The sequence below is a fragment of the Papaver somniferum genome, unplaced genomic scaffold (assembly GCF_003573695.1).
Source record: "Papaver somniferum cultivar HN1 unplaced genomic scaffold, ASM357369v1 unplaced-scaffold_114, whole genome shotgun sequence".
Taxonomy (NCBI): domain Eukaryota; kingdom Viridiplantae; phylum Streptophyta; class Magnoliopsida; order Ranunculales; family Papaveraceae; genus Papaver; species Papaver somniferum.
The window spans coordinates 4098761-4242939 of NW_020620381.1; the positions used below are offsets into that span (position 1 = coordinate 4098761).

The 144179-nt window shown below is 35.5% G+C and overlaps 4 protein-coding genes, 2 long non-coding RNA genes, 5 other non-coding genes and 1 pseudogene across 12 annotated transcripts; 11 read left to right on the top strand and 1 right to left on the bottom strand.

Annotated features, from left to right (window-relative positions):
• The first annotated feature begins 21031 nt into the window (after positions 1-21031).
• On the top strand, positions 21032-22945 carry LOC113328798 (tryptophan decarboxylase TDC2-like). The gene has a single exon (XM_026575808.1). It carries the CDS (start codon positions 21287-21289, stop codon positions 22826-22828), a length of 1542 nt encoding a protein of 513 aa, XP_026431593.1. The 5' UTR covers positions 21032-21286; the 3' UTR covers positions 22829-22945.
• Positions 22946-38891: 15946 nt separating this feature from the next.
• On the bottom strand, positions 38892-40932 carry LOC113328868. Its single transcript, XM_026575862.1, has 6 exons — positions 40924-40932; positions 40448-40833; positions 40275-40329; positions 39695-40188; positions 39487-39571; positions 38892-39194 (listed from the first exon to the last, which is right to left on the bottom strand). The coding sequence occupies exons 1-6, from the start codon at positions 40930-40932 to the stop codon at positions 38892-38894; spliced, it is 1332 nt and encodes a 443-aa protein (XP_026431647.1).
• A 9100-nt stretch (positions 40933-50032) lies between these two features.
• Positions 50033-58318, top strand: LOC113328869 (annotated as a pseudogene).
• TRNAY-GUA lies at positions 51074-51160 on the top strand. The gene is given in 2 exon segments: positions 51074-51110; positions 51125-51160. It is a non-coding gene; the product is annotated as a tRNA-Tyr (tRNA).
• On the top strand, positions 52751-52837 carry TRNAY-GUA. Its single transcript is given in 2 exon segments — positions 52751-52787; positions 52802-52837. It is a non-coding gene; the product is annotated as a tRNA-Tyr (tRNA).
• TRNAY-GUA lies at positions 55123-55209 on the top strand. Its single transcript is given in 2 exon segments — positions 55123-55159; positions 55174-55209. It is a non-coding gene; the product is annotated as a tRNA-Tyr (tRNA).
• TRNAY-GUA lies at positions 56012-56098 on the top strand. The gene is given in 2 exon segments: positions 56012-56048; positions 56063-56098. It is a non-coding gene; the product is annotated as a tRNA-Tyr (tRNA).
• Positions 58319-62627: 4309 nt separating the features above from the next.
• On the top strand, positions 62628-62714 carry TRNAY-GUA. The gene is given in 2 exon segments: positions 62628-62664; positions 62679-62714. It is a non-coding gene; the product is annotated as a tRNA-Tyr (tRNA).
• A 19927-nt stretch (positions 62715-82641) lies between these two features.
• LOC113328905 (probable E3 ubiquitin-protein ligase ARI8) lies at positions 82642-85150 on the top strand. The gene is made up of 2 exons (XM_026575897.1): positions 82642-83023; positions 83263-85150. Exon 2 carries the CDS (start codon positions 83291-83293, stop codon positions 84899-84901), a length of 1611 nt encoding a protein of 536 aa, XP_026431682.1. The 5' UTR covers positions 82642-83023; positions 83263-83290; the 3' UTR covers positions 84902-85150.
• A 12076-nt stretch (positions 85151-97226) lies between these two features.
• Positions 97227-98930, top strand: LOC113328870 (probable E3 ubiquitin-protein ligase ARI8). Its single transcript, XM_026575864.1, has one exon. The coding sequence runs from the start codon at positions 97227-97229 to the stop codon at positions 98928-98930; it is 1704 nt and encodes a 567-aa protein (XP_026431649.1).
• A 5521-nt stretch (positions 98931-104451) lies between these two features.
• Positions 104452-105708, top strand: LOC113328807. The gene is made up of 3 exons (XR_003349568.1): positions 104452-104566; positions 104741-104829; positions 105166-105708. It is a non-coding gene; the product is annotated as an uncharacterized LOC113328807 (long non-coding RNA).
• Positions 105709-106288: 580 nt separating this feature from the next.
• Positions 106289-109138, top strand: LOC113328654. Of its 2 annotated transcripts, XR_003349500.1 has the most exons (4): positions 106289-106592; positions 107251-107391; positions 108014-108587; positions 108691-109138. It is a non-coding gene; the product is annotated as an uncharacterized LOC113328654 (long non-coding RNA). The 2 variants fall into 2 exon arrangements; XR_003349499.1 differs by having other exon boundaries at positions 107251-108587.
• The last annotated feature ends 35041 nt before the right edge of the window (positions 109139-144179 follow it).

The window sequence follows — 144179 nt, forward strand, 5'->3', positions numbered from 1 at the left end:
TCAGGTTCTAGAGTCTGGAAAAACTCAAATAAAAACTTAGAAGCACATAATAATAACCTGAATAATTGAGGATCCTCTAAGTCAATCAGATTTGACTTACACAACTGACCACAATGAGAGTGGTGATCTTCCTTAAACAAGTATGCCGACCCTAATCTCCTAAAATAATTAGGTTTAGTCTCAAAACCTAATATTCGACACATTTGAAAATCAAACATTCCCACATTTGGAAGAAAAATATTTGGTGGGAAAACAAAGTCAATCTAGGTATCATAGCTTGGGTAAACCACATCAACCAGAGGATGGGTTTCTAATAACTGAAATTTCTTGTGGACATCACTAGGTTCAGGAAAACGTGTATGAAGATAATCTTGTAAAATGGTTGAGGCACATATGTCAAGTCCCAAGTGAGGGACCTTTCTAAGAGTTAAATCACATGGAGAATGATAATCACCCCCAAACTTAGAGTTTTCAGTGTCTCTAGAAAGACTAGTCACAACTTCCCTAATTTCAAGGTCATCTAATTCATGAAAATGGTCAATTGATTCTTCTAAGTTAGGTACATCCTCACTCATCTTGACGAGTTCATTTTCTTTTTCTAAGTCTATTGTTTCTAAATCGCTAGACTCTATAACAGTATTCTCAGAATAAACTCGTTCCTCTAAACCATTATCGACTTCGTAAACAGGAAATACTACATCGTCTAAAACGGGGGTATCTCTAGTAAAATCCTCGTCCTTTTGAATAGGTGAATAATTATTAAAATTATTTGGATTTGAACTAGAAATAATATTATCATCGTAAAGCTTAATTGGAGTAACAAATTCCTGATCACTATGCCTACATATTTCAAATTCTTCATCAACATTATCCTCATCATAATCATCATTATAATAACATGAAAATGGTTGAACCTCATCTAAACAAGTAGTGTAACCAATTTTATCCTCGTCATCCTGATTATGCAAATAACTATCCTCATTTTAAAGGGTACTATTGGAAACACTATATTGGAAATTAAGAGTATCTTGAGTAGTTCTTTCCTGGGCCTCTAACAACATTTTCTGAGTCGACTCACATGACTTCCTGATTTTATCTAGGAAAGAAGGTTCACACGTTGCATTGCTTTTATTCATAACTAAGTTATTCATCTCAGCTGAACTATGTGTCGACTCAAGTAACTTTTGTGTCGACTCAGCTAACTTACATGCGGACTCTAGTAGAGAAGAATCGTACGACCGATGGGCGTATGGATAGTAATTGGTCTCACCATGGTATGGACCATAACCTTCAAAAGGCTGATGTTCCTAAACACTATTCACACTATGGTCAAAGTAGTAACGTCCATTTTGAAACTCAGTCGGATATTCGTTGTATTGGCTATTGTAATACCAGTTCGACACTCTCTTGCAGGGGTGTGACACAAAATAAAACCCACTGATAGGGGATTCGTGGGTGGATAGAGTCTTACCTCTCGTACCAGACGGGCAATGAACCGTTGAAGTCGACTGAGGCCACCGACTCGATGTCAGTGTACGAATCCGAGGGGCCGAGACAGTATCGTAACTGTCGTCCTTCCCTGCAAACAGTTTATATTCAATTTTAACCCTTCCTTAGGGTTTAAAAATAAAAATGTCCAAAAAAGAAAAGAAAAATTACAAAAATAAAACCATATTTACAGTTTCTAAAAATAAAACAAAATAACTATATAAAAAATCTTCTTCTTCACTCCTTTCAGATTCCTCTTCTCTTTCCTTCTCTGGCGATGCTTTCCTTTTACATCAATTTTTCTTTCCTTGTAGCTTCGCTCCAAATCTGAAAAGAATCGAAAAATACCAAAACGCGTAAAAAAGAACAAAAATAATAAAAAGAAAAAGAAACCTAAAACATATCTAAATACAAGTCCGCGTCGGCGGCGCCAAAAATTGATGTAGTATTTATAGTGATAAGTAAAGTATCGTTCGCTCGGACTCGTAGAGGTTTGATTTAACACTTAAAATAGAAAACAATAAAAATAAAGATAATATATACAAAAGGTTTTCACAAATATCGAGAGAGACTAGGACTCAAGATTCCACCATTAATCACATTCAATTGGTTCATATAATGATTCTTAACAATTATAGCTCTTTTGTAGACTCTTATTTTTTTCCAAAGGTTGATTTCTAAAATGGTAGATGTAAATCACAAGCATGGTATATCAAAAGATCTTACGTCTAAGCATATACCATCAAACGAGATCACAACTAATTAATGAAAATCATAAATCGATTAAACATAATGCAAAAAGTCAAAAGAATCAAATATAGTTACCACTCAATTGTGAAACATGGCTTCCTCCATTGCCATAGTGATGGGGTTTAGCTCATGATGGTGAAAACAAGCTCAAAATAATAACTCATGGCTTAATAGGTGTTTTATTGAATAAAATATAATATAAAGTAATTTGCAACGTTGTATCACTGTTACAGACGTCACTGTTACAGATGGGTGGCTGTTATAAAGAAAAGATGACTGTTGTGTATAAACCGTGATCTATTCATCGTGTTCTTGTTCTTCTTCTTCTCCGGCAGTCTCGCCTGCAGCTTCCCTGCAACTACACCTGCAGCTACCCTAACACCTCTGCTCGGTCCCCAAAGTCTTGATTACCCTCTCTGGGACTCCCAGTAGTGTTTATATATACCACAGCACCGTGCAAACCCGATTAAATTCTCTATTTTGTTCATACGAAATTCTCGGACTTTTGTTCCACATATATCTTCCATACGCGGATTTCATTAAAACATATCTATTCAAAACTTTTCTTAGGATAAAAACAAATCGAACAGAAGATATCTATTCACGTAATAACTAAAATCAACCCCCGAGTATTACTCCTCCCCTATTTTAGATAATTCCCGAGAATACAAGGATTTGATTCCTTTTTAACTTCACAAAACACGTCACCGCTCCTTTATACTCGTATCAAGCCCATATTGATCCATATCCAAAAATAAATCTCGCGAAAATCTCTTCCAGAATCAATCCAAACTTTATGCAGGTGAATAAGTTTCTTCCCTGTTTAGCCGAGAACCGATTATCCAGCCCAGTTTGATCTGTTAAATCTCTTATAACATCCCTCTTTAGTCAAGTATAGTCCAACCCAAACATGCTTCGTGATTGAATCTCTGCCAGACACGCCCAACTGTGCCAGTAAAACACGCAGGAGAAGAAAACAATTTCCCGCCAAAACTCGTTTGAATGATTGAAGAAGGACTGCCCTGAATCCATAGTTTAGGAGCCTTTATCCACTGGATGCCTTGGGGTGTAAACATCAAGTGGATGCCCCTTAGTAACTTAGGTGCCCCTTATCCAAATGAGGGGTGCCTTTAGTAGTTTTCTCCCACTAGCGCAAATACCACTTTTCGAGACAAATTCTTTGCAAAAGCTTATTTTTCCAAAAACACCTACAAAGACATAAAATGCCAAAATAAATACAAAATGGGTACTAACAATATAGAAAATCGAGAACAAAATAGACACACAAATGCGTCTATCAGTACATCGTGATGTTGGTGATTTAAAAAATCATATGACTCGTGGTGGAAACAAATACTATGTTACTTTTATTGATTATTACACTAGATATGCTTATACTTACTTGATGAAATCTAAGGATGATGTCTTTGATATGTTCAAAATATAGAAAGCAGAAGTAGAGACACAGTTAGGACAGAAAATTAAGATTTTACGTTCGGATCGTGGTGGTGAGTATCTTCCAAATGAATTTAATTTTTTTTGTCAAGAGCATGGTTTAATTCATCAATTTACTGTACCTTACACACCTCAACAAAATGGTATTGCGGAAAGGTAAAATAAAACTTTGGTTGAGATGGTTAAAGCTATGCTTATTAGTTCTAATTTTCCAAATTCTTTGTAGGGTGAAGCTATGTTGTCTGCATGTTATATTTTGAATAGAAGTCCTTTAAAAAACAAGAATGTTTCTCCTTATGAATTGTAGTTTAATAGGAAACCAAATTTGAGAAGACTTAAGGTTTGGGGTTGCTTAGCATATGTTAGGAAGCCTGATCCTAAAAGACCTAAGTTAGGAAATAGGGCGTATAGATGTGCTTTTGTAGGTTATTCACTTAATAGTATTACTTATAGATTTTTAATCCTTGACAATTTTGAGATTATAGAATCTGTAGATGTGGAATTTTTTGAGAACTTGAATAGGAACAGTTCCCAAATGCAACCCATAGAAAACCCATTGTTACCTAGTCTAGAATCTGTAGAGACTAATAACAATGATGAACATTCTGCTCCTACTCTATACATGGAAGATACTTCTGAAATTGTAGAAGACATCAAACCTAGAAGAAGTAAGAGAGCAAGAAAAGAAACAAGGTTTGGTTCATAATGGGTACAATATCTTGTAGAAGGTAGTAAGAATGAAATTCTTAGTGTTACTAAATATGTTACGCATGTTGAAGATGACCCTAAAACTTATGTTGAGGCTATGAGTTCCAGATATGCTAGTTTCTGGAAAGAATCTATCAATTATGAAAATAATTCACTTTTAACCAACGATACTTGGATATATTGTGATTTACCTCCAGGCGTAAAGCCTATTGGATGTAAATTGATATTCAAAATAAAGATAAATGTCGATGGTTCCATTGATAAGTTTAAAGCCAGATTAGTTGTCAAGGGTTATAAGCAAAAACATGGAATTGATTACTTTGATAAATATGCTCTTGTTGCTCGCATCTCATCTATTCGTTGTTTAATAGCACTTTCTTCTATTCACCAGTTGATTATTAATCAAATGGATGTCAAAACTGCTTTTCTAAATGGTGATTTAGAAGAAGAGATATATATGGAACAACCTGAAGTTTTCATATTGTCAGGCCAAGAAAATAAGTTTTGCAAGTTGGTTAAATCCCTTTATGGCTTGAAGCAGGATCCCATGCAATGGCATGAGAAGTTTGATAAAGTAGGTTTGTCATATGGTTTTGTTGTTAATGATGCTGATAAATGTATCTATCGTAAGCATGATAGTTCTGGATATGTAATTCTTTTATTATATGTTGATGATATGCTTATCTTTGGATCTGACATATCTGTTGTGGAAGAAACAATGAAGTTTCTTAGTTCTAACTTTGATATGAAGGATTTAGGAGAGGATGATGTTATATTAGGAATTAAGATCATAAGAAAGGGAAATGAGTTGGCCTTAAGAAATATGGTCATATTGGTGACAATCCAGCACCTACTCCTTTAGACCATAATATCAAGTTAATGAAGAACACTGGTCGTACTCATGCACAACTTGAATATTCCAGTGTGATTGGAAGTCTTATGTATGCTATGCATTGCACCAAGACTGGACATAGCCCAAGCCGTGGGTGTCTTATATCGTTACTCAAGTAATCCAGGAGTTGAACATTGGAAAACAGTTTCAAGAGTTATGTCTTACTTGATAGGAAAAATTGATTTTGGTTTGCATTACCAAGGCTATCCCGCTGTATTGGAAGGATACAACGATGCTAACTGGAACAATGTAGAATCCAAGTCCAAGTCAACGTCAACGTCTGGATGGATTTTTACATTAGGGGGTGCTGCCGTGTCCTAGATTTCCAAGAAGCAGACTTGTATTTTTGATTCAACAATGTTGTCAGAATTGATAGCCTTAACTGATGCATGTAAGGAGGAAGAATGGATTAGAAACCTACTTATGGATATTCCATTTTGGAAGAAGCCATCTCCAGCGGTCTTGATTAATTGTGATAGTCAAGCGACAATCTATAATGTCTCTAATAAGACTTATAATGGAAAGTGTAGACATGCAAGTCTTAGACATCAAATGGTTAGGCAACTACTCAAGAGAGGAGTAGTTATGATTAACTTTATTGAATCAAAGAAAAATTTGGCAGACCCATTTACGAAAAGTCTACCAAACTCAGTGGTTTCAATAAAATGCAAAGAAATGGGACTAAGGTCTTTGAAGGAAGGTTGATCTCCCATAAAAGAAACCCAACCTATATTTTGAAAAAGATAAACAAGGTCCAATGTGGTACCAACAAATTATGGCGGAGATTATGGACCACTAACATAAAACTTCCCATTTATAATTAGTGCTGGGTTCTGCAAGAAAAAAGGATGGAAGAAAATCCTTAATAAGTCTAACTTTTATCACAAGGTGTCTCTTAGAAACACCTTCGAGACTTACCTATATGAGTTTAGAAATCAGGTTGTTTCCTAAGAGAAGAAGACCGTTCTCTAAAGAAGACTCATGAATCCAGGATATAAGCGCATGGCCATTAACGTGCTGAGATACAGAACACATGATTTTATGAAATCAATATGTGTGGAGATTTCAGTTTTATCATAAGGGGTATTTGGTTCAAGACTGGTTTCACCATAGAACCTTGATAAGGCTTTGAATTTCTTACACTAAGTGAAGTTACTAATACAAAAGATACCTATCATTTATGTATTGATTTCAACGATGATTCTTAGTCTCAATTTAGCTTGAACTACGTTGCCTTGATCCCACTCGGGTACGTAGGCAGTCACTTAAGGTGATGCAGCCACTCTGATTTTAAAGTTTTTTTTACTTTGATTTTTTGTTCTTGAAAATAGGGAGAGAATGTTGGATATTTTCAAGGTTTGCCACTACGCAGGGTTTACGGCGATCGACCCATTCTGATAATCAATTCAACTTGTTTTCTCTCTTTCTGAAGCATCATCAGAAACCGCTCTCGTGTGTTCTTGGTTGGGTCAAGGGGTACAAACCTTGAATCCAATTTTCTGTTGTAGGGATTTCATTATATCCTGAAGGCATTATTTCGCATACCTGTTGTAATCGCCAATTGATATTGTGGGGTAGAAATAATCGTCTAAAAGAAATCTATTCGAGCCTTAAAAGTCAAGAGTACAACAATTTATTTTATGTTTATTTCATCCTCTGTTTGATCCCATTTTCCAATACGCCCTGGCCTAAAATATATATGAAGCATATCTTATGCATCTACAAAAATATCATTCTTTTGATAATAAACAAAAATAAAAACTTTAAACTATACATCTTTCAGAATAAAAATCAGATTTTTGGAAGCTTTATAATTAAGAATGCTCTTTTAGTTATCAACAAAATGATTGATTAAGAAAGTTATCCTTCCAAATTATTGTTGACAAGAACAATTGCAAAAATGTGCATAAATCGTGGGCCTTGTGTTTTTCCAGAGTTGTAAGAGGCGATCAAAGGTTTGAGATGGTGGTTCCAAGTGTGTTTGCATTGGTCTTCTTCTTCTTGTTGTTGTTTTTGCAGATGGTTCACTTATAATCTAGTCTAGCTCGACCATGACTCTAGAGGCGTAAAATATGCTGGCCCAGCACAGCCCGACATACGAAGTAGCGTGATTCACGTGTCATGTGTCGTGTTGTGCCGTGCCAACGATTAAAACGTGTTGTGTCGTGCTGTGTTTTACTGGTCAAAAGATAGGCACGACACATCCCACGAGCACAATACACGAATAAACATGTCGTGTTGTGCCGTGCTGGCACTCATGTTATAAACAATTTGAAATCACTTAATGGAATACATTAAGTCGGACATTATAACGAGAATCTAAATAGACAACATATCATTTGAAATTATTTCTAGTAAAATCAACAAGTATATTCAATGAAAAGAAATAGCTCATCAAATATAGAATTGGATCATTCTCATGTAAAGTAAATGTTCTAGTTAAATATGGGTAACGACATTATAACAACGGTATCGAAATATATTTTCCGAATATTTAAGTATTATATGTTGTTATAAAAATAAGCCAACATAACAATGATAAAATGTCAAAAACTAGGTAGAATGAAATATATAGTTTTTTTTAATAAGTCAAAAATTATGCTACACAAGAGATAATTACAAGATAGTATATAGGAAAAGAGGTAACAACAACCCCAAAAACCTATAAATTATTTAAATCTGAAATAAGATACACGAATAAACTATTTAAACAGGGTCTAGCATATTCATTATAGTTTCATAATCACTTTTCTGTCCCTAAAGTTGGAAGAACAGGAGGTCTCTGTCTAATGTGGGAGGATAATCTTAATCTTCAAATATTAATTCATTCACAAAACCACATTCATGCATTGGTAACGCCTCCACTCCCTAAACATCCCTGGATATGCACAGGTATATATGGGCCTCCATACCCCGACATAAGGCGAAAATTTTGGCAAGACTTTCCGTCAATCTTTAACAACATCAACCCGGCTACTCCATGGATTTTGCTAGGAGATTTCAATGACGTTATGGATCAATCATAAAAAAAAGGAGGAAGACAAGTAACGTATGGTCAATCTCAACCTCTCCTCACAATGATGGACCAAATAGGATTCATGGATTTAGGATTCAGAGGCGACCCCTATACTTGGACGAATAACCGTATGGAGAAAGACAACATTCTAGAGAAATTAGATAGAACAATGGCAAACCAATATTGGCGTACTACAAATCCACATACAACAGTTACTCATCCTCCAATAATAGCATCTGACCATGCTCCAATTCTACTATAAGGAACAAAAAGTTACAAATTTGAACACTTATGGCTCTCAGATCCGTAACTCAAACAGGTGGTTGATTCGGTTTGGTACAACAACAAGATTTGGAACCGACCCTAGAACTTCAATTAAATCTCATAACAACCTGACAAACCCTCCTGGAATGGAACAAGGAAACTTTTGGGCATCTTCCAACTATGATCAAAAAATTGACGGCGAAGATAAAACAGGCTCAATATCAGTGTGTTATCCAATTGGGTAACGACCTGGAATTCTGGTTGGGTCAGGAAAAACAACTAAAAAGAGATCACATAGAAATGCTAAATGTCACGCAACATACTAGCAACAAAGATCCAGAATCCAATGGCTACAATCAGGTGATCTTAACACAACATTATTCCACACTAAAGCAACCATCCACTGAACATACAACAATATATAACAACTTCAAGACCCAGAGAACAACTGGGTCAATAAGAAGGAAGATGTGGTTCAACTCATTCTTGACCATTTATCCCAGCAATACACAGCTCAACCGACAATCATATATGAAAATCTTTTCAGATATATCAATCCCAAATTAAGTCCCAGACAAATGGACCTTCTTACTAAGGAGGTAACTGCGGAAGAAATCAAACAAGCTTTATTCTTCATAAATTCTGAGAGTCCTCCTGGTCCAGATGGTTATACAAGTAAGTTTTTCAAAAAAATTTAGGAAGCAACTCATCCTCAATTTATTTCCATGGTTCGCATCTTTTTCAATGATCTTAACATTCATCCACTCATGAATCACAAGAACCTAATACTAATACCCAAAGTGGATCACCCATCAAATCCTTATCAATTCAGACTCATAGGACTCTGTAACGTCACTTATAAAATCATTGTGAAAATCCTAGTTAATCGAATTAGACCTTTCCTCCCCTTTCTGATAAGCCCTTTTTAAAGTGCCTTTGTACCACAAAAATCAATTCATGATAACATAGAAATTGATGGAGAGCTATTTCACCATATAAAAACTTCAAGCCTCACCAAAGACCCGAAAATAGCTCCCAAGCTGGATATCCAGAAAGCCTACGACAGCTTATATTGGAAATTCATCAAAACTGCCTTCACCAAACTTGGATTTCCAACGATCTTTATAGATTACATTATGCTACGTGTCACAACTGTTACATACTCAATCAACATAAATGGCACACCTCATGGATATATCAGCCCAGCGAGAGGTATTAGACAAGGATATCCACTATCTTCCTATATATACATAATTTGTGCGGAAATCCTGTATACCAATCTGGGAAACCTTCAAAATAAAAAATTGGTTTGAGGCCTTAACATTTCGAGAAAATCGCCACCTATTGTTCATTTAATGTATGATGATGATCTTCTAATCACATATAAAGCTTCTGCTTAGAGTAATCTCCACCTCAATAACCTACTTCACTCTTACGACACTTCGGTAGGACAGGTAATTAATACTTCCAAATCAGTAATTATTCATCACCAGAGATTGGATCCGGTTGAAATAAGTAATCTGCAAAAAAATTTTGATATGTCGTCCATATCAAAACCTCCAATTTATCTTGGAGTCCAATTCAAACAAGGAAGAGCATCCAATCACACATTTGCACTGCTTATTCAAGGATTAGCTCGAAAAGCTAAAGGGTGGATGACAAAATGTCTAACTCCATATGGAAGAATTGTCCTCATTAAAACCTCCCTAAACCCCACCTCAAACCACCTCATGCAAACACAAAATATACCCGTCAATGTCCACAAACAAATAGATCGTATCACGAGGAATTCTTTCTGGGGACATGATTCGTCAGTTAAAAAACTTCATCCTATTGGTTGGGATAAAGTAACAAAACCAATATCTGAAGGAGGACTAGGCATAAGGAAAAGCAGTGATCATAACAAGGCACTTCTCGTGAAAAGAATCTGGAATTTACATGAACAACCTAACTCCATTTGTGGAATCTATGCAGTGAAAAATATCTCAACCAGCAATCGATTATACAAGGCATTGATACTATTCCATCATCCTCTAGCGCTCAATGGAGGAAATTAGCATCACTCGTCCCTACCATGCAACAACTGATTTTTCACCGTATTGGAAATGGGTTATCAACACCAATAGAATCCAACTGGATTCCACACTCCACAAACCTAGACCCAGCTCAATGTCACCCTATCCAAAAAGTGGTTGATATCATTGATCCGATCTCTCATAAATGGAACCAGGAAAAATTAAGCATCCTACCCAATCATACAGTTCAGAAAATAATAAACATCCACCTACCCCAATATATCCCCCAAGACAAAATAATCTGGCCCCATTCAAAATCTGGTAAATACACTACTTCATCAGGATACAAATGTCTAACCCAAGGTCAACCTACTCAAAACCCACTCCCACCTACAAAATTCTTGTGGACGTTACCGTTTCCACTAAAAATTCAGCTTTTCTTGTGGAAATCAATCAATGAAGGTCTACCAACTTTCTCTCTCGTTCATCACATCCATCTGACCGATTCCGACATTTGCCTCAGATGCAACGCTACTCAGGAATTAGCGACTCACTTGCTAATCCACTGCCCAACTGCTATTGCAGCTTGGAACACATTATTCACTCAGCTGTCAACCTTACCAAACTCCAATTATACCCCCACATGTTTTTTTAACGCCGCAAACAACCATGTCACAAATTATACAACAATCAACATCAAAATATGTCTTCTCTTCTGCTTCCTTTCTATTTTGGACCTTATGGCTGGCCAGGAATGAACTAATTTACCGCCAAAAGCAAACTATATCCGAAGAAATACCGGATTCGGCAAAAAAAAAAACATCAAGAATATTTCGTGGCAATAAAATCCTTACCTCAAGTGTTACCAGGAGATTCACCAGTTCCTAACAACTCAAGAAATGCCAAAAGGATTTCGACAATTTCGGTAGGATGGTCCCCACCAAACCTGGATTGGATTAAGATTGACACAGATGGGGCAGCCAAGGGGCATCCAGGCTTCGCAGGTGCCGGTTTCATTTGTAGAGACTCCAAAACGCGAACAATTAAAGCTTTAGACCAACCTCTGGGAATTACAACTGCCTAAACTGCGAAAACTTGGGTTCTGCTATTGGCATCAAGAACAACAACAGATATTCAATGGCCAAAAGTTCTCTTCGAGACGGACTCAGAAAACCTTCTGCTCTTCGTCACATCGTCTACTGATCCTCCTTAGCATATCTCAGGGATGATTGAAGAAATAAAGATTAGAATACGACAAATTCCGCAAGACGCTATCCAACATAACTACAGAGAAGGAAATCAAGCAGAGGATGGCTTGGGCAATCATGCAGCTGACGGAAGTCAAATGGGAAATATTTCAACAAAAATTTGGGACCATACAATCCCGGTTTATATTAGTCAAGTTATTTCGCATGATTCTGTGGGTACCACATACCCACGTCAAACTGTAACCTAATCTTTTATCAATAAAATGCATGATTCAAAAAAAAAAAAAAAAAATGAGGCCTACCATCAAAATCTATACCAACTCCATTGGTCAAAGTACGACCTCGTTTAGCCATATTATCAGCGGAAAAATTAGCTTCACGAAAAGTGTTCTCAAAATTGATAAAATCATAATTCTCTTAAATAGCCCTACAACGATATCTAACAAACCAAGGCATCGAATTGTTAGAAAAGGCCATCCTAGCCGCATCTGAATCAGTCCTGATTATTACTCTTATCAGCCCCCATTCAGTCGCCCACTCCAAGCCCACAACAACCTCATAAACCTCTGCCAAGTAGTTTGTGGTAACTTCATGCCCAAACTGTAGCGCTCTTAAGCTATCAGCTGACTAATCCAAGAGATTAACTAAATAAAGAGGCACTAAGAATCCAAATCATTTACTTAAACATTCAATTAAGAAATCTGCTACAAAACTTATCCCAAAACTAGCCCCGCTCAGAAAGATATATATATATATATATATATATATATATATATATATATATATATATATATATATATATATACAATAGTCATTTGTTTTACAAGAACTCCTCTCAAATGATACATATCCAATAGTCATTTGGTTTAAAAATATAATATGAAACATAATAAACATAACCGAAGTTAACAAACTAACAGACTCGCCTCCTCGAAGCTTTCGCTGCACAACTCTGATCTGTCTCTGAAACTGAAAGTGGGAATGGTTGAGCACAGCATCCCTAAAAGGGGTGCCCAGTAGGAATAACATTTAACTTTCAAGTAATAATTGGAATGATCTAGAAAACAATACATGTTTTTTTTCCTAAACATCAAGAGACAATTAATTCACAGAAATAAACAATCATGTATATGGAACTAACTCCTTCATCAAACAATGTATAATATTTGTGCTAAACACACTCAATAATAATATTGCGGTGTATCGCCCTAGCCATGTGCATAAAAGCTGAATTCATGTAGGTATAAAAGAAGGAGCATTATCCTGTATACCACAGATGGAAATTCTCACTTCCAAACATAGAAATGGAAATTCTTATTTTCCAAACAATTCATAAAGACAAACAAAGCATTACAATTCCTTTCCAAATACTGGAAAGATTAAAAGAGATAACAGAACTTTCGGGATATAAAAATAAACAATGCAAGGAATACACAATCAGAAAATGCATGAATTTGTTAAACATAAACTTTGGTAAAAGAAAACAACAATAATCACAAAAGAGTTAATAGATTCTCACCTATTTTGATGACAAGCCACGCCTACATCGAGCTCCACGATCCACTGGTTCATCCTTTGAATCGATCGTTGTTAATAACTAATTGTTAATCACATAAGAACTCTAAGAATCTAGACAAAATGGCTCACACAAGAATCATACAAGTTTATCTAATGGTTCTAAGCCCATTTATGGTTCTATATCTTTTCATTATCTATCTTTAACACATAGAGGTTTACGAATTCAATAAGGTTGGTTTTATAGTCCATTACATATGTTTTATGAATATCTACAACTTTGTAGAAGAAACCAAAGATTAATTCGGACCACAAGAGGTCCAAAACATCTAATTAAGAAAACTTTCAAGTCCACCAATTCAATTACAACTACCTTTCCACTGACATTTCCTACAACTGCAACACAACCATCACTTCAATTTTTATAACCATTTTATGTTCCACTATCAATCAATCTTCAACAAATGCAATCCCAACAACCATGTGTATGTAATTACAAACAATTGCAGTTCCGTCTAACTGCAAAGACATCAGCAACACTTCAATTCTGCCTAGCCAGAACTCTTCATTAAATACAACCTGAACTTGTTCTCAAATCAACTCATATTCATACGAATTGAATGCTTCTTCACTTAGCACGGCTTACCAAAAATACACTAATTCCACTCTTTAACTCCATACACTCCCTGCAAGTTCAACACATAGATAACCACCATCTCAGACCACCAACAACTGAGCTTCACTATCATTTCCAAACTCTATACTTCACAGAACCAATACCACATACAATATCTCCTCAATTTAGATTTAAATCGTAATACCTACAATCTCATATACACATAACCAGAAAAACTTCATCTGAAGTTTCCATCAAACACAAATCATCTCAAACAATAATTCAAACTTCACAACTCCAACACCCTGAAATCAGCAAAACAACAACCACAACTCTATACTATATTCAAATTCAACCTCAGCTTCATCCACAAACACAGAAATTAAATAATCTAAACAATTTAAACTGAATTACCAAACTTAAATGAAATCAAGGTCTTACCCAAACATCAACATCCTTTGAATATTTATTTCCCCAATTCAATTCTAATTCCAAATTCACAATTCTTCGCAGAAATCCAAATCCTCTTTTCTTTTTATTCACAGAACCCTAACTTTCTCGATCTTCGTCAACACAATTCTTCCTCGTTAATTAAAAAATAACCCACTTAATCTTCATCTACCAACAACTCAGTCAACGTGTTAATTCTACACGAATCCAAAGATTAATCCACAAACCCTAACTTAAATTCTCTAATTTTCCTTTCCATCAACTCTGAATCATTTATCCTATCCAACACCACCACCAACAATCACTGTATAATCCATCTACTCTTTAATCGATCTCCTAATCACTAATTTGTTATCTTAACCATCACTCGGATGAAGAACATAGGAAAACAGAGAAGAGAAGAAATAAAAGAAGAAAAATGAAGAAGAAGAGAAGAGAGATCGAGTTTATCTTCTCGATCCGGTCTAGATAAGACCCAAGGAAGTTTATGGAAAACCCGTTGAATTGATAAGGGAAGTCCCAGACTGTCTACTGTCAAAAAAGACTATTTTTCCCTCCTCACTATTGTGATGATATCTTCTTCGTCCGGTAGTCGAATGACACGTTTGAGTAGTATAATCCACGTTACTTTTCGATATCTAACCAACGATACTTGTTCTGTATCTAAATTATTATTAGATTAATTTTAATTAATTAAAGTTCGTGTTAAACTAATCGAGATATTATCGGCTAATTCGTCACTTGACTGGTCTAATGGCGTTGACGAGCTTGAGGGTCTTTACATTCTCCCCACCTTATACATTTTCGTCCTCGAAAATAAAACCATCCTTCTGGTCTTCAAAAAAAATCCCGACCTTATAGAGAAATCGTATCCTTTGTCTATGCGCAAACAACATAAAACAAAGCACAAACTTATATGGCTTTCTACAACTAAAATTTGTGGCTCTAAGTTCAATAGACTAAATTTGTATTGCATAAGATAATTGTCACTAAAGTCACTATACTGAATTAATTTCTAACAGATGACTAGGTCTAATTTCTTATCACTAATTTCTACTTCAATTAATTAATGGTTCTAGCTACGAGAGAATGTACTCTACCAGTTTCTAAGTAAAGTTTGGAATCTATCAGTTCACTAATAGAAGAAAGTTTCCCTTCAATGCCTAGTGATACAAGAATGCAGGTCTCCTGTATAGGTTCACGACGCCTGACAATGCCTACCTACGTAACAAGTATCGCCCGAACACATCAGAATTACCAACCTCACTATCCCCCAGTGCTGGATTATTTAAGTGTTAACTTATTATGACTAATTAATCTCTAAATTCTATTGTAACTGATCTAACTTTATTTCCTTAAATTTATTTATTATGGTTAAGTAATCCTTAAGTTGTACTATTAATACAAATTACATTTTGCTAATACTATCCTATAATTATTATCCAAATGGTATTACAATAACTATGAATTTTATAATAATTAGTATTTTATAGTATTATTATTTTCTTATCTTATCAAGAATTATTGCCTTAATTATATTATCATTTTCATTATTGTTTTATCAATTTTTCCTATTTGATTACTAGCGTAACTAAAATATGGCCAGGATAAATACTTAGTGGAAACTTAGTTAAATTTTATTAAGCCTGGATCTTGTAAATATAATTCTACCCTCAAGTAAAGATTGATATAGCAGATTTTATTTATTCATATTGAATTTGTATACTATATCTTGTTAAATCTTGGCATTGGTATAATTTAATATGATTTAAATTTGAGTCTGTATAAAATTTTAACATGTCTTAAATTTTGGTATTAAGAATAAGTATCTTATTCATAGGAAAATTTATTGTTCTTTAAGTTTAATTTTTTACTAAGCATCCAAATATTATAAATATCACTTCATATGTATAATTTAGTGACTTAGTGAATCATTTATTAGACTAAAGATAATCTGGTTATAACGTTAACAAGTTTAGTTTCTATTTTATACATTATATGAGCCCACGTTCCTAATCCTACCGAATAAGTTTTATATTAGCTATCTAGTTTGAACGCAAAACACATAATTCTAATTTGTTATTAGTTAACTTTGCAAAACTTAACCATAGATAAGCACTAATAATTTTTCATAGCTATTTAATCCTAATCATTATTTTATCGCTATATATTTATTAATGAGATTTTAATTTAAGTTATGCTCAATATAATACTAATTTAAATTCTAACAGTTTAATTTCGTCATACTAATTTTCCATTTCAAAAGATGATTGACCCTATTTGCAAAGAAGGGTCGTATCAATATATGAATTTTTTTTCTTTTAATTCTAATATTACACTAAGTTTCTGAATGCTATTATTACTAATTTCGGTGCGAGATAACTAACAAGTTAATTCTTTTATTTTATATCTTATATCCCCACCTTCTTAAGTCTAACACCTAGTGAGTAATATATTAATTATCTAGTTTAGACGCAAAACGTATCTTTAATTTTTAATTAATTTAATTTACAAAACTTCATCGTACACAAACGTTATTAATTTTCCAACTATTTAATTAATCAGAATTATTTTTTTATCATTAGATATCGTTAATATAATATTTTAGTTAAGTAGGTTTAATATGATACAAATTGAGAAATGCTATCATTACTTCATTGAAATATTACTATTATTATCATCTATAATTATTATTATCATATTTTTATTATTAACATGGATGGTTAAATTATTATTCTAACTACTCTTATAAAAATTATTGAGACACAAAAATATTACTAACATTTATGTAATTATAAACTGTTGATTTTTACATATAAGTCAACGTACTCAATAAGTTTTTATGTGACTTTTAAAATTTTATCAATAATATTAATCTTACTATTTTTCTAGTATTGGATTGTGTACGTGTTCATACTTTTTAGATTATTTATTCTCAAATCCTTATTAGCTAAAGTTATTGGTGTACCCTACAATTTTTCTTCATTACATAAACAAACAATCAATCAAACAAATCAATCAATCAAATAAATCTTTTAATTACTGATATCTTTTAGTGATTAAAATTTATCTACCCAACCAAGTTCTAAACTAATCTAGTTCACTAACTGGCACTGGATATTTTTATATTTTCCCATATAAGATCTAATAGTGAGCTCTGATACCAACACTGTAGCGCCTCCTAAGATAGCAGCTGACTAATCCAAGAGGTTAACTAAATAAAGAGGCACTAAGAATCTAAATCATTTACTTAAACATTCAATTAAGAAATCTGCTACAAAACTTAGCCCAAAACTAGCCCCGCGTAGAAATATATATATATATATACAAGAAATCCTCTCAAATGATACATATACAATAGTCATTTGGTTTACAAATATAATATGAAACATAATAAACATAGCCGAAGTTAAGCAACTAACGGACTCGACTCCTCGAAGCTTTCGCTGCACAACTCTGATCTATCTCTGAAACTAAAAGTGGGAATGGATGAGCACATCATCCCTAAAAGGGGTGCCCAGTAGGAATAACATTTAACTTTCAAGTAATCATTGGAATGATCTAGAAAACAGTACATGTTTTTTTTCCTAAACATCAAGAGACAATCAATTCACAGAAATAAACAATCGTGTATATGGAAACTAACTCCTTCATCAAACAATGTATAATATTTGTGCTAACCACGCTCAATGATAATATTGCGGTGTATCGCCCTAGCCATGTGCATAAAAGCTGAATTCATGTAAGTATAAAAGAAGAAGCAGTATCCTATATAGCACAATTGGAAATTCTCATTTCCAAACATACAAATGGAAATTCTTATTTCCCAAATAATTCATAAAGACAAACAAAGCATTACAATTCCTTTTCCAAACAATGGAAATATTACAAGAGATAACAGAACTTTCGGGATTTAAAACTAAACAATGCAAGAACACACAATCAGAAAATGCATGAATTTGTTAAACATAAACTTTGGTAAAAGAAAAAAACAATAATCACAAAAGAGTTAAATAAAGATTCCAACCTCTTTTGATGACAAGCCACGCCTACCTCGAGATCCACGATCCACTGGTTCATCCTTTGAATCGATCGTTGTTAATAACTAACTGTTAATCACATAAGAACTCTAAGAATCTAACCAAAACGGCTCACACAAGAATCATGCAAGTTTATCTAATGGTTCTATATCTTTTCATTATCTATCTATAACACATAGAGGTTTACGAATTCAATGAGGTTGGTTTTATAGTCCATTAAGTATGTTTTATGAATATCTACAACTTTGTAGAAGGAACCAAAGATTAATTCGGACCACAAGAGGTCCAAAACATCTAATTAAGAAAACATCCCTAAGCCCAAGTCCACCAATTCAATTACAACTACCTTTCAACTGGCATTTCCTACAGCTGGAACACAACCATCACATCCATTTTCATAACCATTTTATGTTCCACTATCAATCAATCTTCAACAAATGCAATCCCAACAACCATGTGGCTGTAATTACCAATAATGTCAGTTCCATGTAACTGCAAAGACATCAGCAACACTTCAATTCTGCCTAGACAGAACTCTTCATTAAATCCAACTTGAACTTGTTCTCAAATCAACTCATATTCATACGAATTGAATGCTTCTTCACTTAACACAGCTTACCAACAATACACTAATTCCACTCTTTAACTCCATACACTCCCTGCAAGTTCAACACATAGATAACCACCATCTCAGACCACCAACAACTGAGCTTCACTATCATTTCCAAACTCTATACTTCACAGAACAAATACCACATACAATATCTCCTCAATTTATATTTAAATCGTAATACCTACAATCTCATATACACATAACCAGAATAACTTCATCTGAAGTTTCCATCAAACACAAATCATCTCAAACAATAATTCAAACTTAACAACTCCAACACCCTGATATCAGCAAAACAACAACCACAACTCTATGCTATACTCAAACTCAACCTCAGCTTCATCCTCAAACACAAAAATTCAATAATCTAAACAATTTAAACTGAATTACCAAACTTAAATGAAATCGAGGTCTTACCCAAACATCAACATCCTTTGAATATTTATTTCCCCAATTCAATTCTAATTCCAAATTCATAATTCTTCGTAGAAACCCAAATCCTCTTTTCTTTTTCTTCACAGAACCCTAACTTTCTCGATCTTTATCAACACAACTCTTCGTCGTTAATTAAACAACAACCCTCTTAATCTTCATCTACCAACAACTCAGTCAACGTGTTAATTCTACACGAATCCAAAGATCAATCCACAAACCCTAACCCAAATTCTCTAATTTTCCTTTCCATCAACTCTGAATCATTTATCCTATCCAACACCACCACCAAGAATCACTGTATAATCCATCTACTCTTTAATCGATCTCGTAATCACTAATTTGTTATATTAACCATCACTCGGATGAAAAACAGGGGAAAACAGAGAAGAGAAGAAATAAAAGAAGATGAATGAAGAAGAAGAAGATAAGATAGATCGAGTTTATCTTCTCGATCTGGTCTAGATAAAACCAAAGGAAGTTTATGGAAAACCCGTTGAATTGATAAGGGAAGTCCCAGACTGTCTAATGTCAAAAAGACTATTTTTCCCTCCTCACTGTTGTGATGATATCTTCTTCGTCCGGTATCCGAATGACACGTTTGAGTAGTCTAATACACGTAACTTTTCGATATATAACCAACGATACTAGTTCCGTATCTAAATTATTGTTAGATTAATTTTTATTAATTAAATTAATAGAGATATTATCGGCTAATTCGTCACTTGACTGGTCTAATGGCGTTGACGAGCTTGAGGGTATTTACACAAACGATTGTGAAATATATACAAAATGTAATTTATTGTGCCTTATTATATGGTATACTTGTGCATGCTATGACGTACTTTCATAATGTGTTGTGCTGGGATGGGCCACATGCTTATCCGTGTCGCGTGCTGTGCTAGGCCGTGTTGTGCTGAATCACGTGCTGGGCTGGGCTGCGCTCAGATTTTAGCGTGCTAGGTTGGGTTGTGCTCGAGCTGGCACAACCCAATTTACACCTCTATATGACTCCATGGATCCTCTGTCACTCCTTTATTTAGCTGAAGTATGAGTCGTGAAATCCGTGATGCGAACGGATAATTGGTCCTTCAACCAAGGACACCTCGTCGGTTACAGAAGTGAATGCATGTTTTTTCACATTATTCCTAGAACTCAACGTTTGTACAGCCTCCACAAAAGAAACGTGTAAAACAGATGTTGAAAACGGAAGGAACCTCTCAATGGATAACTCTTGTCCAGTAGTAAATAGATGTCACCTATATCATTCAGACCATCCGGTCATTAGTTTATTTTTCCCCTTCGTTTCCTTCCTTGTAATTCACATCTGAGGGGATATACTATAGACCAATATATATTAAATGACTAGTCAAAATAACGTAACTAAGAGGAACAGACTTAAGAAATTAACATAACAGCAATCCAAACCTTGACCAAACTACTAATTCCCCAGCCACCACCATAACCCTTAATTACACATGAATGAATGCATAACTCAGTTTGTCCTCTACTATCTGCTAATAGGTTGCCATACCTAACACTCAAGCTAGCTTCTATAGCAAGACAATTAATTATCTAACTTGCATGCGTACTGTTCCCACTAACTCGATCAGATAAAATTTCCAAGTAATATCCTCTACTGGTGATTATTCTTTGTATATCATTTTCCTTATTCACTTAATTAAATCTTTGTTATTCATCTGCTTATCTCCTCTTTCCTATATATATCTGTATTCAAATGCATGTGAAGTAGTACTTAGCTCCTTTCATTTCATATAAATATTCCTCAGCTCATACACAGTCTTCATCTCCTCTTTTCAAATTATGGGGAGTTTAGATGACACAAAATTTACAGAAACCTCAATTCTTAGTGAGTTTAAGGCATTGGATCCGGAAGAGTTCCGTAAACAAGCTTACCAAACCATTGATTTCATTGTTGATTATTACAAAAACATAGAAAAATATCCAGTTCTTTCTCAAGTTCAACCTGGTTTTCTTCGAAATAGTTTCCCAAGTACTCCACCATATAAACCAGAACCATTTGAGAATATCTTAAAAGATGTTCAAACTCAAATAATACCGGGTATGACGAACTGGTTAAGTCCCAACTTTTTCGCGTATTTTCCTGCAACTGTTAGTACTGCTGGTTTCATGGGTGAAATGCTTTCTACTTGTTTTAATTCTGTTGGTTTCAATTGGCTTTCATCTCCTGCTGCTACTGAACTTGAGATGGTCGTCATGGACTGGTTTGCTGACATGCTCAAACTTCCTAGCATCTTTAAGTTTTCTGGTTCAGGTGGTGGTGTTATACAAGGAACCACAAGTGAAGCTATTCTTTGTACGCTAGTAGCAGCAAGAGATCGCGCGCTGGACCGTATTGGCGGTGATAATATTGGAAAGTTAATCGTTTATGGCTCCGATCAAACTCACTCGACATTTGTGAAGGCATGTAAAATTGCTGGCATTTTACCTTGTAACGTAAGATCGTTACCAACAACAACCGACATGGACTTTTCTCTATCCCCTGCTCTTGTCCGTGAGGCTGTTGAAACTGATGTTGCAAATGGATTTGTACCGATTTATCTCTGCTTAACTGTGGGTAGTACATCATCTAACGCCACAGATCCAATCGATCAATTTTCTGACGTAGCAAGTGATTATGGAATTTGGCTGCATGTGGATGCTGCTTACGCAGGCAGTGCATGTATTTGTCCCGAGTTTCGACATTATTTGAATGGAATTGAAGGAGTTGACTCCTTTAGTCTAAGCCCTCACAAATGGTTTCTCACTTACTTGGATTGTTGTTGTTTGTGGGTTAAACAACCTAGTTTACTTATAAAAGCTCTAAGTACCAACCCAGAGTACTTGAAGAACAAACCTAGTGAGTCGAACTTAGTCATCGACTATAAGGATTGGCAAGTTGGAACTGGGCGTAAATTTCGATCTTTAAAACTATGGCTCGTTCTTCGCAGTTACGGTGTAGAGAATCTGCAAAGCCACATAAGAAGTGACGTTAGAATGGCTGAAGTGTTCGAAGACTTTGTCCGAAATGATCCACAGTTCGAGATTGTCGTTCCGAGACGGTTTACATTGGTATGTTTCCGCTGGAACCCAAGTTCTGGTTTGGCACCTGCAGGTTATAATGTTGAGTTGTTGAATCGTAAGTTACTTGACTGGATCAATTCAACTGGACAAATTTACATGACTCACACGATCGTTGGAGGTGTGTACATGCTGAGGTTTGCTGTAGGAGCCACATTAACAGAAGAGTCCCATGTCATTGCTGCATGGAACTTGATCAAGAAAGGAACTGATACATTGCTCGTTGATAGGTCTCCCGGATATTCTAATTGTGACTTTAATTAATGGTGTCTAAAATCTCTGTTTTGTTTCATTTGTTTGTTTTGAGCGACTTTCGTTGAAAAATACTTAATTGAAAATACTTACAAGTATAAATGATGGTTACTGAAAACTATTGTACCAGGATCAAGGTTTTTTTTGCATTTTCGTTCAATTCGATCAAATTGGATGAAAGAGTATCTTCTTCCAAAAGCCTATATATGCCAAGGATTAACAAGGTGCTCTAAAAAGCCTCGATACCTGTCAAAATTTTGAAAGGTGTCCGTGATTCCTATTAAAAGTGAGAACAATATGCAGGGCCGTTACCGAGAACTTTTTCTCCCTAAGCGAATAGCTCTTGGTTTGCCTCGCCAAAGAAAAATTAAGCAGAAACTTATCATTCATATCATTTGCCACTGTGGTACACCATTCTTATGGGAATTGCATATTGTCAAGAAATTCAGAATGTGTTTTTCTAAGAGCTTCAGTACGAGGGGAATAAATTTTTGTATCCAAGGCTGGTACCTGAATCAAACTTGCCAGCTGCAGGCCGCCCGATTTTTCCTTTTTTCAATGACAATTAGTTACATACCATTTATCAATCTCATACCGCACAAAAGGCTACCTAATTGTATGAACAAAATTATTATAACCTAAGTTGAAACAGACTCACCAAAACATCATGTACGCCAATAATAAAATATAATAAATTACTATGTATTTTTCTGGACAAGAAATAGGACTATGAATGTAATCTTATAAATAAATTCAATTCAAACTTGTAAATTAAACACAAGATGGGTTAAAAAGATCAAAATCAACAATTATTAGGTGAAAAGGACATTTAAATTTTGATACTGTTTAAAAGGACAAACATGTAAAAATCGTCAGGATGTAAACAGTTTCATCCTACCCATTTTTAAATATTTTTTCTTATTTTTAATTTACATCAGGATGCATCCAGTTTCATCCTTGCTATTTTTTAAGTTTAAGTCGGGATGAATCCAGCTTCATCCTTACTATTTTTTTGGTATCCATTTCACCCATAATAATTTTCGCTCGTCCAATTGAACCATGCTTTAAAAATATTTGGACAAGTGACCCATTTTCCGTAAATTAAAATTATGATTCACTAAAACCAATCAACCATATAAAACATTAATTAAGAATTTATATTTTATAGAAAAATTGATCCATTAATAATCCTTAGATAATAATTTGGTCAAAGAAAAACTGAAGAATGCACACATGTAAGAAAGTTGAAAACCATTCAAAGTCCTACTCTCATTAAATTTCTTTTCTTTATGTTTTATGTGAATTATATCGAAATCCCCTGTATTTATCTATTATATGTTGCAAACTCCACATGTAAAAGATGTATTTAGTTGCTCCCTGCTCCTTGTTGCCCCAAAGGGGGGCTTGTCCTGTTGACCCCCCAGGAAAGGCCCTGCAATCTGAGATAACAAACCTTGTTATCTACCTGTCTAAGAATGATTTTAGAATTGGTTCCTCGTGGTGTTATAAGTTTCAGATGGCTCATTTTTTTTCAATGGAGCCTAAAATTTCGTGACTTTAAATTTGAATTTTATAAAAAGAAAAGCAATGGAAAACATAAGACACTGTGTGAATAAGATTATGCATCGGTCTTCTCTCGTGAAAATAGATGCATATAAGTACAAAATATCAATCACGATTCATCACAACGGGTAAAACACCTTTAATCATATAAATACATAGCTCTAGAACTACTACGTACCAGCCACCCGAATATCCTCCAAAAATTCCATCGAAGGCTGTCAAAATCGATAACTATTCAATTCAATAACTTCTCTTGAATCAGAAAAGAAAAAACAAACAAACCTTATTCAATCAGTGTGAAACCAGAAACAACGTGGCGTTGGAAATTTCTCTTTTCTGTCGTTATTTACTTTAAGTTTGATAAGGATGAAAAAGCCAAAACCGAAAAGCGAAAGCTCGTAGTGCAAAACCACAAACCGATTAACGTGCACCTCCTCTTCACGGAAAATATTCAGGTACGTGTCGAGACATAGAGGAACCAAGCTTTACGTCTCTTGTTAAACCACTTGGAGCTAAGAGGATGTAAATCAACACGTTTTCGGTCATATTTCTGTGGGTTATCTCTATCCTGAGATTGATTTGCACTGGCACTAACAAGAGTAAGGTTTCAAGAACCACAAACTCTATAGCTGATTCCTGTCAACTATCTCAAAGGGAAGGCCGGTGGATTTTGCAAGCGTTTCAAGTCCTAGAACTTAAAGTTGTAATAATTCTCGAACAACTTGCAATCAATGCAATAGACCGGATGAAAAAACAAGGGTATACAGTATACACATGACATGTCATGTGAATATTCAATTCTGAGGGCACTAAACCCTTCTATTGGCCTGCAATAGTCCTACAAATCTGCTTGCGTACAGGCGGATTAATGGTGTTAATGGATGTCCGAAAATTTCGGGATTCGTTCCAACTCACATTCGAAATATCAAATATTATTCGAAAATAATTTTCGAATTCGGATATCGGTATTTTTTTCCCAAACTAATCGAATACGGAGGTATTCGCATCCGAAATATCTGTATCCGAAATTTATGTATAAATATATATATTTTTTAAAATGATAGTGTAGATCGTATCTATTTTGTTTTATTTTCCTTTATATTTCGACATGTTAATTTTATTAAAAAACATAAATAGTTCTTTTAATTTTTATTATGTGAACATTAATATTGTGCAAAAATAAATATATTTTATTATTTTTTTTTCTTATAATTTCGGATCGGATAATTATCGGATATCTGGATAGAAATTCAGATACGAATTCGAAGTGAAAATTACTATATCTGTTCTGATTTCGAATCGATTTCGGATAGTATATCGTATTTTTGGATTCGGATGCGGATAAAGAGCTATCCGCATCCGTATGCATTCGCTTACACCCTTAGGATGATGCTAAATATTTCGAGGTTACTAAGCCTAATAAGACAAACAAATTTTGACCGTTGGATTATCAAAATGGTACCCCCAACCAAATGAACCAATAGTCATCTATCTAAAAAACAAAAACAAACTAAAATGGATTTGTTTATGAAGTCTCTTATCTTATTTATTCTGAGATTTAGAGGAGCCAGCCAGTAGGCTAGAAAATCATACAAGTAACCTGGTCCTGCAAATGATGATAGAATTATTTATTGACTGAAAGAGATGGACAGTTATTTCTTGAGTAAAAATGATGGACATATTGATCACATGGAAGCAGAATAAAATAGTATTCCCTTTGTCCCTGACTCCTTGTTATAAAATGGATATTTTTATTTTTCTTGTACCATCATACGGAAAGAATCCAAATTTAAGTCTATTTATTACCATTATATCTCTATTTGTTTGCTTACCATATCTAGGGATACTAATGATTTTTTTTTTATTCTTTGATCGATAAAAAAAGGATATATTGACAAAAAAAAAAAGAGGAGATATAAAGATAATACCATCATGAATAAAGCAACAAAAAGAAAAAAAATAAGAGCTAGTAACCCAACAGAATAAGCAGTAAATAGCCTTGTTAACCACAGCCTTGACATTGCTTCTATTAAGTGGTAAAATGCCCCAAAATGGATCCTAAGTTTGTGAAAATGCCCCGGACGTTAGGGAAAAGATTAAAATGCCTCGTTTCGTTAGAGAGAGTTAAGTAGCCGAAATTATCCTTTAGGGTACATTGTTCATAATTCAGGGTTCAGTGTTTAAAATTCAGGGTTCAGGGTTCGCGGCTTAGGATTCGGCGTTTGGGATTTATGATTCAGGTGGTGTGCGGTGGTATTGGTGGTGGCAGCGATGGTGATAGTGGCGATAGAAATGGTAGTGGTGGTGGTAGCAACGTCTATAGTGGCGATGGTGGTGGCGGTGATGGTGGTGGTGGCAGTGGTAATGGTGGTGGTGGTGGAGGAGGAGGCGGTAGCGGTGGCGGTGGTGTTGGTGATGGTTTTTCTAGTGGTGGTGGCGGTGGTGGGGTTGGTGGTGGTGGTGGTGGTGGTGGTAGCGATGGTGGTTGATGATTGTTCGTTTGGTGGTGGTAGCGATGGTGGTTGATGATTGTTCGTTTTGGGGCGTATTGATTAAGAAGGATAAAAATGGGGCGTATTGATTAAGAAGGATAAAAATGGAATTTCAAAACTCCATTGACCGGTCAAGATGCCCAATTTTGATCAAAATGCCCCAAAACTAACAGAATGGGGCATTTTAATCTTTTCCCTAACGTCCGGGGCATTTTCACAACCTTGGAGTCCATTTTGGGGCATTCACTTAACCCTATTGTTTCCGGTAAGGTCAATAAATTGAGGACATCCAGCTCCTAGCTTCCTCCTGCTTAAGAACAAGTTGTTTATGGAAGTTGAGTTTTGGTGAACTGTTCTTTGGCATTGGTGAAGCTTGTTTGGACAGCGTTTGCTCATAAACTGTTATCCTTTTGTACAGATCTGGGTTTGATTTTTTCCGTTCAAGTGAAAGATTTTAGTGTTTTGTATTAGATAATTCATCTTACCTAGTATTATACTACTCTTTTATTAAGAAATCCTATCCTTTCTGTTTGTATGTAAAAATGTGTAATATAATGCGATGAAAGGGGTGCCTATAGTAGTAGATGCAGGAAAAATGCGAATATCATATTCAGAATGTTGCACCACTTATCATATGTAGAATGTTGCACCCGTTAAATTGGAACATAAGGCAGATCGTTCTTGTGCTAGTGCAGTTAGAATTTCTTTAAAAGTTAGCAAATTGTCATGCCCATCTTCACCGACCTAATCTCGATATCGAGCACTTCATCCTTAAGAGCGAAATTTGCTTCTCTGCCAAAAAAAAAAAAACTACCTCTCTTGTTTTATCAACTAACTTGTATTAGTTGTTTTTAAAAATAGAGTTAACCTAATGATGCTTCGTTCTAAGAGCAAGGGCTATGGAATGAATGTGTTTTGGACTCATTCACTGCCAAATCCAGTGAGAAACTGGGTGAAAGAGTGGTTTTTACACTATGGAATGAGTAGAAAATAGGCTAAGCGGCTAATCATCAGCCGCTTGAGAAGAAAAAAATTACCCAGGCGACATATCTTTAGCCGTTTTTGATATATTTGAAGTTTTTTATTAATAAAACTCATGTGGGACCCGTTTTTTAGAGTTTTAAGTAAATAAAAAAACTAAAAAAATGCTTTGGAGGCAAATCTTTAACAGCTCAAGGTTTTGTTTCCCCCAAACCGCTGAAATTCGTCCGCTTAGTGGACTTTCGAGTACTCATTCATTTAAATGAGTGTATGAGTAATTTTTGATGAATGAGTGAGTATTCTCACTCCATAGCAGCACGTAATTTGATCAAATCCAGTGAAACTCATTCATATTGAATGAGAACCCTCACTCCATGGTCCTTGCTCTAAGACATGCCATAGGATCTGTCTTTATCCTTGTCGGCAGTGTGAACCTGTGGCTCCATTACCTCATCGAAAACGGCGGCTTAAACCCTTCACAGGATATGGTAACCTTCCATGTGTATAAAGAATAAATCGCAGCCGTAATAGGCAGCTAGGGTCAGTTCTAAAACACCAATGAGCCGTTCAATAAAATAGAGAAAACAAATCAACGATCACCATTTAACCCTAAAATGAGCCATGCTATATATAACAAGAATAGTTTGCCCCAATTCTTTTCCTCTGCCTCCATATGCTGTGGTGTAGAGAGAGAAAAAATCAAAACCCAAACTCCAAAATTCAGATTTCCTCTGATGTTCTTTTTCATGATCAATCAATGGAGAAAGAAACATCAAATACATTGGCGATTAAGAGACCACAATGATTTCTCCTCTCAAAACACTATGCTTAATCTTGTAGTATGTTCGATTAAGTCGTAATATCCGTCTGCTCACTGTTAAAATCTGTTTGGACTGTGCTCGTGATAGTGAAATCTTTTCTTTGAAGGATATCAATCTGGGTTTTATTTTTTCGCTCAAGTGAGATTTAATGTTTGTTTTCTTTTTTTAAGATCCTTTAAGTTTGTATTTTTGAATCAGAGTATTCATAATTTACTAGTAATATTTATATCGTTGTATTTGTATTTGGGGCTTGTTTCATTTGTTTCCAGCCGGCAGTATGTATTGAGGAGCACAGTTGTTTCAAAATGTCAATATCCTTTATAGTTTTGATTTTGCATCTTCTGATCCTACAATTATTTTAGTGTGGGTATACATGCAATTGTTTTTCAAAACAAAATGGAGGCTGCAGCGTGAGAATATGATAGGCATATGTCGATAAGCGATGGGCTTTTGCAAGCATTTGGAATGGGGAATGCAGCTACAAAAGCACTCAAGCGGCAGTGGACGTTGCACATGTGACATTACGGACATAATCCAAGACAAACGCTTTTGTTTCTGGAATAGGTAGTCTTGACTCTTGACCAAAACACAAAAATCAGTTGTACGTGTTTTAATTAGATGTTTATAGATGGTCTTCTTCCATGCGCAAAGAATGTCCAATTGTTTATAAAAAAAAAATTTGTTTTTGCATTCGATGAATATGAGACCGAAGGAAATTAGGTGGACTTTCTTTTGGATATTTTCAACAAACCCTTAAATTGTAGGCGCTATAGCATGACCGGTCAATGTTATCCTTAGGACAGAAAATTTAAACATTATTCTGACAGAAAATTAAAACATTATTTTGATCGTGATGATGAATATTATCCTTGTGAATTTACTGCATTTTTTCAGGTTTAAGAAATGAATTAAAACATTATTCTGATCGACTACACCATATACACCTCAACAAAATGGTACTGATGAAAGAAAGAATAAGACTTTGATTGACATGCATGCTATATTTTGAATAAAGTACCTTTGAAAAAGAAGAATGTGTCTCCTTATGAACTGTGGTTTAAGAGAAAAGCTAATTTGAAAAGACTCAAAGCATGGGATTGTCTAGAGTATGTTAGAAAGCCTGATCCTAAAAGACCGAAGCTAGGAAATAGGACTTATAAATGTGCTTTTGTAGGATACTCACTTAATAGTTTTACTTACATGTTTAATCCTTGAAACTTTTGAGATTATAGAATATGTGGATGTAGAATTTTTTGAAAGCATGACAAGGACTATTTCTCAGACACTACCCACTGAAAACCCATTGTTTCCAAGTCTAGAACCAACGAAGGCATCAAATAGATTTCGCTATGAACAGAGAAAAATGATTTCTCCTCTCAAAAAACTACGATACATCTTGTGAAGAATTTTGGCATATCTGTTTGTTTATTAAACTTGAGTATTGGTGAACTCTCTTAAGTAAAAATCCCCGGTGTGATTGAGGAGAATCAAAGATGAAGGAAGGAGATCTAGAGACAAGAAGAAAAACCATTGAATTAGAGAGATGAGTGGTTCTATTACATAGGTTACAGTATATACATATCAAATGGGTAAGTGGATGGACCGCACATCCATGGGCCGTAGGCCCCATAAAACTCCCCATTGTGCGGTTCAATAACAAAACTTTATACATAGTTCTTCACATATAGTGCTTGGAATGTATTTCTTCAAATGACGTCCTCTCCTTGATGGCTTGTGCCGAAATAAATCACCTCATTAAAACTTTGACAAGTAAAAATACAGTGGAATAAAATCTTTGTACAACTCTTCACATGTAGTATTCCACATGTTGTCTCATGCTTTACATGTAGTTCATCACATGCAATACGATCTTCGAAGGACCGACTAGTCTAAGTTAATTGCCTCATTAAAACTTCGTCAGGAAAAACCCAGAGGGAGAAAACCTGAACTAAAGAAAAAGAGTACAGTATTAAGTAAATTTAGAATATAGTTGGATCTGTATACGTTGACTCATTAAAACCTTGACAAGGAAAAACTCAGTGAGACAAAACCTTAACGAAGGGAAAAGAGTACAACGTGGAAGATGCAAGTAAAGGTGATCTGTCTAGTTGCTTCACAACTCTTATGGAAAAAAATCCTCACGGGAATAATAGCCTTGGCTAGGAAATTACATTCTCGGTGTTTGTTGTTGTCTCATTGAAAACCTTACCGAGTAACAAAACCCTGTGGGAAAAAGTAACCTCGGTGAAGGAAAATAGTTCAACACACCATTAGATGCTCCCCCTAATGTCAGACAATTTTCGTTAGTCTAATACATTCAAAAGGAGTTTATCACACTTTACTTTGGTGACTTGTTCGTTTATAAGACCTTGTTGTTGATTCTGGAAGTTACGTTGCTTAACAAACTATCGCATTTCATTTTTTGATTTAGATATTTTCAGTAATATCAACACGATCTTTATGTCTTCAACGTTCAACATAATTGATGTTTTTAGTGTTGTATCGCTAAAAACCTTGTCGAGTAACAAAACCCTTTGGGAAAAACTATTCTCGATCGAAGGGAAAAAGAGTACAATACAACTTCAATTTCGAAGTAAAATATGTCGACATCATATACTTGGATCATCCCCCTGATTACTTTTAGAGTTGTTCCAGACAGTTCCTTTAATCATGTATTTTTCGAAAATGAATATTGGTAATGACCTTGAAAATAATCTACCATATCTCCCTATGATTACTTTCGTTGGAGAAGAGATTATTGTTCCTTCATAATCAACAACTTTTGGATTGCACTTTCATTAGCATTCCTTTTAATGTTTTTGTAGGGATAAAACAAATTTATGTCAATGGTTACTTTTAAGTACATGATTACATTCACCATACCATTCCAATGACGTTGCATTGGCGCAGAGCTATATCTAGCTAACAAGTTCCCTGAGGATGTAAAATTTAATCGAGTACATTATTATACTAAGTACAACAATGCATCTATTGTACTTTAGATATGGGAATTTCATCTCCCAACACATCTTCGTCATATTAATGTGGACGAAATGGTTACTTACTTACATTTGAACCTTGACTAATCATGGGAGTGCTATCAGGATGCATGTCTTTGTTAAATTGCCTGACAACTTTAGACATATGAAAACTGGTGGAATAATATACCACAAGCTCAGTATTCGATCGAGCTTTCCCTAGATTTTCCATCTCAAATTCGGATTTTAAATAGCTTTTAAGGTCTCTTATTACATCAAGAGTACATATCATGTATGTACCATCAACATAAATAGCTACAATTCCAAATCAGGAACTTTCTTATGAATACCCAAGGAAAAATAACTTACTTTTCTATCCCTTCCAAATCAAATAGCCCCTTAGACAGGTATACCACATACGCCTGATTGCTTGAATCTATAAGTGAGCGTTCTATCTAACTGTAAACGCACTCTGTGGTTTAGAGTTATTTGATTTGGGCAACAAAATTCTATCAAGTACTTTTGTAAATATCTTCTATCTCTTGATTCTTTCACAGATACGTAACAACCACATATATATGATGCATTTCAAGTCCTTTTGAAATTACCAAGCTAACTAAGTAGCGGAACTCTATAACGTTCATTACAAGAGAACAATTCCAGGGCTTTGTGAGAAACCTCGCGCCACAAGGCGAGTCTTTATACTTTATGACTACTTTCTTCTCATTATGCTTTATGAAAAATTAATTGTGTATGTCCAATAGGCTTTGCACTTGGTTGGTTAGCACTACCACACCAAATACCCGTATATTTGCCAAAGAACTAAGTTCTACCTTGATTGTGTAGGCCAAATATGCTATTTATTTGAAATTAATCAAAATAAAGCATGGTTCGATCTCATTGTGCTCTACTTCTGGAGAAACTATTCATGGATTATATCATCACTATGTATGCGTGATCCTACCATTGAGTCATGTGCATTCTCATTATCCGCCAGGATTTCATTGTTCTCTAGAATCATTTAAAAATTCGGAGCGTCCTCCAGTATTGATTCATGGACATAATCAGAGACAATCAAATGAGATTATTTCTTTAATGATAGAAATATGGTTGTGCCTTATTCATCTACTTCCTTTCTAGGTGAGCGTTGATCGAACCTGGTGGTCTCTCCATTTTCCTTTATGGAGCCACGGCCTAGAATACACTTCCACCAAGTGTAGTTGCAACACCTTAGTCTATGGTGTACCCCATACTGAGGATTTCTAACCTTGCAGGAATATTTGCAGCTGGTATGTGTAATCTTGTCACTTTAGCGACATCAGTGTATATTCTGAAAATTTATTATTGTTTGTCACTCACATTTAAATTTGTGGAGTACAAGAATCAATATGAGACACAATGGGAACAGACCATGACAATTCATGTCGTTCCCTTAGAAAATACTTTTTCTTATCTTCCCCTAACGACGGGAAGACTGTCTCATTAAAGTAAGAACCTGCAAATCTAGCAATAAGAGATCTCCTGCCAAAGGTTTTAAAATGCGGATAATTGTTGAGAGTAAATATCCAACAAAAATTACTTAATCATTTTCGTGACCCATCATAGTACGATGTGGACTCGTAATGGCACATACATAGTGCAACCAAAAATGCGTAAGAACACAAATGTCAGGCTTAAATTCAGTTACCAACTGGTACGCATAAAAGGTTGACTAATATTGGGTTCTAAAACGAATTAAGTAAAGATGCGCGTAATGTTGCATATCCCCAAAGCAATAAAAGGTAGGTTGATACGCATAACCTATTCCTTAGACACCATCTGTAACTTTTGATGGTAGCCTCTGCGAGACCATTGGGTATAAGATGCTCTATATTGATCATATTAAACATGCAATATTCATCAAGTCCTTTTGATGTAAATTCTCTAGCATTAACAAGGGTGGTTAGCCTTTGCACTTTGCATTGTGTAATATATGGTAGGAGTTTTCAAACGCAAATTTCACTACAAGAAAACATGGCATTAGCGACAAAATTCCTGGCGACGTGTCAATTTTCGTCGCTGTATATAATAAATAGCGACCTATAAAAATATGGTCGCGAAATGATAGTTTTAGCGACATGTTGTGAAAATTATAGCTAAAATCGTCGGTAAATCATATAATCAGCGACCTAGTTTAATGTCGTAGCTAAATCATATAAACAGCGACATAAATCAATTATATCGCCAAAATTGCATTTTAGCGACAATATTGATGGTCGTTAAAAAACAAATTTTAGTGAAATAATCCAATTTGGTCGCTGAATGGCTGGATTCTAGGATAAGTTAGTTTTAAGTAATAAATATGTTTGTGGAAAATTATAAAAGCAGAAACTGAGATTAATCAGGATAGAGTGAAAATGAATGAGTTGGGTTCGTGTTCTTTTTAGCCGGATAAACCCCTTTGTGTCCCTATACTCATTAGTATTAGGGGGGTTTATTTTGTAGAGAACGAAATGTCACTGGAAGGATAGTTTTCTTGATCAGATGAAAACAAAGATGGTTAGTAGCCTTATAAGATAAAAAATAGGCAATAAAACTAACCACGTTTACAAGTGATAGTGTGGTACCTAATAGAATGAGTCAACAATAAATACTTCCCTGAACAATAGGGATTATTCTAAACACCATACATGACTCGATCTATGACTGAATATTTCAATGTATTTTATTGTTCGACTAATAACAAAGAGATAAAACCAGTACTGGAGTGGAGGTCAATCCTAAGTGTTATTTTTAGAAAGAAGGAGAAGGACAATCAGGAGCTTACGTGAAACAACAACTACTAATCATAAGAGGTATAATTTTTCATTTTTACTTGTACATTATATAATTTGTAACTTTAATTTACCGATTGATTCTTATAGTTTTACACTTCCTTGATGGTTTGTTAGGGATGTAGTTGAATAGTGTTCTAATTCTTCGTATGAGATATAGGGGAACTAATCTAATTATAACATAGTGTGGTAATTGAAAAGGAGAGGGTACCCAAATATACCTCAAGTTAAAAAATTTCCTACCTATAAGTCTTTTCTCCGAAAGTGATTGTCTATGGACAGAGTCGAGACAATACAACTAATCGGTTCACACTTCGTGTGATCATCTATGGATACGAGATCGAGACAATACAACAACGAAGTATGTTTACTTGATACAAAGGTTCGGACTTAACCAAACACAATAGGATTGCTTATCAAGTAAATAGGAATTAACGTTTGTGTGATTTACTTTAATTATAATAAAACAATTATAATGCGGAAAATAAAAGTAAATGACACAGCAAGATTTTGTTAACGAGGAAACCGCAAATGCAGAAAAACCCCGGGACCTTGTCCATAATTGAATACTCTCAGGATTAAGCCGCTACACAAAATTACACCAACTTCGTATAGTTGAGACCAAGCAACTAAACCTATAGTTCACCTAGTTCCGTATGTATTCCCACTCCTCCAACTTATAAATAAGTCACGTACTTGGAATAATTCCTTTGGTTCGTATTCCAAACAGTAAAGGAACAACAAATTTGTTTGGTATGAACTCTGTTCAACCAAGTGATATGAGTCAAACAAAGGTTCTTCCGTTTATCTTAACATAAACTCCTTCGTCAGGTCCTTAGATCTATCTTATGTTCAATTACCGAAGTAATCGTTTAAAATTAAGACAACAACACTCTTAATCCAAAGAATTGTGTTGATGCCGATGTACTCAATTAATCAATCCAATCTACCACAAGGATACACTGATTATTAATTGGATCCTCTTTTACCAAAACAAGTATTGTGCACACCAAAGATTATAAAACCCAAGTCAGATCTTCAATATCTTCTTTGTCTTCAAATCTTCTTAAATCTTCAATAAAAACCTTCACACAATCACTTGAATCTCTTGTGATCAATCACGCACAGAACGGAGTCTGTTAACAACGGATTATCACAAGATTGTCTTTAGAACTAACAACAGTCTAAAGATCCTTGTCGAAACTCTGAACTAGTTTGAGTGAATCTTATATCAGAAGGGAATATTCTCAAGAATAAACAAACTAGGTGCAATCAGATTTCAACCACCGTTAGTCAATCAAATCAATCGAAAACAAAAGATAAACCACAATTATATAGTTTCCCACCAACGGTACACGCTAGATCTTCTCAATCCCAAAGAAGACTTTAAACTGAGCGGCCGTAAGAGATTTCGCCTAATTTAATTTCCTCTCCTAATAGGCGGCTACACCAGTAACAACAATAAAAGAGGAAGTCTGTTGTTACGAAGGATTAGTTTGCTAGAAAGGAAAACTTCAAGTATTTAAGACAAGGAAGTTTGGACACCAAGGATTTTCCAGAACCGACAATATTCTCAAAATATTCATTAAATCACAAATTCGGTTTTCATAATTCCTAGAAACGCTCTGTCCAAAAATAATGATCGAAATCTCTCGGAAAATCTAATTAGTAAATGCACATTACTAATTCTGGAATTTCCCTACCAAATGAAATTAATAACCTTAATTAAAATATTCTTAACTTACTTATGTTTCGATCCTGGGATTCTCTTCCCTTAGCCGTTAAGGAATATCTTTGAACAATTAAAGAAATAAACATTCACAGCACATGTTCAAAGTATGTCGACATACTTACTATGTAAGTTCTCTTTCACACTTACAACCTTGAAACCGATTTGACACACTTCCAAAAAAGTTTAGAATTGGTCCATCTGACTTTCAAGAACTATGTGATTGATCAAACCAACATTCAATCACAATCATGGGTTTAACGGTTCTACCAAAACAAGTTTTGGTTCTACCTCCATGTGAGTACTGTGCATAGTCACACTAGCTTTCCAAAATTCGGTTGACTAGGTACTAGGATCGGTTCCCCACATATATATGGTATCTAACTTATATGTGTTGCACATGTCCATAAGATCCGTTCCCCTTTGCCTAAAAACGTGTTGCACATGTCCATAGGACCGGCTCACCTTTCTGCTATAAACCTCGTATTGTATTCCTTAATACCATGTCTATCTAGAGTTCAAATATGCTTCACAGTTTTGTTTTCAATATGCACGACTTTAAAGATACGTTAGGGAATGAAACAGTTCAAGTCAAATATCACTAACCTCAAGTGGAAGGATGATTGTTGTCGTTGTAGCTCCTTGCTTCTTTACATCTTCAAGACTTCGCAATACTTGTAATGTCTCATATCCTAATACTTTCAAGCTAACCTATACGAAGTTGATTCTAGTACATAATCAAGCGACTCTTAACATGAATTTTGATTCACTAAAATATGACAACCAAACTTGGCATACCAACGCTTGGTGGGTTCAAACGAGCAATGCTCTAACAAATCCGACTTAACATAATATAAACAACATTATTTTTATGATTCTTTTGTAAGGTTTAAAATTTTATTACTCTTAAAATTAGGACAAGTTTAGGGTTTGTTTCGTTTTCTAACCCTTTGTCTATGATAGAAATCTGTGTAGGGTTGTGTTTTCAAAAAGTGTCACCCTCATTGAAGAGAGGTCAACTGTGCTTTGATTACAAAATGGGTTTATTCCTATGGACTTACGGGTTACTTTTAATAATGGTTTTTTTAAATAATATCAGGTTACATATGGCGCTTAGGAACCGACCTCGGAATGTTTCTATATGAATCTCTTCAGGGACCTTGACTACAACTGGAAACTCGGCTACAGCAGGAAACTTGGCTGCAGCTAACACTAGCATCAGTATGAAAATTATCAAATATTATTTGACATATATGATTATAGCATATTAGTTGTGCTTTTTGTTAATATTGTTCGTTAATAACTACTTATATTTTTTTTTTGTAGAGAACACAAGTGGTGGACGTCCATCTTCACCCATGGATTGTTCAACTGATTATTCAATTCACCTTGAAGGTGAAGGTGAGATTTGTTTATAGAAGAGTTAATTTTACATGTTACATTTGAATGTTATCTACACAAGAACTTACCGATGAATTTTATCGTGTAATTTTACAGAAAGTGATGCTAATGTCGATCCTTTAACCACAGATACTGATGGTACATAATTTTTACTAAGTACTTGTATTTATTGAATAGGTTACTCGATGAATATTATACTGGCATCTATTTTTTTATAGGATCGACGAGGCATCGTGGACCTACAAGAATTTTGGGGATTGACAAACATGTGGATCATTATGGAAGAATAACCATAATCATCGAAGAAGAAGATGGAAAACCCACTGATGAAAACACGCAAAAACTTTCTAGTGAATGTAGATGTATAGTGAGCCAATTCGCTCCTTTACAAGTTCAGAAATGGAGCAAGATTCCAATGAACGACAGAAAAGCTTTGTTTCCCTACCTGTTGGTGAGTTATATTCGCATTCTATGAAGATTTTAACTTATTTTTCATTTTCTTCTTGGCTGCATAGAAAGAAATCTAGTGATTTATTTCTTTATTGATTTTTATTCCATGTAGAACAAATTTGACATCGACATCTCTGCGCCACATATCTGTAAGTTCCTGAATCACAATATGGGAAGAAGGTATGCAGACTACAGACATGATATTCACCTACAGTAACGAAAATCAAAAGGGCTTTTCACAAAAATAGGCCCGTTTTTTTGGTGCTTTTCATTTCTAGACCACTTTTTTTATTTATTGTTAGACTAGGCAAGTTTTGACCAAAAGTGATGGATGGAAAGTTAGCACCGTTAGGTGCACTTAAAAAGACCTAAAAGTCCTTTGAATCGGTTATTTCAACCCAACCAGCTACTATGACTCTTTATACGTCATCACCCAGTGCGTATGTGGCACTGCTTACGTGGCAAGGCCCACGTGGCACTCTTATCTTATTCTCCATAAATCATAAATGAACGTCTCCACAACAACATACTTCTGCTTCTCTTCATTTTCAGAACTGAAAAATGGGTGGTGGTATGAATGATAATGTAGCCTGCAACAATTTTATAATAAAATTTCTCCCATTTAAGAACTTGCATTGTCTTACAAAAGCATCCATTCATCAATTCACAAAAGATAACCAAAATGAAACATAAATAGTATCAACCATATTGTTCAGATCCAGTCACAGAACAAAAACAAAAGAGACAACCAACCCATCAGACTTTCATGTACTTCTTTGGTTTCTTCTTTCCCTTTGGATCTGCAACTGTGAAGGTGACTTTGTTGTTGACAGATCCAACATGTTGATTAGTATGATTGAAAGCAGGTTGAGAAGAATCCTTTCTCTTTCTCCCTTTTTGCAGCACCTTGTTTAGAAGATTCTGAATTGTTTTGGTTCTTCATTCCATCCTTAGCAGTAGTAGATGCACCTGCAGAAGCACTAACAACCGGTTTCTTTCTATTGTACTTCCTTTTTGGTGGTTCAGGGACATGAGTAGATGATGTTGAGCCATCAACACAGGTTCTAGGTTTTTCTCCCTTTGTATTCTTTCCAACCTCTCCACCAGCACAAGTTATTGCATAGTGACCATAAACTCCACACTTCTTACACTTTCTCATTTTCTTCACACTTCCAGCTTCATCATAAGAAGGAATCCTCTTCTTTCTTTGCCTTCCAGTTTTTCTTATGATAACAGGAGGATTAATGAACTCTACCAATATATTCTACACAAAGAGAGGAAGAAAGAGAAGATATTTGTTAAGATAGATATGAAACCCTTAAAGGTTGTGTATTATATAAAGCATGTATGAACCCTAAAAGAATCCAAGAATCTTTGTTATTATTAAATATTTATTGCACAATAATCAATATATTTTTCTTTAATAAAACTAGTGGTCTTACCCAATCAATTTCAGCTGACAGTGGTTCAAACTCTGGAGCATATGTCTTTTTGTAGTATTCCACACTGTATACAGGGTCACAGTAGCTACAACATGAAATCAAGGAAGCATATCCACAAATTATCAGTTTACAATCAAGCTTGAGCAAGGAAAAAACAAAGGGAATATAACAAATCAAAACATTGGAGTGAAAAGAGAGTGTGACTTACTCAACCCAGTTTGGTCTCAATGGTGTTAAAGCAACTATAGCATGTTGACAGAGAAATCCCCTCAGCTGCCACTGCAAACAACTAAAACTCTTTTTGGAAAGATCCACAACAAACACAACATCATGAATACTCCTGACCTCATACACCCTTCCCCTTACAGCTCCAGTTAACTCAAACAGATGATTTAAGTCCTGCATCTTTGTAATCAACTTCATTGCCTTTGGAACTATCTCACCATCCTGCCAGTTTTCACTTTCATTCCTCCTCTTGAAGAAAAGACCCATCACCAGTTTATTATACATTTGTGCAAGTGTAATGATTGGCTTATCTCTAAAGGGCTTGGCCATGTTTTTGAAAGACTCTGAGAAATTATTGTTGATGTGCTCACACTTGCTGTCATTTGAGAAATGAGACCTAGACCAGCTTTCAGGTTTTTGATCTATGAGATACAGTGCAGCTTTTTCATCCTCAACAAATAATTTATCCATGTGTTGCTAAAAACAAACATGACATAAATAATATCAAACTCATGTATGTAATACTTGAAATTACATTATATTGTTTTGAGAAATGAGCATACCTGATAGTGTCTCTTCTTGTAACATTTGGCAGCATTCCAGAAATGAACATGTAAGCTGTATGACTTGAAATACTTCTTGAAATTCTTCATCAAATGTATGTCAATTTATCAATAAGAAACAGTTAGTCATTGAACTTATATTATTAGGAAATATTAAGGATATAAAAGTTAACCTGAAACATAATCTGTGCTCATCCAAGCAGAAGTATTTGTCACAAGCTTCACTAATCCCCTTCTGCTTGTCTGATATAATGGTGAAATGCAAGTCTTGACCCAGTATAGCTTTCAAGTCTTTGAGAAAAATCTTCCAGTTCTCAATGGTTTCATTCCTACACACCATTATACCAAGAGGTATTAAACCATTCTGACCATCTAGACCTGTTGCAACCAGTAACACACCACCATACTTCCCATACAAATGGCAAGCATCCAATCCAATGATTTTCCTACATCCAGCCAAGAATCCTTCTATAGCAGGATTGAAGCAGAGTGTCATTGACAAGAATGTGTTGTCTGTGCTTCCATATGAGAAACTAGCTACACTGCCAGGCATTTTTTCCTGAAATTACAACAAAGTAATGTTAATGCCATATAATTTGTAATATTAAGACAAACATTAACAAACACACAACAAAACAATTAATGTTACCTTCACCATTTCACAGAATGCAGGAATTTTCTTGTACTACTCCTCATAGCTTCCATGAAGTTTCTGCAACACAATATTTCTTGCTCTCCGTGCTGTATGGTACTTAATGTTCACTTTCATTGTTTTGTTGAACTCATTTTCCAATGACTCAGGATCAGGGATTTTGTTTTTGCTACCTAGAGTCTCCAACCTATCCATGTACCAGTCAGCTACAAATTCTGGATTTGCACATCTGTTCTCCCCTTTAACATTTCCATTGCATGTGTGCTTCACATTCCAACTTCTCAGAGTAAATGTAGTTCCTTCACCCTTCAAAACTCTTCCATAAATGAACATAGGACACTTGGTATTCTCATGATGAATGCACTTCACCCTAATCTTGTAGTTGTTTGAATCTTTGAACTTGACCTGATGTCTATGCTTCACACAGTAGGCCCTCAAATGCTTCTTGAAAGCATTCTTGCTGAAAAACTTGCGTCCCTTCACTAGGTTGTAAGGATACACTTGTTCAAAAGTAATTCCCTCAGGGAACATCTCCTCATCTTCCTCATCCTTAAAATGTTGTGCATGCTCTTCTTCAAACTGTGTGTTATCATGAGGCTTTGAACATTTAGGATTTGAACAATTAGGCCCATCAGTCTTGTTGCTTTCTGATACTATAAGTTCAAGCCCATCATTCTTGTTGGTTTCTGATACAAATTCCCAAAAACAAATGACTCAGTTAGAGCCCTTCAAACAAGGGGAAAATGTGCATAACCAGTTATGCAGATGCATAACAAGTTATGCAGTACAAAAAAAAGTGCATAACTAGTTATGCAGTACAAACAAAATGTGCATAACTAGTTATGCAGTACAAAAAAAATGTGCATAACCAGTTATGCAGATGTATCAAAGGTTATGCTTATCATAAATCACTGCAGATGCAAAAAAAAATATGCATAACTAGTTATGCAGTACAAAAAAATGTGCATAACAAGTTATGCAGTACAAAAAAAATGTGCATAACCAGTTATGAAGATGCATCAAAGGTTATGCTTATCATAAATCACTCCAGATGCAAAAAAAATATGCATAACTAGTTATGCAGTACAAAAAAAATGTAGTTTTCACTTCAAACAAACATAACAAACAAACAAAGAATAAGAAAAACAAAAGACTACAAAACAAATGACAGCTTACCTTCTTCTTCTCTGTCAGATACCAAGTCCCCATAATGGTCCTCTACAAAACCACAGAGATAAGGGCATTAGTACTAAATAAATTAAAGGATTATACAATCAAACACATCAAAGTTTAAAAAGAGACAGAAGCAATCACATACCTTCCTTGTCATTCTCAACCTCCACCTCCCCAAAGTTTGGATCACCAGCATCACTATCAACATTATCATCATCACTTGCAGCATCATTATCAACATTATCACCATCACTTGCAGCATCATTATCAACATTATCACCATCACTTCTCTCACTTGCAGTACCATCTGAAAGATACCCATTCTCAACTTTTTGTAGAAACTTATTGTAACTCTTGATATCTTTCTCTTCACTGTTATTGTCATTCATCTTCAGGACATCCTCATCATCAGGGTTACATTCATCTTCTTCTACATTTTTCAAGTGCATGACATACTCATCACTTTTCTTGTACTCTTGGGCAACTGCAAACAAATCTTCCACCACTTCTTCCTGTGTTGTAGATTCAACCCAAAAGTCATGATTGAAATAATCATCTAATCTAGGTATCTCATTACCTTGTTCAGCTCCACTAGCCTCCAAAACATGATTACTCTCAGCTACACTTGCTTGTGTTTGTTGAGTAAACTGTGGAATATAAACATCTCCATCATCATTCTCAGCTACACTTGCTTGTGTTTGTTGAGTAAACTGTGGAACTGATACACCTCCATCATCAACATATTCATCAGAAACATCTTCTTCACTACCAGCTAAATCAACAAACACTTTAGTAGGATTCTTCTTCTTCATCCTTGGTATTCTTTGACTTCTTCTAACTGACTTGCCATGCCATCTCTTAGGTGATGAACCACTAGTAAAAACTGGTTTAGGTGGAGTCTTAGAGACTGGCTTCTTTGGAGTCACATTCTTTTTGGGTGTCATTTGTGGTGGAGGAGGCTGTGAATCTGCAGTAACCTGAGATACATCTATCTCACCATTCTCATCTAGTGGCATCACTTGCAAATAAAATGTAATCCAACCATGTTCATCTTCAATTGCATTTTTCCAGAAAAACCAAAATTCTACATCATTAATGATGTTTGATGGTAGGCATGGATCAACAAACCATAGAAGGTCCAATGTCTCCCTACTGGTTAATCTCAACATAGGACTAATCCTAGACTTTAACTGATTTATACCCATATCTTCTCTGGACAAACCCTTAAACTCAAAGCACATAGCAGTGTTGATTAGATCCTTCACCTTAATATTTCTGGTTGGAAATATGTCCTGTTGAACCTCTTTAACCACTTTAACCACTTGCTTTCTACAATTAAGAACAACAAAATATATATCAGACAAATTTATGGAAAACCCATCTCAGACAAATTCTAGAACCATAAAAATCCTAGAAATCAATTATCACACAAACCATAAAAAACCCTAGAAATCAATTTCAGTTAATCATTATCAGCAAAACCCAATTTTGAAATTAAGAAACCCTAGAAATTTATCAGTAGAACTTCATTATCAGCAGAACAAATTCGAACTTCATAAAAATTCTATAAACATAGAAAACCTTAGAAATTCGACAAACCCAAATAAATCAACCTTACAAACAAAACCCATAATAAGTTCATCACTGAAACGTTAAAATCAACCGAGAAACCTCAAAAAACAGATTAGTGTTTTTTGTTACCTCTCTGTAGAACGCTTCTTCCTTCTCGTCATCTTCACCAGCAAAAAATCTTCAATTTGTTCTTCGAATCTCAACTAACAAAACACTGTTTCACTGATTTATCTAAAAACCCTCTCTGAAGAACCCTCTCTGAAGAACAAAAGAGAAGAAGAAACTAAATGAATCGATTTCTCAATCCAAGAATCTTCTGTTATTCCTTACACCTTCCCGCGCTGTCGATAATAACAATGAAGAACTATCTTGGCCGTTCAATTCATCCTCGAGATTTCGTGTTACTTAGATTTGGCTCTCAGATAGAAACATGTGGAGATCTTATCGAGACAGGTGGACATCTAAACGTGTGTGACTGACACACACGTGTGAAGGAAATTTCAGTAATCTTACCACATGTATGAGATCTCCCTATATGATATTTCGGCGAGATATTGACAAGTCAACGCGATAAATTGACCGAGATGGTTAAAGTGGATGGAATCCGTTTAACTTGCCTAGTTTTGCAAGAAATAAAAAAAGTGGCCTAGAAATGAAAGTGAGGGTCCAGACGAGGCCTACTTATGCATATAATCCAAATCAAAATCACTGGCCAAAGCACAAGCAGAGTTCCCTAACCTCTCGCAAGAAGATTGGAATTATCTGTGTACTCAGCTTTTCAACACACCAGAATTTCAGGTATGATAGCTTTGATTAATTTTTTTAGTTGCTATTTTTTTGTTTGAATTTCTTTGTACTGTTTATTGATATTCCAGAGTGCAGACGTACTGGTTTTGTAATCAGTAGTTCTGTCCAGCTAAAGTCCGAGCATACTCTCTTTGGGAAGGCATAGTTGTGTTCTTTGGTTTGACATTTTTTTTAAATCTTCTAATTTGCAGAAATTATCTGCTCAGAATGCTCAAAGTCGGGCTTGTCTTCAATTCCTCCATCGGGGAGGATCTCGATCGTTTATTAGTCGTGGTCCTAAGCCGGTATACAGTTTTGTATACTTTTGCGTTTTTTATCAGTTGAACCTTGAGGTTTTTATGCATGTAGTAGTGTAATAGCTGGGTGTAAAGGTCCAGGATTATTTTATATTTCATTTGAGAATTTAGTTCTGTATTGATTGAGAACTTGAAGCCTTGCTAGTTCTTGCCGTTGAATGCTCTGATTTGAAATGGATTAGAAAAAAACCCCAGCTAAACCACCACAACAACTGCAAGAGCCGTCACTATAAGAATTGCAAGAACCATCACAAGAAGAACCAGAAGAACCACTAAAAAATAATCCAATCAAGTTATTCCATTACAAACACTGGAGTGAGAAGAAAGGGTGGATTAATGAAGTGGCAGAATCGAAATACGTACATTGAAAATAGATGAATTGCATGAATATAATTTGAAACTGATGCGTAATTATCTTGTACATCCGGGACTGACTTATTATTTTCATTCATGTAGGATGAAATGATGGCTCTCCTAGAGGAACAGGCTAACAAAGAAGAATCTGAGCGACTAACCAAGGCACAGATATGTGAACAAGTACTTGGATTCAGATCAGGATATGTCAAAGGGATAGGTTACGGACCAAATCCTAACAACTCTTCCTCCTCTGCGGCATTATTGAGGCACGAAAATGAAGAATTGCTCGCAAGGCTCAAGGAAAAAGACCTAATGATTGAGACACTTCAAGATCAGAAGGAACGCTTGGAGAAATTAGAGCAGAACAACAGTGTCTGGTCAAGATTGGAGGTATTGTTGCGTGCAAAAGGCATCGAAATACCCAGTAATGAGTAATGTCGGGTTATAGGTTGTTTTTCCGTTGCTTCTGTGTGAATCTTGTCTCCCTTTTTTTCAAACCTTTGTTGTAGGTATTAGAGAACTCTGTTAAATTGGAGCTGTTCTTTCTATGTTTATGTGAACAGTTGTTCTAGTTAATATGTTAAATGGATCCTTGTTGAAAATAAGTTTCTTTCAAATGTCTTGATTTATTTAAATTAAATCAATGCAAGGCCATCCTTGGGTACTTCTTTGTCGCCAAAAATCGTAGTTGGCGATAACAATAATGGTCGCTGAAATGAAAACATCCTACGACAACTTTTTGTTATGTCGCCAAATTGTTACATTTTCCAACCGTTTTTGTAATATCGCCAAATTGTTACATTCTCCGACCATTTTAAATAGGTTGCTGAATTTTTTGGCTGCAAAACTCAGATGTCGCTAAAATGAAATGTTTCCCGACGAGATATACAATCGCTGGTAATTTGTTTCAGATGTCGCAAAAAGATCTTATTTACCGACAAAATAAATTTAGTAGCAAATTCATTTTTTCTCTGCGATAAAATTATGGTCGCCGAAAGTTTCCTATCTGCGACAACTTTTCTCCAAGTCGGTAAAACTGTTTTTTCAGCTACCAAATAGATTTTTGTCGCTGGGAAAAATATAGCGACAAAATTGGAGTTTTGGTCGCTGTTTACATTCTGCGACCTACTATTAGCGACATTTATGCCGAAGAAATTAATTGGTCGGTAAAAGTGATTAGCGACGAAATCAGTGTATTCTGCGACGAGAGGATTCGTCACTGATGGCCATTTTTCTTGTAGTGTTTCATGGGAACTATAGCTAGTCCAAAATGTCAAAACATTCACCAGATCCATCAGTCACTTTAATGGTCCGCATTCTGCATGAATATTTTTCTAAATTTCATCTTGTTATTTTTTTTTTGTAATATGGAATTTTTACCATTTGCATCTTAGGATGCTCTCGATCCTGTTTTACCGAGGACTTTGTAAAATGAGTGATATGCTCTCTTACCTAAAAGCATAATGGGAAGGAGGGGGTTCTGCATCTGGTACTTTAGAAAACACTTATTGAGAGATATGCCGTTACTTAGCATTCGGTCAATCTTTTTCCCGTTGTCTCGTCCACTCAAACACAACGATGTATGTATGAGTCCTTTCAGAACGAAACATCATGTCACAACCAAAGTGCCTTTATGGTTATGTCAAAGTCTGTATGAGTTAATTTCCAACATTTCATCGTCGGAGTCAATATGAATTCAATAATCCAAATTAATAATACACTACACCATTTTAAGGTATTAGCAACCTACTATAGTTGTTGCTAAATGGGGTCGCAACAGGCTTTTGCCGTTGCTAAACACGGTATCGCAATTTTTAGCAACGACATAAGCTCTGTTGCTAATCTCGGTCAGCAACGGCAATTATCAACGGCTGTTGCCTTTGCTAATCTTTTACTAAATACAAGATTATCCTTACCCGGAACTAGATACTGTTGGTTCTGGTTCCAATTTATTGGTTCTGGTTCTACTTTAGCAACAAAGCACCGACTTTGCTAATTTTTTGCAACCTTAAAAAAAAAAGGTCAAGTCTATGTTTATTGACCTAGTTAAAATTTATTTCGCTCCATATCCCCCCCTGCAATTAACTAAAGATAGTTCTCTTGTTGTTATATTTCAACATGTACTGGTTCGTTAATATCATGGATGAAGTAAATAAATGAAAATTTTCTGACTCATTTAATCTTTTATGAGTTCTTCCACAAAAATTGGAATACATGTGATTTTATTTGAACGTATCTTTTAAAACTACTGACTCTTTAATAGTCGAGCAAGCGGATTACATCCCACAAAACATTCAAATTTGGGCAGAAAATATCAAATACACAATAATGGTGCTCAAGTACTTTTGAACTCCAAATAAATATATTTGAATCGAGTTGGTACAACCAATTGAACAAAAGATAAACATCATCCAACCATAGCCAATATCATTTCAAGAGAACAAAATAATAACAAGACCAAAATTCTTAATGCCCGAGATCAACAGTCATAGTTTAAATTGACCGTTTATATGATATGAACTTATCTTAAGGGGATAAAAAATATAGAATTCGGCATGTTCTTAAAAACAAGTAAATAAGCCTAACAAAAATTCAATGTAAAGACCCCGCATTAGGTACATACCTCACATTTTGGTTCTCACCGTATATACATAGGGCCGAAATAGCTTTAGTGGCGCACAGCCCTTACAGTTCTAGAACAGAACATGCTCGGTATAGGATGAAAACCCGGAACAGGACAGGCCAGGACCGCATCCAGGACAGGACCGCACCAGAGCAGGACAGGAACAGGATCGCCTCCAGGATAGGACCGCACCCAGAGCAGGACAGGGCATGACCGCACCCGGAGCAGGACAGAAATAGGACTGCACCCGGTGCAGAGGCTGGAACAGGACTGGGAACGCTTCCTCTTCTTTCCCCACTGACTGGTTTTCTTCCAGTTTCCGAGAAGACAAACATACTCGCCAAAATTATCTTCTTCCTCTACAACGGGTAGATCTTTACATATCCGATATACAAATAAAATATCATCTATGAAATGTAATCAGGGATCTTCACATACCCAATACAAATAAAATAATGTAATCACCCAATTGAAATTGATCATACATATAGATACATACGGAGAAATCAGTTCATAAACACTACGATCAAAATCAAATCAATTTCTAGCAAAGATTTAATTTAATAGGTAGTATGTACATATAGGATCACAATTGTATTATACCGAAATTAAAAACAAGGGAAGATAAAAAATAATATATATAGGGCAAAATAGATCCAACTTATCTGATTTGATTCCAGCGAGTTCCCCATTAGCTTGACGTTAATCCGTGTAGAAAAAAAATCAATCAATTCGATGTAGCTCCGCGGTATAGTATCGTGCATGATAACGTGATTGAGCAGAATCAAAGATGAAGAAAGGAGATGTAGAGATGAGTGGTTCTATTACATAGGTTACCACATATACATATCAAATGGATAAGTGGATGGACCGCAAATCCATAGGCTGTAGGCCCCGGTGATGATAATTTAAGCCTAATTTTTAGACTGATATAAACAGATCAGGAGCAGTTGTATAAAATGTCAGTGTTATCTTCAACTACAACTCAAAAATCCAACCTCCCATCACGAACAAAACTCATTGGATGTATCCAGATTAATTTATCTAGAGGAAACTGCATAATACAAGATATTGATGATGAAACTACAATCGAAGACTCAGTGAGCTTGCTTATTTCGATTCGATTTTTTATGCTGCAATAATCCTCAATGAATGGACAACAACACTACCAGTAAATACCTGCGATTGTGATTTCTGTGGAAAAAGTATTGACGGCAACATCATCGAAATATATCGCTGCATCAAATTTGCACCAACTCGATTCGATACCGATGCAAGCCTCGGTTTAATGCCGAGGGGAATCGGGGGTATAATAGAAAATACATCGAAAGAGTCCAAGGGCACAAAGGTAAACATACACGGGATAATAATAGAAGAGACAAAAGCTCTCTACTGTCAGTGTGATAAGGTGGGAAAAATATCCGACATCGAGTCAATCTGTAGGTTCAGGATCCAATCGACTCCGAAAACGATTCTACATCTGCTTGCTTCCACAACAACTTGTACATATGCCATTATCAGCTTCAGTATCAAATCAAGTCTCGAAATTTTTGCATTCAAAAAATTCTGGGCTATTCTCATGGGTAGTCTTTCAAGAAGCGCTAATCGTATTAGCCTTCGCCTTCTAACACTCTAAGTGTAGTGTATTTTACCGCACTTCTAACAATTAGATGACATCAGAATCAAGAAAAAGCCGGGTGCGTCATACAATCAGGCAGTATCATTCTCAATTACAGTCTTTACCTCTTAGGCTGTTAGGAGTCAAGAGCCATTATGATATTCTGAATATCTAAGTTTGGTTCCTTAATCAATAAATTCCATCTTTCAGGAAAAAAAAGAAAACAAAACAAAAAAAAAAAAGAGTGAAAGTACAGGCGGAGTTTCATGTGAAAAAATAAAGTACACGTGGATAATAAATGTAATTTACAGAGACGGGAATGTCCTTACTGCTCATGAACGGGATGATTTTAGGGTAAATCCGAAACAAAAAGTGTTTGTTCTATCCGATTTCTGAAATCTCCCGCCACTATTTTCTTAGGGTTTTCATCAATTAAGGATTACGATTCTCTTTTATATCCATAAGAAATCGATTGAGTATCCTATCCTTCTGTACAAATGCTAAACAAAATTATGAGCGAGTAGCTTCTTTTAGTGAAGAAAATGGAGAAGGAAAGCTGAAATCAGGTGTTGAGATTAGGTCAGTTGATGAAACAGAGAAGATGAAGGTATAATTTCATCAAACCTTATCTAATTTACTCTGTTTTGGTGTTATTGTTTGCTCTTATTTGATGTATTTGGGGATTTTTTTTTTTTACTTGATTTCAAGCCAGGGCTTTTCAATTAGTTGTTTTTGAAATTAGGTTTTTTAATTTAGGATAGCACCACTTCCAAATCCCTCTCTCTGTGTCTCCGCGACAAAATTATCGGAACTTTAGCAATTTCTGGTGGTATTAAATCATGTTTGATGAAACTGAAAACTAGGGAATCAGGTAGGTAATTCCAATTTCTGTTAATCTCTGCTCAAGGAAATGCACAATTCAGATTCATGTCTATGTTTGTGTTGTTGTGAGCTTTGCAGTTACTGGCCTAAGAAAATAGATGTAAAACCATTCTAGTTGTATGGCATTCTAATGGCAAAAAGTGGTGTGATTAGACGAATTTGCTTATTCGCATTGTTGTCCGTATACAAAGCTTTTTCAATTGAGAAATAAGGAAGATAAAGATCAAGATTGCTACTTCTCTATTGTTGAGTCTCCTACTGTTTTACAGAAGGGTTGCAATAGTTTTGCTCCAGATATATGAATTGAAATGCTTCACACAACCAACATTTTGCTGCTTTTGTTGGAAATATCATTCAACTTTCGAAGTGTAAAATAATCGCCAACTCCATGTAACCATGCTTCTCTATTTATTTGTTTAGAGTTTGTTGGGAAATTTGCCTAGTTATTGCTCGGATATCTGCTAAACTAGCAAGATCATGAACATAAAGGTGCGTGAGCGCAGGTACGAAATTTAGGTGTTGCAGATTGACATCCATCAAATTCATGACACAACGACCCGAACGAAACTAACGTTAGTGTAGGGGTACAAATATACCATATTGACTAGTAATAAATGTGTGAACGTGACATGCCGAGACAAGTTTAGGCTCTTTGAATAATCACTTGCAATCTTATCTTATTGTGTCATAAAGAATCTGAGAAGGATTCAAAAATTTAGATGTGGTTACTTGTGGAGAGTATCAAAATGGCTATCATGTCAGATATGGACAAAACCACCTAATAGTTAAAAATAATACTTCCTCAGAATGAACAGTATTCCGACCTTAGCTCAGTTGGTAGAGCGGAGGACTGTAGTAGTTTGCAGCTTAATCCTTAGGTCACTGGTTCGAATCCGGTAGGTCGGATTCTGTTTTTGATCTCAAACCGAAATTTGAATCCTTGTTATAGTTTTTCTTGATCCTGTTAACAACGTTGTTGGATTTTTTCTGGCCAGGGAAGTCAAGTGCGAAGCTGCTTACTAGCTAGTTTCCAAAGCAGCAGGTAGTTATAAAGATACTATTGGAAAAAACTAAAATGCTTTTGAATTTGAACTGCCAGAGACACCACCACAGTTCATTCATAAGTAGATGCCTTCCTTGGGTTGGGATGTATACCCCACCTGGTGAAGGAGACTATTTTTTGGTTTTTCACCATCCAAACCTGTGCAACTTCATCCCTATGTTTGTGCCTCCTCCTGTTTTACAGAAGGGTTGGGATGTTTTCGCTCCTGTGGAGCTAATTGAATGTTTCGGACAACCAAAATTGCTACTTTTTATTGGCAATATCATGCAACTTTCGAAGTGTAAGATACGGTCAACTCTGTGTAGCTGTACTAGTCTTTTTTGAGACCTCCATTGAAGTAATGTTTGTATGATTCTAGCTGATAGGCTTCTGTTGGGTTTCCTTTCTTAGTGAAGTTTTGTGTTGACTCTACCAATAACATCTGCCTTATATCAACTTCTTGTTTTTATTGTGATTCATTTACTCTGTTTCTTATTTAACCTTAAGGGTTTGGTCGTTCCCTACCTACTCACATATTTATACTTGTACTCTACTATGTTGCTCGGGAGAGTAAGCCAGAGGTACGGACTCAGATGTTCCTATTGCAATCTTTCGTACAAATACCTTCATCTACTCCTACCTTTCAAAATGGATTAGTGAAACAGTCGCGTTTGTTGACAATTTGGAAATCCTAACCGCTTTTATCAGGTATTAATTGTTTACGTTTTAGTAAGAATCGTGCAGTTATATCATATTTCCAGATATCCGAATCTTTTAACACAGTTTGAAAATTCTGGCCAACTGAAATAATGACTCAGCTGAAGTCACTACCCTTTAGGCCTTTACTTACATGTTTTATGCTTGTTGCGAGGTTCTTTGCGAGAAGGGTTTACTGCTTTCCGACAATGGTAGAAGCTGATAAAGAGGTAAGGGTTTCACATAACCATAACGCATATTATTTTAGATTATAGAAAAATTAGAAATGATGCTATATAGAACAATGGTACAGGTTTGTTTGTCGATCAAATCAACTATATTTATAAAATTTCCATGTAACCGTATTTCTCTTGTTATTTGTTTAGACTTTGTTATGTGATTTGCTTAAATATTGCTTGCTATTGCTCAGATGCGAAATTTAGGTTGCACATGGACATCCATGCAGAATCATGCCACGGAAACTAACCTTATCGTATGGGTACAGATGTACCATATATGGTTTAGTACTAGATGTGCCAGGCGGCCCCAGACCATGACTAACCTTGTAGGTAGTGTTGTTTGCAATCAGCCTCTTTGCTTTATCACTTGCAACGGTTATATGTCATTTTCAGAATAGTCACCTGGTAGAGCTATGTCCAAGTATGCATCCCACTCATGTCAGATATATAGACCTTAACACAAGAAGCAGAATGCTACTTAAGTGATTATATATGATAATTCCTTAAATTGAACAGTGTCCGACCTTAGCTCAGTTGGTAGAGCGGAGGACTGTAGTAGTTTGCAGCTTAATCCTTAGGTCACTGGTTCGAATCCGGTAGGTCGGAATCATTTTTTATCTCAAAACTCTTTAATCTAAGAGGAATTTTGATCCTAGTAATAGTTTTCCCTGATCCTGTTAGATTTCTTTTTTCTGGGGAAGTCAAGTGCAACTGGCTTGTTTCTAAAGCTGGCAGAGGTACTTTGGTTGTTACAAAAGTTCCAGCTAAGTTTATCTTTGTCGTATTCGCCAATTTCGCTTGTCAGTTCTCAAGGAGTCGGGATCAACCCAAATGGTTTGATAAATCATTGAAGAGCCAGTTAGGAAAAGAGTTGGGATGGGTTTTGCTCAAGTGAATGCTTCTTGCAACTAAAGTTTTGCTATACTTTTGTTGGAAATATCATGCAACTTTCGAAGTGTAAGAAAAGGCTACTCCAGGTAACTTGTACTTTTTTGTGCAATTTGCTTAGGTTTTGCTCAGACTTCTGCTAATCAAGCCAGATCATGAACGCAAAGGCGTAGGAACTGTGATATGAAATTTAGGTGTGCACGTGGAGAGCCATATAGATTTATGACACTACAACTGCAAAGAAACTAGCCTTATTGTATGGGTACAAATGTATTGCTTGGTACTGCAAGCCTTATAGGTAGTCTTCGTTAGAAAGCAGCCTCTTTTCTTTGAATTATGACCTGCAATTTTTTCAACTTGCATCTTAAAAAATATGAAAGGTATTCCAAGTCATAGATTTGGCTACTTCTGGGAGGGCTAAGTTCGATTATGCGTCTGACTCATGTCAGACATGGTTTTAGAGACAAGAGCGCCATCTAAGTGAGTAGATAAGATGATTCCTCGAAATGAACAACCTTTGCTTAGTTCCTAGAATGTAGGACTGTAGTAGTTTGCTGCTTAATTCTTGGTGTCCCTGGACTGGTTCGAATCCAGTAGGAATTAATCATTTTTTATCTTGAAACTCCGGTAGGTCGGAAACGTTTTTTCATCTTCAAACTCTTTAATCAGAAGGGAAGTTCTAATCCTGGTTATAGGCTTTCTGGATCCTGTTCTTGGATTTCTTTTTGCTGGGAAAGTCAACCACAAAGCTGCTTACTTGCTAGTGTATTAAGCAGGCAGGCAGTTGATTATAAAAAAGTTCCAGCGTATTTTATCTTTGCTGTTTTAAATGGGTGGACAAATTTAGACCCATATCCGTCCTCACTCATTTGAAGCTGATGGAACATAAAGTTCTTGGCTCAAATAAAATTCTTAGAATGACTAGTTTTGTTAAGCAAACACAAACCATGTTTTCTAATTTTCCATGGTATTCGCCAATTTTGCATGTCAGTTCTCCAGGGCCAATACTAAAGATATTTGTTGTCTCTACCAGTAACCTCTGCTTTATATCAACGTCTTGTTGTGATTGTGATTTATATACTCTTTTTTACCTTGTGGGTTCAATAACTAATGACCTACTCGCTCATTTACAATTACACTTGTTTATGTTGCTCGGAAGATGAATACTGGAGGTGCATGCTGACTCAGGGGTTCGTATTGGAATCCTTCCTACAAGTGAAACAATCATCTATCCTAACCTTTCAAAATGGATTAGTGAAACAGTGGTGCAATGCTGTGTGTTGACAATTTGGCAATCCTATTCTCTTCTGACATTTTAATGATAATGTTTATGTACGCAGATCTGAGTCTTTTAGAACACAGTTAGAAATAGTATCCAACCTTATGCTTACATGTTTGATGCTTGTAGGAATCCTGAGGTTCCTTTGCGAGAAGGGCATCCAGATTTTCCAACAACAGAAAGTGCCGAAGAGGTAAGGGTTTCACATAACCAGAATTCTGTTATTTCCTTGTTTTCTCCTCTCTTTCTTGTTTACTTCTTTATCAAGTACTAATTGTTTACCTTTTAATGAGAATTGTGGACATATTTATTTCCGCATATCCGAGTCTTTTAACACACTTAGATATTTTTGGCCAACCGAACCGAAATAATGACTCAGCTGAAGTTTTGCACTACCCTTTACTTAGTTTTATGCTTGTTGTGAGGTTCTTTTGCGAGAATGCTATACACCATGCCACAGAAACTAACCTTATGAGTACAAATATACAGTATTTTGCTTAGTACTGCACGAGCCAGGAATGACATGCCTTATAGGTAGTATTGTTTGAAATCAGCCTCTTTGAATAATCAGTTGCAACAGTTATATGTCATTTTCAGAATAGTCACTTCTGGTTGAGCTATGTCTGAGTATGCATCCCACTCATGTCAGTTATGTAACTCTAGAGACACGAAGCATAACGCCACATAAGTGATAATATATATAATTCCTCAGATTGAACAGTGCCCGACCTTAGCTCAGTTGGTAGAGCGGAGGACTGTAGTAGTTTGCAGCTTAATCCTTAGGTCACTGGTTCGAATCCGGTAGGTCGGAATCATTTTTTATCTCAAAACTCTTTAATCAGAAGGTAAATTTTGATCCGCCAAAGGTAGTTTGGTTTATACAGAAATTTTGCTTGCCGGTTCTCAACTTATCAATTATCATGGTTTAACAAATGAAGTGAAGAGCCAGTTCATAATTCAGATTCCTTTTTGTTCTTTTCATGTTTATGTTTGTGCTTGTGTGAGTTTTGCATTTACTGGCCTGAGAAAATAAATGTAAAACAATTTCAAATCGCCATGGCCCGATAATATTAGATGGGATTGGACCAATTTGCTTGTTCACATTGCTTGTTTCACCATACTTGATTTAGAAACAAGGAAAGTGAAGATCAAAATTGCGACTTCCCTATGTTTGAGTCTACTAGTGTTTTACAGAAGGGTTGTGATGGTTTTGCTTAAGTGGTGAATGCTTACAACTTAAGTTTCCCTATACTTTTGTTGCAAATATCATGCAACTTTTGTTAGTATACACTTTATTGCTTAGATTTTGCTCGGACATCAGGTAATCAAGCCAGATCATGAACGCGAAGGCGCTGCAATGTGAAATTTAGGTTTGCACATGGAGAGCCATACAGATTCATGATACTGCGACTGCAAAGAAATGAACCTTACTGGATGTGTTCATTTGAAATCATTCTCTTTGAATGATCACCTGCATATATTTCAGATTGCATCGTTGAGAGTATTGATATAGGATGCAACAGCGTCTGACTCATGCCAGAGATGGTTTTAGAGACAACAGCAGAGCCCCATCTAAGTGTATATGTAAGATAATTTCTCAAAAGAGAGAAATTCCGACCTTAGCTCAGTTGGTAGAGCGGAGGACTGTAGTAGTTTGCAGCTTAATCCTTAGGTCACTGGTTCGAATCCGGTAGGTCGGAATAATTATTTAATATTTTTTTTTTTTCCCTTGTTAAACCTCTTAATGAGCATGGAAATGTTAATCCTAGTTGTAGTCTTTCTGGATCCTGTTCTTGGATATCTTTTTCCGGGGGAAGTCTTCATCCTAGTGTGTGGAGAAATATAGGCCCATATCCGTCCCCGCTCATTTGAAGCTGACTAGTTTTGTTAAGCAAACACAAACCATGTTATCTAGTTTTTCATGGTATTCGCCAATTTTGCATATCGGTTCTCCAGGGTCAATACAAAAGACTATTTGTTGTCTCTCTACGAGTAACCTCTGCTTTATATCAACGTCTAGTTGCGACTGATTTATTTACTCTTTTTTACCTCATGGGTTCCTTAATTACTGACCTACTCTCATTCTAAATTATATGCAGCCTAATAATGACACACCTTAAGTTTTGAACCACCCTTCGCTTACATGTTTGACGCTTGTAGGAATCATGAGGTTCATTCGCAAGAAGGGCATCCGGATTTAACAGAAGAAGCCGCTGAAGAGGTAAGGGTTTCACATAACCAGAATTCTGCATTATATCCTTGTTTTCTCCTTTCTCTTCCTTGTTTACTTCTTTGAGTAGCTTTCTTTTGTAATGCGATAATGGGTTCAGACGATGAGTACTCGAGTTCTAACAGTGACAGTGATGTAGAAGAGACACTGGATGATGACGATGTCGGGGAATTTGAATTTTCTGATGATGATTTAGATATACCCGATGATGTAGAAGATACACTTGATTTTGATAATGATCGTCAGGATAAAATATATACTGTACTGACAGAGAAAGAAATACGTAACCGACAGGAAGAAGATATTACACACACATTTGTGGGGCTTTCCATTACAAGAGCATTAGCAACCATCTTGCTTGGGCACTACAACTGGTATGTTAATGAAGCGATGGACGCATGGATCGTGAACGAAGAAAAAGTTCGCAAGGATGTTGGGTTGTGAGAGAACCAGTTAGTTCCAATTCAATCCGCGGAGAATACAATCCAGTGTCCGATCTGCTCTGACGAGTTCCGTCGTGATGGTATGTCTGCTACTACTTGTGGTCATGTCTTTTGTAATTTATGTTGGACACAGCATCTTAGCATAAAGATTAATGAAGGACCTGGATGTTTAAAGATGCGATGTCCTGAACCATCTTGTGCTGTTTCTGTTGGTCAAGACATGATTAACGAATGGGTTTCTGATAAAGATAAGGACAAGTATTATTCTTACCTTTTAAGATCTTACGTTGAAGATCAGAGAACTATCAAATGGTGCCCCAGTCCAGGCTGCGAGTATGCTGTTGACTTCCTTCCTGATGGTTCAAGCTACAATGTTGTTTGCAATAGCGAACATAGATTTTGCTGGAATTGTCTTGACGATGCACATCGTCCGGTTGACTGCGACACTGCGGGGAAGTGGGCAATGCAGAATAGTAATGAATCTGAAAACGTGACTTGGATATTAGGCAACTCAAAATCCTGTCCAAAGTGCAAACGACCAATTCAGAAATACGAAGGGTGTATGCATATGACATGCTTTTGCGGATTTGAGTTCTGCTGGCTCTGCCTTGGTAAATGGTCAACTCATGATGAGGATACAGGTGATTATTATTCGTGCAATGTCTATGAAAAAGCTAAAGCAGAGGGAGCATATGATGAGGAAGAAGAAATAAAGAAAAAGGCTAAAGATTACTTGGATAAATATTCATTTTTCCATGAAAGATTTGTTAAAAACCAGAAGTGAAGGCTAAAGGCAATTGAAAGCTTGAAGAAAATGCTATCCGAGGATTTAGCAAAGCTTGGCTACAGATATAACAAGCCTGATGCCCAGTTTAAGTTTATTATAGATGCTTGGCGACAGATCATCGAATGCAGGCGTGTTCTAAAGTGGACGTGTGTCTATGGATATTACATACCTGAAAGTGACTGCGCAAAGAAAAACTTGTTTGGGTATTTGCAAGGGGAAGCTGAGTCTCGGTTGGAAAGGCTCCATCAATGTGCAGAACAGGAACTAAAATCATATCTCAAGGAAAATAATGTAACCAAAGACTTCAATCTGGAAAATGATGCACTCAATCCTTTCCGTATAAAGCTACTTCAACTGACCAAAGCTACCGGGACTTACTTTGAAAAACCTAGTTCGTGCTCTAGAGAATGGTCTTTCAGATGTAGACTCACATTATGATGAGTGTGGCAAGACAAAATAGTCACAATTTTTTTTTTTTTGGAGGAAGAAAGCAAAGGAACGGGGTAAAATTATGAGTTTTAGTTCAATATCCTATTTTCTTTATTTTTTTCCTATGGATACATGGTGTTATCCAAGCATAGATAGTGTTTGACCTTTTTCGGTTGAAATACCAGCTATGACTGCATTTTCAAGTTACAGAAGAATTCAAAGTATTACTACAACAGATAATGAAATTTATTGTTGTTTCCACAGTTCAAAGCACTGATACAACGTTTTGGCAGTCCTCCAAATACAATGTTTGTACTCTTTTACTCTTTGTCCAAAATGCCGCCTCTAATAACGCTTTAGCTTCAGCTTGTTCAAGGTTTACTGTATTAGCTTCAGCTTCTTGTTTTAGGGATGACAATGGGTACCCAATTACCCGGAACCGAACCGGACCCAAACAAAACGGATCCGGTTCCGGGTAGTAATATTAGCCCCATTAGTAGATTTGGTAGCCGACGGATGGACCCGATTAGGAACCGATTATATAGTCGGGTATACCCGACGGATACCCAGCTATATGATTACGAGGTTTGCTCGATGATTTAGGTGCGGTGCAGGAACATCTGTTTGTGCATTGTGATAGTCTTGGTGCAATTTGCTCGGCTAACAATCAAGTGCTTCATGCCAAAAGACATTCTACTTGTGAAGATGTAGATGTTCGATTTCACTTTGATAGAAAAATTCTGGAAGAAAAGACATTCTGCTTGTGAAGATAGATACCAAAGACAATCCAACTGACATGTTAACGAAAGCAGTATCTGGGGTTAAGTTTCTACATTACTCGAGGTTATTAGGAACCTGGTGGAGGCCTTCTAGCAAGGCCATTAAGTGAACTTCGGTCGGTTAGATTCCTTGCAGACAATACGTAGGAAGCGTATGGCGCAATCGACAGTGGAAGTTCGAGGTGATTTTGTTATTAATCATCTCATGCATGAATGCATGATCCGTGATGGAAAATTGTTGACTAGGTTGGTAGTGTAGAGTTTTTAGATAACTCAAACCAAATTTAGGTCGGTGAGTGCGATTTGGGTCAGTCGGTCAATAAGAGTTGGATAACTCTTATGGGGTTACTTATGCCTAAAATCTAGGAACTTGAGAGCTAAGTTTATGACTTCTTTGTAGACAAGTTAGAAAATCATAATCTCGTAGGCTAAGTAATGTACCTATATAAATAGCCTATTAGCCGTTTTCAATACAGTGAAGAAACAAAAACAATCAGCAATAACGATCAGCAGTGTGAGACTCGCCAAGCATACAAACAAAGATAACAGATAGTGCACCACCGGGCTTTTCAATGTTCATTTCACCATGGTAGGCGACAGAAGCATCATGCCTCTTACCTTCCACCTAGCTAGTTTCTTAATCTAACTGATACTGTTAATGGTGGTGGTGGGATCCTATATACAGCAAGGATCTCTCTGATTGTAAGATCTTTCAAGCATCATCCCTCTTACCTTCCACCTAGCTAGTTTCCTAATCTAAGTGATACTGTTAATGGTAGTGGTGGGATCCTAATACTGCAAGGGTCTCTCTCGTTGTAAGATCTTTCCGGGTCTCTAATCTTTGGGAAGACTTTCTGATTCCAAAGAACAATTGGCAGCAAAATTTCCTTGGATAATATTAGCACGCGGTCTTAATGAACGGTGACGGTATTAGCAGGGATTCCTTTCCCATGATAGTGCAAATTGGTTTATAAAAAAAGAATCAAATGATACTGGGTGATGGATTTTAAAAGACAGATCCAAGAGGTTTGATTAAATGAGCAAAGGTCTTTTGTTACAGACTTATCGTCATCCAGTCTCTGATTGTCAACTACTATGTTATCTTCATCTTTAACAATTATTTTATTTATTAATGGCCTGAAAATCGGTGCATATCATACCGTTTTCTGAATGTCTGAGAAAGAAAATCGGTAGGGATGGAAATACAGGGACTAGCCTATTAGGATATCAGGATATTGATCAGGGGTTAGTTGAAGTGATGACTAATTAGGTCTGGACATGGTTAGAATAGTCCATGATGGGGTTACTTCGAACAAAAAAAAGAAAAAAACCTTTAGGCGATCATTTTACCCTACAAAATCTAAAATTTTAATTCATCCTCATAAACCTTCCCTCCTGGAATCATTTCTTCCCTCCAATTAACACCACTCAAAAAGATTGGATCACGTGTCCATGATTAGTCTTTTACACTGGATAAAATTGTCCCTCCCTATTAGTCCAATTGCTATGACTCTTTATGTATCATATTTTTTTAAGAGTATGATTAGCAACCAAACTTTAATATAACATATTTAAAAATCCGTGTCTTGGAATTTTTACAAATTTTATCTCCTTCGAAAGGTTTTAAAAAAATGTACGTAATGAGCACAAACAACAGTATCAAATTTAGAGTTTTTACGAAAAATTCGGAGGTGTTTATCATTTTATGCATAATTTTCAAAAATTAAATGTAATCCACCACAAAGGATACGTAATACTTTATGTAGCCATATTTTGGTTTAAGCATCAACTTATTTTTCCGTTACAACTAATAAAACGATGTACTCCCTCCGTTTCAAGAAAAGTGATATGTTCACTTTCGGCACAATTTTATAAAATTGAATGCATAGCCATCATGCAAACCACCACAAAAGATGCATAATATATTATGCAGCTATATTTTGGTTTATGCATCGACTAATTTTCCGTGTTAGGGAAAATGATATTTTTACCTCGTGTCAGGAAAAATGATATGTTGGTGCCATGTCGGGAAAAATGATACTTTCGCGATGTGTCATAATAAGTGATACTTCCGCATCATGTCAGGAAAAATGATAATTTCGAGCCGATTTCATCGTGGGTCGTCTCACCGTGGCAGCGGTCATCTGTTTATAACCAAATCTGTCATTAGATATGAAGATTCCAGACAAAATCTATATATGTATATAATTTTTTTTTGAAGAACTTGGTTTGAGAGGAAAAACAATTATTTTATGGAGACAGAGAGGTGGAAAAAGACGTCCGTGTGGATTTTTATGGAAAAGGAAAAGAAAAAGTACAGGTGGACAGTAAATGTAAGTTAAAGAGATGGGGAAGAGTTTAAGGTAAAATCCGAAACAAAAAGGGATATTTTATAAAGTACCCCTGTTTTGAAATGTACACTTCAAAAATTCCCCCATTTTTTACAAATTTCCTAAAGTACCTCGTTTTATTCAAAAAGCAAATTCCATCCGGTTATGTGCTAGGTGTCAGTTATCTCTCCTATTAAAAGTCCTATTTACCCATGAACTACATCTCCTTGTTAGAGACCTCCACTGAAGTAATGTTTGTATCATTCTAGCTGATAGGCTTCTGTTGGGCTTGCTTTCTTAGTGAAGTTTGGTGTTGACTGTACCAGTAACATCTGCCTTATATCAACTTCTTGTTTTTATTGTGATGTATTTACTCCGTTTTTTTTTAACCTCTAGGGTTTAGTAGTTACCGACCTACTCACATATTTACAGTTATAATGTACTAGGTTGCTCGGGAGAGTAAGCCAGAGGTACAGACTCGGATGCTCCTATTGCAATCTTTCCTACCAGTGAAACATCTATCCCTACCTTTCAAAATGATTTGTGAAACAGGTGATGTTTGTTGACAATTTGGAAATCCTAACCTCTTTTATCAGGTACTCACTGTTTACCTTTTAACGAGAATCGTGCACATATATTTATTTCCATATATCCGAGTCTTTTAACACAGTTTTGAAAATCTGGCCAACTGGAATAATGATTCGACTGAGAGTTTTGCACTACCCTTTACGTACACATTTTATGCTTGTTGCAAGGTTCTTTGCCAGAAGGGTTTACAGATTTCCAACAATGAAGAAGTCTATAAAGAGGTAAGGATTTCACATAACCACAACGGATATTATTTTGGATTATAGAAAAATTAGAAATGACGCTCTGTGGAACAATGGTACAGGTTTGTTCGTCAATTAAATCAACTATATCTATCAAATCTCCATGTGACCTTATTTCTCTTGTTAATTTGCTTGGGATATTGCTCGCAATTGTACCGTATTTTGCCTAGTACTAGATGTGCCAGATGTCCCCAGGCCATGACAGGCCATATAGGTACTCTTGTTTGAAATCCGCCTCTTTGAATAATCACTTGCAACGGATATATGTCATATTCAGAATAGTCACTTCTGTTAGAGCTGTATCCGAGTATGCATCCCGCTCATGTCAGATAAGACCTCGACAGAAGAAGCAGACGCCACTTAAGTGATTATATACGATAATTCCTTAAGTTGAATGGTATCCGACCTTAGCTCAGTTGGTAGAGCGGAGGACTGTAGTAGTTTGCAGCTTAATCCTTAGGTCACTGGTTCGAATCCGGTAGGTCGGAATCATTTTATCATCTCAAAAGTCTTTAATCGAAGGGAAATTTTGATCCTAGTTATAGTTTCCTGGATCCTGTTAGATTTGTTTTTCCTGGGGAAGCCAAGTGCAACTTGCTAGTGTCTAAAGCAGGCAGTTCTCAAGGAGTTAGGATCAACCCAAAAAACTATATGTTGATTCATTTAGATGTGGCTACTTCTGGGAGAGCCAAGTCCGATTATACGTCTGACTGGTTTTAGAGACAAGAGCGCCATCTAAGTGATTATACGTCTGACTGGTTTTAGAGACAAGAGCCAAGTCCGATTATAATCCTAGTTTTAGTTTTCCTGGATCTTGTTCTTGGATTTCTTTTTGCTGGGGAAGCCAACTGCGAAGCTGCTTACTTGCTAGTGTATAAAGCAGGCAGGCAGTTGATTATAAATAAGTTCCAGCATAGTTTATCTTTGTTGTATTAACAGAGATTAGGTTGTCTTTGCTGTTTTAAATGGGTGGACAAATTTAAACCCATATCCATCCTCACTCATTCGAAGCTGATGGAACATAAAGTTCTTGGCTCAAATAAAATTCTTAGAATGACTAGTTTTGTTAAACAAACACAAACCATGTTTTCTAATTCTCCATGGTATTTGCCAGTTTTGCGTGTCAGTTCTGCAGGGCCAATACAGAAGATATTTGTTGTCTTTACCAGTAATCTCTGCTTTATATCAGCGTCTTGTTGTGATTGTGATTTATATACTCTTTTTTACCTTATGGGTTAAATAATTAATGACTTACTGGTCCTACTCGCTTGTTTACAGTTAACACTTTTTTAGGTTGCTCGGGAGATGAGTACTGGAGTCTGGAGGTACCAGTGGCGGAGCCAGAAAATCTGCTACGGGGAGGCAAAATATTTTTCAGGGTTGGCAAAAGGCAAAAAATAGGCTTGGAATTCAAAAAAAAAAGGAGGCCCGGGAGCCAACCCGAGTTGCCTACCCTTGCCATGGGTTGCCCCCGTCACTGGGAGGTACTGACTCTGGGGTTCATATTGGAATCCTTCCTACAAGTGAAACAGTCATCTACTCTTACCTTTCAATAAGGAAAGTGAAACAGTGGTGCAATGTTGTTTGTTGACAATTTGGCAATCCTATTCTCTTTATCAGGTACTAATTGCTAACATTTTAATGATAATCATGTACGTGTATTTATGTAGGCAGATCCTAGTCTTTGAGAACACAGTTAGAAAATTGTAAGTTTGTAACCAACCTAATGATTCAGCTTAAATTTTGCACTACACTTTGGTTACATGTTTGATGCTGGTAGGAATCGTGAGGTTCCTGTTACTTAATTGAGGACTAATTAATTATTTCTTAAAGCTAGTCGTGATATTCTAAGAAAGGGGTTTCCTAAACGGTTATAATTCTTGGTGTCCAAGTTTGTAACCATATAAATAGGTAATTAGGCCTTGTAGAATTGTATTGTGTAGAAAACGATTAAGAGATCGGTGAGAGATTTCTTGCATAGCTTTTAGGGCTAAAGCTAGAGTTTCGTTGTGAGAGCATATTGGTGAGGAACAAGAGACAAGGTTATCGTCTCGGGTAATTGTTGCGGTGTAACCAAGGGTTTGCTGGGATTCACACGACGTTGTAATCGTTTTTCTTCATAGTGGATTTGAGTTGGTGCGGCTCAAAGTGGACGTAGACAATATATACACGTTGTATGTATTGGTCGAACCACTATAAATCTTGTGTCTTGTGAGTTGATTTATCTTTCTCATATTTTCATAGTTGCTTGTACTTGGTTTACTTATTATTCATCATAATATCTCAAGATCCGTTATTCCGCGGTTGTCAGTGATTCCCTAAGAAAATCCTGACAACTGGTATCAGAGCTCGGATTAGAGCTTTAGGGTTTATCGCAGTACGATTGGAGTGGGAGTTATGGGTGATAATAACGAAAGTACGGTAGCTAGAGTTAAAGTTTTCAATGGTTTTGGAAGTCTCAGATGGAAGACTACCTATATGAGAAAGACCTTGCTGATCCATTAGGTGGAGTTGCGAAAAAGGGAGCACGCAAAGACGATGAATGGACAACTCTTGATCGCAAGTGTGTAGCCGTTATCCGTAGATGTCTAACGGAGGAAGTCTACAATAACGTACAAGAGGAAACTAGTACGAAGGATCTTATGGATAAACTCGAAAAGTTGTATCAAAAGTCATCAGCCTCGGGGAAGATTATGTTGTGTGAAAAACTATTCAATCTGAAGATGCAAGAAGGCGAAGCGATTTCATCACATCTTGGGAAGTTTAAATCGATTATTTCTCGGATTTCAAAAGTTAGTATTACTTTTGATGATGAAGTTCAAGCTTTACGGTTGTTGTCGTCATTACCAAAGAGTTGGGAGACTGCAAAGACAACTATTAGCAATTCCGCAGGGAGCGAGAAGTTGAAGCTTGATGGTGTGCAGCAAAGGTTGATCGCTGAAGAGGAAAGAAGAATAGAACAAGGTTATGGTTCTAGTACTTCAAGCTCGGCCTTAAGTTTGCAGGAAGAAGATAGAGGCAGGAGTTCAAATAGGAACAACAACAACAAATCCAGATGGAAGTCCAGAGGAAAGTTTAGGGGGAGATCTCAATCTCAGACTAGAGGTGTTGTTGAGTGTTGGGCGTGTAAGAAAGTAGGGCACTTCAAGCGCGATTTTCCAGAAAAAAAAAGGTGCTAATAATGGTGGAAACAAAGGTAATCAAGAAGAGGTAAACGTAGTTGCAGCTACGGAACCAGTGAAGGTCCTTGTTGATAACAAGAAGGTGATTACGGAAGGTTTTCTACTACTCTTTGAGGACAAGCAAGATGAGTCTTGGATTATAGACTAGGGAGCTTCTTTCCATGCAACGGGTGATAAGAGTATTATGATCTCTTATAAAGAAGGATACTATGACCAAGTATTCTTAGGTGATGGTGAAGCATGCGACATCATTGTTCTGGGTGATGTGATCTTGAAAGTCAATGGTTCCACATAGAAATTGAAGGATGTACGACACGTTCCAAATTTGAAGAACAACTTGGTGTCTGTGGGCCAAGTTTGTGATGATGACTGTGAAGTTGTGCTTACGAAACACAATTGGAAAGTGAAGAAAGGATCTATGGTATTAGCTCGTGGAGTTAGATTCGGTACTCTATACCGGACTTCAGATGGAACTACTTTAGCAGTGGATAGTAGTGGCGAAGACATTAACTTATGACATACAAGATTAGGGCACATGAGTGAGAAGAACATGAAGATTCTATGTTCGGGAGGATATCTACCTAAGGTAGAGTCTGTTGATATGAGTTTTTGTGAAGACCGTGTTCTTGGAAAGAAAAAACGGGTTGGTTTCAGCAGAGGCGGCAGATCCTTGGGAAGTGCGAAACTTGATTTGGTTCACAACGATGTATGGGGGACCAATTTATGTTGCATCTCACAGCGGGTTCCAATATTATGTCACCTTTATTGATGATCACTCAAGTAAGGTGTGGCTTTACTTCATGAAGAATAAGTTCGAGGTGTATGAAGTGTTTAAGAAGTGGAAAGCTTTGGTTGAAACAAAAACTGGTCTGAAGTTGAAGTGTCTGAGGTCAGACAACGGTGGTGAGTATGACAAAACAGAATTCTTATAGTTATGTGTTATAAATGGAATTCGTTTGGAGAGGACAGTTTCAAGTACGCCACAGGATAATGGAGTAGCAGAATATATGAATTGGACGTTGAATGCACGTGCTAGGCGCATGAGGTTGCAGTCTGGTTTTCCCGAGACCTTCTGGGCACATGCAATAGAGACGGATGCTTATCTAATCAATAGGACACCTAGTAGTCCATTATATATGAAGATACCAGAGGAGGTTTGGACCGAAAAAAAGGTAAATCTTTCATATTTGAAAGTTTTTGGTTGTGTTGGTTATGTTCGTCTTAGTCCCAATAAGAGGTCTAAGATAGGTGCTCAAGCAAAGAAGTGTATATTTCTTGGTTACGGAAATGACGCTTTTGGGTATAAACTTTGGGACTACGAGGGTCACAAAGTTATTAGAAGTAGAGACGTCACTTTTAATGAGAATGAGATGTACAAGGACAGGAATAAGACACAAGTTGAAGATGTCAGATCAAACAACGTCGATAAGGAGTTGTATATCGATATGGATGATGTTTGTTGAAAAAGTGTGGTACAAGAAGAGCACGATGTTGCTGATGGCGGAGAAGTACAAGAAGGGACTTCTGCTGCAGCGGGAGTTACTCCTATAGTTCCACAAGAAGTACGAAGATCATCAAGAACTCCAAAACCAAACCCAAGGTATGCTATGAATTATCTATTACTTATGAATGGAGGTGAACCTGACGATTTTAAAGAAGAACTAGCGGCTGATGATTCAGGAAAGTGGCAACTTTCTATGAAAGATGAGATGAATTCACTTGAAGAGAATGACACTTGGGTGTTAGTTAAATTACCAAGAGGTAAGAAGGCGTTGCATAACAAGTGGGTTTATCGGATGAAGTCTGAAGCAAATGGAGATATTCGCTACAAAGCGAGGTTGGTTGTGAAAGGTTTCCAGCAAAAACCTGGTGTTGATTACAACGAGATATTTTCTCCAGTTGTGAAGATGACTACTATTCGAGTAGTGTTAAGTCTAGTGGCTTCTGAAGATCTCTACCTTGAACAGTTGGATGTAAAGACAACTTTTCTTCATGGTGACCTAGATGAAGAAATTTACATGAAGCATCCAGAAGGATTCATAGTAAAAGGAAAGGAAGATATGATGTGCAAGCTAAAGAAGAGTTTGTATGGTTTAAAACAAGCCCCGAGACAGTGGTACAAGAAGTTTGATAACTTCATGCATAGAGGTGGTTACTCACGGTGTAATGCAGATCATTATTGTTACTTCAAAAGCTGTGGTTCTGACTACATCGTATTATTACTGTATGTTGATGATATGTTGGTTGCCGGAACATCTCTACAAGAAGTTGAGAATTTAAAGAAACAATTAGCAAATGAGTTTGCTATGAAAGATCTTGGTGAAGCAAAGAAGATTCTTGGTATGAGGATCATAAGAGACAGGTCTAAGGGTGTACTTATGCTTAGTTAGGCTGAATATATTGAACGAGTGTTGAAAAGGTTCAATATGGAGAATGCTAAACCAGTTAGTTCTCCACTTGGAAGTCAAATTCGTCTTTCAAGTACGTAGTGTGCGAAGACAAATGAAGAAAAGGAGTACATGGATAACGTACCATATTCTTCGGCGATTGGGAGTCTAATGTATGCTATGGTGTGCATGAGACCGAATATTGCACATGCAGTGGGAGTAGTAAGTAGATACGCAAGAAACCCAGGAAAACAATATTGGGAAGCTGTGAAGTGGATTCTCAGGTATTTGAGAGGTAACACAAACGTACCATTGTGTGATGGAAAAGATGGTTCTATCTTGAGGGGTTATGTGGATGCAGACTTTTAGGGCTAAAGCTAGGGTTTCGTTGTGAGATCATATTGGTGAGGAACAAGAGACAAGGTTATTGTCTCGGGTAATTGTTGCGGTGTAACCAAGGGTTTGCTGGGATTCACACGACGTTGTGATCGTTTGTCTTCATAGTGGATTTGAGTTGGTGAGGCTCAAAGTGGATGTAGACAATATATACACGTTGTATTTATTGGTCGAACTACTATAAATCTTATGTCTTGTGAGTTGATTTATCTTTTCCGTATTTTCATAGTTGCTTGTGCTTGGGTTACTTATTATTCATCATAATATCTCAAGATCCGTTATTCCGCGGTCAGTGATTTCCTAAGAAAATCCTGACAGTTCCTTTACGAGAAGGGCATCCAGATTTTCTAACGGAAGAAGAAGCCGATGAAGAGGTAAGGGTTTCACGTAACTAGAATTATGTTATTTCCTTGTTTTCTCCTTTCTCTTTCTTGTTTACTTCTTTATCTTTTAATGAGAATCGTGCACATATATTTATTCCAAGTCTTTTAATGACTCAGCTCTACCCTTTACTTACATGTTTTACGCTTGTTGTGAGGTTCTTTTGCGAGAAGGGTATACAAATATACAGTATTTTGCCTCATACTAGACGTGACAGGAATGACAAGCCTTACAGGTAGTCTTGTTTGAAATCAGCCTCTTTGAATAATCACTTGCAGCGGCTTTATGTCATTTCCAGAGTAGTCACTTGTGGTAGAGCTCTGTCTGAGCATGCATCCCAAAATTCATTAAGCAGAAGGGAAATTTTGATCCTAGTTATAATTATCTTGTTAGATTTCTTTTTGCTAGGGAGTCCAAGTGAAACTGGCTAGTCTCTAAAGCAGGCAGAGCTGTAAAACATTTGTATGATCCTTATCGGTTTGGTATACGATAGATAACACATACAGAAAGGTAGCCCGTAGTAAAACCCTGCACATGACACTGCTTAGGAGGAAAATCAAAAGCGGAAGAGAAAAGTTATAGACTTATAAAACTAGGGTTTCTGCACCAGAGTTATCCGGAACTCTAGCGATTTCTGGTGGTATCAAATCTTGTTCGATGACCAACTGAAGCAGAGGGCATCAGGTAATTATTACAGATTGTTTCTGATTTCCAAATTTTCTGTCTCTGTTTACTGAAGTTCATAATTCAAATTCCTTTTTGTTCTTTTCATGTTTATGTTTGTGCTTCTGTGAGTTTTGCATTTACTGGCCTGGGAAAATAAATGTAAAACAATTTCAAATTGCCATGGCACGATAATATTAGATGGGATTGGACCAATTTGCTTGTTCACATTGCTTGTTTCACCATACTTGATTTAGAAACAAGGAAAGTGAAGATCAAAATTGCGACTTTCCTATGTTTGAGTCTACTACTGTTTTACAGAAGGGTTGGGATGTTTTGCACAGGTGGTGAATGCTTTGTACAACTAAAGTTTCGCTATAATTTTGTTGGAAATATCATGCGACTTCGGTAGTGTAAGAAAAAGCCACTCCAGGTAATTGAACAGATCTACGAGACCTTTCTTACAAGGATGGTCATTGTCTTGCAAGTCTGTAGCATCAGCCAGAATATGGATACCTCGTGGAACTTATTTGGTTAATATAACATAGTGGTCCTTGCAAATGTTTAAGAGTTAACAGTTCAAATAGATGGTGGAATTCAGGCGCCTCCTACCACTTATTGGGACATTGGTAATTAAGGTAATCGGGTTTTGTTCCAAGGGATCAATAATTTAACAATTAACAGTGGATTCTAGATGCACGCGGATTGCAGTTATGGGATTGCAAGAGATCTAGTGCAAATTGCCCACAGGGTGTATGTACAAATAATTTCTTAACAATATCCAGTTCAATTTGAGTGTTAACCCACGCATTTGGATTTGATATGCCTAAATTCTGACATGGGTTTTCAATGTCTATACATGCAATCATTGTCGTTTAACAGTGTTAAAAATGGCACATATAGCCAAAGGGCTCGTATGGCTATCAGCCGAAGTCCTAACGCAGATGGCATAGACATGCAATCATCAATTGGTGTCAATAGAAGCATCAGAACAGGTGATGAATGTATTGCAATTGGTCGGGGCACCGAAAATCTATTGGTTCAACGTGGAGCTTGTGGACCTGGAGACGGAATTAGGTACCTCAATATGCAATTTATGGATCGGGTAAACCGTGAACGTTCTTTATCAAAATATCGTTATGAATAATGTGCGGAACCTATCATTATTGATCCGATTTACTGCCCCGGTACCAAGGGCTGCTCTGACTAAGTAAGAATTACTAATTGAATTGCTTGGATTGATATGTCCATTCCTAAAATGAATCTACCCAACTTGTTTTTAAACTTTTTCTGTATCAGAGTTAGTTAAGATCAGTGGGTTTAGGTTCTCATATATAAGTGGAACATCGGCAACACCAATTGCCATTATGATGCACTGTACTTCCACTACCCCTTGTGGCGGAATCAAATTACATTATGTTGATCTCACTTAATCGATGCAACCTGCAAAGTCCTTTCGTTTTTGTGTACTCGGAACAGTGTAGTTAATTTCGGCCGAGATGGCCGAGATACCGCCGATAATATCGGTTTCGGTGTTTCACCGAGATACCGATATTACCGATATTGGCCGACATTTCGCCGATATTGGCCGATATTTCGCGTCTCGATACTCAACCGATATTCACCGAAATTCGATATTGACTACATTGCTTGGAACATCATTATAAGAAGGGCACCCATTAGGGTTTAGGATGTAGGTATAAAATGAAAATTATTCCCCATCTCAACGAACAGATCTAAAATTCTAAATCTAGTACTTCGCCGTTTTCGTCTCTCAGTGATAGGGGTTTAAATTTTGCCCGCCAGCCCGAGGCCCAATACCGTTCGTCCTGTCCCATGACAGTCCATGGGTGACCGTGGCCTTTTACGGGCAGACCCGACCTAGCCCATTTAAATAAGCAGACAGGCACAGGCCACAAGTCACATTTTCTTGCCCCCCATTACCCTCCATTTTATCCCGTCAATGTTACCCGCCTTGTTAGCCTGCAAATATTATTCATTTACCTAGCCTAAGTAGCTATTCTCATTTATTTATCCTAGAATATACTTGGTACATATACTTAATAAAGTCAATCCTCGTAGTTTTCATATGTATTTATTAATTATTACTTCATAGGAATCTAAATTTGTTAACCATATAGAGAAAATATTGAGCAAAATCTAAGGCAGTTTCCTTTTCTGATGATTCAACTCAGGAAAAATTATAAGAAGTTTGGTTTATCTTGTTCCAATCTCAATCTCGTATTTAATTATCCGTTTTATGTAAAACTTGTGCATTATTACTACTTTATTTTTATTTTTGATAACATTTATATATATGTTTGTAATATTCAAGGCCCTCCCTGCCCTACCCGTCCGATCCCAAATTACAAAACAGGCTTGGATAGGTCATGGGTACTAATTGTAAATAAACAACCCTGCCCGTCCAGCCCTTTTAATTTCATAGGTAAGAGATGTTCCGGCCCGCCCTATACCGTCCCATTTAATAATTAGGACGGGCTTCCCGGCCCGGCCCAATTTATACCCCTACTCAGTGAGTCGGTGTTCAATTTCTATAAACTTGTTGATATTGATTTTCTGGAAATGGATTGTTCCGATGATCCATGTATCTATCTCTAGTGTCAATGATTGGCTATAGCAGCATTATGATTTCTCCTCCCAAAAATAACAAAAGTTCTCACAACTAACAAATATTCATTGTAACTATCAATCAGTCTCGCAGGAAGAGTATCTTGATTCAAGGACTAAGAAACTTGATAGTTTGTTGTGTTGATGGGTCCAACATTTCACCTCCAAGAGTCGCTTTGTGACTATACGTGTTTCACCATGGTTTTACCTAGTTTTAAGCTAAGATCCAACTGCAACTCAGTGATTCTGTGTTTCAAAAAATTTCATTTCAGTGTTTGTGATTATCCTTGATTTCAAATATACTTTTTGGTACAGCTGATGATGCTTGTTCAAAGTCTTTTGTAACTGTGATCTGTTAATGCTCGATGAGCCTAGTGATAATAAGATGTTTTATGAATCTGATAAGCCGATGGTGAGTAAAAACGATTTGATTAAGTGTGCTTAGTGATGATAATGCTTATCAATTGCATGCTAAAGTCTTCTACATCTTAAAGCTATTTATGCATGAGTTTATACAACTCCCTGCCTTAGTGATTCTGTGTTTCAAAAAGCTATTCTAGATCTCATTTCTGGACCTTTAGTGGAATCAAATTATTGAATCATTCGTGGCAACCTGCCAAGTCCAACTGTACCAAGAACGGTTGATTCTTCTTATAAACAACAAGAACCGGCAAAAGGGAAAAATAGAGCTTCTCATAATCTTTCATTCTTGCATGGGATAGGAGTAGTTTTCACCTCTGGTAGCGTAAGCATTGTCAGCAATGCACCTAGTAGGAAAAATTGTCATGTTCATAACTAGGAAAAAGTGGTTTTACTGGATTGGCAGACGTCGCATGCAATTTTCATTATTTGGGTTCTAGAAATTGTTCATCTCTGGTTACTTACGCAATCACCTCCCTGTGTTCTATATATAATTCTCAGCAATCAAGTTCATCGTCCAATCAATAAAAATGAAAAGAAGTCTATTCTTAAGTACTATCATATCATACGAGGAAGCCCTGTTTGCATTTCCACTTGTGAGATCTAAAATTTCACTATGACGCCTAATCCGTATTCAAAGTACTTGTGCCATAATTAATTGCCGGTGCATTTTCAAATCTAAAAGATAAACCATATGCAACACTAAATGAAATTGACATAGACAATCTGGAGCTCACTTATTCATAACAACCTGCCGAGGCATTTCGTTTTAGCTCGACTAGAAGATCGCAAGGACAACTTACTTCCAAAGGGAAAATATGACCAAAAGGGAAAATATGACCGAGGATATTATAATGGGACTTAAAAACGCTGAAATTCCACGTCCCCCGAGAATCGTAGTCAGGCACATATGACCAAAAGGGAAAATATGACCGATACTGTCCGTGTCTATACATTACGATACAGTAAGAATAAGTTTTTGAGTGTGCTCCAAAAAATTAACTTAGTCAACCAAGCTATATCGGGTGCACTCTCGTCCTTGACCAATCAACTGAACATATTTGACTAGTCAATGTTTTTTTTCCCATCATTGATCAGCCAATTCTTTTTTTTTTTTTTTTGAAAGGTTGTATTTTATTAGATGGATTAAAGTGCGATTCGAGTTGTGCGTGTATATGGTACCCTATTCATATCATCTATTACAATATTTTAAATAAAAGACGGACATGTGTTATCCCAAATTTTTGTTATCGATGTAGTTGGGTTTTGTTTTTGTTGGTCGACCACATCATTCGCCGGTTTATCTGGTGCTTGATTTGCCTCTCGGTATGCAAGTGTGATTTTTACCTGTGGGATAGTTTCTAGTAGTTGCCTTATTTCCTGTAAAATCCCTGATAGGTACCATGGGAAGATGGTGTTGCTATTTGTCATCATTTGTACAAAAGCCTGTGAATCCGCTTCAAACCATATCCTAGGCCATTGCTTCCTTGTTGCTAATTTTGTTGCTAATAGGAATCCCCGTGTTTCTGCGGCTATTGCTGTTGTGATGCCGAGTGGTATTTCCATTGCCGTGATCACCTGTCCCGTGTGTGATCTTGCTATGCATCCCGCTCCTGCCGGTCCTGGATTTCCTCTTGCCGCTCCATCAGTGTTTATCTTGATCCAGTGTTGTTGATCCAGGTCTGTCATATAACTTCGATCGTGATGTCTTTGTATCTTCTGTTGTTTGCTTCTGAAGGTTGCTATCCCGGATAGATCGGTATCAGATGAGTTTTGTCCCATTGAAATTCTTTGACCATTGTTTGTACGATACAGTCAATTTGTGTTGTTGTTTGCTTTTTCTTTTGGTAAACTAGAGTTCCTTGTCAGCCAAATCTTCCATACGGTGAATCTGAATATTGTTTTTGTTGATGTTGAAAGGTTCTTTGCCAGCAGGTCGACAATGTTGTTTGGTTTGTTGGGTATTGTATTTGCTTGTGGATTTGGGCTTCTTGGGAGGTGGGTGATGATCAGGTTCCATAGATCGACTGCCTGATTACATTCGAAGTGGAGATGTTGTTTTGTTTCTCTGTGTGAGGTGCAAACTGGACATATGTTGGTGGGGGTTAGGTGGATATTGTGTATCTGAATGTTGTGTAATAGTCTAAGCAAGTGATGGTTCCATTTATCAAAATATCGTTATGAATAATGTCCGAAACCTATCATTTTTTTTTATTTCTTTTTTAATGCTAGGCATACATCCGTCCTGCCCCCAGGCAGTGTAGTCACCGGCTTACTCCCCACTGAGCAAACTCGATCCTATTGAACCCATGTTAAAGTTAATATAATTTACACTTGAGTGAAGACTCGAACTACTGACCTCCTACTTGAGAATCAGGCTCCTGGCCAACTGGTAAACCCCTTATGGTTCGGAACCTATCATTATTGATCAGAAGGGCTGCTCTGACCAGGTAAGAATTACAAATTGAATTGCTTGGCTTGAGATGCCCATTCATAAAACGAACTTTTCCTGTATCAGAGTTCTCAAGTGTAAGTGGAACATTGGCTAAACGCATCTAGATCCAGTGGGCTAATTTTTAGTGCCTCTTTCACTTGTTGTGGTTGATGGGTTTGATAAGGGCACCCTTTAGGGTTTAGGATGTAGATATATAAAGAAAGTTATTTTTCATGTCAATGAATAGATCTAAATCTAATACTTCGACGTTTTCGTCTTTAGTGTTCAATTTCTAGAAACTTCTTGATTTTGGTTTTCTGGAAATGGATTGTTGGATGATCTATGCATCTACTTCTAGTGTAAATGATAGCTATACCAGCTCTATGATTTCTCCTCTCAAAAACAACGAAGATTCTTACAACTAGCAAGTATTCGTGACAACCATTCATCGGTCTCATAGGAAGAATATTTTGATGGAAGGACTAACTTGATAGTTTTTTGTGTTGATGGGTCGCTTTGTGACTATACAATTTCAGTGGGTTTTTCATATCAGTGATTCTGTCTTTTATGGATGTGTTTCAAGAAATTTTCATATAAGTTCTAAATATTGCAAGTTTTCATATGATAATGCTTATCAATTGCATGCTAAAGTCTTCTACATATAGTTCCAATCTGTTTTTATTTTTCATTTGATGTTCCATTAGATCTCCTGTCCTGGCCATGTAGTGGAATCAAATTATTGAACGTTAAGCTCGCTTATTCCTAGCATTAGCAACCTTCCTGCCAAGTCCTATTTTTCCAGTACTATAGAAATATGACAAGCACAAGGACAAGGTATTCCTGAAACTTGTCTTTACTTTAAACTCTCGCGCGTTTCGATCTCTTTATCTGTTTGCCTTTTCATTAATTCCTCTTGCATTAGTTGCATTACAAGTTAGCAAGAAAAGACCTTCCGAATTTTGTATCTAGTTTTCCAAGATCTGTGGACTATGGTTGACTGTCAAAGAGACCAGTTTGACTTAATACTTAAGAAGGTAATATTTTGGGCCGAAAAATGATTTATATCCCACGATTATCTTTCGAAAATTATCCAGTCGCAGTGTCGCACACAAACGAATGAGGCCCAAGGCGCATCCTCTATGCTTCATCGGTGTGTGTCAATTGGGAGAATTCTTGGGTAAGTGTAGGATCGTCGTATTTAAAGGCTCACTTTGACAGCGAAAGAAGCGAAAGAAGCAATCCATAGAAAGATTTGGCGCCCCTCACTAAATTCTGTGGTTAATGAGATTTTTAAATCGGTGGTTCCTATTTGGAGAAGCAGGAAAAGCCCAAAGCCAATCCCAAGGAACGGTAAAGTTTTATAGGGTCTTTCTGTTCAGGTATAGGTAGTCCGCATCTTCACAGACATGTCTATTTCACCGAGCCTCTCTCCGAGACAGTGCACAGATCGTTACGCGCGGGTCGTAACTTACCGACAAGGGTGCTGAGTTGGATTCCCGTTCTAAAGGAATCTTGCGGTTCTGGAGAATCCAGCTACATGAGAACCAAGAACGGAGAGCTTTCCCCCCTTTCCGCACGAATCTTTGGTTTTAAGAATGTTGGTTTTAAGAATGAGTGATTGCCCTTGTCCGACCCTTACTTCCCAATCTGAGAATGGACAACTAATGCGTTAAAATAGCTTTTTCTGTTAAAGTCCTTCAATTTTGAGTCTAATAACCTATGGGAATTCCCTTTTCCTTTCTTGAGGGCCCTCAGGGGTTTTTTGATCAGCATGTGGATCCCCCTGAAGTGGAGTTGACAAAAGTGGATGCATTATTGGGACCTGCTCCTTTTCGGGGGTTCGATATAATCCGGTGATCCTGGAAGGTCCAAGATTTCAACGGCCCCCCTGGACTTGGAGATTGATAAATTTTCTCCTCACTGGCATGTTGTCTAGTAAGAAGAACATTTCCCCCATCAAAAGCGCAGACAAGATAAAATCATTGCACCCTAGAAAAAAAATACAAGTTGAACAGAATCGTATAAAAAGCGTTTTCACTAATACCGTCATAATAAAATCAGCATGAATAAGATAAAAAAGACCGAAAAAACCGGCCACCAACAGCAGCGCGTGCTAGCTTTCTCCTCCATACATTTCTTGCTAGTCCAATAGCAGACTTTCAGATATCTATAGCCAAAGCCCGAACAACATCTCCAGCTGATGCTTAGTAGCCAGATAACCAATCATCCGCAAGATCTGCACATTCTCCAGCTCCTGACCCACCTAACATAGTAGCCCTTTTTTAACTTCACGATGACGGACCAGCATACATTTTAGACTTATGGATAAATCCACGATCAACCTCCTTTCGTAGTATCCTACCCTCATGGGAAGTCGAATCCCCGCTGCCTCCTTGAAAGAGAGATGTCCTGAACCGCTAGACGATGGGATCATACCCGCCTGACCGCCTGGTTTCGGCCGGTCTGGCTCTTCGATATCAAAGGCTGACGCAGCTAACAAATCAGTCCTAAAAAGCATCTCAGATTGGCGGCAATACCGGGCTAAGGGAATAGATTTTTAGGGAATCTGCTTTTATAAAAAAGTATCTTATACGATCCAATTTCTGCTGCCACTAATAGAAGCTTTTCTTTCTCAACATTAGATGTGAAGGAGGCCTAATCTCTACATAAGTTCTTAATCAGTCCCCATACTTCGTGAGTTCAATTTCCTGATGAAGACCCTCTCGCGGGAACTTCCATAACGTTGGCCTGATTCAGTTTGAGCAACGGATCCTGGCGTGATATATCTGTCTTAATTTTGCCTTTCATTCGAGTAGTTTTTTCTTCGCCAAATTTCCCGAGGCTTATGCTGTTTTTAATCCAATTGTATCTAGCATTAACCACTTGACCAGACTACAGCCTTCTCGAATCAGCTCCACGACAGATGCCTTTGATGTAGAACCTGGGACAAATCTTTCATGAACTGAGGAAAGAAACCCTGTCACTAGCTCTTCCTAAAGATCCAAGGTATATGAAGAATTGAGGGCTTAATATCGGAGCAAGTTCCTACATTTGACGAGAATGAAGCGGAGCTCTTGAGATCAGTGCAAGCACAAAATAACTTTTAAGGAGGAATGAAAGGTTCTTTCGAACCGGTGATTGGAGTAGAAAGATTGGTCACGGATATTAATGAACTCTATAGGAGAGTTATCTATCGGAACAATACTCTTACCGACCTATTAACAACAAGTAGATCTACATCAGGATATCAATATACATATAGGACAAAAAAGTACTTGTCTTTGGATTGGTACACCTCCAAGCAAAATGGTACCCACCGTTAGTAGCCTTACTATTTTTGGATCTAAGCCACTTTAATATCCTGGTCAAATTGGGGTGTACCCATATTAATTGGGCATATCAATTTTAAATCCATCCAAGATGGTGTGTTAAAGGGTGTCTAAAAATATTAAAAGACCAAATTACCCTTACTTAATTCATGAATTCAATCTTAAAACTAAAATCTATCCAAGTAATTTTCAAAATCTCTTTAAAACTCTAACCATACAAGATAGAACAAAAAAAAAGAAAAAAAGAATTGAAGAATCAAAAAAGGCGAAACCAATTTATTTATTTTTACGGGTTTTGAGATTGGGTACGATTTTGTACCAATTTCAAACTATGTATACCCAATCTCAAACTGAGTATGTAAAGATTGCTTACAATACTTTGTGTGCTAGTTCTGGTAATAATGCCACTGCTGGTGAATGGTGATATCATTCCTAAAGATGTTTGGAAACAACCTTGGAAGTATAAAGTACCTCACAGAGTACAGCTTTTTGTCTGGAAATGTTTAAAAAACATTGTTCCTGTTAGAGTCAAACTTGCAAGTTATAAACCTGAAGTAGAACCACATTGTAATTTTTGTAATCATAGCTTTGAAACTATTAATCATTTACTGGTTCAGTGTGACTATGCTAGATCCATCCGGAATGCTTTAAATGTTGATATTGTTACTGATACTCAGCAATATAATTCATTTTAATCTTGGATAGCTTCTTGTTTCACTGCAGGTGAAGATCTCCATAGAAGTAACAGAAATGAGGATTATGTAATTAAGTTAATGTGCATTATATGGTATATTTGGAAAGACAAGTGCAATCTAATTTTTCAGGATATTGCTCCTAAAAAAAACTGTACTCTCTCTAGGATACAACATCTAATTCAACTTTGTAAACATGTTGTTGTTCCTACTACTGTTAATAGATAATGTGGTACTCTCATCAAGGAATGTATCCCTCAAGAGGAAGGATATCTTAAGCTGAATATAGATGCCTCTAACATGTCAGAAACTAAGAAAGTTAGCATTGGACTAATTGTGCGTGATCATGCAGGAAATGCAGTAGGAGTGAAAGGCTTCAAACTGAAGGAAGAAGTGTAGGAAGATGTGGGTGCTGAGTATTTTGAATGCAAAGCTCTAGTCATGGAAGTGGATTGGATGGAGGAGTGTGGTTATGGCAAAGTTATCTTTGAAATGGACTGTGCAAATGTGGTGAACTCTGTTAATAGTGGAGAATCTCAAGTGCACTGGTTTAATCAACACTTTAATTCAGTTATCAAGAACAAGTTACTAAGTAATTTATTTTGGTTTTGTAAGCTAGTTAATAGACTAGGTAATAGTGTGGCTCATAAACTAGCAAGAAAAGCTAGAATTGAAGCTCTAAGTTTTTCTTATATTTCCAACTTTCCTCCTGATATCTCTAAACTTATTGGGGAAGATTATGTTTCTATAATTAATCAATAAAGTCCACTCCTTAGTATCAAAAAAAAATTTGAGTATGTAATACATACTTGATTTGAGATTGGGTACAAAATCATACCCAATCTCAAAATCCATATGATTCCACATCTTTATCAAAAGTCGGTAGGGTATTTTTATCGACCTTGTCGACTGGTATTAGTCGTTATCTTCCTAGGTTGAATATAGTAACGACTTTCAATCTTTGAAATTAGCATTTAGAGGGTCGTCATGATATATAAATCTATCAACAAAACCAATCTTGTTCTTCACACGCAAAGCTCTCATCATTCCCATCTTCCACAATGCGTAGTTATCACCGTTTAATGGAGGTATACAAAGAACAACATTAGGATTGTCAGAGTGATTAACAAAATATGGATCACGATATGAAGCTGCGCCTAAATTGATTCAAGAACATGGTTGGTCTCGTGCCATTATGATAAAAAAAAGAGGATAGAAAAAAAAATCCACACAGGAATTAAATCAAACAAGCTATCGATTTATTATGAGTGCCAAGCTTTATATACACAGTTATATAAGAGATAAGTATAGACTAATTCTGGACTACCTAGTCAAGCTATCCTATATTACAGGATTTACAACTAGTAACATAAACAGAATAACAAATAGATACGGACTACAATAACCGTGTGGACAGTATACTGGAAGTCTATACACGTCAATACTTCATATTTATTTATTGAAGAGAAGCATACATGTGGCCTAACTAGTATAAACATGGGTGTAAGAGAAGCAAACGCCAATTAACTTTCAAGTAAGCCATTTATTCTTCAGTGATAAGAATTGCTTGTATTTCCTACAAAGGCTTAATTAGTACAATATTATTAACCAATAAACAGCGAGTATAAACATGGTATAAAAATGTAGCACTTATGTGTTTATCACTGTGCCACAATGCCAATTAGCACCGACCAATTTACAGCTCTTCCTATAGAGTCCGACTTTGTGCACCCCTCTTTACCCGGGTGCACATTCCTCCCTTGTTTATTGGTGTACACTTAACTCTAGTTATTTCTACAGTATACTCAGATATTAATTACCATGTTGGAAATTGGAATGTAGGAGAAAAAAGTCTGTGCGCAAACACAAGTTTTCTCTCATCTCTTTCTCTCCTCTCGTTAACTTTTCTCTCGGTTACAAAATCCAGCCACAAATTACTCTCTTCCGTGGAACACTTTCTCTGTCAGAAACTAATGTAAGGATTTGGATTGGCAGTTCATCATGATGGATCATATATGGTTAAACAAGTAACAGTGTCTATGATTTATTCTCATAATTCTTTTTGATTTTGTATTTAGAATAAAGTTCACCCCCATTTTGTATTTAGCTTGAAGTTTACTGAATCAAATCATACCGAATGCCTATCATCTTGATGGGGTCATTGAAGTTTACCCTTAATCTCTACAGTAATCCAAATGTTTTTGCTTCTTTCTGGCGTCATTAAGAATTGATTATGAAATCATTAGTCAAAATTGCAACTTATACAGACACAATGTAATCATTTTGCACCAATCCACTACCACCATTTTTCTTCTTCATCTTCCGATCGATCTTTATTTTGACCTATTCATCAATTACACTTTCTCCCATGGTTCTACTTAGTAGATCTGCACATTTTTAATATGAAAATTAAGTTGAAAACCTTACGGTTTTTTTTTCGTTTGATTTGATCGAACATTTCTAATCAAGCCAACTGTATTGTTTCAATTAAACTTCGTTTTTTCCTCTATGCAGAATTCAAAATCTTTCGAGAGAGAAACAGAATTTGAGTTTCATTAATTTCCTATTTTTAAACTCATTAACTAGGGTTATATACAAACCAATAAACAATGGAGGAATATGCACCGCGTGTTAAGAGGGGTGCACAAAGTCGGACTCCTTCGTCTAAACGACCCTCCTAAATCCAATTTCATGTCCGCAAATATTAACAAATTTTCCCATTTGATATATATTGATAAGTAAAACTTGGAAAAGTAATGCTCTTGAAGCCCTATTTGATAGAGATACAGTTAGTGCTGTATAAAGCATTAGAAAGAAAAGATACTATCAGGTGGAAACCAGTTGTTAACTGGGAATTCTCTACAAAAAAAATACTTATACTGCCATTTTAGATGTGTAGATGATGAAATTTAGACGAAAGGCAAAGGTGTGATTTCGAGAGCAGTGACAAATAGTAAATTCATAATTAGGGGTTGAATCATCGGTCTGAGCCAATTAGTCGTCTTCAAAGTTCAGCGAGACTTAGATGAGAAAGAAGTTGACATAGAAAGGGAGCTTTGAGGACAAGTTCAATCCTTATTTCCAAAAGACACGCTCAACCTCGTGGAGAAAAAATAAACTCTTACGAGAGAGATTAAGCCTTTGATTATCAAGGCACCTACAGTAGTATACGTCACAGCGAGACTGTGTTGATCGTTATGTCATGACTTCTATTCTTGTCTAGTCATGTAGGTTCTGTAAAGTGTAAAACGTCCTCAGCTTACTTTTAAACTTGGACAACCATGATTTTAACATGTCTTCACGAGATGCAGTTGGTTGTGATGCCATGATTGCTTGGTATACACCAAAAAAAAACCCAACAACAAACTCCAACTAGGAAAGTCCCGGAATAGATTCCAGACGGTTGTGATTTCATCCTCACGGTTTCTGGTTGTTATTGCATAAAATAACGGATTCCAAATTCAAAATTCTGGGGATCCGAATTCAAATCAGAATAATTATTCTTTTTTACAGAAGGAAAAATTATAAAAAATTAGTTGGAAGCCTAGCTACAAGCTGGACCCTAACCCTTTTTTGAATAATAATCTCCAACCTAATGAAAAGAAATTCATCCACACTAACATTCGCATCATGACTAGACATGTAGTTTCGCAACCTCTTCAAAAACTCCACGATATCACTACACAGCTCCCCAAAATAGTAAAAGCAAGAGTGCCAAACACATAATCCCCAAGCCTTGCATTTCTCCATGTATTTAGTATTCTTAGGTGAAACAGCACTGCTAATTGCCTAGCCAGGCCGGAAAGCACGGACAGCCCAGTGAAAGGTGATGGTGATACCCCAGTTACACCAATGTGGTAAAACCCAAATCTACCCTTCAATACAACATAAAAATTCGACGCATGTTACGAGAGTATGAGTGAGTGAACCCTAAATTTCACTCTCTCTCGCTCTCGAAAACTATCTTCTTCTCCAGTGGGCGAAATCCATATCCGCGATTGATAAACCACTGGAGATCATACTTACCCAATACAAAGAGAGTCTGCGATCCAATCTCCACACCTACTCGATTCATCGGCTGTTGCTTTATTAAACCCCCAAATTGATCCCCTTTTCTTCAATTGAAAAAAGCCCCAATTAAAACCCCTAAACCAGATTAAACGAATTTCACACGAAATTGATCCCTTTTCTTTATAACAAAAAACCCAATTGAAACCGTGAAATCGTCCCTTCTTTTGTTGAAGCCGGCGACCAAGGTGGTGGCGGCACTGAAACGACGAGAAAGGTTGGTATTTTTGAAATTGGTTTCTGATTTTTGATCAGATAGCATTCTGCTGGTTAGAATTAGGCAAGTCTGAAATCTATTGCCGAAAATTACAGAATCCAAATTTGATTAGGTCTTGGTTTCCATATCCCTGACTGCCACTACCGAATTCTATATTACTACTTGTTATACTTTGTTTCACTTGGCACAATATATAAATAGACAGATACAAAACCTAAGACTTTTTTTTGTTTTAATAGGATTGAAAGTGGTTTAAGGTCAAGAATAATGGGTGCAGACAATGAGTACTTGAGTTCTGACAGTGATGTAGAAGAGGGCGGAGATTTTGAGTTTTCTGATGATGATTTAGATGTACCCGATGATGTAGACGAGACACTTTATGATGATGAATGTGGAGATTTTGAACGTTCTGATGATGATTCAGATGGGTCGGTTGATGATCCGCGAGAAAAGGTTTTTACGGTACTGACGGAGGAAGATATAGGTAAGCGACAGGAAGAAGATATTACACAGGTATTTGCTGGGCTTTCTATTGGAAGAGCATCAGCAACCATCTTGCTAAGGCACTATAACTGGGAAGTTAATAAAGCGCTGGACTCATGGTTTGCGGATGAAGAAAAAGTTCGCAAGGATGTTGGCTTGTTAGAGGAGCAAGTAGTTCCAATTCAAGACACGGAGAATGTAATCGATTGTCGGACCTGCTTCGATAAGTTCCCTCGCGATGGCATGCGTGCTACTGCTTGTGGTCATCTCTTTTGTAAATTGTGTTGGACGAAATATGTTAGCATAAAGATTGACGATGGACCTGGCTGTTTAACAATGCGATGTCCTGAACCGTCTTGTGCTGCCGCTGTTGGTCAAGACATGGTTAATGAATTAGTTTCTGATAAACATAAGGAGAAGTATTCCCGTTACCTTTTAAGATCTTATGTAGAGGATCAGAAAAAACTCAAATGGTGCCCTGGTCCAGGATGTGAGTATGCTGTTTCCTTGGTTGCTGGTAGTTCAAGCTATGATGTTATTTGCAGTAGCGATCATAGCTTTTGCTGGAATTGTCTTGATGATGCACATCGTCCGGTGGACTGTGGCACTGTTGGGAAGTGGGCCTTGATGAACACTAACGAGTCTGAAAACATAACTTGGATATTTGCTAACTCGAAATCTTGTCCAAAGTGCAAAGTACCAATTCAGAAAAATGAGGGGTGTATGCACATGACATGCTCTTGCAAATTTGAGTTCTGCTGGCTCTGCCTTGGCGATTGGTCGACTCACGCAGAGGGAACAGGTGGTTCTTTTGCGTGTAATATCTATGAGAAAGCAAAAGCAGAAGGAGCATATGACGAGGAAGAAAAAACTAAACAAGAGGCAAAAGATTTCTTGGACAGATATGCTTTTTTCTATGAAAGATTTGTAGAAAACCAGAAGTCAAGGCTAAAGGCTATTGAAAGCTTGAAGAAAATGCTCTCCGAGGATTTAGCAAAGCTTATCGACAGATATGCCTTGTCTGAAATGGAGCTTGGGGTTATTACAGATGCTTGGCGACAGATTATCGAATGTAGGCGTGTTCTAAAGTGGACTTATGCCTATGGATACTACTTACCTGATAGTGAACATGCAAAACAGAACTTATTTGGCCATTTGCAAGGTGAAGCTGAGTCTGGGTTGGAAAGGCTCCATCAGTGTGCAGAACAGGAATTACAAATATATCTCAAAGAAGATGACTCAGATGATCTACACCAGCTGAGTACATCTTTGTATGGCTTCAAGGTTTTCCATACAAAGCTACTTGGACTGACCAAAGTCACTGGGAATTACTTTGGAAACCTGGTCCGTGCGCTAGAGAATGGCCTTTCAGATGTAAACTCACAAGAATGGTGAAGAGGCTCAAATTTTCAGAGGAAGGAATTGCAGGAAGAAACAAGAGTTTTATGAGTGTTGGTTTGATTTTTTACTTTATTTATATTTTTCGTGGATCGGAAGTATTTTAGGAATTGTTTTGGGAATACAATTGTATGGAGTTGTAAACGATTTGTATTATGGGGAATATATCTCCACACAAGTACTTTTAACAGTTTTGCAGGAATCTTCGACCACTCAATCGATTCATCCTTTAAGTTTTACCTTGTACATATTTGTATCTGACACACTTTCTGGCAGCATCTTTCTTTTTGTACTGGCCTAGTGCTTGCTACAATATTTGGGTTTTGCGAGTTTCATAAAAATGGCTATAAATCACGCATATGATTTAATCAAGGAGCCAAATGGGCTTAACCGTTGCCGGCATTAGATGTTACTTTCCTTGTAGTCCTGCACCAATACATACTTGTAGTCCTGTCGATGAACACACCCTCGTCTCTGATTCGTATCCATTCTTTGATTAAAGTGCCAACGTCTTTAGATGTTAGATCTTATATGTAAAATGGACTCGAATTCTCAGGTATAATCGAATTTATAACTGTACCAAACAAAAGTCACTGGTCAAATGTCTCACTAAGTGTCACATGCCCATTTAATCGCCTAAAATTTTTATACGAAACATGATCGGTAATTATACGTGATTCAATGAATAAACTTCATCCACAAGTATTCAACCTTGCATAGTTGCATCAATGTATGCATTTTCCTTCACTCTAATGCATAACGGAAGTCTTTGTTCTCTCTCTAAGTTTTCATGCCCCTAAAAGCATAAGAGGTTCTGCCATGTACCCTGAAAAATTCTCACACAAACCAGCGACACAATAGACACAAAGAATACTGCAACAAGCTCATTTCATTGCACTAAAGGAAGAATATATCAAAATGTCCATCACATGGACTAAACAGGCCATCACCCTCTTGGTGATGCCTTATTCTCTCAAAACAATGAGATCAACTCTCCAAAACTCTCTCCTATGTAAGCCTACTGATTTTTCGCACTCCTTAGGACTATTTATACATCAGATTTACTAGAAAAAATTGTGCACAACACTTGCACACACATGGACTAAAGGAAGATTATATCAAAATGTCCATCACATGGACTAAACAGGCTATCACCCTCTTGGTGATGCCTTATTCTCTCAAAACAATGAGATCAACTCTCCAAAACTCGCTCCTATGCAAGCCTACTGATTTTTCGCACTCCTTATGACTATTTATACATCAGATTTACTAGACAAAATTGTGCACAACACTTGCACACACATGGACTAAAGGAAGATTATATCAAAATGTCCATCACATGGACTAAACAGGCCATCACCCTCTTGGTGATGCCTTATTCTCTCAAAACAATGAGATCAACTCTCCAAAACTCTCTCCTATGTAAGCCTACTGATTTTTCGCACTCCTTAGGACTATTTATACATCAGATTTACTAGAAAAAATTGTGCACAACACTTGCACACACATGGACTAAAGGAAGATTATATCAAAATGTCCATCACATGGACTAAACAGGCCATCACCCTCTTGGTGATGCCTTATTCTCTCAAAACAATGAGATCAACTCTCCAAAACTCGCTCCTATGCAAGCCTACTGATTTTTCGCACTCCTTATGACTATTTATACATCAGATTTACTAGACAAAATTGTGCACAACACTTGCACACACATGGACTAAAGGAAGATTATATCAAAATGTCCATCACATGGACTAAACAGGCCATCACCCTCTTGGTGATGCCTTATTCTCTCAAAACAATGAGATCAACTCTCCAAAACTCTCGCCTATGTAAGCCTACTGATTTTTCGCACTCCTTAGGACTATTTATACATCAGATTTACTAGATAAAATTGTGCACAACACTTGCACACACATGGAATAAAGGAAGATTATATCAAAATGTCCATCACATGGACTAAACAGGCCATCACCCTCTTGGTGATGCCTTATTCTCTCAAAACAATGAGATCAACTCTCCAAAACTCGCTCCTATGCAAGCCTACTGATTTTTCGCACTCCTTATGACTATTTATACATCAGATTTACTAGACAAAATTGTGCACAACACTTGCACACACATGGACTAAAGGAAGATTATATCAAAATGTCCATCACATGGACTAAACAGGCCATCACCCTCTTGGTGATGCCTTATTCTCTCAAAACAATGAGATCAACTCTCCAAAACTCTCTCCTATGTAAGCCTACTGATTTTTCGCACTCCTTAGGACTATTTATACATCAGATTTACTAGATAAAATTGTGCACAACACTTGCACACACATGGAATAAAGGAAGATTATATCAAAATGTCCATCACATGGACTAAACAGGCCATCACCCTCTTGGTGATGCCTTATTCTCTCAAAACAATGAGATCAACTCTCCAAAACTCGCTCCTATGCAAGCCTACTGATTTTTCGCACTCCTTATGACTATTTATACATCAGATTTACTAGACAAAATTGTGCACAACACTTGCACACACATGGACTAAAGGAAGATTATATCAAAATGTCCATCACATGGACTAAACAGGCCATCACCCTCTTGGTGATGCCTTATTCTCTCAAAACAATGAGATCAACTCTCCAAAACTCTCTCCTATGTAAGCCTACTGATTTTTCGCACTCCTTAGGACTATTTATACATCAGATTTACTAGACAAAATTGTGCACAACACTTGCACACACATGGAATAAAGGAAGATTATATCAAAATGTCCATCACATGGACTAAACAGGCCATCACCCTCTTGGTGATGCCTTATTCTCTCAAAACAATGAGATCAACTCTCCAAAACTCGCTCCTATGCAAGCCTACTGATTTTTCGCACTCCTTATGACTATTTATACATCAGATTTACTAGACAAAATTGTGCACAACACTTGCACACACATGGACTAAAGGAAGATTATATCAAAATGTCCATCACATGGACTAAACAGGCCATCACCCTCTTGGTGATGCCTTATTCTCTCAAAACAATGAGATCAACTCTCCAAAACTCTCTCCTATGTAAGCCTACTGATTTTTCGCACTCCTTAGGACTATTTATACATCAGATTTACTAGACAAAATTGTGCACAACACTTGCACACACATGGAATAAAGGAAGATTATATCAAAATGTCCATCACATGGACTAAACAGGCCATCACCCTCTTGGTGATGCCTTATTCTCTCAAAACAATGAGATCAACTCTCCAAAACTCGCTCCTATGCAAGCCTACTGATTTTTCGCACTCCTTAGGACTATTTATACATCAGATTTACTAGACAAAATTGTGCAAAACACTTGCACACACATGGACTAAAGGAAGATTATATCAAAATGTTCATCACATGGACTAAACAGGCCATCACCCTCTTGGTGATGCCTTATTCTCTCAAAACAATGAGATCAACTCTCCAAAACTCGCTCCTATGTAAGCCTACTGATTTTTCGCACTCCTTAGAACTATTTATACATCAGAGTTACTAGCCAAAATTGTGCACAACACTTGCACACACATGGAACTACCATGTGTCCCATAAGGTAGTTTTCCTAACTGCCATCTTGGTTTTACCATATGCATCACTTGCAATTGCTACCACTGACGCATTTGGCAATGCCATTGTTGCATATGCATTGTCCAAGCCTTGGCTAATGCTTGGGCCAATGCCAAAGTCATCCCACGACTTTCATTGCATCCCTAATTCCTTCCTTGAGCTGGGACAACTCTAAATCAAGGATGTGAAACACTATCACATAGTATTGCATGTGCTAAGTAGTTTTTCTTATCACGGCCATGTTGGCGCTACATCGTCAGACTATGAAGCTTCACTGACCAGGCCACTGAGTTCAATTTTGCGCAATCTATGCGCTTCACTCGGGACCCCTAAAAAACCTCCGCCGCCAAATTTGTGCAATGTCCTCGTTGAATGCAGCCAAGTATACTCGATATACTTGTTCTTTGGCCTTGTACACTTATGAGCTCAGAAATCAACAAAATTGTTTGGCTTTTTTCCTTGACAAAAACTTTTCTTCCCAGTACCATATGCCATCACTTAGCTTACTACCTTGTCATTGATCCTACTGATTAGTATTAATGTTGTCATGTTGACCTATACTTCAACTCCCACTACAATCGCATACCAACACCCAAATGCAACTTGGAAATTCATCTTGCCAATTCCCTGACTTAGGATTGAATTTACCTTGAATCATTTGCGCCTAAGTATACACAAGTAATGACTCTTCCCAAATAATCACTATGATCATTGCCATAATCTTATGCCTTCACTTTCCGACTTTAGTTGCACCATGCAACATAACAGGACTTATAAAAGACTTGGCCTCATTCTTCAATCATATGCGCCTACGCCAAATCATGCCATTCCTTAAGGTATGCACCCTATGATTCCATACCACTCTTGGTATGCTCCACAATCTATATCCTTTGTTGTACTTTGCGAACATCACCAGTTTTACTATATTTAGCCCCCCAAATCATATAACAAACTTCACCTTCTTGGACTTGCATCATTTGTATGCCAAAGAGACAGCACACTGTTCTTTGCTTGCATTGTCGCAACACCATGATTGAAATGCATGACTTTGATATAGTCATGACTTAGGACTACCCGGGACATCCCAACGTCACTTTGGACAAGGTACCCTCTTCACGCGTCTTTGAACCAGCAATTTAAGCATCACTTTCTTTTTCAAACTGATACACTTTAATGTGGAGGAAAAACAACAACACGTTCTTCGTAAATATGAGTTACTCTTAACTCATATACTTGATGGACTTACATCTTCATTCTTGCTTCCTTACTCCATGCTATCGCTGCCAAACGCAGTCACACTTCCACACAACTCTTAACAGCAAACTCGACTATGCCACCAACTCTATTTGCTCCTTTCATTTTCAGCGTCTTCTATTGCATATTTTGGCTTAATATGCTGTGTATCATCTTTCACATGAACTAGATTTACTTTAGACGAAAGAGATAAGAACGCTCGTCTCAAATACCCTCATTCACTACTACCTTACATAGAGAGACAATTTCCAACATCAAGGTCCGCTCGACCCAAACTGAAAGTATACTCAAACTTGAGCAAATACTCTAGCCAACTGATTGCAAATTCTATTACCTAACAAGCCTTGCAATATCGACTTCATCTTCACTTCTAAGAAATAAAGGAAGCGAGACAACAACTACTATCCCCAATGTAGCTATTCACTTTGCTACTTGGAAGGTTTATGGAAAATATTTTCAGTATCATTGAGTTGTTCGAAAACACTTTCATTATCATTTTTATCATCTATGTCACTAGTTAGAGGAATAATTGTTGGTTCTTTTTCAGTCTGCTTTTCTTTAATAATAATTTCAGAGGAAGGAAGCTTTTATGCAATATGATTGTATTGACTGAAATTACTAATGTCATCAATAACAACATTAATTGATTCCATCATGATTTTGGTTCTGAGAATATATACTGGAAAACATGGATGTCAGAGGCATAGCCAAGAAATATTCCTTCATCACTCTTGGAGTCAAACCTTCCTTTGTGTTCTCTGTCTTTCAGTATATATCATTTTCTTACGAAAACCCTTAAATAGCTCAGATTGGGTTTTCTTCCATACCATAATTCATATGGGGTATTTAGAGTTTTTGATCTTAAATAAACTCTATTTTGAAGATAGCATGCTACGAAGACAGCTTCCCCCAAAAAATTTAATGGTAAATTTTTATTGTGAAGCATTACTCTTGCCATTTCTTGAATATTTATATTATTTCTTTCAGCCATACCATTTTCCTGAGGTGTAATAGGATAAGAAAATTGGTGACTAATTCCAAGGATATTACAGAATTCATAAACTTGTGTATCCTTGAATTTTGTACCACGATCGCTTTTTATTTTCTTAAGTTTGTGACCTTGTTCATTTTGAATTCTATACACAATAATTTTGAACTCCTTAAGAGTGTCATTTTTGTGCTTTAGAAAAGAAACCTTGTGAATCATGTATAGTCATCTACCATTACTAAAGCATGTTTCTTTCCTCCCACAATTGCTTGTTGGATTGGTCCATAAAGATCCATATGGATTAGATCGAGAGTAGCATGAGTCGCTATGTCTCGAGAAAGTTTGTGTGGAATTTTTCCTTGCTTACATTTTTGAAAAGCACCTTCTACTTTAGTAAGTATTTTTGGAACGCCTCTTACAAGTTCACGACTAATGAGCTTACCTAGCATTCAATAGTTGATATGACCGAAACATTCATGCCACAAATGGCTCTACCTTAGTCAAGTTACAGTATAAATTGGACTTTATACCGAGTAGATCACATTTATTTATATTTATACGTACTCTATTTGTTTTCATTCATTTGTCATAAACAACATCATGAATTGCGAGAATACCTGGAAGTTTAATAGTCCCCTTCTTTCTAATAAGACAACAACTTCCATCTCCAAACGCTATTGATACTCTCTTGTAGTCTTCTGTCTTTGTGAACCAAGAAAGATCACTTGTCATGTGTCTGATACAACCACTATCTAGAAACCATTGGAATTGAGAAGTTGTATTGAGTGCAAATGCTCCCAGTCATTGTTCCACAATTCTTTTACATTGTTTTCTTTTTTAAGGATTAGGATACCTCGTTAAGTTCTTATATAGTCCTTTAACGCGATAAATCAGATTTTTTGTAAAACAAATCTTCTGAATTAAACCATTCCATCATTTCTGAAGAAAACTTCAGGACTGTTTCTTTTCATTCTGTTTTAGATATCTAGACGTTAGTATTGAACAATTTTGAGATTATTCCTTTTGAAAATCTTCGGTATTTTTGACCAGTCCTCCATCAATCATGATATTAATGATCTCTTCAGTATATGACTGATTCTATTGAACTTTTTCATCTATCATCTTGAAAATATATAGCTGAGTAGTACTCTTCAATATCTACTAGAAGATCATTTAAAATCTTTGATACGTTAACCGAATCGCACATTTGATTCAATTTGTATAGGTTGGATCGCACCAAACACAGATTGTTAGATATTTTCGTGTTTGCCTGCTCTGATACCAATTCAAAATACGAGGGTGCCCAAATATACCACAATCTTAAACTTTTCCACCTATAAGTCCTCTTTTCCGAAAGTGATTGTCTAGGGACAAAGTCGAGACAATACAACAAATCGGTATTCACACTTTCTGTGATCGTCTATGGATACGAGATCGAGACAATACAATAATCAAAGTGTGATTACTTGATAATAGGTTTGGACTTAACCAAACTCTATAGGATCCCTATCATGTAATTAAGAATTAACGTTTTGTAATTTACTTTAAATTATAATAACAACAACTATAATTGCGCAAAATAAAAGTAAATGACACAACAAGATTTTGTTAACGAGGAAACCTCAAATGCAGAAAAACGTCGGGACCTAGTCCAGAATTGAATACTGTCGGAATTAAGCCTTTATATAAAATCTAAACCAACTTCGTAGAGTTGAGACCAAACAACTAAATCTATAGCTCACCTAGTTTCTTCAGTATCCCTGCGCTTCCAACATTCGATAAGTGCACACACTGGAATAATTCCTTTTGATCGTAATCCAAACAGTAAAGGAACAATAAATCTATTTGGTAACTATACTCTTTTCAAAACGCAGTGATTTGAGTTTTACAAAGGCTCTTCCGTTTAATCTAATAAACTCCTTTGTCGGATTTTAGATCTGTCTTTCCAACAATTGCCGCAATAGTAGAGTTTAGACTTTGCGATCACAATATAGAATCTATCAAGGAACTATATAGTGATGTCGATCTACGCAACTAATCAATCGAATAAATCCGGTTCTAGTTGGATCCCAGCCGATCAAGTTTTGTGCACCAAAAAGAAATGAGAAACAATAAGAAATCGTCTTTGTCTTCAAATCTTCTTTAATTTTCAATAAACACCTGAAAAACACCACTTGAATCTTCTTGTCATCAACCTCACACAAAACAGAGTCTTTTAACAATGAATTATCACAAGATTTCTTTAGATCTACATACAGTTCTAAAGATCATGTCGACACTTCGATCTAGTTTGAGTGAATCTTATATTAGGAAAGAAGATTCTCAAACATAAACAAACTATGTGCAATCAAATTTCAACAACTATTAGTCAATCAAATCAAATCAGAAACTAATAACACTGCAATTATCTAGTTTCCCACCAACGATACTCTAGAACTTCTTGATCCCACAAAAGTCTTTAAACGAGCAGTCGTAAGAGATTTCGCCTAATTAGGGTACTTTCCTCTCCGGATATAATGTTCCACCAGTAACAACACAAATAATTAGTTTTGATGTCTCTTAGGATGGTTTGCTCGAAATGCAAACTTGGGTATTTATAGACCAAGGAAGTTTGGACACCAAGGAATTTCCAAAACCGAAAATATTCTTAAGATATACAATGAATAGAAAAATTCGATTTCCATAATTCCTAGAAATGCTTTGTCCAATATCTCTGAAATTCAATAAAAAATCTCTAATTAGTAAATGCACATTACCAATTTTTATTTCCATTACCAATAGTAAATGCATTTAATTGCTGGTAATTACTAAAGCATATAAAAATTAACAACCTTAATTACAAGATTCTTAATTTATTTCGGACCAAGATCTCCTTGAGTAATTAAGGAATCTTTGAACAATAAAATATAAAAATTATTGTACCTGTTCAAAGTATGTTGACATCTTTTTCTTTGTATATCCTCTTTCACATTTATAATCTTGGAATCGATTATACCACACTTCCAAACAAGTTTATAATTGGCTCATCTGAATTCCAAGACAACTATGTGATTGATTAGATATCAAATCACCATTATGGGTTCAATCGGTTCTACCAATCACATGATCGGTTATACCTTCACTATGGTCTACTTGTGATCGGTCACACAAGTTACCAGGACCGGTTACATCAGTTACTAGGATCAGTTACATCAATTACCGGGACCGGTTACCATATACTTGTGGTATTGATTGTGATCGATCATACTAGTTACTAGGATCGATTACACCAATTACTAGGACCGATTACACCAACTACAAGGATCGATTACACAACTCTTTTGTGACCGGTCAGACCAGTTACTAGGATCTGTCACACCAATTACAAGAATCGATCATAAAAACTAAGGTGACTACTTAAGATTGGTTATCATAAGTTAGGCCTTGTGATTAGTTATACCAAGATACATAACAAGTTATGATCGGTTATACTAACTCACATATATTAGTATTCAAAGATATGCAATGAATAATAATACCAGTAAGCTTAGCGATTTCTCTTTCAATTCATAAAACAAGTTTATGAACGTACTTCCTTTAAACAAATTTAAACATTATTTTCTAGGATGAAGTCTTCAATTTTACCCATATACATAATCACAATAGCATTCAAAAGATTATGTTGATGTCATATCTACGAAGTTCAAAACATAAAACATTATACTTCGTAGTCTAATTCCTCAATCCTATGTGTCTAGAGTAAATCATTCACAAATTTGCAGTTATTTTTTCAATATATCACGACTTGAAAGATACGTTCGAATGAAACAGTTCAAGTCAATATTACTAACCTTAAGAGGAAGGATTCTTCGAGTAATACTTGTATGTCTCATAATCCTAGACTTTCTAGTCTAATATATACGATGTTGACTCTAGTACATAATCAAGCGACTCTTTAAATGAGTTTTGGTTCCCTAAAATAAGACAACCAAACTTGACATACCAACGCTTGATGGGTTCAACCAAGCAATGATCTAACACTGCTAATTTAGAAGTTGTTTTGTTTCACTCAATAACTATCTAGTTTATCCACAAGTACCGGTGGAGGACCAAGAAACCACCCGACCCCGTACATTTATTACCATTACAATGGTATTGTTGAAACTTGATTGAAAATGAATAACTCACAAACGATGGAAATCTCTCTTTTTTCTTCCCCTATACCAATGAGCCGAAACTAATGCTCTCACTTTCTGTTGAGTCATAGTTCGAGTAAGTTTTGAATGAGCCCCTCGAATTGCCTAGAAACTACATTCATAGAATATAAATTTTAATAAGAAATAAAATTAATTTCATAATGTATTGGCGCCTTAGTATTTGATAATTTGTTCGTCGCTGTGTCAGTTCTATCTCCAATATTTTAAGTATGCCTCAAAAAAACCTTCCAAATTTAGGACATGACCTTGATTGGATTAATCATGATTTAAGGTCCAAGTAGGGGTGAGTAACGGGTAAAATCCGTGGATTTGGTCTTGTCAGCACCCAACCCATCTAAATGACGAGTACTACATTTTCATCCACGTCTAATCCATAACCCACAGGTTTAATATCCGTGAATGCGCCGGTGGATAAGTTGGATGTCACTGTAGTACAATGGTAAATTTGTTTGGTGATGTCACCCAGGGAACTGAGTTCGAAACTCGTCAACATCTGGGTGGAGGGATTTTTCTCTTTCTTTTCCTAGCTATTTAGGCTTGTAGGTAGCAGATAAATCAGCCTTGGATAAATATACTTAGATGTCATCGCTAACTATTTAAGCCATTCGTCTCATTGTTGTGATTACACCATTATTGACGACGCCATGTACTATTAGTTGGAGAATATAACTGTCACAAAATATGCAATAGGTTTGCATCAGTTTTTTATTTTTATAGATGAACTTTCATCGCTTAATATTTCTACTTATTATCGTGGCATTGGTGCATCTACTATGACCCTACATGTATTGCACCATTGTTCTCCTTCCATGTAAACATTGTTTTTCTGCATCCTGGACATGACATGTAGTATCACAGAGATCCTACTTCAATTACAATAATTGTTGCTTTAACAGTAAAAATTGTGCCCTACATTGCATTTGATTTATTTGTAAGATTTTTTTTTACAGTGAAATATAATTTACATTGAATTAATTTCCAAATTTCACCTTAAACTTTTCCTCTTCATTTAACATTTTTAGTGCCTCGCTGAGTGTTATACGATTTTCAAACATCAATTTTTCTTTTACTTCGTTTGGAATTCCTGAAATACTTAGTTCCTCCACTGCTGCATATTTACTGTGGCCAATGCGTCAGTGTTAAAACCATTACTACACATGAAGTTGATTAATTAAAATATGTATTTCTCATAACTTACATGTTCTTATAAATTTCCAATTATGGTACATCGAGATTTATGTACATTCTTGTAACTTTACTGGAATAAAGATAGATCTCTCCTGTTTCTTACTTGTTATTTTCAACGGTAAGCTCTATCCAAAAATTCAATTTAAGTATAATTGGATTTGAATGTTATACGTACCTTGAAACCGTTTAATAGTTGTTGAAGTTATTAGTACTATTCGACTAACCCCGTCATTTTTCAACATAGAATCACATAATTGGGTGGCCAGATAATCCCACATAGTTACCTTTATCGAAATTCCATTTTGGATTTGTATTAGAACATCACGTGCGACTGCATCAGTTTTGTTTTATATGACTCTTCGAAAGATCTCGTAGGATCCCAACAACATTTGTAAAAAATAGTAAAAAATAATTATTCAGTTCACATATCCTTATCATATATATACAATCTTGTGCTATGGTTATTAAAAATTATTTTTTTTTAACATTTGGTATTACCTATTAGAATAGATCATATCCAATCCACCCATGAGTGTGTTGGGTGTCCACCCGCACAATTATGGATAGATTGGGTCGGATTCGCAGGTTGGACTACCCATATTCTCTCATAGGTCCAACTATCAGGAAAAAAAGCCCACTGGTACAAACATGGCTAAAGACGCATGACCCATATTTGTATATGACAACAACTTTTTTTTTATATGCCACGTGTACAGATTCTATAATAATACAATTTCTTGATTTGGTATAATAACACCAAATTTTATTACCAAAACAACACCATTCCGGATTTTAGCAGGTTCAAGTTTAGGAAATCGGCATACCCATATATATGGTTGTAACCTAGATTTTTATTTAGTTGTTATGTTCTAGGTTTCACTTTTGACGGAACAGCGAAGAATTATACGTCTCCCAAGATGAATACATACGGATTAAGAGAGGTTCGCATTAAAAAATTAAAAAGATTACCAGAATATGAGTACGACGTTAAAAGTTTAAAGTTGAGAGAGGTCAGAGCTAAAAGATCAAAAAGAGTCGATTCAGCCCAGAAAAAGAAAAGAAAAGTCGATTCAGAATACGAGGTTAAAAGATTGAAAAAAATGGGTTCAGAAGACCTGTGCAAGGTTGATGACGGTGTTATAAAGATATTTGATAATGATGACGGTGATTATATTGATAAGTACGAGGTTAAAAGCTTAAGAAGAACGGATTCAGAAGATGTGTTCAAGAGTGTTGACGGTGTTGTAAAGATCTTTGATGATGATGATGAACGTGATTATGGTGATGGTATTGAAGATGAAGGTGATTGTAACGATGATGATGGTTTTGTGGAGGATGACGAGGATGGGTGGCTGAATGATACAGATAAATCCGACGAAGATCGCCGGGAAAAATGTTATACAGTTCTGATCGAGAAAGACATACGTCAGCAACAGCAAGAAGATATATCACAGGTATCTAATACTCTTTTGATTTCAACAGTATCAGCTACCATCTTGCTACGACACTACAACTGGGAGGTTGAGAAAGCACATGAAGCATGGTTTACCAACGAAGAAAAAGTTCGCAAAGATGTTGGGCTGTTAGTAGTAGTTCCGGTTCAAAACACGGAGACTATAATCAAGTGTAACGTCTGCTTTGATGACTTTGCACGCGATGATATGTCTGCTGCTAATTGTGGTCATCTCTTTTGTAAATCGTGTTGGACACAGTACATCAGCATGAAGATTAATGACGGACCGGGGTGTCTAATGCTGCGATGTCCTAATCCGTCTTGTCCTGTCGCTGTTGGTCAAGACATGGTTAATGAATTTGTTTCTGATGAAGATAAGGAGAAGTATTCTAATTACCTTTACAGATCATATGTGGAAGATAAGAGAAAGATGTCCAAATGGTGCCCTGGTCCAGGCTGTGAGTGTGCTATTGAATTCGTCGCTGGTAGTTCAAATTATGATGTTGTTTGCCGCTGCGGACACAGGTTTTGCTGGAATTGTGTACAGGATGCACATCGTCCAGTGGACTGCGACACTGTGCACAAGTGGGTCATGAAGAATAGTGCTGAGTCTGAAAACGTAACTTGGATATTAGCCAACTCCAAATCTTGTCCTAGGTGCAAAAAACCAATTCAGAAAAACGAAGGATGCATGCATATGAAATGCCAATGCGGATTTCATTTCTGCTGGCTCTGCCTTGGTGATTGGAGTACTCATGGGGAGAAAACAGGTGGTTTTTATGCATGTAACATCTATGAGAAAGTAAGATCAGGGGGTGCATACGAAGAGCAAGAAAAAATAAAAAATAAGGCTAAAGATTACTTGGATAAATATGCATTCTACTACGAAAGATTTGAAGAAAACCAGAAGTCAAGACTAAAGGCGATTCAAAGCTTGAAGAAAGTAGAATCTGTGGATTTAGCGAAGCTTCGTGACAGTTATGACTTGCCTGAGACACAGCTTGAGTTTATCACAGATGCTTGGAAACAGATCATCGAATGCAGGCGTGTTCTAAAGTGGACTTATGCCTACGGATATTATTTACCTCAAAGTGAACATGCAAAGAAAACCTCATTTGACCTTTTGCAAGGTGCAGCTGAGTCTAGGTTGGAAATACTCCATCAATGTGCAGAGCGGGAGTTACGTAAATATCTCGGTGAAGGTGATTGTTTGAACCCTCCCCCAATAAAGCCTGTTGACATGACTAGCATCAAATTAAAGCTGCTTGACCTGACCTTTAACGCACGGCATTACTTTGAATACCTGGTTGGTGCTTTAGAGAATGGTCTTCCGGATGTAGGCACACAGTAGTGTCTTTGGTAAGAAAAACGTTGTAACGTTCTCAGAGGATGAAATCAAAAGGGACAGGAGTGGCAAGAGACGCAAGGTGATTTTCTACTTTATATATTTTTTTAATTAATGGAAAGCATTTAGAATTGTTCTAATTAAGGGAAAAATTTCTCCAAACAATATTTGAATTTTTTTTTTTCAATTCAGGTTTATAACTCAATTGAATTTTCAGCTCAGTTTTCCCCCTTTGTGCGGATTTTTATCTATAGCCTTTTTGGGGCAGCAGTTTTCTTTTCTTACAGCCGCAGGGCTAGCTGTTTGGGTTTGGCTAGTCTCAGAACAATGGGTCAAACCTATGCAAATAATTTAAGCAAGGCTTGTAATGTGCCCATTTTTTAGAGTTAAATTTATTTGATTTTAGGAACTGCAAAAGAATACCTAATTACCACGAATAGAGTAGAGGTCGATTGAAACTCAAAATACTAGAACTGAGTTCCAAATCTTTAATCAAGTTTTTGCGTAGGAGAATTATGACAAAAGCGATCTATTAGAGAGATGTCTCCACATTTCACTTGGTAACTCAAGTACATGTTTATCGTATTGTAGCAATAAATGAGGCCGTAAACGAATTATTTTGAGAATTGTAATTGCGCGAAAAGATACAATCCCAAAAAAGATGGACCTCAGATTACTAGCACTAGGAACTATTTCCTCCGTCCCTATTATAGGCGGATTTAGTAAAATCTCTTAGATTAAGAAATTATCTTAATTTCTTAAATATGCATTTACTTTCCTGTTTTAACCTTTGTCTCGTTCCTAATACAATTATCAATGCACAATAAATAAGAACATATATAAGAAAAACTCATCTTGGAATTGCTATTCCGTGTATCTAGAGGGACTACAAAAATTGAAAACTCCGCCTATATCTTGGGTACGGAGGGAGTATGTCATCATTCCTCTTCAAAAGACTATGGATGGTTGGAAGCCTACCATGAACCAACTGCCAAAGGAAAATCCCCCTTTATGGGGCCAATGTTCCCAACCAGCTTTTTACATAAGCGGATTTGACTGAGAAAATCAAACTTTCATCCCCTACGCGCACACCATGTCGTCGTCCTCCTCTTCACGAAACAAAACGACCAAACTCAAAACCTGAATAACCGAAGTTAGTTCAGAGACTTCGTCGTCGAACATCTCTAACCATCAGCAGTAGCACAAATCCTTGGAAAAACGACATTAAAAGGCCTCTGACTGCACCATTTTTCCTCTAAAAGACTGGATCTTGTTACCATGTCCAATGTTGAACTGAATGCACTCGAAAAATTCATCATCCCGGTCCTAATATCATACCCATTAGCAGTTTTGATACCCGTCGGTTCTTGGGTACCTGACATAATTTTCTGGGATGATAAACTAAAAACAACATTTGATACATTTCTTCTTGTGTTTTCTTCGGAACTTGTCTGCATCTCTTATCTTTTTCTGTCTCGGCATAATCTTTGTTCTATATGATTGTCAATCTTCCCAAAAGCTCATACCGATAGTAATGAACTCTTCTCTAACTATATTTAATTTCTATTATACAGTATTTTTGTGGCTTTTGATAATAGGATTTAGGTCTAAAAAATTTGGGATTTTTGAACTAGGTTATTACTGAGTATGGGTGTTGTTGATTTTGGTGTGTGATTTCTTCTTCAATAGGATTGTTAGCTATAACACAGAATAATGATGAGTTAATAGTCAGGATTAGCCAACTTCTTTTCTGTCTATAATGGATAGATCTTATTTGAAATAAGAATTAGAACTACTTTTTGATAATGGATAGATCTTATTTGTGTGTATTGATTTATTTTCAAGTATGGGAAAGATGTGATCTTTAATGGGGATTCAAGTTTTGGTGATGTTGACAAAGATTCCATTACAACGCCGGGAGTAAAGATTATCTACGGGAGATTGAACAAGCAAGGTGGTGCTAACCTATGATCACGGATGATGACGGCCTCCGTTAAGATCGACGGAATGATAAAAGCTAGGGTTTCACGGTGTTGGTACTGATGTATTTGAGTTGTTAAAACTACAATCACACTAATTTTTCAGATTTTTTCACTCTGAAACCCACGCTCAGAAATCTTCAGGTGCGCACCCATTTTCGGTGAAAATATTTCTCCCAAGCCCATAGTTTATAAAATTAGGTTTCGGTCTTTTCTGTTCTTCTAACCTTCCAGGGTGTTAGTCCTCAAGGGAGTTTGGGGAGTTGGGTGTAGTTAGGTTTTTTCCTGTTAGTCGTGGGGGAGTTCGAAGGAGTCTATCAAAATCCTCGTTAGTCGTGGGAGAGTTTAGAAGAGTCTTTCAAACTCCCTAGAAAACCCTGTTAGTCGTGGGGGAGTTTGAAAGAAGCTCTTAAACTCCCTGTTAGTGGTAAAAAATAGAATGCTAGGGAGTTGAGTTTTTTTGGGGAGTTCTAGGGAGTTTACAGTGTATTTTTGCCTCACTTCAAATCTCTCAAAAGAGTAGAGATTTTGGGAGAGTCTCTCAAACTCCCTACACTCAAAACACCAAACTCTCTCAAACTACCTAAACTCTCTTACACTCCCTCAAAATCCCCAAGATCTAAAATACATTAAACTCCCCCAAACTCACTCGTGGACTACCCCTGTTCGATTAAATTCACAGACCAGACGAGGAGGAGGACGACGACCAAAACCATCAATCTCTCACATCCCACCTAAAAGGGTTGGATATCCCTCTCTTCACCAAACCCTATTAATGAATTTCTCAATCAAGTTAATCAAAATTCCAGAAATACAGGGAAGAATCATTTGGAAGCAACGAATCGGCAACAAAACAATGGTGGACGTGAACTGAAATACAGGGAAGAATCAATTGGAAGCAACAAATCGGCAACAAAAAAAATGGTGATGGATCTGTGGTGGTCAAAGAAATGGAGTCTGGGTTCGAGTTGATGTTGATTTTCAAGGGTTCGGTGGAATTTGAAGTGAGAGAAGAAGAAATTGGATCTGTTGAACAGAGATTGAGATTAAAATGAGTACGAAATCTAGAGATTCATAAATTAGGGTTTGCTTTGATTCAGACTCTGTTGGCAGTGAAACGTTGGAAATAGAAGTTTGATGTTGATGAAGAAACTGAGCTGGTGGTGTTCTTGGGCAGTGAAGTTGGTACTGATATTAATGGGTTTATGGAGAAGACTCATGTGCGCAGCGTGATGTTGTTGCCATCAAAGAACAAAAAGAGGAAATCAGTGGTAGAATTGTTATGAGTTTTCTGAGAAAGATCGGTAGATGGGTTTGGTGAAGAACGATGTTGTGATATGGAGAAGATGGGTGCTGCTCCATCGAACTGAAGCTGATGAGCTGCTGTTGCGAATTGTGAACCTCAGATGAAGAAATTAAAATTTAATATAAATTCCAGAAATACAGGGAAGAATCAATTGGAAGCAACGAATCGGCAAAAAAACAATGATGGATGTGAACTGAAGTACATGGAAGAATCAATTGGAAGCAACGAATCGGAAAAAAAACAATGGTGATGGATCGAATTGGTGGTGTTGTGCAGATATCTAGCCTGTGGGTTGATTTCAGTTGAAGGAACTTTTGTCGTCTCAGTTTACTGGCAGCGGATATTAATTCACATGAGAAGGTCAGGGAAAATAAAGAGCTAAAAAATGATTGAAGAAATGATTGAATGAGAGCTAAGAAACGATGTTACTGTCATTGTTGTTGATGTTTCGACGTGGTCTTTGTGACTGGAAATGTTAACGGAACTGGAAGAGAAAGGGTTGATCAAGGGAACAACTTCCTTGGATATTTGGAGATGAGATTTATGTGACGGATTTGAATGGATTTAGGCTGTGAAGATCGATGGGACAGTTAACTCAAAGGTTGACCTACAACAGCCTGTGGGAGATGAAATTGTGAATGTTCAGAAAGTAATAGACGTTATGGGGATGTGTTCGGTTGAGATGGCTTGGATTCCTCTTGTTTACAGTACTGGGATGATGGGTGATATAATTGCAGTGTACTTATGGCAGGGAAGATTTTGTATGCTAATAAATTTATATAAAAAACGAGTTGGCGTTGTTGGTTGGGAAGCTACGAATGTATTGGTGTTGGTGTTGGTCAGAATGGTTGAATAATTTGATATGCAGCTGTGAAAATGGTTGCATAACCTGTTATGCATATACAAAAGTTGTTGCATAACTTGTTATGCAGTCCCGAAAATGGTCACATAACACATTATCCATTGGCTTATTTGTTAGTATCGAAACCAACAATAAAAAAGACTGCATACCTTGTCATGCATCTACAATAATATCCATGAAAATGGATGCATAACCTATTACGCATCCGAAAATATGGCTGCATAATGCATTATGCGTTGATTTTATCTGTACACACTAAAATCAACCAAAACAATGGCTACATAACCTGTTATAATTCGTTATGCAGTCGAGAAAATCGTTGCATAATTCGTTATGCGTCAACTTTTTCTATTGTATTCAGGCATATACATCGTTTTAGTGGCTAGATAACTAAAATAATTGATGCATGAACAAAAATATGGTTGCATAACTTGTTATGCATCTTTTGTGGTGTATGCATATTGTGTTATGCATCTTTTTTGGAGGCTGTATAACGAATATGTAGTCAGTTTTCCCTAAGATGATGATCACTTCCGTTTTTTTCGTGAAAAACAAAAATTTGATATTGTTGTTTGTACCCGTTGTGTAGCTCTCTTTAAAAGATTTCCAACGATATGAAATTTGTAAAATTCCAAGGCGTGGTTTTTTAGATATGTTATATCAAAGTTGTTTTGCCAATTATACCCCTGAAAAATTAGGATGCATAACCTTTCATGCAGAAATTTTTCAAAATTTCATATAATTATGGGTATTACAGAACTAAAAATTAATCTTGAACCTGACAATGAAATTTTTTTTTTTTTTGGATCTGCGCCTAATTTTCTTATTTGAGTTTTGCGACAATAAACTAATCTGTTGGGCTCACTACATGGATAGTGGTTACTTTGTGAGTGTGTGAGGAAGTTTTACGACGTGCCGACGTATAATTTTTATGTGTAATTTGGAAAGAACCATTAACTACTCGGAAACGATGGGTATTCAGCTATTTTAACGGGTCCGGTCCTGGATACATTAATTTGGGAGGACACGAAACTGTATAAAATAACAGGAACACTACCCGGATCCGATTGGATCCATTGGCACCCTATCACCAGTAGTGTTTCGATTCTCCATCCTTAGCCCATAAAGAATTTCTTTCTCCACCAAGCCTCTACCACCATCTAACTCCTTTAAAATCCTAAGTCATATGGGCTCCCACGACGCACGGTCACCCTCACCCTCACCTTCACCCTCCCCTTCTCAAATTGCTTAGAAATTCTCTTTTTTGCGCCATGTCATTCCTAATTTTTCTCTTCTCCTTCGCCATGTCACTTGCCACCTCATTCCTACGTTAAAAACACTTTGGTGATAAAAGGAAAAAAAAAACCCTAAAAGCATCACCTATTATCTCTACCCTGCTTCTCTCTTACGGAACCTTACACGGCCAAAACAATTCTCCTTCTTCCTTCTTAATCGAGAGTCTGAAATTCGGATTGGTATACTATCTGTTTAAAAGGTAAATCTAATTTGGGTTTTGCGTATATGGATTGTTACAAAAGATTGATTATGATTTTGTTCTGTGCCATATATTCTTCGTTTTTTTGTTGGCCAAATAGAATGCTCATACAAACCTAAACAATGAAAACTAATTTGATTTTCTTTGTTGAGATTCCAATCATTGATTTTTCAGGAAAACCAATCGGGGAATTTTGTTCTGCTCACTCAATGGTGAAAATTCTCGAGGATTGTAGAAAATTACGGCTTTGCTTGATTAAACAGGTGAATTCCTATTGAAACTTCTTCCACACATTCCTTTAAATTCTTATTTAGTATGTTATGGTTTCTGGTGATTAATTTTACGTTGTTCTTCTACTTCTCTGATTTATGGGTTACAATCTTAATGTTAGATGGTTTTTGGTTTGATATTGATTATGGGTTTCTTAGTTGATGTTTAATTTTATAGATTATGTATCTTAATTTTGTAAATCGGTTCTTGCTATCGTTCCTTCTTCCGGGCACTTTGGTCGTTGGTTTTATTTTCATTACAATTTTTTTTTTGTATTGCAAAGATGAAGGTACTATTTGTGACAAGCTAAAAAACTAAAGGTTTTGCAGGACATTATGCAGCTAATATCTACAACAACCTTGGGAAAACATGGGAGAATATGGGAGTTTTGGACACAGGACTACTAATGGTTGTTTTAATTTACCGCGAAGACGCACCTCAGCTACCATCAGGTAGATCTCTTCTTTTAATGTTGCAGGAATGCGTGGCACCATTGTCCCAGGAATTAAGCAGTGTGTGATGGTAAAGACATCCAACCAATGATTTTTTTTTTTTTTTGAGATGCACCATATCATCATGTCTTTTGCATTTTTTGGCTTCATAAAATATAATTTTTAACTAAAAATTACTTGGTATCTTCTCGGTCACCTACAATGCGTGGTTGTGTGAACTGAGTGTTTTTATTTTTTATTTTCTGCTTCAACAATACATGTGATATCCAGATATTGATGTTTTCAAGTGGATGTATTTTTCTCTTAAGGGATCTAAGTGTTAGAAAAAACGGCTTTGTTATACCAAATTTGCATGGACTATGTTTTGATCTCTAGACCTATTGCCCACTACTTGTTTTTTCATTTAAATAGATAAAACAATAGTCTCACATAGACTAAAATCTAAAGAGTTTTAGACTTAAATACCATAGAATTGGCTAAAAGGGCATGACCCTTGGGTCATTAGACTTTTGTGTGAGGGGGGAAGGCCTAGAATAGGGCAAGGTTGCCTTTCCCGTACGCGCGGTGCTTCGCACAGAAGCACGTACGCGCGGTGTGGGTTCATTAGATCCTATCTTTTTGCTAAAACTTTTGGTACGTGTTTTACACACATGTAGAAGAATCTTCTTCTTTGTCTGCACATGTTTTGTCCTGGCTTTCTTGTCTGTACATATTTGTTTTGGTTTTCTTGTCCGTACGTGTTTGGCTTGGCTTCTTGACAACACACTGCTCTAAACACTATATAAGAGAGGAGTCTTGAGCTCATTGAACATACAACAGAGAAACATCTCTTCTTCTGCTCTCCCTCTGCTTTCAGAAAATAAGTTTTTATTTCTAGTTTCTCTGTTTTTAGCTTTTACTAACACTGCCAAGTTCTAAGGGTACTCTCTCTGTATGCTACATTGAGGGGTACTATCAGTAGTTGTATCCTGGAGGTGACTCTCCAACTGCTATAGCATCTCAGTCGAGTAGCAGGCGATATTGCCTTTAGGACAGCGTATCGTATACGTGCCTCTACATTTTCTGTGCATCTCCAGCAACATCGGTTTGAGCTAAGTATCTTCTTCTCAGTTACATTATTAGTTCTGTCTCCAACACTAAGAAGCCAAAGATCAAGAACCAGATGAGTGTGGTGCTCCAGTAACTGATCTTAGTGCTACTGAATATAGTGCTGCTATTACAGTATCGAATCATCAAAGGGGTGGCAATGCTCAATGGTCTGTCACTGCTCAAGCCATTGCAGCTGGTACGGATTGGACGAGCAGGTAAGCGTGTTGTACACTAATTTTTTACACACTCATCAATTAATAATTGTTTTTTTTACTGACAATGCTAGGATCTTAGTCTGTTTGTTTTTTCTATTCCATTTGCATTGGATGTTAAATATATAATTTTGTTGGTTAAGTTTCCTTCATGTCCATCCCTGCGATGTCACTTCAAATGGCAGTCAAAGCGAATTATTTACCATTACATACCAACTTTTCTTGCAATGTCTGCTATATAAATGTGTTACTGTTCAATCAAATTGGCAGAGATAGCAATGTTTGAGAACCACATCCGTATTTATAAGTTTGTTCAAGACCTGCACTTTTTTGCGACAAGACAAGGGTTTAATCACTTGAAGTTTACATTACAGTTTGTTGATTTCGCTCAGGGTTTTTACTTTGTGTTGTTGGAGGCAAAACTCTATCATGTATACATACAGAAACCCTAGAATTATATTCTTAGTTTTCTGGTTGTTGGTTTGGTTTATGTTAGGGATTTCTTGATTGGTGTTTACAGATTTTTGGTTGGTATGATTTTTGCTATGTATTCATTCTTCTCAACACTTTGGCCGGTGGTGTTTACAAATTATTACAGGTTTCTTAATTTTCTGTATTTCAAAGCTGAATGTACTCCAGACCCTAATTTTACTATTTACAGATGAGAAAAATGGTGTACAGGCGTAGAAAAGTAAGGCTTCTCCCCTAAATGGCGCAACTGTGAAGTCACACCATCCGTGACGAGATTGGAGGCATGTCATAATCAGGCATGCAAGTCCACTTCGACGGCATTTAGTGTGAGGTGATTATGGAGTTAAAACCCTAAACCACCAGCTTTTCTTTTTCGTGTTGCTCTTCTTCTTTTTGTTTATGCTTCTCTCGGGTTTCTTCCGGGTCTTCTCTTCTGAAACTATATAGTGGTCTCTTCTATTCGTCTTTCTTTTTTTTTTTCTTTTGATATTCCAGGTGATAGTATATTAATAAGATTCAGATTCTTACTCCAAAGGTAAGGTTTTATTTTTTACAGCTAGGGTTTTTGATTTGAAGTGGTGGGTTGTGATTAATTAGTGGATTTAAGATATAAAAATTGCAAACTTTTTCTTAGGTCCGGGGATTTCAATTGGATTACTTGGTTAGGGTTTGATTTTCGGATTTAGGGTTAATACAAAGTAAACAAGGTGAAAAGGATATGAATGAATATAGTACTTCTTCTTACAGTGAGAAAGGGGAGCTCAAACTGTGAAAAGGATATTCCTTTAGTTATGGAAAAGTTTCCAAAACATGAATATACTGTGGTGATTTAGGTCGCAAGGAGCAAGAGTAGTTTGAAGAGCAAAAGTAAATCCACGTACATTTCTCATGTTTCTTTGTTATGAAATATTTTATCTTGGCAACATTTTGTTACTAACCATTTTCCTTTGCAGTGCATTATTAAGCTTAAACGTCTTCAATTTAAACATGTTAGCAGGTACAATAAATTATTTTAGTTATTATGATGATGGTATTGTGTGGTGGCTCTGCCTGGGTGGGATACTATTTACATTTACATGGAATAACAGAGGCCTGAGTTTAGTGATGAAGCGTGCTTATCTTATCATATCTATTTGGTCCATTTTTAATTACCCATTGTAATATATGCTTATCAATTATATCTATTTACTCTTTTTTGCAAGAGTCCCCTGAGGCTAAACAGATGTTGGAGTTCGGAAATTTGTTTACTGCACATTAGGAGAAGAAGATAATGCTCACTGCAATTTGGCGGAATCTAGCTTTACTTTGAAGCTGATATTCTTTTGTACTACTAGCCAAAATTCTTTTGGAAAGAAACTTCTGTTTACTGCACATTAGGAGAAGAAGATAATGCTCACTGCAATTTGGCGGAATCCAGTTTTGAGCTGATATCTCTTTGTACTACTAAACAAATTTTTTTTGGAAAGAAACTTCCTGAATAATTATCTGAAACCCAAGTCAAGGTTCTGTTGATCTATACACCGTCAGGTAATCAAATTTCTTTCTTTTTCTAATTTTCTGAAACAACCCATGTAGTTAACCTAAAATTTGTTTATTTAATGGATATCCTACTGGTAATGATCGGTAATAGGCGTGCAACACCGAGTCAAAAGCCAAGCCACATCTAATCAAAAATGTATCGCGATGGGGCTGGACGAAGCTGTGCAACACCAAATCAAAAATGAATCGGGACTTGGCGAGGCGAAGCCGAGCCACCCCTAATTAAAAATGTATCGCGGCGGGGAGGGGCGAAACTGTGCAATAGCAAATAAAAAATGAATCGGGACTAGGCAAGGTGAAGCCAAACCGCCCCTAATCAAAAATGTATCGCGACTAATAATGATTATGTGTGCGTAGCCGCCCGGGCATAGCCCGGGAACAAAATCTAATTTCTTCATTAGAGCCCTATTAATAATGCTACGGAAACATTACTTCAAGACTGATAATGTGAGGCACACCAATTTTTTTTTCTTTTTCTTTTGGGGCATACTCAATAAACATAAAATAGAGTCGCTACGTAGCTAAACCAACAACCACATATCAACGAAATTTGATAATGACAGTAATGCCTTTATCATTTATATTTTTCTAATTTTGTAACTTTAATTTTTATTTTAAAATTTATGTATTATTATTTTTTTTAATATTTTTTTTTTTAGTTTTTTAAAGTGTTTTCTGTATTTATAGAACCTAGATCAAGGTTCGGCGGATAAATTGTCAGCCAAACCTCGCTCCTTAATGTCGAACCTAAGTTCGGCTGACTCGAGCAAAAATTAGGACAAACCATTGTTTTTCATAAAGTGAAGTTCGAAAACATTTTCGTGTTTAATTATCATCCGAACTGTACATCAACACTTTCAGAATGAAGATTAATGAGTAGTTCGGGTGATTATTCATTTTAAATGTAAGCCGACCTTCACTCTATAATCAGTCGAAGATGACCAAATTTGTAGTCCGGTTAGCGTCAGTTGCAGTAAATAAGAGAGAAGAGAAGAAAAATAATTAATAAATTCTTTTTAAAGAACTAAATAATAAAAGATCTTATCAAAAAAATAAATATTTAAAAGAAAATAAAATTTAAAAAAAATCAAAAATAAGTTTTTAACAAAATTCAAAAAAGTTTAAACTAATTAAATTAAATAAATAAATAAGTAAATTAATTACAATTATTAATTAATTTAACTAGTTTTAGACACCCCTTATCAACCTACACTAGTTAGGGAGGGTAAACATTGAGTATGCCTCAAAAAAATTTGGTATACTTCAAAACATGATTTTAAATTCTTGCAGGACAGTCTGAGACTCTATTTTCATTTAACATACTGTTAATCTTCTCTCCTTTTCTCTTTAGCCTATCCCTGGGAGCTCTTCTCTCCTTTTCTCTTTTTGCTATCCCTAGAAGCCTTTGTGCGTTTTCTTAATCTAATAAAATCTTCTCTTTCAATCAAAAAAACAAAGTTTGCCAAAAAAAAAAAACACTCTAATAGTATTTTTTCTGTTTGTTGAGTCATGGAGACAGATACACAGTAGACACATAACATAAGAAATTAAGTATTCATGATTAGATGTTTTGTTTTCTATATTCACTGATAATCCCTACAAGTGTGGTATACTCATGGACCATTTTACACGGTCAAACCGTCATACCAACAAATGGAAATCGGGTTGTATGGAGCACATTGACAATAATCCATAAATGAATGAATTTATTTAAATAAAGTTGATTAGGAAAATTATAAATTAAAATGAATCCTTTTAGAAATAATCCTTGACTCGCATGTCGGCTTCCAAAATAAATGCGAAGAATTTATTTAAAAGAAACAAAATATGGTCTTTAAAAGAATTCAATAAAACATTTAGCTAAGCACCTTAAATAATAAATAAGTCACTTTTCGGAACAGAAATGCAATTTACAAGCTAGGTTGCGCCACGGTCACGGTCTCCTAAAAAAAATAGTAAGTTGGACATGACCTCAACTAAAAATAGGTTTTCGCACCCTTATATCCTTCATAGATAATCTAAGAAGTCCGAAAAATTCTTGTTAAAAATGTAGCAAAGTAAAAGACTGTTTAGAAATTAATTTTTTTGTAGAAATGTATTAACGCCAGCTCTTAAAGGTCCAGTACTCTTAACAAGTAATATAAATACACAGTGAAAGAAAGAAAAACAGATCAGTTAAGTACACATCAAATCAACGTTTCCACCCACAGTTTTAAACCTTAGGAATTTAGGGACAACCCCTCTCAATACTCCTAATCTGACCGTATAACGAACCGAAACAACCCCTAAGTATTCCAAATAATTCCCCCTACCGGGCGCCAGGAAAATTAAGTGTTGTCGATCTCAATAAAAGATAATAGATTCATATCTTTTAGACGACCCCTCGGTCATCGCCTAATAATCCATGGGAGTCTGAGCCAACTACGGGACGTCACAGCTAACAACACTATTCGTCTACGCATGGAATTCTTGTGTCGACTGCACTAATTTACACAATCAATCATAAATCTCAGAACATGACAGAACCCAACATCACCATGCATCCATTAGTCAATGATACTACAAATGAAACACCCATACTTCACATTTCTTTTCTACTAGAAGTTTAGAGGTCAAGATAAAAATCTAAGTCTAATTAACGGCAGAAAGTGCACAGTACATTGCTAACTTCAAACTACTGTTAGCTTTCACAATTGACCACCTAATTCCAAACAAGTATCGAAATACTCCCACCATTAAAAGGACACCTGTAGTCTTTTAAGCTCTAATGCTAAATGGTCCCCAAATCCACTGGTACCTAATAACTAGCATACAGGACTTTAAGAAAATCTACTTGTCTCACCTCACCGATCATGCATACAAGTTCAAGGTTCACAAAGACCAAACCTACAGAAACAAGGCTAGCTGGGTATGGAATACGTTAACTATATCTCATGTAACTTTATTATCGTAATCAAGGGACGCACACATACACAATAGAAAGGTCTGATATGTAATCACTAGCCTGTCCTTAAAAAATGCGAACTACTGTAGGATTTCGACATCGAACGATAGGCTGGTTTGTAGTACACAGCACAAACAAGAGTAACTTTCACTGATCTTTATTTTCCCTTATTCCTCTCCCTTACACAAAAGTTCCCTTTCTATGACAAAAACTTGGAGCTATTATAAACTACATCTTTAACTCCTCTTTCTTTCAACCCTTTTAGAAAATGATCTCATAAAACTCTTTTAGACCTACTGGATCAACCTTAAAGAGTATAATGGTTAGAAAACCTACCTGGTATGTAGTAAGAATAATCCTCCAACAGTACAGCACCCTTCTCGTCAAATTGATCGTAATTTTCCTTCTATTTCCTTCGCAGCAACCAGGATTCAAGGAAAAAGGTTTTTAGTGCGGCTGATTTCTGTTTTCGGGAGAAGATAAAAACACTGAAACCCTAATATTTTGTTCATCCTATAAATACGACTCTTCCTAGTCAAAAATATTCCAAAACGACCGAAATTTCTTTCACCAAGAAAATCTCACGGCATTACTGCTGGTTTGGCAAATATGGACACCACCAGGCCACTACTAACTAACATGCTTAAATAGGATAAGGGGATTTTACAAGTTTTGACACTCGACAAATATACCATTCCCCAAATATATATCTCTACTCCTTCTAGAAACCAAAACCCCGGAATAACAAATTTCCAGAATACTCTTTCATATATTTCCTGAAAACGCGGGTACAAAAATACGCCACCACTTTTTTCTTAGGAAATGTGTATGGACAAAATCAATACAATTCCTGTAATGATCAAATTCAGAACAATTTAATCGATAAGATTCTTATATCATGTAATGATCAAATTCAGGTTAGCTTGCTGAGCTCATGGTAGTTTCTTTAGATTCACTATCGCAACGTGGAGTAGTGTTCTTACTAGACCCGTTAGACTCCAAGGCTTAATATTTAAGTTTAGTTTCAAGTGAAAGGATTTTCGATTTCACATTGTCATGATTTTCAAGAACTATTCTTGTTTTGGAATCATGTTCAAAAATAATACCAATTTCAGAGTATTAACTTTGTGTTTCAGCCGAATGACCTCAGAATCCTGAAATTCAATCCATTTGAAAATCTCAGAACTATCTCTAGTTGGTTCCCTTTCTACTTATGAGTCAGACTCATCAGTGAGAATATAGGAACTACACTTATCAATATCTAACTAATTTATGGAGTCACACTGTTCGTCTCTAAGAGAGTTTGAAAAATCAAATCATCTACAAAATCCATAAAAACAATATCTTTTAAACTGGTGCAACGTTTATCAGAAATTTTACTCATGTCCATATAGTCAGACTGCTTCAAACACAGACTTGTTAGGTCTTAACGTGTTTCCTGCTATGATACCAATTGAAAACGCGGGGATACCAAAATACACCACCACTTTTTTCTTAGGAAATCTGTATGGACAAACTCAATACAATTCTGAGAGTTAAACTCAATCAAGGAATAATATGTAGAGTTATATCTCTCTCTCTTGCGATTAGAACGTTTACAGAAACAAATCTGTGAATCTAATCACAAAGAGATTACTTGGACGGTACCAAAGACCAATTGTACGTCCAAGAATCAATCTAGTCATATCCAACAAACTAGGTCGGATATATCTACTGGAACCAATTCTGAACAATTATCTTTACTAAAATATATAGTTGAAGCTAGGATTTTGATTACCCTGACTTCTACCAGATATTCTCCCACAATTCATCAAAGAATAAACTCAAATATTCATGACAAAAACTGATTCATCAAACCTAATTTGAAGCTGAATTAATGGAACTGGCGACGCATACGTTTGCGTCAGGCTATAAACCTAAATTTGATTCATGAGCTGATCTAAGCAAAACACATTAAAAAAAATTCAAAAAAAAATAATTAAATAGTATCTGTGTAAGAGATGAATCACGATATCGAGTTCAAATAATATATAAATAAACCAATCAATCCAGTAAAATCAACACAAATTCATGATCTCTGCAACCAAAAATTATATTGAACAAAAATTCACGATCTCTGCAAACAAAAATAAAACTGAAAAATCATTCTGAATATAAAAAAATATATGAATCAAACATGCAAATCATAAATACATATCTATGAGTCTTCAATTAGGAATCAACATTACCAATTTGTTGAATCAAAATCAAATCTCGACAATTATGTTGCTTAACTCGGATGAACAAACCCCTAGATATCTCGTTCAAATCTGTTGTTTAATACAACTGAATCAATAAGAAAAAGAGATCGAAAACAACAACATTTCTGTTGTTCAAATTCTAAAGAAAAAAATATGGAAATTTGGTTCCTCTCTCGATCTCTCTTCCTTTCGTGTTTTTTTTTTTTTGACCGTTTGAGAATAAAAAGTTTTGATTTACCATAAATATTAACTAGGATAAATTTGAAATGTGGAAAAATGTTGATAGATCCCTGATGGACTGGTAGATGAATTGGGGTATTTTTATTATCACATGAGGATATTTGTAAAGCCCATCAGAATTGAGTGTATTATCCAATTTCCACTTAAACATATAGATTTTTATTAGATTATCAGAGAAGTGCTGTAGCAACGATAAAAGTCCTAATGCTTTTCCACTTTTCAAATTAGTGGATTTGGGTGTAATAAAGTCCATAGACTATTATGAATAAAATGGCCCAAAGGAACTTAAAGTTTGCATTTACCTGACAGCTTTTTCTAATATTAGTGTGTAACCCGTGCTACGCACCGAGTCTGGTATGATTTGTTGATTTGGTGTGGCGGGGCGAAATATACATTGAAACATCTTTAAGAACGTTTGATAGATTATTTTTTAAAGAATGTTTGATAGATTATTTTTTAATTAGTAGGAAAGTTTGATACCGATTGATAATCAATATGTTATGGGATTGTTGGTGCCACGCAGAGAGCGCGGCGAATATATTTGTGGTTTAGCCTAATAATTCTAACAATCTTTGTAAAGTGTATAGGGGGAGACTAATTTTTTATAGTGCTCCAAATTTTGTTTGCACCATATCCAATTTTGGGCTTTATTACTTTACGTACTATTTATTTTAGTAAATCCCAAAAGAAGTCAATTTAACTGGGTGAGAACACCCAAATGGATTTTGATCCACCTCATCGAGATATTTAGACTTGAGTTACGATGTGTAAACATAATATCCAAATCATTGATTCTATGCAGAAAGGTTTTCCTTCATAGCATAAAACAATCTTTATAATCCAAAGATTTCTTTTAATTTTTAATCCTACATCATCCTATGAAATTTCCCCTAAATGCAAATCTTAATATTTTCTACGTCCATGAAATTCTAACTTTTCTTCTTAAATTCATGAATAGTTAAAAAGGTTTTCATTCGAATTTTGTCATCAAAATCCATAACAGGTACACTTCGCTCATTTTTATTCATGAATTGTATTATTTCAGTAATATTCTTCTTTTTCTATAAATCTCGAATTCTAATACTTTCTTCACTCATTAAATTTATGAACTAATAAAGAGGTTTTCAATCGAATTTTGTCATCAAAAATAAATAACATGTACTCTTTGCTCATTTTGATTCATGAATTGTATTATTTCAGTAATCTTCCTCTTTTTCTATAAATCTCAAATTCTAATAACTTCTTCACTCATAGAATCTAAACTAAATCAGAATCATGCAAGGGCTACACTAGTGGAAAATGGGGTTTTCCCAACCCACATCCACGACTCTCAATAACCGTAGTTTGACCCTTGACTAATGAAGACCGTCTCGGATATAAAAAAGACACGGAAAAGTTTCCAATCGGTTAAAAAGTGTCTCTGAATATTTACTATTTTAGCCTTACTCAGGGACCCATGCCGCTACCCACGATTAATGATGTATATTAATTAGATGAACGGTTGAAGATGCTTGAGATTTGAGCCATTGATCGAGATGGGATGGATGGATGGATCGTGTAAAATATTACCGAGGATAAATATCTCTTTTTTTTACGAGTTGCGCCTTATGTTTCTCCTCTTCAGAAAGACAGAAGAAAAGTAGTTCATCTTCTTCTTCTCCATCTCTTCTTTATCTTCGTCTCCCTGCCAATAGATTAACTGTCTGCTACTTCTAATACCCCTACGTACCACTCTTTTCTCCATTTCCTAACTACTTCTATTTCCACATGCCTTTTATCTTCAAAACCCTATCTTCGTTTTTTATCATCACAATTAGAAAACCTAACGTTCTCCCTCAAAAATCAACAGGTATAACCCTTATTTTGTCCAATTTCTCACCTGTCACTACTAACATTCTCCGAATTTTAACTTTAATTTGATAGATCTACACTTTCGTTCTGATCAGTTGGTGGTTTGCTTTGAAGATTTTTTAAGAGGTTAAACATTTGTAGATGTTTCTTACAAGGTGAGAAGAAAAAACCCCTTTACTTTTCAAATCTAGGATTTTAATAATTTCTGTTTATTTTCGTGGATTTTGAAATTTTTTTATTTTTTTTGGGATTTCTTTCTCTACGTGGGATTGAAATTGCTGATTTCTATTTCTGATCCTTTGCAATTATTTTTTTTTTTCAAACAATAAGTTTTGTGCAGTATTGATAAACCCTAATCCATATTCTACTTTTCTGATCTTTTTCACAGCAGTTAAGATCTTGGATATCACCATTGCTGCTCAATCTCAGGTGATTCAAGTCCCCGGTTATTCTTTAGTTGAAGACTTGGATAGTTTCCAGTCTTTTTATTGATTTTTTACATTTCAATGGTCTGTGTTGCAGGTGATTCTTAGTTTGCAGGAGAATTTGTAATGCTTGGTAACTTGTTATTTGGAAATTACTTCAAAACTCAATCTATCTGATTGTCGAATTTAATCCTGCTCAGAGTACATCTTTGATGACAAATTATGAGTTTTTATTTCCTTTTTGTGGCTAGTCTATTGCAAAATTGGTAACATGAGGTTAAAATGAAGATTGGTAACATGAGGTTAAAATTAAGAAACTCACTTCATTGTGCCTGTGATGTCATGTTTGGAAGGAAGGAATTTTTTGTGTTAATTGTGCCGATTAGCTCGGTTGTGCCAATAATAATTTGTATATTAGGATTCTGTTGAAATTATAAGTAGCTTAGGATCCATTTTATAGGCACACGTTGAATGTTTAGCTTCTCATTTTAAGAACCTCCCATTAAAATCATACAACACTTTGTAGAAGCCCAGGGGTTTATCGAGTACTTTTGCAATAACATAGTGGATTAAATCTTTTTCTTTGTATATGACATGTGAAGTAGCATTTTTGGGTTTAAAAGTATTAGTGTGGCCTAAGAAAAGTCTAAGGTCTGATTATAATGGAAACAAGACATGGATATATGTAAGACTTTGGCAACTAAAGTCGAATCATAAATGGTGTATACGGGGTTGGTCTTGCTACATGTCCCAACGCGTTGTTCGTAAGTTGGTGTTGCACTTATATTTTGTTCGTAAGTTGTTCTAGTATAGTAAAAGCTAAATCCGGTGCGGTTCCTCTGAACTGCAGGACAATAAAGATGCGAGACATGTTAAAACACATGAAGTTGCACTCAAGGAAAAAGGCTTCTCGGAGGGTCCATGGTCACAGAATAATCTTGATAATGGGTTGGCTTGTTAATTCCCGTCCATATGCCTCTTGGGGGTGTTATCATTATTGGAGAGGAAACAATTGTTTATTGTAGTGTCGTCGTATTTAAAGCAATCCTTACCGGACCTGTAAGTTACTACAAACACCTGTTGATTTGCATCCTAAGCTCTAGCCGGCAGATGGATATTTACACGCTTATTTTTAATTTATTGATCTTTTTAATCTGCTTTTGCAGTCGATTACAAGGGCCTACGGAAGGGTTGATGCAGATAGCTCTTGTTTCTTACTCAGCGGTCATGCAGGTCTTCTTCACTTACTTGTGATTACCCATGATAAAGAAAGGCGGCTGATATTTATAACTTGGACAGTCTTAAACGCGTATTAGCCAATTATGTTTTGCAAAATAATGTTGAAATGGATTCTTGTTTTTTCTCATTGTATCAACTGTTTATTTTCTACACAGTAACTGGCCTGAAAATTGAGCTCTTGGGTGAGACATCAATTGCATCTACAATATCTTACCTTGACAATGCAATCGTATACGTTGTCTCTAGCTTTGGAGACTCGCAGGTGTGCTCCAGTAATTTTTGCTTCTTTCCCCAAGATAATCGAAAAAGTCACATTTCCAAAATTTAAAAATGATGTCTTTTTCATTTAGACACGCCTTTATTATGGTTTTCATTAACAATCCTTGCAAGACAGGGTTGTTGTTTTTTATTATATGTCAACCCAGTTTTCAGTTCAAATTGGAGGTCTTTAACCTCGGATTTATTTTGGTCATACACCAAAAAAGTAATCTTGGTTAGTCTGCAAAAAAAATAGGGACAGGGGAAAAGCTAAGACTCATACCAAAATACTGATGTCATTATGTCTATGGAATTCTGGTCATCGAAGAAAAACCTGACACCTCCAAAGACACAAATTGAGGAGGCTACGTGTTACCTGTGGATCGTGGTCCTTTTTCAGACCTTATTTCGACTATATTGTCTAGTATATTTTCGAAATCAATTCCACCTATTTTTCATAAAATACTTTTTGCATCATTCAACTGGTTTCCTTACTGGTTTTTTTTTTCTGTAATGAAATATGGATTTTGTTTCAGGATAGAGATAAGGCAAGCTTTTGAAGGAGTTCACCATGTTCCAGGAATTGTGGAAGCTAAACTTCGTAAAACTGCATATGTGAAAATAATTGAAGTTTCTGGGTATTTGAAAAGGTGCTATAAGTTATATGTTCCTTTAATACTGCTGCAGTTTTAAAGTAAGCACGAGTTACTTTTTATTATTGTCTACTTATCAGAACCTTGCACCTGAATTTAGCAGTTGGCGTCAATGAGTATACCAGGAGAGCTGCAATACGAGGAGAATATAATGAGAACTGCAAACGAGTTCTTATTACATGACAGGTTAGTGAACTATAAAGGAATTGGATTCCTCCAAATGGTTTATTTACTTTTATGTTTGTCTCCTTATCAGAACCTTGCACCTGAATTATGCAGTTAACATCAAGGAGAATACAAGGAGGTGGGAATACTGGAAATGCTTGTGCTGCTCGCCTGGGTATGATCTGCAACTATAGAGCGGATATAATTAAACTATATGATGTGTCTTATTTGAAAGATAATCATTCCTTTACTTTACTTATACCCCATCTGGTTTGAATTACTAATACCTTATGCTGGTATGCTGCTTGTGAGTGAAAGCATACAAGTTACTTTTGATCTGTGAAATATGAAGGTAGATAGTAATAAATGAGCTCAGTTATAATCTTTTACCTCATAACTTAACTTAACCAGTTAATAAGCTCACTGTATAACATTTTCGAGGTTTTTTGAGAATTATTCTCAATTCCTGCAACTTTCATGTAGCTCATTTGGATATAACTTGTACCTATCTCATCTGGTAATGTTGCTTTCTAATACATAGGACCAGTCATTGATCCAAATCTTCCATGGTGAGTAGTATGGAAGTTCAGTTCTAAGACCTTGACTTACTTGCACTGTACATGTTCTATTTTGATGATTTTGTTTCATGTTAATCCTGAAAGTATCTTTAGAATGGTAATGCAAGTTTTAACTCTTTTATGCTGTATCTTTGAGTAGTGTGCTGGTTATTTAGATTATAACACAGAATTTTGCGTAAAGGAAAGAATGAATATATAGTTCTTCTTTTATTTGACGTATTTCTCAGGTTACTCCACTGTCCATTGTTAGGGTTCTTAAAATTTGACGTATTTTTCTCTGATGCATAAGGTTAGTTTACTGTAACACTCCATTTATTTCAGTTTTTATTTCTTTGACTATGTTACAGGCATATAAGATTACTAAAACAGTTTTGTGAGTGATAATTTATAATATGTCAAAGAATATGAAGTGTATGGTAATACTTTGTTACACTTTTATCGAAGAGGTCTTATTTGTGGATCCATAAATCTCTTTATGCATCACTAATGCAGTTTTTGTTCTTAGGGCCCGCAGTGATGTACTGAGATTCGTCATGGAAAGTGGTCACAAGGGTTGCAAGGTTGTTTTCTCACCTGCAGAGTAAGCTGTCATGTGCTTCTTTGAGAGTAAGTTGTTCATCTTTACATCATGTATTATTCAGGACTGTTCATCTTTGCATCTTGTATTATTCAGGAATGTTACCTATCCCTTCTGAATTGTTGTGTTTTGATATGTAGGTTCTCTTGATATCCTGGTTACTCTGGAGATTACACCATAGTGAGAGGCATGTTTCTTTTGGTTTGGCATCAGCTCTGCAGCTTTAACATATCGATTCTTTCCTATCACACATTGTCAGAACATCGTCTATAGTTTAGCATGTGGTTGTTAGAAATACTAGCTAGCTTGGACATGTATTGTTCTAAACTCACTAGATAGCTTGGAATTATTGTTGAAAAAAAACCCGTTGAACGAAGTCATTGTGCTGTTATTGATTTGCTTTACAAACGACTTCTTTGTTGTATGTGAACCTGATGAGTGCTAAAAAGTGCATATTTCTATATATTTTTCTTGGCATTTAACTCATCTTTTGTGCATTAATTCTACATTTTATCCCATATTCTGTATTTTCATTGTTTTCAAGAATAAATTTTTTTTTATTAATTAATTTTGCATTTTTAGGTTGTAAATAAAGTTTGGATGAATTACGGAGCAAAAAGAGCAGAAAAGTGGTGGAAGCCAAGAGGAATCACACAAGGAAGCCGCGAAGAATGTTGTGCGCAAGACCAAAAGGCTAGAACTGGGCTTGAAGAGGAAGAATTGTTCTTAAAGAAGATATGGGATTGGCATACCCAAGGCCCAAAACCCTCACCCAAACCCATTTCCAATATCCATACCCGCCTTCATATTCAGCCGTCAGATTGGATTATCTCAGCATCGTATGGTCGCTTCATCATAGTGCATCAAAATCTGAAGCTCCTGAAAAACACTATAGCACCTAACTCCATCTTGAGCCGTCAGTTTCGTTGTACTTTCGCATCCAACGGTCACTCCTCGCTTCCTTCCATCTCATCGTTAGATCGATCCATCATCTCCACATCCCACGGCTCATCCTCGCTGTTCATCCAATTTGCTACAACCACCCAACACCCGAGTACTAAATATTTATACCCAAACCAAACAACCCCGTTCTATCTTCGTTCTTCTCTCCCTCACCTCCTCTGCAACCACCATTCCCACCACCTTCTCCTGCTGCCTCCACCAACTCGAGCAGAGCTCGAGAAATCAAATCATCACCACCCTATACCACCAACCCATCACTACCCTATCTCTCTCTAACGTCTACCAATTCCTTTCACTGATTTCCCCTACTTCTAGGGTTTTGAAAATTGGGAATGAGAATTGATGGACGTGGCAGAGAAAAATAGCTGAGGACGGAGAAAAGACAGCAAGCAGAGGAACAACGACGACATGGATGTTATTTAATTAATCGAATTAGGTGAGTGGAACCCTAATTTTGTCACTGTTGAATTTGGGAATTTGGGGGAAAACATTGTAAACCCTAATTTTGAATTCTGGGTATAAATAGAAGGTGTGGGTATGTGTTGTGGTTATGCCTGGACTAGCCAGTGCACCACCAAGAGGACTGGACTAGCCAGTTCCTCAATTGTTCATGTTCTGTTTTTGTTTCACTTTCAAATTCACTTTTATTTTTACATATTCATCATGTTTTAATTTATCACTTGCTAAGGTTGAGATGAAGCTTCCATGCTAATGCTAGTTGGTTAATGTGTAGACAATGTTCTTGTGTTCTGAAACTGTGTAGGACAGTTATAATTTAAGCATTTCATCACATTGCTCTCACGTTGTATGTCAATCATACATTGTAGTTAGGATAACCCTGTGATTGATGGTGCTGCAGCTCATGATTAATGTTTATTGTTCAAACCTTTGACTAGTTGTGCTCTAATCAGACAGTTAGTGCTATGGAAGAACATTTTAGATGTAATTAGATTATCCTTTAGGAAGGTTTAATCATCTAAGTGGCTTATCTGCGGGTAGTTGCAGTGTAAGATCCCCAATTACTACTAGGACTAGACTTAACTTAGTGACCCTAAATCCTTCTCTTAAAACCACCTCTTTGATAAGCAGCACGCTTGAACCTCCACTGCTATCTAGATAGTTAGCTGAGGCTAGAATCTCACTAATATCTAAACAATGGGCAAGAACATGAGTTAGAATTGAAAATTGACTTAGCATAGGTTAGAGGTGGAATCAAAAGCCTTAGTGATTAAGCCTAAAGTCACTGTTTCTTTCCCTCACTGCCTCACTGCCACTGTTACCTTTGCTTCATTGTCTTTATTTTACTTCACTGCCTTGCCTTTGGCTACTGCCTTTGTTCTCTGTTAAGCTTAGAAAACAGTTTAGGAAACTTCAACTTTCACACCCTAGTCCCTGTGGATTCGACCCGAATTTGCACAAGCTACAACCGACCCTGTGCACTTGCAGGCATCATTTCTGTGACTCTTTTAGAGAGCCACCAGAACCAGGGACACAACACATGGATGCTCTACTTGATATCATTTATGAAGTATTGGCTAAGTTCATCCTCATCGGAGGATCTAATCATTTTGTTGTTTAACATGTTTTTAGCTTATTGTCTATTAGTTTAGCATCTTGTTGTTAGAACTTACTAGCTAGCTAGCTTGGACATGTATTGTCTTGAACCAGAATTTCATCTTTTTTGTGTAATTTAAAACCCAATGAATGAAAATGTGGGATTCTCAAGTTTGAGTTTAAATTTGAATTTCAAATTGGGTTTAATTTGAGTTTTATTTGACTTGACTTTGACTTTCTTTGAGTTCCATTTGCCTTGACTTTGCCTTGACTTTGAATTGACTTCCATTTGACTTGACTTTGGCTTGACTTCCATTTGACTTGACTTGACCTTGATGCGGTCAGCAATCAGATTATTTCAGATTTAGCCATTCAGGCATTTCAGCAAATCTGAATCAATATATATTTTTATATTATAATTTAAATTTGGGACTCACGGCCTAGGGTATGTACCTCGTTACCCTTAAAAGCAGTCGTTATTTTCAGACACACGACTAAGGGTCGTACAAAACAGCTACGCTTTATCAGAGACCCCAACAGAGACGGTTAGTATTAGTCGTATAACTCGTAAATATTTCTTGTCCTGGCGGTCGCGGAACTTCTATTTTCCACTAGTGCTATCACCTATAACAACTGTAGCATTTTGATTATATTAGGAAAGAAAATTTTAGAGTAAACCCACTGGACCGTCCTCCTATAACTTGACATGGTTGTACATATATCCGTGTATGTGTGTTTCCAAGAGTTGGTTTACTATGTTATTCAAAAGTTTGGTTGTGCATGTTTTTTCGATGTTTGGATGTGCATGTTCTTTCAATAATATTAGCTCGAAGCAATTGTTTGGTTTCACATGCCAGTCTGGCATCACCTGATTCTGATTGCTTTTAGTGCTGATCTCTAAGGTCCGTAAACTAAATTAGTTACTGCTCCTTTCGTACTCTTATTGAATTGTATATAAGAGATGTGATATCATATGTAATATAAGATCAGTATTGTTTCTAAAGTAAGAATATCATAGTAGCACTTTTATAAGGGTCGCATCCATGATAAAGGTCCGAGTAATAATTGGTTATTTAGAAGTAAAAATTCTAACATTATAATGTCGGATAATAAATAATATGTTCCAAAAGAAGTGTGACCAAAAATAAGTACTCATGCCATCTAACCTTTATTAATACGTAAATACTTCCTTTCCTTCGTCATCTATCTCGACCAATGGTGGCATGTCAGGATCTCTCTCCATAATATAGTTCATTTCACCATAACGTTCATCCAGCTCGACCAAATAAGTTTACCGGGTCCTAGTAGGCGTCTGGAGTTGTTCTGTGTCAAGAATAAATACTTCACCATCTATTTTTTTTTGTAGAGACTTGCTCCGGTGATCTGTATTGACAGAATGATTGTTCTCCAGTTTTATTTATATCCTGCAGATGTTTTTATTACTTGAATTCGACCTCAGTTATATTGGCATGTCTGAAATAATATTGGCACGTAGTTACCTTTTCGTTTTTTTCAAGAGATATGCTTTTTACAAAGCATTATCATAGTGGAATATGTCGTGTGCAGTTAGTCCGTGATAAAAGAAGTTTGTTTCATCAAGTATGAATCAAAAGATCATTGTTTTTCTTATCACATCTAATATTTCTTCAACATAGTCTTCCCTCTTTTCCTGCAAAGAAAATTCTTCCATGAGATTTTTTTTTTAATATAACTTGTCTGTGTCATTCCCTGTCTATTCAAGACATAAAAGTTACCTTTACATCCACCGTTGCTAATGCCATCATTTTCGTTAATCTAATGTCATCTATAACCATTTAAGACATTCGTCTCATTGTTGTGATTACACCATTATTGACGTTGCCATGTACTATTAGTTGGAGAATATAATTATCACAAAATATGCAGTAGGTTTGCATCAGTTTTTTATTTTCATAGATGAACTTTCATCGCTTAATATTTCTACTTATTATCGTGGCATTCGTGCATCTACTATGACCGTACATGTATTGCACCATTGTTTTCCTTCCATGTAACATTGTTTTTCTGCATCCTGGACATGACATGTAGTACCACGGAGATCCTACTTCAATTACAATAATTGTTGCTTTAACAGTAAAATTTGTGCCCTACATTGCATTTGATTTATTTATAAGATATTTTTTACAGTGAAATATAATTTACATTGAATTAATTTCCGAATTTCACCTTAAACTTTTCCTCTTCATTTAACATTTTTAGTGCTTCGCTGAGTGTTATATGATTTTCAAACATCAATTTTTGTTTTGCTTCGTTTGGAATTCCAGAAATACTTAGTTCCTCCACTGCTGCATATTTTCTGTGGCCAATGCATCAGTATTAAAACCATTATTACACATGAAGTTGATTAATTAAAACATGTATTTCTCATAACTTACATGTTCTTATAAATTTCCAATTATGGTACATCGAGATTTATGTACATTCTTGTAACTTTACTGGAATAAAGATAGATCTCTCCTGTTTCTTACTTGTTATTTTCAATGATAAGCTCTATCCAAAAATTCAATTTAAGCATAATTTGATTTGAATGTTATACGTACCTTGAAACTGTTCAACAGTTGTTGAAGTTATTATTACTATTCGACTAACCACGTCATTTTTCAACATAGAATCACATAATTGGGTAACCAGATAATCCCATATAGTTACCTTTATCGGAATTCCATTGTGAGTTTGTATTAGAACATCACGAGCGAGTGCACCAGTTTTGCTTTATATGACTCTTCGAAAGACCTAGTAGGATCCCAACAGCATCTGTAAAAAATAATAAAAAATAATACTCAGTTCACATATCCTTATCATATATATACAATCTTGTGCTATGGTTATTAAATTTTTTTTTTTTAACATTTGGTATTACCTATTAGAATAGATCATATCCAATCCACCCATGAGTGTGTTGGGTGTCCACCCGCACAATTATGGATAGATTGGGTCGGATTCGCAGGTTGGACTACCCATATTCTCTCATAGGTCCAACTATCAGGAAAAAAAGCCCACTGGTACAAACATGGCTAAAGACACATGACCCATATTTGTATATGACAACAACTTTTTTTTATATGCCACGTGTACAGGCTCGAAGGGCTACAATACCCGTATGTGTAAGGTACTGCTTCCAGAAATTATTCCTTTTGCAATCTTAATATGAAATTGTGATTACTGCATAGAGAAACTCATCCTCAGTTGTCAGAAATAGTTCGCTCTTTGTTTGAGCAGGAGTTTCTGCTGGAACTCCTCCATTAACGTAACTCAAAATATTTCTTAGATATTGATTTCTGCCATAGAGCAAGAAAACAGTTTTTCACACTCTGCAAGGAGCTCCTATACGTGCAATGTAGAGAAATTTTTTGATAGGGGCCTTTTTTGAAGGGGACATGGGGGACAAATGATATGTTGACACATGTTTTTGATATTAATGATTATGTTTCCAAAAAAACCAACACCCATTAAGAAAATAAATTTTCTCTCCAAAAATACATTTCTTTTATATTTATGGAAACATAATTCATTAATTTCAAAGACATGTGTTAACATATCATTTATCCCCGTGCCGCTTTCAAAAAATCGCCCCAATGTACCGGTTATCTTATCTATAAATATAACTTTCCAACGGGGAATATACATGGATGCGTTTAATATGGAATGTTTAATTATAACTCTAGACATAAATTTGGTATACTAAGATATCAAAAGATCTTAGTATATATAAGAATGGTTAGTATAGGAACTGAAAATTTAAATAGAAATTTGCAGCACTGTTCTGAATCCGCGCGAATCTATTATGAGAAACTAAAAGTTAAAAACTTAAATCCTTCACACAAAAGGTTGCCGAAAAGTTAGAAACTTAGATCCTCAATGTTTCATGATTTTCTCAACAAAATTTAATCATAATTTTCTCAATAAATTTAATAAAAATTTAATCTATGAACATGGTAATCACCGCGGATGCATTAGAACACAGTAAACTGTGTTTAGAATATCCGCATAAACATGGTAATCACTGCGTTTACAATATCGTTAATGTTCATATGGAATCGGCTGATATCGAGTGAACGAATTTTCCTAATCAGCTGCGTATAACTGAATCCCGTCTGCTATTATACTCAGTGAGCAGAGACTACCTTATAAAGAATCTTTTCAGTGGCCCTTTTTGAATTATAAGTTTGGTCTCTCGGATAGCCATTGCACCGACTCATATATTTTCCCCAGGTGCAATATGGCTCCGGAATGAGCAACCCACCTGCTAATTCACTGTCCCATCTTGGAACACTCTATTCTCTCAAGCATCCACAGTCGGGGACGTATTAACCAGATATGAACCATGAAACACCCAAAAATCAAGTAAAAGCAATTCGATATTTGTTTTTATACACCATGAATGTTTTTTTTCACGCTAATCCACACTTAAAACTGCCTTCTTAGATTTAAATTTTCAAAGAGTTTTCATTCTTACGCTTGTTTTCATCCTCGTTGGTGAAATCGGAGGGTTCTTGTTCACCCATACATACTAGGACTCCTGCAAGAAGCCTCAATTCTCTCATCTATTGTGCACTGCCTCCCCCCTCCTTCTTGGCATCATAGGTATCTGTAGTTTTGCCTTCCGTCATATTCACTGCTTTTGTACCTGCCAGAATCAAATTCAAACCGCACCATGAACAAACCCAACTGTGATTTATACTTTCTGAGAAAAATCAAACAGTCGATTACATTGAAATCATAATTTCATATTATGGATTTGATCTCAAAACTAACTGCATAAAAACCCAAAACTAAGATATGGTTAAGTAACATACAACTTTGGTTCCCCATGAACAAAACACGCTAAGCCTCGATTGATTTTAACTCTGCTCTTCGGTGTGCCTTATATAGGAAAGGTGAACTCTGGCTTCCAAAGAGCTCTTTGTAGCACCGCATTCTATAGTACGCATCTATATCATGTATTCTATTCAATAAGGAAGTACAATTAGTACTGGAAAATATATTGTCCATATATATGGCCATTTCAGAACTAATTACGGATGAAAATCTAGTCTGAATTTAGGGTTCCCTTTGTACGTAATATCGTACTTTTAAATAAGTAGTATCCTGGATTCTATTTATGGTCATTAGAAATATATCTATCTAGACTAAATTGTATTTTTGGTATAATATTTACATGACATCTTCTATAAACACATTGCCATTTCTTCTATACGGAATGTTTACACCATTTTTTCGAAAACCCTGGGCATAATTTTCGTGGCCAAATGGTTCATCCAATCGCTAAGGCTCTAAATACCGAAAGACGCAAAACTGAAACACACACTCACGTAAATATATTTACATGACATCTTCTGTAAACACATTGACATTTCTTCTATGAGGAATGTTTACACCTTTTTTTTTTCGAAAACCCCACGCATAATTTTCGTGGCCAAAATCCAATTTCTAAGGTTCTAAATAGCGAAAGACGCAAAACTGAAACACACACTCACGTACAAATATCATACCATGATTCCTACTGTAATATTTTTCGGACAAATGAAAACGTTGAAGAAGCATGCGACAGAGAATTGTATGGATACATCTGTACAACAATACAATTTGTTTTTTAGAAAAAAATAAATAAGCTATCAGGGTCATTATATGAATTCAAAACTAACTGCAAAGGTGACCTAAAAATCATGATAGTTCCGCAACACAACAAAAAGTATAATAGTTCCGCAACACACCAACCTTCACTACAAGAAAACATAGATTAAGCGACCAAAATCTGAGCAACCAAATTTCCGACCACCAAATAGTTTGCTTGCTTAAAATTTAGTTCCACTATCTCGTAGCGACCAATAAAGATGTTAGGTTGGTACATCACTTTTTCAAGTTATCTACAGCAATTATGAAAGTGCTTGAGTCGTTATTTACTTTGAGGCACATGGACCAGCAATTCAAATATTTGGTTGGTACAATCCTATCTTAGCAAAACCACCCTTTCAAAGAAAAGTCAAATTTTTAAATTTGTTTTACTAAGTTTTTTCTTTTGACCATTCTAAATTTAGTTATGTGATAAGAAGAATCAGTATGTTGGGGAATTTCAAAGATACGAGGATATTATTCCTTTGAAAATCTAGCATTCATTTTTTAAATCCATCATCAATAGGTACAAATTTAGCTATGTAATAACAAGAACACAAAATTGGTTAAAAAGAACAAAATTAACAAGTCCTGGGTGAAACAGATTTGTGCATTTTGATACTATTTATATGGACATGAATCAGAAAAATACATTTCAATTATCCATTTTGGATATTTCATCGAAAAATTAAAAAATGAAAAATGTCTTTTGCCTAAGGGTTGTCTAAGGATATTTCACCCATTTTGGACATGAATCTGTAAAAAGAATTAGGTTGTTGATGAGTAAATTTTCCAAAATATAAGGATCATCCCATTGAAACATTGTATGTTGTGTAAGTAGTTTCCTTTTGAGAAGATAGGATAAGGATAATTCAATCTGTTTCAAATAAAAATATCTCCAGTCCATTTGACCCAGGCGGAAAATTTACTCGTTCATCTGAGCCGGAAAAAGTATTCTTTTGGTCAAATGACCCATTTTCTATAAAAAGAATTAGTTTGTTGATGAGAAAATTTTCCAAAATATAAGAATCATCCCATTGAAACACTGTATATTGGAGTAACATTTGGTTACTGCTCAGTAAACAATCTTTTCTAGCAAACACGTGCAGGATAAGAAGTCAACTAGACAACTACCAAGTTTTTATTGGACCTAGATACAAGTGGTGAGAATTTTGCCACGAGAAGGAACCTTCCATTCAAACCAAGTTGAACTTCGATGCCAAAAAAGTTTTTCCAATTTAAAACGAACTTGTGGTCGTTGGATAAAGTTGCAATCCGTATGAGTTTTCATTTAGAGTTGATAGCCGTCGATTAAACATTTTGGTCTCCTATGGAAATCTGTATGAGCTTTCTTTTTGATTTAACAGCCTTCGATTATACATTTTAGATCCTATTGGTCATATTGATGTCATACGGATCAAGATTGTAATGGCAATCCGTATGAGTTTTTTTTGGTGTTGTTAGCGGTCGATTATGGATATTAGTCTTCTATTGGTCAGATTAAGTCATACAGATCATAATTTTTACTATATTTTAGATAGATTTAAGTTTTGTTTTACTGTATTTTAGATAGATCATAATTTTAGTTTTACTATATTTTTGATGAAAACGAAAGTGTCCGCAGGAGCTCAAGTGATGATGGTAAAGGTGTTTGATGCAATCGAATGAAGTTACTAGTTATGTCTTTGTATCTTGCTGCTGCGCTGAAGCATAATTGGATTACAATAGCACTTGTAAAAAACCGATTGTTGTTGTATAATGCTAGAATGGGATTTTACATGTGTGTCGAGTAAACCGATTGTTATTATAAAAAATGCTCAATTTTTCTGTATTTTTTTTTGTTAGAATCGGATTACATGAGCACTTTTATAAACCGATTCCTGTTATGCAATGTCAATAAATTTTTTTTTATGTGTGCATCGTGTAAACCTATTCTAGTTATACCGATGTAAAAATGAGTATTAGTAAGATTTTACACAATTTCAAAACAAGTATGATTTTATACTCGATCTCAAAATGATTATGAAATTTATACGCGAACTGAAATCGAGTATGAAATCATACTCATTTTCAAATCGATTATGATTAAAATTATTTTTGATTTTTTTTTTAAAAATCGGTTTTTTGTGTACATGTGTAAAAGCCGATTCTGAGTTTTTTTTTGTGAATTGAAAAAATCAACCCAAAATCGGTTTATGAGAGCATGAACATATACCGATTCTGGTTTGATTTTTTTTTTCAAAAAAAATAATTTATGTTTTGATGATGAAGAAAGATTAGTTGATTTCTTTTAATTTCGCTAAATTTTTTCTCCTTTTATTAACTCATTTCTTTTCGACTAATTCTTTCATATTCTTTATATTCAATCCAATTCTTTTGAGTGAGTTCGGGCAATATTGGTAACATTGATAGATAACGGGTGAAATTGAGAAAGGTCAATGAATATTAGGTTAAATCGATGATAACTAGAAAAATCGATGGAATCCCGAGCGATTTAGTTAGACCGACCTATTACATATAAGATGAGGGCTAACGAGTGAAATCAAGTAAAGTTAACGGAAATTCAGTTTGAATTTCCTGATACCAATATAAACCTAGGGAATTTAGAGGAATTGAGTGAGGAGCAATACTAGACAAAGTTGATAATGACAGGTTGCATGGACACCCTATTAAAATGGTGGATAACTAGAAAACCGAAGGAATCCGAGAGAAATTAAGGGAGGAGGATTAAAATTGGGTAAGATTAACAAATAACAAGCAAAAATAAGTGAAAGCGATGGAAATTCGGTTTGAATAGAAAAACATCAGCGTCTGATGAAATCCAGGAGAAAATGAGCGAAGAGATCGAGCATATCAAACAAGATTGACTTATAGCACATGAAATTGACTAAGGTCGATAAATGTTCGGTTAAAACGATGGATAACAGAAAAAAACGACGGAATCTGTGATTAATTGAGTGAGGTCAACTGACGTTGGGTAATATTGACAGATAACATGTGAAATTAAGCTACAACTCTACTCCAATTGGATCGAAATAAAGCTAAATGAAGTGGACCGAAATTTGATTTGAATTAATAGGTTAACTATATAATTAAACCCATATAATCCAACAAAAAATTTGCCTCGAGTATACAAATCATCACGTAACAAAGAATTCACTATGGCCAAGACGATTTTAATTGTTCACCATAGACGAGAATAAATAGGTAAATTGATAAATTGTCATAGTTTCACTGATTTTTAGACAAAACGACTTATCAAATACTTTGAAGGGTATAACTTTAACATTTTTAAGGTTTAATAGAACCCCTAGATCATTTTAATTTCAATTTTAGGAGCAAACGTTTCTGAGATCTTTCTCATCTTTTTGGATCGTAAATTATATTTTAGCTCACACAATTATGGTGTAAATTAAAAGAAAAAACAAGGACATATATGATTCTTTAATTGTGTAACCTTATGGGAGTGAGAATGATGCAAACAAATTTGATAATTGTAATTGATTTTCAAATAGACAAACTCCTGGATAATACATATGATTGAAATAAAGCGGAGAGATATCATCTCCTAAAATAAATATAACATGAAAAAATTGGATTGAATGATAAGAATGCGAATGAACCAATTGAATGGAAATGCACGAGGAAATGAGAAACTAAGAAATAAAAAGAATGGGAAATATCGTCATTGACGACCGATTCGACAAAAAATCAAAATTTATGTAAGACTCTCGTCTAAGAAACAAATTTTGATTCACTTAGAATTCCATTATAATTTTATTTGAAAATTAAATTAACAGTTATCTTATTAATTAATTACACACGATAAACTTAAATCTACATATAGAAAAATTATTGCATTACTAAAATGGAAACTGATAATGAATCATTAAGAATTATTTACATATGGATGCCTGTATCAAAGAAACACAACTCTGCTTCAAAAGATAAATATCTTGATCCAAAGACACAAATTTACTTAAAAGATGAATATCTTGATCCGTATGAGATTATTCCAACCAATAGAAAACTAAAAATGCACAATCCTACGGATAGAACCTTCCATTCAAACCAAGTTGAACTTCGATGCCAAAAAAGTTTTTCCAATTTAAAACGAACTTGTGGTCGTTGGATAAAGTTGCAATCCGTATGAGTTTTCATTTAGAGTTGATAGCCGTCGATTAAACATTTTGGTCTCCTATGGAAATCTGTATGAGCTTTCTTTTTGATTTAACAGCCTTCGATTATACATTTTAGATCCTATTGGTCATATTGATGTCATACGGATCAAGATTGTAATGGCAATCCGTATGAGTTTTTTTGGTGTTGTTAGCGGTCGATTATGGATTTTAGTCTTCTATTGGTCAGATTAAGTCATACAGATCATAATTTTTACTATATTTTAGATAGATTTAAGTTTTGTTTTACTGTATTTTAGATAGATCATAATTTTAGTTTTACTATATTTTTGATGAAAACGAAAGTGTCCGCGGAGCTCAAGTGATGATGGTAAAGGTGTTTGATGCAATCGAATGAAGTTACTAGTTATGTCTTTGTATCTTGCTGCTGCGCTGAAGCATAATTGGATTACAATAGCACTTGTAAAAAACCGATTGTTGTTGTATAATGCTAGAATGGGATTTTACATGTGTGTCGAGTAAACCGATTGTTATTATAAAAAATGCTCAATTTTTCTGTATTTTTTTTTGTTAGAATCGGATTACATGAGCACTTTTATAAACCGATTCCTGTTATGCAATGTCAATAAATTTTTTTTTATGTGTGCATCGTGTAAACCTATTCTAGTTATACCGATGTAAAAATGAGTATTAGTAAGATTTTACACAATTTCAAAACAAGTATGATTTTATACTCGATCTCAAAATGATTATGAAATTTATACGCGAACTGAAATCGAGTATGAAATCATACTCATTTTCAAATCGATTATGATTAAAATTATTTTTGATTTTTTTTTAAAAATCGGTTTTTTGTGTACATGTGTAAAAGCCGATTCTGAGTTTTTTTTTGTGAATTGAAAAAATCAACCCAAAATCGGTTTATGAGAGCATGAACATATACCGATTCTGGTTTGATTTTTTTTTTCAAAAAAAATAATTTATGTTTTGATGATGAAGAAAGATTAGTTGATTTCTTTTAATTTCGCTAAATTTTTTCTCCTTTTATTAACTCATTTCTTTTCGACTAATTCTTTCATATTCTTTATATTCAATCCAATTCTTTTGAGTGAGTTCGGGCAATATTGGTAACATTGATAGATAACGGGTGAAATTGAGAAAGGTCAATGAATATTAGGTTAAATCGATGATAACTAGAAAAATCGATGGAATCCCGAGCGATTTAGTTAGACCGACCTATTACATATAAGATGAGGGCTAACGAGTGAAATCAAGTAAAGTTAACGGAAATTCAGTTTGAATTTCCTGATACCAATATAAACCTAGGGAATTTAGAGGAATTGAGTGAGGAGCAATACTAGACAAAGTTGATAATGACAGGTTGCATGGACACCCTATTAAAATGGTGGATAACTAGAAAACCGAAGGAATCCGAGAGAAATTAAGGGAGGAGGATTAAAATTGGGTAAGATTAACAAATAACAAGCAAAAATAAGTGAAAGCGATGGAAATTCGGTTTGAATAGAAAAACATCAGCGTCTGATGAAATCCAGGAGAAAATGAGCGAAGAGATCGAGCATATCAAACAAGATTGACTTATAGCACATGAAATTGACTAAGGTCGATAAATGTTCGGTTAAAACGATGGATAACAGAAAAAAACGACGGAATCTGTGATTAATTGAGTGAGGTCAACTGACGTTGGGTAATATTGACAGATAACATGTGAAATTAAGCTACAACTCTACTCCAATTGGATCGAAATAAAGCTAAATGAAGTGGACCGAAATTTGATTTGAATTAATAGGTTAACTATATAATTAAACCCATATAATCCAACAAAAAATTTGCCTCGAGTATACAAATCATCACGTAACAAAGAATTCACTATGGCCAAGACGATTTTAATTGTTCACCATAGACGAGAATAAATAGGTAAATTGATAAAATTGTCATAGTTTCACTGATTTTTAGACAAAACGACTTATCAAATACTTTGAAGGGTATAACTTTAACATTTTTAAGGTTTTAATAGAACCCCTAGATCATTTTAATTTCAATTTTAGGAGCAAACGTTTCTGAGATCTTTCTCATCTTTTTGGATCGTAAAATTATATTTTAGCTCACACAATTATGGTGTAAAAAAAAAAAAAAAAACAAGGACTATATATGATTCTTTAATTGTGTAACCTTATGGGAGTGAGAATGATGCAAACAAATTTGATAATTGTAATTGATTTTCAAATAGACAAACTCCTGGATAATACATATGATTGAAATAAAGCGGAGAGATATCATCTCCTAAAATAAATATAACATGAAAAAATTGGATTGAATGATAAGAATGCGAATGAACCAATTGAATGGAAATGCACGAGGAAATGAGAAACTAAGAAATAAAAAGAATGGGAAATATCGTCATTGACGACCGATTCGACAAAAAATCAAAATTTATGTAAGACTCTCGTCTAAGAAACAAATTTTGATTCACTTAGAATTCCATTATAATTTTATTTGAAAATTAAATTAACAGTTATCTTATTAATTAATTACACACGATAAACTTAAATCTACATATAGAAAAATTATTGCATTACTAAAATTGGAAACTGATAATGAATCATTAAGAATTATTTACATATGGATGCCTGTATCAAAGAAACACAACTCTGCTTAAAAGATAAATATCTTGATCCAAAGACACAAATTTACTTAAAAGATGAATATCTTGATCCGTATGAGATTATTCCAACCAATAGAAAACTAAAAATGCACAATCCTACGGATAGAACCTTCCATTCAAACCAAGTTGAACTTCGATGCCAAAAAAGTTTTTCCAATTTAAAACGAACTTGTGGTCGTTGGATAAAGTTGCAATCCGTATGAGTTTTCATTTAGAGTTGATAGCCGTCGATTAAACATTTTGGTCTCCTATGGAAATCTGTATGAGCTTTCTTTTTGATTTAACAGCCTTCGATTATACATTTTAGATCCTATTGGTCATATTGATGTCATACGGATCAAGATTGTAATGGCAATCCGTATGAGTTTTTTTTGGTGTTGTTAGCGGTCGATTATGGATTTTAGTCTTCTATTGGTCAGATTAAGTCATACAGATCATAATTTTTACTATATTTTAGATAGATTTAAGTTTTGTTTTACTGTATTTTAGATAGATCATAATTTTAGTTTTACTATATTTTTGATGAAAACGAAAGTGTCCGCAGGAGCTCAAGTGATGATGGTAAAGGTGTTTGATGCAATCGAATGAAGTTACTAGTTATGTCTTTGTATCTTGCTGCTGCGCTGAAGCATAATTGGATTACAATAGCACTTGTAAAAAACCGATTGTTGTTGTATAATGCTAGAATGGGATTTTACATGTGTGTCGAGTAAACCGATTGTTATTATAAAAAATGCTCAATTTTTCTGTATTTTTTTTTTAGAATCGGATTACATGAGCACTTTTATAAACCGATTCCTGTTATGCAATGTCAATAATTTTTTTTTATGTGTGCATCGTGTAAACCTATTCTAGTTATACCGATGTAAAAATGAGTATTAGTAAGATTTTACACAATTTCAAAACAAGTATGATTTTATACTCGATCTCAAAATGATTATGAAATTTATACGCGAACTGAAATCGAGTATGAAATCATACTCATTTTCAAATCGATTATGATTAAAATTATTTTTGATTTTTTTTTAAAAATCGGTTTTTTGTGTACATGTGTAAAAGCCGATTCTGAGTTTTTTTTTGTGAATTGAAAAAATCAACCCAAAATCGGTTTATGAGAGCATGAACATATACCGATTCTGGTTTGATTTTTTTTTCAAAAAAAATAATTTATGTTTTGATGAAGAAAGATTAGTTGATTTCTTTTAATTTCGCTAAATTTTTTCTCCTTTTATTAACTCATTTCTTTTCGACTAATTCTTTCATATTCTTTATATTCAATCCAATTCTTTTGAGTGAGTTCGGGCAATATTGGTAACATTGATAGATAACGGGTGAAATTGAGAAAGGTCAATGAATATTAGGTTAAATCGATGATAACTAGAAAAATCGATGGAATCCCGAGCGATTTAGTTAGACCGACCTATTACATATAAGATGAGGGCTAACGAGTGAAATCAAGTAAAGTTAACGGAAATTCAGTTTGAATTTCCTGATACCAATATAAACCTAGGGAATTTAGAGGAATTGAGTGAGGAGCAATACTAGACAAAGTTGATAATGACAGGTTGCATGGACACCCTATTAAAATGGTGGATAACTAGAAAACCGAAGGAATCCGAGAGAAATTAAGGGAGGAGGATTAAAATTGGGTAAGATTAACAAATAACAAGCAAAAATAAGTGAAAGCGATGGAAATTCGGTTTGAATAGAAAAACATCAGCGTCTGATGAAATCCAGGAGAAAATGAGCGAAGAGATCGAGCATATCAAACAAGATTGACTTATAGCACATGAAATTGACTAAGGTCGATAAATGTTCGGTTAAAACGATGGATAACAGAAAAAAACGACGGAATCTGTGATTAATTGAGTGAGGTCAACTGACGTTGGGTAATATTGACAGATAACATGTGAAATTAAGCTACAACTCTACTCCAATTGGATCGAAATAAAGCTAAATGAAGTGGACCGAAATTTGATTTGAATTAATAGGTTAACTATATAATTAAACCCATATAATCCAACAAAAAATTTGCCTCGAGTATACAAATCATCACGTAACAAAGAATTCACTATGGCCAAGACGATTTTAATTGTTCACCATAGACGAGAATAAATAGGTAAATTGATAAAATTGTCATAGTTTCACTGATTTTTAGACAAAACGACTTATCAAATACTTTGAAGGGTATAACTTTAACATTTTTAAGGTTTTAATAGAACCCCTAGATCATTTTAATTTCAATTTTAGGAGCAAACGTTTCTGAGATCTTTCTCATCTTTTTGGATCGTAAAATTATATTTTAGCTCACACAATTATGGTGTAAATTAAAAGAAAAAACAAGGACTATATATGATTCTTTAATTGTGTAACCTTATGGGAGTGAGAATGATGCAAACAAATTTGATAATTGTAATTGATTTTCAAATAGACAAACTCCTGGATAATACATATGATTGAAATAAAGCGGAGAGATATCATCTCCTAAAATAAATATAACATGAAAAAATTGGATTGAATGATAAGAATGCGAATGAACCAATTGAATGGAAATGCACGAGGAAATGAGAAACTAAGAAATAAAAAGAATGGGAAATATCGTCATTGACGACCGATTCGACAAAAAATCAAAATTTATGTAAGACTCTCGTCTAAGAAACAAATTTTGATTCACTTAGAATTCCATTATAATTTTATTTGAAAATTAAATTAACAGTTATCTTATTAATTAATTACACACGATAAACTTAAATCTACATATAGAAAAATTATTGCATTACTAAAATTGGAAACTGATAATGAATCATTAAGAATTATTTACATATGGATGCATGTATCAAAGAAACACAACTCTGCTTAAAAGATAAATATCTTGATCCAAAGACACAAATTTACTTAAAAGATGAATATCTTGATCCGTATGAGATTATTCCAACCAATAGAAAACTAAAAATGCACAATCCTACGGATAGAACCTTCCATTCAAACCAAGTTGAACTTCGATGCCAAAAAAGTTTTTCCAATTTAAAACGAACTTGTGGTCGTTGGATAAAGTTGCAATCCGTATGAGTTTTCATTTAGAGTTGATAGCCGTCGATTAAACATTTTGGTCTCCTATGGAAATCTGTATGAGCTTTCTTTTTGATTTAACAGCCTTCGATTATACATTTTAGATCCTATTGGTCATATTGATGTCATACGGATCAAGATTGTAATGGCAATCCGTATGAGTTTTTTTTGGTGTTGTTAGCGGTCGATTATGGATTTTAGTCTTCTATTGGTCAGATTAAGTCATACAGATCATAATTTTTACTATATTTTAGATAGATTTAAGTTTTGTTTTACTGTATTTTAGATAGATCATAATTTTAGTTTTACTATATTTTTGATGAAAACGAAAGTGTCCGCAGGAGCTCAAGTGATGATGGTAAAGGTGTTTGATGCAATCGAATGAAGTTACTAGTTATGTCTTTGTATCTTGCTGCTGCGCTGAAGCATAATTGGATTACAATAGCACTTGTAAAAAACCGATTGTTGTTGTATAATGCTAGAATGGGATTTTACATGTGTGTCGAGTAAACCGATTGTTATTATAAAAAATGCTCAATTTTTCTGTATTTTTTTTTGTTAGAATCGGATTACATGAGCACTTTTATAAACCGATTCCTGTTATGCAATGTCAATAATTTTTTTTTTATGTGTGCATCGTGTAAACCTATTCTAGTTATACCGATGTAAAAATGAGTATTAGTAAGATTTTACACAATTTCAAAACAAGTATGATTTTATACTCGATCTCAAAATGATTATGAAATTTATACGCGAACTGAAATCGAGTATGAAATCATACTCATTTTCAAATCGATTATGATTAAAATTATTTTTGATTTTTTTTTAAAAATCGGTTTTTTGTGTACATGTGTAAAAGCCGATTCTGAGTTTTTTTTTGTGAATTGAAAAAATCAACCCAAAATCGGTTTATGAGAGCATGAACATATACCGATTCTGGTTTGATTTTTTTTTCAAAAAAAATAATTTATGTTTTGATGATGAAGAAAGATTAGTTGATTTCTTTTAATTTCGCTAAATTTTTTCTCCTTTTATTAACTCATTTCTTTTCGACTAATTCTTTCTTATTCTTTATATTCAATCCAATTCTTTTGAGTGAGTTCGGGCAATATTGGTAACATTGATAGATAACGGGTGAAATTGAGAAAGGTCAATGAATATTAGGTTAAATCGATGATAACTAGAAAAATCGATGGAATCCCGAGCGATTTAGTTAGACCGACCTATTACATATAAGATGAGGGCTAACGAGTGAAATCAAGTAAAGTTAACGGAAATTCAGTTTGAATTTCCTGATACCAATATAAACCTAGGGAATTTAGAGGAATTGAGTGAGGAGCAATACTAGACAAAGTTGATAATGACAGGTTGCATGGACACCCTATTAAAATGGTGGATAACTAGAAAACCGAAGGAATCCGAGAGAAATTAAGGGAGGAGGATTAAAATTGGGTAAGATTAACAAATAACAAGCAAAAATAAGTGAGAGCGATGGAAATTCGGTTTGAATAGAAAAACATCAGCGTCTGATGAAATCCAGGAGAAAATGAGCGAAGAGATCGAGCATATCAAACAAGATTGACTTATAGCACATGAAATTGACTAAGGTCGATAAATGTTCGGTTAAAACGATGGATAACAGAAAAAAACGACGGAATCTGTGATTAATTGAGTGAGGTCAACTGACGTTGGGTAATATTGACAGATAACATGTGAAATTAAGCTACAACTCTACTCCAATTGGATCGAAATAAAGCTAAATGAAGTGGACCGAAATTTGATTTGAATTAATAGGTTAACTATATAATTAAACCCATATAATCCAACAAAAAATTTGCCTCGAGTATACAAATCATCACGTAACAAAGAATTCACTATGGCCAAGACGATTTTAATTGTTCACCATAGACGAGAATAAATAGGTAAATTGATAAAATTGTCATAGTTTCACTGATTTTTAGACAAAACGACTTATCAAATACTTTGAAGGGTATAACTTTAACATTTTTAAGGTTTTAATAGAACCCCTAGGTCATTTTAATTTCAATTTTAGGAGCAAACGTTTCTGAGATCTTTCTCATCTTTTTGGATCGTAAAATTATATTTTAGCTCACACAATTATGGTGTAAATTAAAAGAAAAAACAAGGACTATATATGATTCTTTAATTGTGTAACCTTATGGGAGTGAGAATGATGCAAACAAATTTGATAATTGTAATTGATTTTCAAATAGACAAACTCCTGGATAATACATATGATTGAAATAAAGCGGAGAGATATCATCTCCTAAAATAAATATAACATGAAAAAATTGGATTGAATGATAAGAATGCGAATGAACCAATTGAATGGAAATGCACGAGGAAATGAGAAACTAAGAAATAAAAAGAATGGGAAATATCGTCATTGACGACCGATTCGACAAAAAATCAAAATTTATGTAAGACTCTCGTCTAAGAAACAAATTTTGATTCACTTAGAATTCCATTATAATTTTATTTGAAAATTAAATTAACAGTTATCTTATTAATTAATTACACACGATAAACTTAAATCTACATATAGAAAAATTATTGCATTACTAAAATTGGAAACTGATAATGAATCATTAAGAATTATTTACATATGGATGCCTGTATCAAAGAAACACAACTCTGCTTAAAAGATAAATATCTTGATCCAAAGACACAAATTTACTTAAAAGATGAATATCTTGATCCGTATGAGATTATTCCAACCAATAGAAAACTAAAAATGCACAATCCTACGGATAGAACCTTCCATTCAAACCAAGTTGAACTTCGATGCCAAAAAAGTTTTTCCAATTTAAAACGAACTTGTGGTCGTTGGATAAAGTTGCAATCCGTATGAGTTTTCATTTAGAGTTGATAGCCGTCGATTAAACATTTTGGTCTCCTATGGAAATCTGTATGAGCTTTCTTTTTGATTTAACAGCCTTCGATTATACATTTTAGATCCTATTGGTCATATTGATGTCATACGGATCAAGATTGTAATGGCAATCCGTATGAGTTTTTTTTGGTGTTGTTAGCGGTCGATTATGGATTTTAGTCTTCTATTGGTCAGATTAAGTCATACAGATCATAATTTTACTATATTTTAGATAGATTTAAGTTTTGTTTTACTGTATTTTAGATAGATCATAATTTTAGTTTTACTATATTTTTGATGAAAACGAAAGTGTCCGCAGGAGCTCAAGTGATGATGGTAAAGGTGTTTGATGCAATCGAATGAAGTTACTAGTTATGTCTTTGTATCTTGCTGCTGCGCTGAAGCATAATTGGATTACAATAGCACTTGTAAAAAACCGATTGTTGTTGTATAATGCTAGAATGGGATTTTACATGTGTGTCGAGTAAACCGATTGTTATATAAAAAATGCTCAATTTTTCTGTATTTTTTTTGTTAGAATCGGATTACATGAGCACTTTTATAAACCGATTCCTGTTATGCAATGTCAATAATTTTTTTTTATGTGTGCATCGTGTAAACCTATTCTAGTTATACCGATGTAAAAATGAGTATTAGTAAGATTTTACACAATTTCAAAACAAGTATGATTTTATACTCGATCTCAAAATGATTATGAAATTTATACGCGAACTGAAATCGAGTATGAAATCATACTCATTTTCAAATCGATTATGATTAAAATTATTTTTGATTTTTTTTTAAAAATCGGTTTTTTGTGTACATGTGTAAAAGCCGATTCTGAGTTTTTTTTTGTGAATTGAAAAAATCAACCCAAAATCGGTTTATGAGAGCATGAACATATACCGATTCTGGTTTGATTTTTTTTTCAAAAAAAATAATTTATGTTTTGATGATGAAGAAAGATTAGTTGATTTCTTTTAATTTCGCTAAATTTTTTCTCCTTTTATTAACTCATTTCTTTTCGACTAATTCTTTCATATTCTTTATATTCAATCCAATTCTTTTGAGTGAGTTCGGGCAATATTGGTAACATTGATAGATAACGGGTGAAATTGAGAAAGGTCAATGAATATTAGGTTAAATCGATGATAACTAGAAAAATCGATGGAATCCCGAGCGATTTAGTTAGACCGACCTATTACATATAAGATGAGGGCTAACGAGTGAAATCAAGTAAAGTTAACGGAAATTCAGTTTGAATTTCCTGATACCAATATAAACCTAGGGAATTTAGAGGAATTGAGTGAGGAGCAATACTAGACAAAGTTGATAATGACAGGTTGCATGGACACCCTATTAAAATGGTGGATAACTAGAAAACCGAAGGAATCCGAGAGAAATTAAGGGAGGAGGATTAAAATTGGGTAAGATTAACAAATAACAAGCAAAAATAAGTGAAAGCGATGGAAATTCGGTTGAATAGAAAAACATCAGCGTCTGATGAAATCCAGGAGAAAATGAGCGAAGAGATCGAGCTATCAAACAGATTGACTTATAGCACATGAAATGACTAAGGTCGATAAATGTTCGGTTAAAACGATGGATAACAGAAAAAAACGACGGAATCTGTGATTAATTGAGTGAGGTCAACTGACGTTGGGTAATATTGACAGATAACATGTGAAATTAAGCTACAACTCTACTCCAATTGGATCGAAATAAAGCTAAATGAAGTGGACCGAAATTTGATTTGAATTAATAGGTTAACTATATAATTAAACCCATATAATCCAACAAAAAATTTGCCTCGAGTATACAAATCATCACGTAACAAAGAATTCACTATGGCCAAGACGATTTTAATTGTTCACCATAGACGAGAATAAATAGGTAAATTGATAAAATTGTCATAGTTTCACTGATTTTTAGACAAAACGACTTATCAAATACTTTGAAGGGTATAACTTTAACATTTTTAAGGTTTTAATAGAACCCCTAGTCATTTTAATTTCAATTTTAGGAGCAAACGTTTCTGAGATCTTTCTCATCTTTTTGGATCGTAAAATTATATTTTAGCTCACACAATTATGGTGTAAATTAAAAGAAAAAAAAAAAGAAAAAACAAGGACTATATATGATTCTTTAATTGTGTAACCTTATGGGAGTGAGAATGATGCAAACAAATTTGATAATTGTAATTGATTTTCAAATAGACAAACTCCTGGATAATACATATGATTGAAATAAAGCGGAGAGATATCATCTCCTAAAATAAATATAACATGAAAAAATTGGATTGAATGATAAGAATGCGAATGAACCAATTGAATGGAAATGCACGAGGAAATGAGAAACTAAGAAATAAAAAGAATGGGAAATATCGTCATTGACGACCGATTCGACAAAAAATCAAAATTTATGTAAGACTCTCGTCTAAGAAACAAATTTTGATTCACTTAGAATTCCATTATAATTTTATTTGAAAATTAAATTAACAGTTATCTTATTAATTAATTACACGCGATAAACTTAAATCTACATATAGAAAAATTATTGCATTACTAAAATTGGAAACTGATAATGAATCATTAAGAATTATTTACATATGGATGCCTGTATCAAAGAAACACAACTCTGCTTAAAAGATAAATATCTTGATCCAAAGACACAAATTTACTTAAAAGATGAATATCTTGATCCGTATGAGATTATTCCAACCAATAGAAAACTAAAAATGCACAATCCTACGGATAGAACCTTCCATTCAAACCAAGTTGAACTTCGATGCCAAAAAAGTTTTTCCAATTTAAAACGAACTTGTGGTCGTTGGATAAAGTTGCAATCCGTATGAGTTTTCATTTAGAGTTGATAGCCGTCGATTAAACATTTTGGTCTCCTATGGAAATCTGTATGAGCTTTCTTTTTGATTTAACAGCCTTCGATTATACATTTTAGATCCTATTGGTCATATGATGTCATACGGATCAAGATTGTAATGGCAATCCGTATGAGTTTTTTTTGGTGTTGTTAGCGGTCGATTATGGATTTTAGTCTTCTATTGGTCAGATTAAGTCATACAGATCATAATTTTTACTATATTTTAGATAGATTTAAGTTTTGTTTTACTGTATTTTAGATAGATCATAATTTTAGTTTTACTATATTTTTGATGAAAACGAAAGTGTCCGCAGGAGCTCAAGTGATGATGGTAAAGGTGTTTGATGCAATCGAATGAAGTTACTAGTTATGTCTTTGTATCTTGCTGCTGCGCTGAAGCATAATTGGATTACAATAGCACTTGTAAAAAACCGATTGTTGTTGTATAATGCTAGAATGGGATTTTACATGTGTGTCGAGTAAACCGATTGTTATTATAAAAAATGCTCAATTTTTCTGTATTTTTTTTTGTTAGAATCGGATTACATGAGCACTTTTATAAACCGATTCCTGTTAT

Coding starts and splice junctions, on each gene's coding strand:
- LOC113328798 (XM_026575808.1), top strand. CDS start 21,287: ATGGGGAGTTTAGATGACACAAAATTTACAGAAACCTCAATTCTTAGT.
- LOC113328868 (XM_026575862.1), bottom strand. Junction 40,189..40,274: donor ACAAGAAGAGACACTATCAG/GTATGCTCATTT, acceptor GTTTGTTTTTAG/CAACACATGGATAAATTATT. Junction 39,195..39,486: donor TGTCAGCTGAAATTGATTGG/GTAAGACCACTA, acceptor AAAATGAGAAAG/TGTAAGAAGTGTGGAGTTTA.
- LOC113328905 (XM_026575897.1), top strand. CDS start 83,291: ATGGGTGCAGACAATGAGTACTTGAGTTCTGACAGTGATGTAGAAGAG.
- LOC113328870 (XM_026575864.1), top strand. CDS start 97,227: ATGGGTTCAGAAGACCTGTGCAAGGTTGATGACGGTGTTATAAAGATA.